The sequence below is a fragment of the Perissodus microlepis genome, chromosome 22, assembly GCF_051167445.1.
Source record: "Perissodus microlepis isolate ML-2025 ecotype Zambia chromosome 22, ASM5116744v1, whole genome shotgun sequence".
Taxonomy (NCBI): Eukaryota; Metazoa; Chordata; class Actinopteri; order Cichliformes; family Cichlidae; genus Perissodus; species Perissodus microlepis.
Genome location: NC_140481.1, coordinates 212,571 through 324,592, shown reverse-complemented (window position 1 = coordinate 324,592; position 112,022 = coordinate 212,571). Strand labels below are relative to the sequence as shown.

Sequence of the window (112,022 nt, the reverse complement as noted above, 5' to 3'; positions counted from 1 at the left end):
TTGTAAATATAATATTCAGTTCCACTGCTATGCCGATGACACCCAGCTTTACCTCTCTACCAAACCCGACTCTACTCTTCCTCCACCCTCCCTCACCCTCTGCTTAGCTGAACTCAATTCCTGGTTCTCCTCCAACTTAAACTCAACAGCAATAAATCAGAACTTCTCCTGGTCAGCACTAAACGATTGCTATCCAGAATTAACAATTTCTCTCTCACCATCAATAATTCGCTGGTCCCTATCTCTCCCTCTGTGAAAAGCTTGGGTGTCATTCTTGATAGCACATTATCCTTTAATTCACATATCAATAATGTCACACGTGCAGCATATTTCCAACTCCGTAATATCAATCGCCTCCGCCCTTTCCTCACTCCTCATGCCACTGCCATTCTCGTCCATAATCTTGTTATCTCTCGAATTGATTACTGTAACTCACTATTATTTGGCCTTACACAAAAATCTATTAACAAGCTCCAACGTGTCCAGAACTCTGCTGCCCGTATTATTACTAGGACTTCCTCTACCCACCACATCTCCCCAATCCTGAAGCAGCTTCACTGGCTCCCGGTTAAATTTCGCATCCATTTTAAAATAATCCTCTATACATTTAAGGCTATTCTCTCTCTCTCTCTCTCTCTCTCTCTCTCTCTCTCTCTGTTCCTTCCGCTCGTCTGATTACAATGGGGGGCGGGGCTTTTAGATGCTCTGCCCCTCGACTTTGGAATTCCTTACCCCCTGACCTCAGAAATATTAGTTAATTCCCTCTTTTTAAGTCCACCCTCAAAACTCATCTGTTTAAAATTGCTTATGTTTAAACCTCTGTATGCTCTTAACTTTTATCTGTTATTCTTATTGTGTATATTTCCAGTTTCTGTGTTTTTATCTGTTGTACAGTGTCCTTGGGTGCTTTGAAAGGCGCTATTTTTAAATAAAATGTAGTATTATTATTATTATTATTATTTATTAATTCAGTAAAATTATAATTCACGTCGGCAGTAATGACACTCAGTTACGCCAATCGGAGGTCACTAAAATCAATATTGAATCCGTGTGTAACTTTGCCAAAACACTGTCGGACTCTGTAGTTTTCTCTGGTCCCCTCCCCAATCAGACCGGGAGTGACATGTTTAGCCGCATGTTCTCCTTAAATTGCTGGCTGTCTGAGTGGTGTCCCAGAAACGATGTGGGCTTCATAGATAATTGGCAAACCTTCTGGAGGAAACCTGGTCTTGTTAGGCGAGACGGCATCCATCCCACTTTGGATGGAGCAGCTCTCATTTCTAGAAATATGGACACATTTATTAAACCCCCCCAAAATATGACTATCCAGAGTTGGGACCAGTGTAAATATCAACACTTCACCAAGTTCTTTTGATTCCTCAGAGGCATCCGATGGAAGACAAAACACTGCTCAGTAGACCATTTAACAGTTTATTTCTCTTTCACAATACTTCTAGAAGGGAGATGCGTCCTGCATGACACGTTGCCGCGGATCTCAAAATGCTGGTGTGCCCCTTTATTACAGAAGCCCTCTCATTCTAGTCTAAACAACAATGTCTCAGTAACTTTCCACTAGAGATGGTCCCCTGTTATCTACTTTTTCCCAGGCAAGCATGAGCAAGAGTCTACAGCTTTCTACTCCCCAAGGACACATGGTCTCATGCCTTTATTTTCAGGGCTGTGTCCACTTAATACTACACTATATAACTTATTAATAAAAAAGTATAGCATTATTGAGGCACTGCAAAATCCAGCAAAAAGCGACTTACACATAAAAAAAAAATCACAAAGAAAGAACAATATAGCATCCACTTCTGACCAAAGAGTAAAACAGTGAAATGTGGATTATTAAACATTAGGTCTCTCTCTTCCAAGTCTCTGTTAGCACACGACTTAATAGTTGATCAACAAATCAATTTACTCTGCCTGACAGAAACCTGGTTGCAGCAGGATGATTATGTTAGTTTAAATGAATCAACACCCCCGAGTCATTCTAACTACCAGAAACCTCGAAGCACAGGCCGAGGGGGCGGTGTGGCAGCAATTTCTCACACCAGCCTATTAGTTAAGGAAAGACCAAGACAGACTTTTAATTCATTTGAAAGCCTGATGCTTAGCCTCGTCCACCCCAGCTGTGAAACTGTTATGTTATGTTAAATGAATCAACACCCCCGAGTTATTCTAACCACAGAAGAACCAATCCAATATACAGTATCGGTATCAGTCCAATACTGACCTAAATTACTGGATTGGATATGGGGGGGAAAAAAAAAAAAAAATGTAATCCATCCATCCTAAAAGCACCTCACAAAACTTGCAACATGGTATAACCCAGGTGAAGACCTTAGCACGTCAGAGCAGTATGCGCCATGTAATAGAGTAGTTATCATGTGCGAGATCTGTGAGCAGTCATGTCAGCAGTGTGGACATACTTCACACTAAAAGACGAAAAAATCAAGACTGCCAAATACAACTTATGCAATGCAAGTGTTTTGCGAGGTGGTACAGTTTTGGCAACTTTAACACCACAAACATGATTAAACACTTACAGAAACACCACGTAAAGGAGTACACAGAATTTATCCAGGCCTCCAATGCTAAGAAGAAAAGTGTACCGTATCAACAAACACTTTTGGAAAATATTCAGAGACGTGAGAAATTCCAGCCCCTTTCTGTTGTGGAAAATGACAGTTTTCAAAGCTTAAATGAGTATTTGGAGTCTCGCTACATGCTGTCCTCTCAGAGGAAGCTATCCCAGAAAAGTACACACAGGTGTGCAAGTTCATCTCCGAATGTTTGGAAAAAAATTCCCGCGTTAAGCATGACAACTGATATCTAGAGCTCTGACGTTTGTCAGTTATCACTGCTAAGTCTGACTGTACAGTAGATAGACTCAAGTTTTACTATGTAAAAAGCAGTGTGGCAGGCTAACGAGTGTCATGGTTCACACGAAGGAGAGTCCATCACTACATCTATGGAGGACATGTTAAATGCGTGGAAAATTCTGAAGAACAAAATCCATGTTGTTTTGCGAGACAACGCCAGCAATATAACAAAGGCAATGGACCTGCTAGGTGTTGCAAGTTTGGAATGCTTTGCTCACACTTTGCAACTTGTGGTGAATGAGGGACTGCTAGCACTACGTGGTGTATGTGATGGGTCACTTCAAACACTCACCACAGGCGTATTTGCGTTTGGAGGACATTCAAATGGAGCTGAATATGTCACCCAAAAGTCTGATACAAGATGTGTGAAAAAGATGCAATAGCACATATTATATGATCAAGATCCACACCAAACAGAAGCGAGCCATGTGTGCATATTCTGCAGAGTATGATCTGCCAGCCACTCTCAGTGCACAGCAGTGGGGGTTACTGGAAAAGGCTCTAGCTTCCTTTGAGGAGTTAACAAAGGAGGTAAGTCTGTTTAATCAGTTTTCCGTTTGACGTTTATTCAGCTGTGTAAAAACTGTAACTTTAATCTCAGCCAAACCGATTTACTCAGGAACAAATAAAACACTGAAAAAAGCCAAACAAAAATTTTAAGTTATCTAAGTGACTTATATATCATGTTTAACCTGAGTAGCGAAAGACTGCAGGGGGTTTGAAAACGATGTGCCGCGACTTCGGCGTTCTCACCAGCTCTAGTGCCTTGAACCCTCAGCTAGCTATCGAACTGGTGGATAACAGACATCTCCGAAAACATCGGAGTACTTTTGCAAATATGTGATGTCTTGATAAACAGAGTAGGTATTTGAAGTTTACACAGCTACATTCTCACTTGAAAATATGTTAAGTTTATTTTGGGACCCAGAAGACTAATATTAAAACTAAGTAGCTGCTGCCATTGTTGGAAACTGGAATTGGCTTGGCCGCACTATGAATTCTGGGATAGGTTGGGCCACGAAGGACACACCAGACCCATCCTTCAAATCGGCGGAAATGAAGGACGCATTTGTCGGCAGCATTTGGAGCAGCCTTCGAATTTGGACAGCCTTCGTCGCGTCGCTGTAACGTAATCAGCCTAAAAATGCGGCCCCCGAAGGATGCAGCCTCTGAGTTTGGACACAGCTACGATACTGGAGACTGCTTCTTCGGGGTTTAACGGCAGCTGGCATCCTTGTACATGCGGTGCTGCCATCTTCTGTTTCAGTCCGTTAAATCCTACTACTTATTCCTGCGTCTTTCAGGATCTTACAAAGCTTCAAACGACGCGTCGACTATTAAATTAGTCGCTGACGATTTTGATTGCCGACATAATTGTGACTAGTCGACTAATCATGGCAGCCCTGTTCAGAATAGTACAGAAAAGTATGTTGAAGTCTATATAATGGACATGGAATAAATAACAAGAATGAGGGATGATAGTTTAATCACACTACTGGATGATACTAATGATAAATTTAATGATTCATTTAATATTATAGTTTGGACACTTCAAAAGTGTAGAAACCTCAAAACAAGCAAAAGATGCTTTGATGGCAGAGGTGGGGAAGAAGGAGGAGTTTTTGAGGAGAACCACATTAGATACCTCAGAGCCAGCAGAGGGGACATCATGTTCAGCAGTCTTGGAGGCAGCAAAGAAGACTCCACAGGTGGAATCTTCCAGCCAAAGCAGACTTGAAAGTGTTTTTGATGAAATCCTGAAGAAAAACACTCTAGATCCTGTTCCTCAGTTAGACACGACAAGTGCACGCATTGAAGTGCAAACTTACCTCAGTGATGTCAGACAAGCGAGAGACTCAATACTATGGAACGCCAGGACTGCCATAATGAATTAATTAAATACACCATTAAATAATTAATTAAATGTGTCAATAATGAATTAAAATCGGAAATAATTAATTACATAAATATTTACAACACACATGTGTTGTAAATATTTATGTAATTTATTGACACATTTAATTCATTATTTATTTATTTCACATTTTAATTAATTATTGTCACATTTAAATAATTATTTAATGGTGTATTTAATTAATTCATTTTGGCACAGTTGACTCCTTCAGGTCTCACCATGAAATAATTTTATCTGTCAACCTCACCCATCAAACTAAGGGGGCAGGGTTAACGCTGCCATACAGCTTCTCTAACATTTGATTGATTGCCGTGCAAAGTAAAGCAAGACAGGTCAATCCTAGATAATCGATTGCTTGTGTCGACTTGGTATCCCAGAATGCATTTCAAATCACAGGCAGCAATGGTGGTGGTGTAGTTTTAATAATAGTGTTTTAGCCGCGAATGTCTGGTCAGGTTGTCAACATAGAACATGTTTGCAAAACTGCTCAGATGTTTTCAGAGATGTCACTCGCTCTGCTAACAGTCAGCTGAGAGAGAGCACCGAGCTCACAGCCCCGGTGTTCCAGCTTCACTGTTTATTTTGTGTGTATTTGTTTGTTTTGGAGGGGGGGTGGGCTACGTTAACCGGTTTGTTTATTCCACTCTCTGTGTTCCACATGTTGCATTCGCAGATCTCATTTTCACCGAACGATCGTCTCTTTCCGCCTGCTCTTGTGTCTCTGTGCTTCTGTAACATAAAGAACGAGCTGACGTGTTTCTCACGACACCAGCGATCAGCTCAACAGGCCCTCAGTTTACCTGCATGCATCCTCCTCCTCCTCACCTGTCAGCTGTTTAACACCTGCTGCTAAGTCAAGAAACACGCCCACGTGACCTGGTGATAGACACAGTTTAACTGGGCAGCCGGTGCACAATATAATGCAATGTCAGCACATTTTTCTGCACAAGATAAGTAAATATAGTTTTTCCCCGAGTGCAGAGCTGCTGGAGCTTGTTTCCCAACAGAGCACTTTATAGGCGAACCCACTTTATCAGCGGCTGATGTCCAATCACAGCTTTGAAACCTCAGCTGAGTTTTAGCTTTCAGTGGTTAAACGCTGGACTTAATTCACTCAGGTTCTGTCTGTCGGGTCACGTTTACTTCGCTGTTTTATTTACAACTGAGCAAATCGGTTTGGCTGAGGTTAAAGTTACGTTTCATAACTGCACAGTTTTACAGACGTTTAATGGTTCACTGTGTTAGACTGAACCGTTCGCTTTTCTTTATCTGGTGTGTTTTGGATTTAACAGTGAATTTTGAGATTAAACTGACTTTTAAAATGTTTTTATTCAAAGAGGAAAGAGAAGGCGCATTTCCACCGAGAGGAGCAGAGTTTGCAACAGCGTGTTCATCATGCAGACTGCAACCTGGACAGAAATATTATATCATCTGTTTAATAGTTATTCAACTGTATTCTAAGCACCAGCGATCTGTTAGAATTTTTTGAGTTTACTTAACTAAAAATAAATGAGGTTAACATATGATTTTTTTTTTTTTTTTTTTTTTTTGGGGGGATGTTTCGGTCATGTTTAACTGTCAAAGGCTTGTTAGAAACTATGAAACACATGGTGCAGACTTCTGGATGTTAGAAGAAAACTAATACTGCTCATGAATGAGACTAAAGACAGGAAGGTGTCCTTTAAAACTCCCTATTTATATCATAGGTATATAGCACGTGTATTTCAGTAATAACCTACTTATTTCAGTGTAGTGGTGAACAGTCACACAGCTCCGTGGGCGTTATATGTGATACTCCTTAGCTATAATTTATCCAAGTTAACTTCAGTTAACCATTCAGACGGTTCTTTTGCAATGAAAAACATAAACACTCATGTCACCGGTAGGTTTCCAGCTGTTTACATTACAGCTGCTTATGCAGTCACCATGGTAACCACGGACTCTGAGCGGCTGGATCGACGCAGGTCAGACAACAATTTTACATATATGATCTTAAGACAGGACATAGCCGCTGTACGTGCTGGCCTCATATCAAATGTGAACGCAGACTGAGTCTATGTTTGACGTTTGCTTTATATCTAATCTTCCTCTCAAACATTTAAACAGCAGCGAGTCTGCAGCTGAAACACAAACTCAAACTGTCCGAACAGGTTTGCTCGTTTCTTGCGTGGATTCATTTGGTGATTTATTAAATGTATAACTGTTATTCTAATCTGCTGCTGAGTCTCTTACGCTGATGAAAACGCAGATAACACAGATCACGAACACCTGTTCAACCAATCACTTTCATTCCACTTTGATCTGCGACAAACTGGCGGTTCATCTGTGTTACAGTGTTGCGTTAGACTGCTATATTTTTGTGTTCTTTATGCTGTAGATGTTCACGTCTCTGGAATAGTTGGCAGTAATACGGATGATTTTCTGTAAAATCATATTGATATGAGCCGTGACATATTCGTAGATGACAGTTAGATTAGTCAGCTGGGAAACTCTGTGTTAACTCAGAGAGCTGAAGATATCGTGGAGATGCTGGCCTCGCTCTGTGGTGTATAGGGCCGTTTACCCTCATGATTAATATTCACAATGAAAATATTAGCCGAACATCATGAAGTCTGTATGTGTGTCATAGTGTCGAACAACCTTTGTACAGTTAAAGCCAGCAGTTACTACATGACGGAAACACCAACGTTATTTCTTTTATGCGTTTATACGCAGGTCACGCTGATTACTGAACAAAAACCCAAAGATCAGCTGTTAATCGAATTTATTTGCTCTCTCTCTCCTCCTTAAACATGTTTTTAATGTTAGTTATAATTCAGAATTATACTGAAACACGTAGGACACATAAGAACATCAGGAAATAAAACCCTGATAAATATAACCTCAGTAAAAGAAGTCAGCGGGGGTTATTACAGCTGTGTACCGGGGCCTGCGCTTTGTCGGCGGTAATAACAGCTCGATTGCTTGCGAGGCGAGCGGGTCTATCCCACGCTTTGCCGTGAGACTGGGCAGACATCTCCGAAATCATCGAAGCACTTTTGCAAAGAGGCTGTAACTTGACAAACCGACCAGACACATGAAGATTAAACCGCTACATTCTCGGCTAAAAAAATATTAAAACGGTATTTGGTGACACACAAACAGGGTTTTTCAAAGTTCAGTTCTGTTAGTTTCCACATGCCGGTGGTTGTGTGCTAAAAACAAGCAATGGTTTTGACTCGATCAGCGTTAACCCCGCCCCCTGAGTTTGATGGGTGAGGTTGACAGATAAAATTATTTCATGGTGAGACCTGAAGGAGTCAACTGTGCCAAAATGAATTAATTAAATACACCATTAAATAATTATTTAAATGTGTCAATAATTAATTAAAATGTGAAATAAATAAATAATTAACTAAATGTGTCATTAATTAATTAAATATGTCAATAATTAATTAATTACATGTGTCGTAAATATTTATGTAATTAATTATTGCCACATTTAATTAATTATTTAATGGTATATTTAATTAATTCATTATGGCAGTCCTGGCATTCCATACAATACAGCCTCCATTATTATTAATTAAAGGAGAAGCAGGCTGACACCTGAGAAGGTTGAAATGTTGATCATTCTGAAGAACCTACCTCTAATGTTAAAGTGAAAAAAATGTTACAAATGTGTTACTACAAGAATGTTGTGTGTTTAAGTATGAACATATACAAAAACAGTTAAAAAAATAGACTATATTGGATTCATATCGGAATCGGCAGATATCCCAACGTATGATATCGATATCGGACATTAAAAAGTGGTATTGTGCCATCTCTAATTTTAGCCATCAGAAACCTTGAAGCACAGGCCCAGGAGGTAGTGTGGCAGCAATTTTTCACACCAGCCTATCAACCAACCAAAGACTCAGACAGACTTTTAATTCATTTGAAAGCCTGATGCCTAGCCTTGTCCACCCAGGCTTTAAAACTCAGAAACCAGTCTTACTTGTTATAATCTATTGTCCACCTGGGCCTTGCACAGAGTTTCTGTCTGATTTCTCAGACTTTTTTTATCGGATTTAGTTCTCAGCTCAGATAAAATTATTATTGTGGGGGATTTTAACATTCATGTAGATGCTAAGAATGACAGCCTCAACATGGCATTTAATCTGTTATTAGACTCAATTGGCTAATAGACCCACCCACCACTTTAATCACACTTTAGATCTTGTTTTAACATATGACATAGAAACTGAACATTTAACAGTGTTTCCTGAAAACCCTCTCCTGTCTGATCATTTCCTGATAACATCTACATTTACAACAGTTGATTACACAGCAGTGGGTAGTAGACTTTATCACAGTAGATGTCTTTCTGAAAGCGTGTTTCTGGGACACCACTCAGACAGCCAGCAATTTAAGGAGAACATGCAGCTAAACATGTCACTCCTGGTCTGATTGGGGAGGGGACCAGAGAAAACTACAGAGTCCGACATTGTTTTGGCAAAGTTGCACATCGATTCAATATTGATTTTAGTGACCTCCGATTGGCGTAACCGGGTGTCATTACTGCCGACGTGAATTATGATTGTACTGAATTTACGTTTACCCTTAGCCAGCAGTTTTAAATTTCCTTCAATGTCGCCTGCTCTGGCCCCTGGTAGACAATTGACTATGGTTGCCGGTGTCTCTAGCTTCACGTGTCTGAGAACAGAATCACCAATTACCCAATTACCAGAGTTTGACCCCCGGTGGGTGTGTCGCCGAGTGGGGAAAAACGGTTAGACACATGAACAGGTTGGTGGTGTACCTGGGGCTTCTGTTTAGGACTATGCTTCCTCCTCACCGTCACCCAGCCGCCGTCTTTCCCCAGCTGCTTGGGGTCTGCCGGGGAACAGCTAGCGGGGCCTACGCTATCTTCGGCTGCACCAGCTACAGGGGCCTGGCTATCTACGGGTGAATGAAGGGTGCAAAGCCGAGTCTCCAATTCAGTAATCCTGGCCTCCAGAGCTGCAAATATGCTACATTTGTTACAGATATCATTACTGCTAAAGGAGGCCGAGGAGTAACTAAACATCTGACACAATGAGCAGGAAAGTGCAGGAGGGACAGGTGAAGTAGCCATGGTGCTAACGAGTCGGCTACGAGCTAAGCTAAGCTAGCGAAACAGTACAGACACAGTGAGTGAATACTTTGGCTATAAATTAGGTAGTGAGTACACAGAAAGTGTGCTTCGGATGAAGCACGTGAAGATTACACTATGAAAAAATAATGTATCTAAAAGTTTTTAATTAAATTGCTAAGCAGATAAGCTACTCAGAAACACCACTGTGTTTGAGCAGGAACAGGAAGTGATACTCTACCACAGAGCGAGCGAACACCAAGTGACAACTTTGCGAAATACTCCCTGTGCATATGGTACGACAACTTTTCTCCATGACCCTGGTACACTGCTCAGCAGCACTTTGCCACACACACTCCTCGTGCATATGGTATGACAGCTTTTCCACATGCCCCTGGTACACTGTGCAGAAACACTTTGCCACACACACTCCCCGTGCATATGGTACGACAACGTTTCCACATGCCCCTGGTACACGGACCAGAAACACTTTGCTGTACGCACCCTCCTCCCTAGCTAATTTGCGATCTCCCCCACCTCCAGGGGGCCCCGGGGACCACCATGACAACTCCCTGACTCCCTTATGACTGAACAAGATGCATGCTGCTCCACTGGCCCTGCTACTCTTGTGTCTCCATTTGGCCGAGGGGGTGAGTCGGCCTCCTGTCTCCTTTACGGCCGAAAAAGATATGCTGCTGGTGAACTGGCCATTGCTCCTACTCATATCGAGCATGGACCTTGCCCTCCAGCAGGCCCCAGGGACCTAGATCACACGTTGCTCTTGTCTCCCTTACAGCTGAAAAAGATCCATACTTGTGCACTGGCCCTGCTGAAATTCCCTCTCCATTTGGCCGAGGGGGTGAGTCAGCCTCCTGTCTCCTTTACGGTTGAAAAAGATGTGCTGCCGCTGCTGCACTGGCCTTACCTGTTGTAATGGGGTTAGGGTTAAAATAAAGCAACAGGATCGCTAGTCTTTGATTTTATTTATTTTCTGCTGTGTTTTACTTGCATCTGTTTGAAAAAGTGAGTGTAAACTATTGTATTTTATGTGTTGGAATGTGCAGAAAATAGGTTTAAATGTTAAACTAATTTCTTCCAGTCAGAGAATGTTTCATATAATTAAATTTGTGCTTGATGCATGAAGTTAAAAGATTAAAACTAATAAAACAAGTTTTAAAAAGAGACTTTTCCATTTGATTACATTTTGTATGATGGATTATGCAGAAAAAGTAGAATTGGGCTGAAAGATCTATCACTTTATCACCTATTCAGGTTGTAAATCGTGTTTTTAAAAAGTAACTAAGAAACTAAGTAATTAATTACTTTTGAAAATAAGTAATCAGTAAAATAACGAGATTACTTTTTGGGGGAAGTAATCAGTAATTAGTTACTGATTTACTTTTTTTAAATAACTTGACCAACACTGGTGGTGACACACCAGTCATGAGACCGGAGGCGCCGCCATGTGGTGATACACATGATTACCACAGCAACTGTTACAACATGAAAACTGTTTTCTCTAATTATGATGCTGCATCCTGCATTTCTGAAACTGCTATTTGGTATGTGAGTAAAATATACTCTACGAACCCAAAAGAGTTTATCTTACCGAAGCAGCCACTCTGGTGTAGTGTCCAGTTTGACCAGTAGATGGCAGCAGACTATAAACATGATTCGTGTTTCAGGCTTGACTGAGCGGTTCAGGAACACCAGAGGGGCTCTGAGCAGGTTCAAGAGATGTGATCCAGTCACATGTTCATGAGTTTGTAGTTTATCAGACACTAAAACAGTTCAGCTTTCTGTTTTTATCTTAAACCACTGAGGGAGACTCGATGAATGTTTCCCTGAGGAAGGAGCGATAAATAAAACTGCTTTCTAATAAATACACAGTCAAACATTTATCATCAAGTGATATAACCGGGTTCACTCTCCTCTGTACTTTTATCGTTTTAATACAGTACAGCTGGCAGGATCTAAGGTAATATACTGAAATCACTTTGTTTTGACTGAACAGCAGACAAAACCCCAAATTTAGAGTTTTAAATCATTAAAAATAAACATTAATGAGGTTAGAGTTCACATTTTAAAGCTGCTACTAGAGAATTTTCTTTATTTGCTTAAAATGAAACAATTAATTAATAAAAATGAAACAGTTTTCCATGTCAGCATCTGTTGATTGATTTCTGGTTCATTGTGAAATAAAGACAGAGCTCTTCATATAGTCAGTACAGAAGCTCTTCTGTCCAGTTCACAGACACTGAAAAGTTGCTTAATGTTTATTCTTTTAGATGTTTTTCTGTGCGGAACAGAGGCATGTATCGCGCAGCCACAACCAAACTGGAAGAGATAAATTTCCCATTAGACACCTTGGTGAAACCCACAGAACCACACAAGAAAAACCGGCGAGAGCAAAACCGGTTTAGTCCTGCAGAGAAACCACATCTCTGCTGTGTGAACAGGAACAAACAAACAAAATATATAAAACTATAAAGTAATTAAAAACATTTAAAAAACGGTATACCAGTTAGAGAGCATGAGCTGGACGTCAGTGGTTGGACTGGTAGACGACGCCTGGCTCCAGTGTGACACAGACACACACAGTTCAAACAACAGGAAACGTGATTACAAGCCATTCAAACTTTAATGCACAGGAACCACCTCAGCTTCAAATCACAGATTTTATAATCCACACACTCTCTCTGCTTCTTCATCCATTGTCCATGAAACCTCTACCTTTATGTCTGTGAGCTTATTAACTGCATTAGACTACATTAGAAACTAAACATTTGCTGCCTCCAGACAAACTGAGAAGTGACACTTAAAATCATTGCATCTTGATTTGTTTTGACTGAGTTATTACTGACAATTGCATGTATGCGCACAAATATTCTTTGTGTTGCATTAAAACCCTATCTGCATCAAACCATGGGGGATGACAGGGTGTGCGTTCAACCAATGCACACTTTGCATTTATCACCAAAGCCTCATTTCCGTTAGAACCCACTGAGGCCATCTGGCCTCAGTTTTCAGAGTTAGCTGTTAGTACCTGGTACCAGCTACTTTTTTAGTGCCTACTCTGCCGGGGTTTGAAGCAACCAAAGGTGATCCAAAAATCTGAGATCAACAGACTGCAAAAGGGCTCATGTGTATCAACGTGTTACCTTTCCGTGCCCCTTTCCATTATTACCTACTCAGATCAGCTTGCTGTGACTTGAGGTGGTGCAACTCAGCTTGCCTCGTTTTCCATTACAATTGAGTTCAAGTGAATGTCTGTGGGGTCGTTATATGAAGCGTGCTGTGATGTTATTAGTATATGACACAAACACCACAACAAAGTAGGTCGAGGTGACGACTGCTGCTCGGTCTGTGTGTTTCTGTCAGAGTCGGGGATCATGACTTTGTTTTTTGTAGTCATTTCCCTCATTGCTAGTTGGTGGTTTTGATTTTTGTGAAGGAGATGACTAATCAAGTGAAGCCACTGAGCAGCCAATCGGTGACATGCAGTCTGCTGACGTTACTTTTCCAATTGGCTTGGATCGCTACTTTTTTAATACCGAGTAGGTACTAAAAAAGTAGCTGGTATCAGGTACTATGACCTAATAGAAAAACCTGACATCCAAAGCGAGCTGAGACAATGAGTGCTAATGGAAAAAGATCTTTGGTGTAAAGCCTTCACCAAAGATCTTTTTTGTTTCTCATAGTGAGATCAGGAACTTGATGTCCTGTGGTGTTGTGTCGGTCGCTAACGAAACGGCTCCTAGAGCCAAATCTTTGAAGTGAACGGCGCGAGCCGTGCGTTTTTTTTTCTTTCTCTCTCTCTCTCGCACTTTTTTTTCGCTTCACTCCGCATGTGAGCCTTGTGCTTTGCGCTGGGCAGAGGGGGGAGGGGCGGTAGTTACAATAGCAGTAGCACAGGAACAGAGCGGGAGGGAGAGAGAGAGAAAGAGAGCCAGGGACAACAACAAGAGACAACATCAGCAAATCCGCAATTATTTTCTGCTGTGGATGATAAAGGATTCAGAAAGTTTCATGCAGTGAATCCTATGTATGCAACTCCAAGCAGTAAAACGCTCTCCCAAAAAATCATCCCAGGCCTATATGACAGAGAATGTACACCTTCTTTTTGTTTTGCATATTTTATTTTATATTTAATTGTGTTGTGGTTTGCAGAGTTTTGTGTTGTTTCACTTTAAATTTGTTTAAAAGGAAAAAGCTGAAAATTTAAATAGTTAAAAGTTGAAATGTGAATAGTTGGTTTTTTGTATTAAATAATTTATTCATTACATTTTATGTGGAGTGAATAAATAAAAGTATATTTACGGTGGCCCTTAGAGAAAAAGTCTAAGTGAGAAAGTAATTAGCTTTGCATACAAACTGAAAGTAGCCATCTTTGCAGCTGGATCATACTCTGCACAATAAAACACAGATAAATTACCACGGCCACCACAACTACAGTACTGTTATAGTATTACAGTAGCACTCTGGCAAAATATCTTTCTGTTTAAGGTGACATTAAATAATAGTTGTTAAGAGGTTTTCACAGTTTTTTCCTCCAACCTCTGAACACCTCTGCTGTGAAACAAAGAACTGGGTGAGAAGAAAACAAAGACAACCACAAAGCTGACCTCTTTTTTTCCACTGCAAACTCACACATTTCACCGCAAAGCACAAAGTGAACACTTTCTCACAACATGAAGATTGTTGTTGGCCAAACCAATGCACTCTGTGGTGAGTTGTCTCTGTAGTGTGAGAATACATGTCAAATGGAATCAACAGCAGGAAGTAGCTGGTCTGGTTTTAAATGCAGAACTCTAACAAAATGACAATGATTTACTGCATTAATATTGTGTTCAAATTTTGCAGAAGGAATTCGGGAGAAGGTTCTGTCATTTAATTCAGTTAAAATTACAAGTTTACACAGCGTTGTGGACCGTGATGTGAAACAGCGTTCAGTCACACCAAAGAAAACCCTGAGATGGGCTTTACAGGTTTTTATAGAGTGACAATAACAAGTGATTATTATGGGTCTTTTCTCCCAACATAAACATAGCAGTCTGCTATAATCCTCCTCCGTCCACGTCTCACCTCGTATCTGCTCCCTCCTCTGTAAGAGACAATATAAGAACACCTCCCTGCTTAGCCTTGATGATGTTATTATCCATTGTTCTTCTGCTGATACTAAGGCTCCATTCAGGATTCAATTCAATTCAATTTTATTTATACAGCGCCAAATCACAACAAAAGTCGCCTCAAGGTGCTTTATATTGTACAGTAGATCGCACAATAATAGATACAGAGAAAAAACCAACAATCATATGACCCCCTATGAGCAATCACTTTGGCGACAGTGGGAAGGAAAAACTCCCTTTTAACAGGAAGAAACCTCCGGCAGAACCAGGCTCAGGGAGGGGCGGGGCTATCTGCTACGACCGGTTGGGGTGAGAGAAGGAAAACAGGATAAAGACATGCTGTGGAAGAGAGACAGAGATTAATAACAGATATGATTTGATGCAGAGAGGTCTATTAACGCATAGTGAGTGAGAAAGGTGACTGGAAAGGAAAAATTCAATGCATCATGGGAATCCCCGGGAGCCTACGTCTATTGCAGCATAACTAAGGGAGGATTCAGGGTCACCTGGCGTATCTGTAACCGGAAGGTCGCTGTGTCCTTGGGCAAGACACTTTACCCTACCGCCTACTGGTGTTGGCCAGAGGGGCCGATGGCGCGATATGGCAGCCGCGCTTCTGTCAGTCTGCCCCAGGGCAGCTGTGGCTACAACCGTAGCTGCCTCCACCAGTGTGTGAATGCGAGAGTGAATGAATAGTGGCATTGTAAAGCGCTTTGGGTGCCTTGAAAAGCGCTATATAAATCCAATCCATTATCATTATTATTCCTATGCAGATGATCAGTTAGCTGTTTGACAACTACTCTTTCAAGGATTTTTGATATGAAAGGAAGGTTGGAGATTGGCCTATGATTAGCTAAGACTGCTGGGTCTAGAGATGCTTTTTAAGTAAAGGTTTAACTACAGCCAGCTTGAAGGCCTGTGGTACATAGCTGATTATTAGAGATAGGTTGATCATATTTAAGATTGAAGAATGAATTAATGGCAGGACTTCTTTGAGGAGTTTTGTAGGAATGGGGTCTAAAAGACACATAGGGCTTTAGAGCGTGATGTCACGGGGGTGGGCGTGGAAAGGATTTTGGCCCAATCCGCCATTTTGGGGGTCTAAACAAAGCGCAAGCGAAAAAGGAGCAAAGGCACACACAACGTTCTTGCTGACCGGCAAGACAATAAGCTTGAAAAGGGTTTATCTTTTCATTCTTTCCCAACCTAGAAGCAACATGAGCTCGTGTATCGATGTTACCAAACGAAGGCGTCTAGCCTGGATAGCAGCTGTGAGACGAGCTGATATCCAGTTCTCTTCCATCTCCAAATATCTGTTGGTGCTCCAGACATTTTCATTCTGGTAAGTTCTAAATATGTTCATATCACTCTTTATAGCCTATTAGTTTTGTTTTCGATGCACTCTGAGGTCATAGCAAATTAGAACAAACATCCTACTGAGTGGTTTTGCAGAACTACCTTCTATTTATAGAGTTGCTAATTATTTGGCATTATTGCAGCAAACCAGCCAATGAAATGGATGAAACATCATGACTGGGTTCCAGCGCTACACAAGGGACCTGCTTCAAACATACCACCATGCCAATCAGATTACTTCTTCCATGTGAGGGTGAAGAGGTGACCCTTCTGGATAAGATGGTGAAGGTTTGCTGTGTTTGGTGAACAGTGTGATAATAAAACCAGGGAAAATGAAACCTGCTCCTGTTAAATATTCTTAAGTCTTTTGCTGTATAAATAGCGGTATTTTCTTTTCTTTTCAAAAGATACAGTAAATAAAGTAATGTTAGTAGTGGGTGATATCATGTAAACACTGTCATGATTTTATGTAAATATTTTGTCATTTGTAAACTAAACATGGATTCTACACTGTAACGGATGTGATGTTCTATAAAGTGGTTTTAATTAAAAAAAAAAAAAGGCAAAAATTAGTTTGTTTCTTTATTCAACTTTTGAACAGTGGGACTCAGTCAGTACATATTCAGTAAATGCAAATTATTTACACGGCTGTGCACTACAGGCATAAATCTGGACCCCTAGATAAAACATTATGGCATTATAGCAGTGACAACTCCTCCACAGTAGCAGGTGGGATTTTTCTTTTTTGAGGACTGCTCCTTTTACCTTTCAATACGGATGGTCTGTTTATGTTTTGATCAAGAGCCTTTTTTTGGGCAGCTGAAGAGGAGAAGTCCATCTTATGGCCAACCTCTGGCTGTATCTTGGTCACATTACCCAGCAAAGCCCAGTATGCAGGTTCATCTGTAACAGTCCTTGTGCCACAGATCAACATTGTTTCTTCTACATTAAACAGAAGAGCAGTGACGTGGGTGCAGGTCTCCGCGACTCCGGCCTTATAGGTGCAGTGGGCGGCTTCAACCTTCCCTGTGATGCTCACAGTGACCCATGGCTGCAACGCTGGTTCATTCAGTCTTTGACAGTGCAGTACCTGAAACACACACAGACAAAGTTAAATTAAAGACAGAACTGTGAGCCAAGGCCGACATAAATGTGTTTTATCTACTTTATCATAAATGTAACAAAGTGTTTAGAAAGTTAGCACATACATGTAATTTTTCATTTCTTTATGCATCCATCTATCGAACGCTGCATGTTATAGTGTAAATCTGCCTGTTCTCTGTCAGAAACCTGCCTGCAGAAAATGAACCTAAAGTATGTACTGAGAAATCAGAGAGAAACTCTGTGTAAGGCCCAGGTGGACGATACACGATAACAAGTAAGCATCAGGCTTTCAAATGAATTAAAAGTCTGTCTTGGTCTTTCATTAATTAATAGGCTGGTGTGAAAAATTGCTGCCACACCGCCCCCTCGGCCTGTGCTTCGAGGTTTCTGGTAGTTAGAATGACTCGGGGGTGTTGATTCATTTAAACTAACATAATCATCCTGCTTCAACCAGGTTTCTGTGAGGCAGAGTAAATCAATTTGTTGATCAATTATTAAGTCATGTACTAACAGAGACTTGGAGGAGAGAGACCTAATATTTAATAATCCACATTTCACTGTTTTACTCTTTGGTTCAGATGTGCATACTGTGCAAAGAAAAGCGTCTGGACTTCTTTAAGTTGCTTGTAGACGTTTCACCTCTCATCCGAGAAGCTTCTTCAGTTCTAAGGTCAAATGGTGGGGAGTCCCAGATTTGAACCTAGTGGGAGTTTCCCCCCCAAAGAGGGACAAAAGGACCCCTCTGATGATCCTCTAATCGCCTGAGCCAAGGTGTGAAAATGGGTGTGGGTCCCAATCAGCCAGGGTTTCGGGTGAGCTCATTGTGAAACCTGGCCCCACCTTATGCGAATTCCTGAGGTCAGATGGCCTAGGATGTGAGTGGGCGTTAAGGCGTCTGGGGAGGGAACTCAAAACTGGATTATAGACGATTTTTTATGGGTTTTTTTTTTTTATGTTTAAATTGTTTTTTGCTGGTTTTTAGTTTGTAGCAGGAGGAGAGAAGCTGCAGAGAGGCGTGTACGACTGCAACTCTGCTTCCTGGTCCCAACTCTGGTCCCAAGTGCTTGCTCATAGGGGGTCATATGATTGTTGGGTTTTTCTCTGTATCTATGAAGCGCCTTGAGGCGACTTTTGTTGTGATTTGGCGCTATATAAATAAAATTGAATTGAATTGAATTGAACTCTGGATGTCTTGTTTGGATTCCCTGACCCGACAATCACCTGCTACTCATTAGCAGTTGTGATGTGTGTAAGCATGTTGCAAATCTCTCTGCGGTTCTACGTCATCCTACAATTGATCAAATCCAGACAATCACGCTGAACGAGAGGGTGGCGCTGAGGTTCCCGACAAGATGGCAGCCTTAAAAGAGTTGCAACTTGCACGCTGAAAATAGTTATAGTAATAGCATGCACCGTCTTTTTTGGAACACTGTGTACTGGCACATGTATGTGAAATGCCTTTAAATAACTAGCCCCCGTGAACTAATGTGGAAACGGCAAACTAGAAGGGCACAGCGTGCTAAAGACCCTCCACCTGAACAACAAGCTAAAACTACTAAGAAAATGGATGCCTACGTCAGCAGGCCTCAGGAAGACCCAGCCGTTGCGACGTGTGTAGCATCGGGAGGAGAATTAACATTAAATGAGTTGGTTGCTGAGTTAAGAATCATTCGGACATCGACAAATAATATTGAAAAAGACATGAAACAGATAAAAACGACTGTTCAGGAGATCGAAGGTAAAATTAATGCGTTTAGTGCCCGCATGGAAGAAGTGGAAAGTCGGGTTGCAACTCTTGAGGAGGCAACCTGTGCGTCAGAGCAACAATTACCCACTATTCAAGAAGAAATTGAGAACTTACGGAACCATATTGAAGATCTGGACAACAGAGGATGACGCTGTAATATCAGGATAATTGGTATACCCGAGTTAATAGAAGGAGAGGATATGATCAAGTTCTTACAGCGGGAGATCCCCATAATGTTGGATTTAACTTTGGAGCCCCGTACGCTAGAAATACAGCGAGCGCATCGTGTTCCTATGGGTCCGCCGAAACGGAGTAGGAGAGAGGGAGAACGACCGCGGCCTGTTATGGTTAACTTACTCCGTTACCGGGATAGGGAAGACATCCTTCGGGCGGCCAGAGAGAAAGGCCAGATTCTATGGCGTGGGGCGAAGATAATGTTTTTTCCGGATTACTCCCGACGAACCATGGACCGGTGCATATCTTTTAAACAAATCAAGTTGGAGTTGAGAGAAAAAGGAGTGGAATACTCGCTGCTCTTCCCCGCCACTCTAAAAATAAAACGCAATGGAGCAAGGCACAGATTTTCTTCACCGGAGGAGGCTGCAAAATTTATTAAGAATATGTTCCCTTAAGATAAGTGACACTTTCTGCCTTTTTTTGTTTGGTTTTGTGATCGGGGATGGTGAAGTACTTTACCATATGTAAGTGTGTTTAACGTGTTGTTAGATGGGTTTGGTGCAGGGATTTTCTTTTTTTCTTTTTACTCGACTAATTTAAATATCCCTATAAACTACTAGTTATGTGCTGGGTTGCTAGCCGGGCACCGGTGACCACCAACCCTGGGTTTTCCAGTGTTAGCAAGAATTAGTCTTGCTTTTTGTTTTTCCCTTTTTTCTGGCTGGAGTTTTGCTGGAGCTGTTTTCAGTTTGTTTCTATTTATTTTGAATGCTTGTATTTATAAATTGGTTTATCTTCACATAAAACCACCCTCTACAATGGATATATTTATGAATTGGAGTATTATATGGAATTCCACATTGTAACATGGATAGACAGACAGATTTCAAAATAGCCAGCTGGAATGTTAAGGGGTTGAATAACGGAATTAAGAGGAAGAAAATATTAACATATTTAAAGTTATCAAGAGTTGATATAGCCTATATTCAAGAAACGCACATGTGTAAGTCAGAAGCCTTAAAAATTAAATGTTCCTGGGTAGGTAAAATCTTTTCCAGTCCTGGAACTGGTAAAAGTAGGGGAGTGTCGGTTCTGATTCATAAAGCAGTTAGCTTTACTGAAACAAAAGTAATAACAGATAAGGAAGGTAGATTTATATTGGTTTATGGAAGACTACTGGACACAACAATAATTTTATGTAATATCTATGCACCTAATGAGGACATACCCGCCTTTTTTCATAACCTGTCACAGTATCTTTTGCAATTAGAAGGTGCACAAATAGTGGTAGGAGGAGATTTTAATCAAATACTGGATCAAGACCTAGATAGATCACTTCCTAGGAGAGGCACACAGAGTAAATCTGTAGTTGCCATAATGCAGATGACCTCAGATTTAGGTCTGAATGATATTTGGCGGACAATGCATCCAGAAGGCAGGGAATATTCCTTTTACTCTCCGCCTCATAATGTTTATACTAGAATCGACTACTTCCTTATTTCTGAAGCCTTAGTGAATAACTCTATAGATTCAAGTATTGGTAATATGGTATTCTCGGACCATGCGCCAATTTTTCTATGTCTTGGAAATATTTTACAGATTCCTCAAAGCCGCAGATGGCGTTTAAATGTGTCTTTAATTAAAGACTCTGGGTTTATTAAATTGATAAGAGATGAAATACAATTTTACAAATAGACAAATAATCGAGAGGACACTACATTGGCTACTTGGTGGGATGCTATGAAGGCATACTTAAGGGGGAGGATAATTTCTTACGCTTCCTTTAAAAAGAAGGCAGCTAACAAGAATATCATTACGTTAGAAGCCAAATTAAAGGCACTTGAGGCAGTACATTCCCATACAAAAGACAGAGTTACGTTGAATAAAATTGTTAAAGTTAAATATAAGTTGAATGTACTGTACAACAGAAAGGCAGAATATGCTTTATTTTGCATTAATCAAGCATATTGGGAAATGGGAGAAAAGCCGAGTCGTTTATTAGCATACCGTCTTAAACAGAAAGACGGTATGAACCATATCCCAGGCATACGACAATCAGATGGGGTTATTTCAACTTCTATTAGACATATAAATGATGGATTCAGGGCCTTTTACAATAATCTTTATTCTACACAAGGTAGTTTAGATGAACAGAAATTCGAAGCATTCTTTACTGATTTAAACCTGCCACAGCTTTCTACTACTGACCAGCAGATTATATGCTCCAGTTACTATGGAGGAGATTACCCGTGCAATTAACAGCATGCCACTTAATAAAGCTCCAGGATTAGATGGGTTACCATTGGATTTCTATAGAGCATTTGAGGATATGTTAAGTCCCCTGTTGCTCGATGTTTATAATGAGGCGTTCAAAGTAGGCTCATTACCTCAGTCAATGCACTCTGGACTTATAACATTTATTCCTAAAACTGGGAAAGACCCTTTAGACCCAAGTGGTTACCGCCCCATATCTTTGCTGAATTCTGACCAAAAAATCTTGGCAAAGGTCTTAGCGGGTCGATTAAAAGTAGTAATGGCGAAAATAATTCATGCAGACCAATCTGGTTTTGTTCCAAACCGCTATGGTTCAGATAATATTAGGCGGTTGGTTAATTTGCAAAATTATGTATATGATTCAGTATATCCAACAGTGGCCCTATCGCTGGATGCTGCAAAAGCTTTTGATTGTGTTGAGTGGGATTATCTGTTTAAGACATTAGAAAAGTTTGGTTTTGGTGACAATTTTATTAGGTGGATAAAGATATTATATGATTCGCCTTCAGCGCGAGTATTGACAAATGGGCTCATATCAGACCTATTCCTTTTACAGAGATCCACAAGACAGGGTTGTCCCCTTAGCCCCGGGCTTTTTGTAATTGCTATAGAGCCTCTGGCACAAAAACTGAGAAATAATGTAAATATATTTGGAATTTTCATGGGTAATAGTCAACATAAGCTTCTACCATATGCAGATGATATGTTGTTACTTATGACCCAGCCTGGGAAGTCAATTCCAGCCCTATTAGAATGTATAGAAAGCTTTACGCTGCTTTCAGGGTATCGCGTCAACTGGGATAAATCAGAGGCAATGCCTATGTCAGGACACTGCCCCCATACTTTATTTAAACAGTGGGAGTTTCGGTGGTCTGTGAATGGTTTGAGGTATTTGGGGATACAAATTACCTCGGATTACACTAAGATGGTTCGAGCAAATATGGAGCAGATGTTTGAAAGAATAAAAATGGAATTTTGTAGATGGTCCAGAGTGCGTCTCACAATATGGGGTAAAATTAGTTGTATTAAGATGATGACTGCACCCATGATCTTTTATATTTAATCTAATATTCCATTACACATTCCAGATAAGTATTTCAAAGATCTAGACTTTTTAATCCGGCAGTTTCTTTGGGGTAGCTCACCGCATCGTTTAAGTATTAAGAAACTTCAAGCAAGTGCAAAACAAGGAGGTTTTTCATTGCCTAATTTCCAATGGTATTATTGGGTGATGAACGTGAAACAACTTAGAGCTTGGTTACCTACTGCACCAGTTAAACCCATCTGGTCCCATATAGAGACGGAAGTTAATGGCGGTATTTCTCCTTGGAGGGAGCTGTTTGATACCAGTCATAAAACTACCCATCCTATAATTGCAAATGCGAAGACATTGTGGTGTAAATTACATAGGGCAGGTCGCTGGGACTTTATTAAATCACCTTCGGCAACCTTATAGGGGAATAAAAGAATTTTAATTGGAGGGACATCGGTTGACTGGTTACAGTGGCGTAAAGCAGGCATCCTTAATGTATCAGATTTATTTGACTGTGGGACTAAATGTTTTTTAAGCTTTGATAAAATTGTGGAGTTATATAAGTTGAAGCGTAATCAATTCTGGAGATATGTCCAAATACATAGTTAATTATCGAAGTGGCTGGGAACCCCCTTGAGTTGTCCTGTGGGCAGCCCTGTGGAAGTCCTGCTCTCAAGATCACCCTTGGGTAAAGGCATTACCTCTAAGATTTATCACTTATTGCAAGAACGGTCAGCTGACCCTCTCCTTAAAGTTAAGGGCTACTGGGCCCAGGACATGGCATTGGACATATCTTCAGTTGAATGGGATTCATGTTTTCAAAATGTTAATACTATGTATAAAGAAACAGGCAGATTTATTCAACTTAAGATAATCCATAGGTGGCATCAAACACCGCAACAATTGTATAAATGGAACCTGGCCTCTACGGACGAATGTTGGAGATGTGATGGTCAAAATGCTTCGATTTTACATATCTTATGGAGCTGTTCGGCACTTCGGGATTGGTGGGAAAATATAATGGAGGTAATTTTCAGTGTTTTAAAAAGGAGATTTGGTATCTCACCAAAACTGTCCATACTTGGTATAACCACAGAACTTTCTGATGGAGATTTTTCCAGTTATACAAAAAGATGGATTATTTTGGCTCTTACTACGGCCAAACGGGTCCTGCTAAGACATTGGCGGAAAAAGAACCCCCCTCCCTATGAAGAGTGGCTAAAGACAATGGCTAAGTTGGCGTCTTATGAAAAAGTGACTTATGGTTTATTAGACAAATTGCATCAATATGATTGTATTTGGTCCCCTTTACAAGCTGGCTTTCTGTAACTTGAAGAACAGAGGAGTAATGACAGAGTGGTGGTGTGGGGATTGGTGTGCGAAGAAAGAATAGGATAACTTCCCTTTGGTTTTTTTTGTTTTGTTTTTTTTGTGTTTTTTGCTGTTGTGTTTTTTTTGTTTGTTTGTTTGTTGTTTTTGTTTGTTTGGTTTTTTAAACTATTTATTTATGTAGTTATCCTTAAGTTCTGTTATTGAAGTTTAAAATGAAATAAATAAAATTGTTGATGACAAAAAAAATCACGCTGAACGAAGCTCTCGACCTTCAAAAGATGGAGTGCAAACTAATAAGATAAGAACTTTATTTATCCCGAGGGAAAGTCTTTTGTCATTAGCTTGCTCACAGCGGTAAGATGGAAGAAAAGTGCACAAGAATAGAATAAAATAGCATACAATAAATAAAATAATAATCTACCTATCAATAAAGTGGCATATGTTGTGCAAAATGAATTAAAAATTAATATGATATGAGCATAACTGCAATGTGCATAATTAAAACAGCTGTACTTAAATGATTAACAGTACAATTTGCAACCCTAACAATTTAGTCACCTGATTGACCTTAGACTGGATGGCAGTAATTTAAACAGCTGGTGGGTGGGATGCATGGGGTCACCTGTGATGGCCCCGGTTTTCCTGAGACAGCAGGAGCTGGCGATGGCCTCCAGGTGTGGCTGGTTCAGGTGATTCTTCTTCCTCGGGACATGGAGGAAGTGCAGCAGCTACTGTGCTTTTATTTTCCAGGACATTGGTGTTGTGGGTCCAGGTGAGGTTGGTGGAGATTTGGGTGCCCAGAAACCTGGAGGTGGAGACAGAGTCCACCCATTCTCCATTCGGATGGTGAGTTTTGAGCGGAAATGCTGTCTCATCTTCATCAGACATGAACTCCAACCAGTGGCTTGACTGAAAGACAGCACAGAGGTACTAATCGGGGCATTTTCAGTGCTGCCATCTTGGACAGATAGTGTATGGGGTGTTCTGACTTTCTGAGAGGTAAATCTGCATGCTGGAGGGCAGGCAGGTGAGGCTCAGAGAGAACTCCAGATTGAGATGATAATCCAAGAGGAGAAGCTTGTTGCAGTCCAAGAGAGTTAAAGCACAGGAAAACAAGATAAGTAGGGCACTAAACAAAAACATGGCGCATGGGAGCCGATTACCAACTTGGTGAAGTTGGCAAACTGGTTGTGAAGGAGAGTCAACGTTGAGCTTTAATCTCTCAGCCTGATTGCGCTGAATCAGCTCCAGGTGCATGGTGGTGGCAGCCCTGCCCAGGGGCAAAGACCAGAGAAACTCAGGAACCTGGGGAAAATTTCTAGCCACGCCCAGGTCACGGTGTGGTTCAGGGGGTTGGGAAGCTCATCTAGTAACTGGAAGGTTGCCGGTTCGATCCTCTCCTTTGTCTGTCTTGGTTGTTGTGTCAAGACACTTGGCCAGAGGGGCCGATGGCCCGATATGGCAGACTCGCTTCTGTCAGTCTGCCCCAGGGCAGCTGTGGCTACAACTGTAGCTGCCTCCACCAGTGTGTGAATGAATAGTGGAATTGTAAAGCGCTTTGAGTGTCTCGAATAGCGTTATATAAATGCAATCCATTATTATGACACAATCCCTTTCATGTATTTAGTGTCTGTGTCTCCCCATGTTGTACATCGTCTTCTCCTTCATACCTGGCACTGTGCTCCGTTTGTTAGTTTAGTTTTTATGTTCGGGACTCCAGCGATAAAGGTGAGTTTTTGAGTTCTGCCTGATGTGTCTGCTTCACACTTCACATTGCTGTATGATATTTATTATCAACCTCATGTTCTGTCGCTCATACACTTTAAAGGAATAGTTAGTAGGAATGGCTATCGAGGAAATAGCTGTTTTGTCTCCAAATGTTTTGGCCATGTGAGTGACAGATAAGCTTTCTTTCTTTCTTTGGCTCTTGGCGAAGGCGGTCGCACTTTTCTCCTCTCCTCCTTCCCCTTATCTTCCCTGCTTAGCCTCTTGTGTCCTTGTCTTGTCTCTATTACTTTCCCTCGAACAGTCTCTCACTGTCGTTCTCTAAAACCTAAAAGAGAATTATGGATTTGATCAACTGGTCTCTGAATGCTATTGACACCCTTTTCTCAACGAGAAGTCTGGGCTCGGGAGAGCCCGAGTGCCCTGGAGGGACTTTCCCTGCCGGATACACGATGGACGGGTGGCAGACCTGGAGGATCTTGTGCCTGGCGGGACTGTCGATCGAGGACGCTGAGGATATCTACCTATTCGGAACCATGATAACAGGGTTCTTGCTGATCGGAGCTGGCTTGGCCCTGACTTATCGGAGAAATAAGAGAGCGGAACCAGCTGTTCAAACCCCCCCAAGGCTGACCGCTGGAATTGAAGCGATGGGACGCGGCGCGACCTCTCTCAACGAACGCAGCATGGTTAACACCTTGGAGACACTTACGGCTGCCGTGAAAACTCAAAATAACAACATTGAGCGTATGATGGGATACATCAGAGAGGGGCCTGCTCAAAATGACACCCTTGAGCGAAAGTTGGATCACATCGCAGAACGGCTCACTGCAGTTGTGGGGTCTCAGAAGCAAAAGAATGACAACACCACGGACCAGAAGTTTGATACCATCATGGGGACGCTCGTGGCTCTTCAACGGGAGATCGAGAGGCCAGTGTCAGAGTGCTAAATTCGGAGCTGCTCGCATAAAGGAGAAATCAACAATATTCAACATATGGACACCACGGCGCCAGCTGCTCAGGCCCAAGGCTGGAGCCGACCAAAACAACTCCCTGATAACGACTGTGTGATGACTATTCTTCCCATCCCATGCAAGGCCACCTGGGTTGGCTGGCAGACTGTTTACTTAGCCTGATAGGGCGAAGGACACTGTCTCAGCTTGACTCTGGACACGCACACACATACACTTCCACTGATAAGCATGCACTCATCCCCCTCCCTTTCCAAACGCCTTCGATGCTTGTTTCCTGTGGGGGAAGACGGCGGGTCTGTGTGCCGCGCTGAAATGGTAGCGCTGTGTAGGACGACTGCTGTGTTCCTTCAGATCACTCCCCACCCCCCTATCCAACCCCTGTGGCTTGTCACGTGCTCTAATGTTGTGATGTGGACATTTATGTGCTCTCTGTGCAGAGGAGTTTTTTTTTGTTTCCTGTTCTCATGCTGTCCTCCCATAGGTGCCCAGCGTGAGAAGAGGTCTCTTTTTTTCCTCTTGTACTTTTCCCATTGTTGTGTACTTTTTCAGTGTTTTCTCTGTAACGCTGCCGATCTCCGACTGTATTCCCATGTGATGTCTTTGTTGTGTGTGTAAGTCGGGGGGGTCCTATTCCTCTGCGGGGCAACCTGCATATGGCCAATAAAGCATTCATTCATTCATTCATTCATTCATTCATTCATTCATTCATTCATATCCTGAGCTTGAGCTAGAATGTGGTTAACTTAGCAAAAAAACTAAAGGTAGATGTCCTGGCTCTCTCCAAAGTTAAAGAGCAGCTGTACCCATGGCCCTCTTTGATCTGACGGCTATTTGTCTATAAATGACATGAGTGACTTTGGTCTTTGCGATGCATGGCGCTCCCTTCACCCCACCAGTAAGGAATATATTTTTTTCTCACATGTCCATCACTCCTACTCTCGTCTGGATTATTTTTTGGTCAGCAGCTCACTGCTGAGCGACATTTCAGACACTGAGATTCACCCTATAGCTGTCAGCGATCATGCTCCTGTATCTTTAACACTAATGCACAAGAATAATACTACGCCAAGTAAAAACTGGAGATTTAATACATCACTGCTTAAAGATGAAGACTTTATTAAATATTTTAAAAAGAGTGGACTTCATATTTAGACTATAATGACACTCCCGGAACATCAGCATCTGTTCTATGGGAAGCAGGGAAAGCTGTGATGAGAGGTAAAATAATTTCTTTCTCATCACATAAAAAGAAAGAAGAAAACAAAAATATTCAGGAATTAGAAAAAACCATCAAATCCCTAGAAGAAGCCTACGCGTCCCACCAAGATCAGGAAACATTGAACAAAATACGCAAAACAAAACTAGAATTAAATGAGATAATTGATAAAAAAAACAAAATTCTTAGTACAAAGACTACGCTTACAAAATTATGAACATGGTAATAAATCCGGTCAATTTCTAGCAAACCAGCTAAAAATAAATAAAGAAAAAACAACTATATGTGCTGTTCAAGATTCATCTGGGAACACAATATATGACCCGAAACAAATAAACAACATTTTCAGGGATTTCTATAAAACGTTGTATTCACCACAAATAAACCCATCTAAAAAGGAAATTGATCAGTTTTTAGACAACATAACTCTTCCAAAATTATTAGACACTCAAGCAATGGCACTGGATTCGCCACTGACATCAGGTGAACTCCAGGAAGCCCTGATAAGTATGCCCAATAATAAGGCTCCAGGTCCAGACGGCTTTCCTGGTTGGTGTGTTGCCGGGGTTGTGGGCGGGTGGGTGTATGGGGGCCCAGTCCTGGCACAGGGTGCCGCCGGTGCATCGAGCCACCTGGGGGGCTCTTCAACTGGTGCGGGAGGTTGTTACATCTTGCAGGAGCTCTCCTCTCTTCAGGAACTCACTCTGAGGAGGAAGATCTCAGCCTGGGCGTCTATTGTCTTGTGTAGTCTGGAAGATGAGTGGATGACGGGGTGGGTGCAGTTTTCTCTGTGGTGGGATCGGGTGGGCTGTCCCGGGCTCTGTGGAGCCGGGCGGCACTACTGAACTGGGCCCTGGTCCGGATGGGCCTGGGCCCCCTTTCCCTGGCAGGTTGCAGAGTATGGGGGTGCCTACTGGGGTCAGCGGGGGAGCTGGCCCCAGGGAGGGGTCACTTGCCCCTCCCTTCCTTCCCTCCCCATCTTCAGCTGCCTCCCTCTTCCCACTCCACCACAGTCACCCACACATGCAGGACCTTGGGGTAAAGGTGTGTCACCAGGGTGCAGGGGAGGCATCCCCCCCTCTGTCCCCTTCTGGCTGCCTGTGCCTCAATTTTATCCCACAACTTAGACATTCACATTACTCACACTCTCATAACACATACATATAGGATCTTGGGGGTGGGCACACTACACGGAATCCAAAAGACCATCAGGGTGTACACCTCACCCCTGGCGTCGTTGCCCACCTCTCAATTTTAAATACATGTAGACATTGAGGGCTAGCAGGAGGGGCTATGCACTTACCTGCTGCTCTCTGGCAGGTAGCTCCATGCCCTCCAGGGTTTTAAATGCACCTTAGAACACACATGCATCAACACTACATATGAGCGGGCGGAGGGAGGTTTGGAGTCTCCTCACACCCCCGTTCTCTGCTGCCTGCTGGAGCGGGGGGTCTAGGAGGAGAAGTTGGCCGTCCGACTGCGGTCTGGAGTGTGGGGCCTCCCTGCTGCTGCGGAGTCGGGGCGGTCTGCTTCTCCCCACCCCAGGGAAAAGGGTAACACCACCTGGGTCTGGGTGCAGTTTCCCCCTCCAGGGGCAAGGGTACCTAGACCCGGGGCTTAGAGTACGCTTGGGGAGTGTGATTGTGTGTACAGTGTCTCTCTATGTCTGTCTCCACGTTGGGTGAATGTTGAGTTATTGCATATGAGAGCATGAGGGTGGGAATGGATGTTTGTATCTGTGTGTGCCTGTTTGTCTGTGTCTATATGTCAGGTTGGGTATCAGACGCCACCTCTCTGGGGACATCTCAGGCCCTCCAAGGTATGGAGGCCTATCTCCCCCCACCACCACTTCCCCTTCCAATGGCAGACGCCCTCAGACATCGGTGCGTTGGTCGTTCTTTGTGTCTGGGGATGGGCGTCCAGGTACCCACTGGCTCACTCCTGGGGCTCGGTCACTCTGGCACAGCTGGCTGCCGGCGGAGCTCATGGGCACACCCCCCCTGGCTTCTGCTCCGCGGCTGCTGAGTGACCCCTCATCTGGGACTCTCGTCAGCTCTTTCTGGGATAGTGGCGCGGCTGCCCCTCTGTTGGTCTTCCTTGGTCTCTTGTGTTCTGGGGGCCTCTGGATGTCTGGAGTTTTGATCTCCTCCATACCTGCTTCATGCCCTGGAGGACGGGGCTGTGGCCCCCCCACACCCTCTAGCAGATCATTACATGAAGGAACTTTTTAAACCTTTTAAAAACAAGCACATCCATGCTCACAGGTGTACACACGGGTGCTCACACACACAAACTACACCCTTTTTGGCTCCTACCTCAAAGCACACTGTGTGCTGTCGATCTTACGTGCTGCAGAATAATGTTTAATATTTAGTATTTACTGTTATATTCCCATATATCATTGTGATGTTGTTTATTCTATTTCTCTCGTTTTCTTCTGCTTGTTTTCTTTTTTCATTCTCAACAGGTGATCCAGGTGATTGATAGATGTATTTTTTGTCTGCTTATTTTGTTGTTTTTATTTTTTTGCCCTTTAACCCCGTCCCTCTTCTCCACTGTTTTTCTTTCCCTCTTTCTTTCTCCCTTCTCTTTTCCTCATTCAAGTCTGTCCCGTATCTAGCAAGTGAAAATAAAATAAAATAAACAATAAAAGGTGAATCAAATGGACCATTACGGCAAGGCTGGGATGGTCCATTTGATAAAGTAAATCCGTTGGGCATCTTTCTTCGCCTTTAGACAATAATTCTGATGGCAAAAGAGCCAAATGGGACAGGCAAAAAAAGAAAAAAAAAAAAAGAAAATTTTTTAATGACATCTTCATTCTCACTGCTGATTACAGCTGGCTCAGTCTCTGCAGAATAAATCATATCTAAATTACCACACATGCAACTACAGTAACAAAGTCTAATAATATTATGAAGTATTATGTCCCGACCTAGGGTTAACTGGGACTCAACATCAATGTGCTACTCCCCACTCCAACCACTCCCAAGAAAGGCTGGCAAAAAGGCAACTGAAGGTGCTAGCAACAATTTACCTACTGATTTACCTACAACAATTTACCTACAACCGTAAAGCTCTCCAGAGAGTGCGGTGTTCTGAACGGATAATTAGAGGTGAGCTTCCCTCCCTCCAGGACATCTACAGGAAGCGGTGCCTGAGGAAAGCGGGGAGGATCATCAAGGACTCCAGTCACCCCAGCCATAAACTGTTCAGAGTACTTCCATCAGGAAGGAGGTTCTGCAGCATCCGGTCCTGAACCAGCAGACTGAGAGACAGCTTTTTCCATCAGGCCATCAGACTGCTGAACACTTCATAGACACCTCACCTTTACTACTGGAACTTCAACATTATGCACTCCACACTGTATATAAATGCCACTTGTTTTGCACAATATCCAACTACCAACCTCTGTATATTTTATATATTTTATTTTATTGTTTACTCTATTTAATTTGTAAAATATGTATACACACACACACACGTAGATATACATATTTAGTACACACATTCAGTAATGCGCATACACTCTTATATTGTACATATATTTATTCATATAATTCTCAGATTTACCCATTCTTATATTTTGCTTGTTCTTATGTTATTGTATTTTTGCACACCTCTGTTGCTTTGAAGCTCGCACACAAGAATTTCACTCACATGTACTGTACCAGTGTACCTGCACATGTGATGTGACAATAAAAGTGATTTGATTTGATTTGAGACATGACGTGACGTGAGCAGTGCCCAATATAACAAACAGCAAGGTTTCTAATTTTCCCTAAGCTTTCCTTTAAAACAAAACCAAAGAAAAGACAGTTGAGAAAAAGGGCAAAACAAAAAAGGGGGCTTCTCACTTCTATTTAACCTGCTGCAGTGCTCAGTAAATACAATGAATGCAAAATTACAAGAAATGTTTAAAACAACCAATTACAGAGGTGCTCTCGGCTCACACAACATTTCTCAATTACTGACAGCTCACACATTACAAAAACACTACAGCTCAGGGTTTTTCCACACAAAAGCTCAAAACTACGAACAACCAGCTGGCACTCTGTTGGTTGCAGAGGAGACAAGGAGAGAGGAGAGGTGGCTGTCAGCTGGAGGTTAAGAGTCTGCTGTCCAGTCAATCATCCAATCCCAACCTCAGGAGCCTGTTTGAGTCTGCCAATCACTGAGACAAGCACACACCCAGCCTGGAGGGAGGAGATTCAAGCCCTTTTTCAAGTACACGAGTCTGTACTTGCGATTTGTACAATTGGAACAGCAGCATACTTGATGATATTACCTTCCCGGAGGTTTTACTGCCATCCCCTCTTAATTTATGTTTATTTATTATACATGTATGCCTGAATAAAAACAAGCAGGCGAAATGCTAGAATGCTTTTATTTTATATTAGTAGACACTTAAAACTGACAACAGATAGCTGCTGGGGTTTGGAGGAGAATAGAACAAATATTTTAAACATAATCTGATCATTTCTGCCTTCAGGATCTCCAGGTATTAACATGCTGTTTTTGTTTCCTCCTCAATTAAATATGCTGTTTCTTCTCTGTTCTTCTTCCTCCTGAATTTAAATATTTTAATGCTAGATTTAATTTGGAGTCACCTTTTTAAATAATAACAGAACATTTTACATCAGGGGCGATATGATGGGTGAAGATGCAAAATATACTGACAGCTCAGTATTAAATAAAACTATCCACCTTAACTTTAATCTCAGCCAAAACCAATTTACTCAGGAAAATATCAAACACTGAAATAATTTAGAAGTTATCCAACTGACTTATATATCATGTTTAACCTGAGTAGCAAAAGACTGCGGGCGGTCTGAAAACAATGTGCCGGGAGGGAGTCGGCTCTTCTCGCCGTCGTCGTCAGCTATCGAGCTGGTGGGTAACAGGCATTTCCGAAAATGTCTGAGCACTTTTGATGTCTTGATAAATCGAGCAGATATTTGAAGCTTACACAGCTACATGCATCGCCTGAAAATATCTTAAAAGTTTATTTTGTGACCCAGAAAGAGTAATATTTTAAACTTTTTAGCCATGTTTCTCCGCTATTGCCGCATTTGAGTTTTGGACGAAATGCATTCTGGGATATTTAGCTGTTCCAAGTCCACATAAGTCACCATCAATGCATGCTTGATAAAACGGGCGGAGTGAGAACACATCCGGGAATGTTTTGCGTTCTCAGCTTGCTGCTTTGAATTGGAACAGTACTTGGTCTCCAACTGATGACGTATCACGAGTCTGCACTACCACAAGTACACACAAGTATGCATATTGAGACAGGGCCAAACATCCCAATGGGAAGAGCCACACATCAAAACAGGCAGCATGTAATCACAAACCACAGCATTGAATCATACCAGAAGTATTATGGAGGGCTTTCTGATAAAGCAGTAAACAATTTCTCCAGGCTAAATGATGATCTTCTGAATTTCTTATACTCCATTATCTCTCTAGCTTACAAGTTATCTGCTTTACAATGCTGCATCCAGAATCAGTTGCATGAACAGAATCAACTTTTTGGGGATTTACTAACCTGGATGATTGCGCATGCAGAAAAACATTAGCAGGGTTAAGGTAATTGGTTATTCTAAATTGTCTATAGTTGTGAATTTGAGTATAAATGGATGGCCATCCGAGAGAGCAGTTTGGGTGAGGAGAGGAAGACGGGACAAAGACACGTTGTGGAAGAGAGATTAATAATAATAACTTAAACTTAAATGCAGAGATGTGTATAAAAATGTAGGGAGTGAAGAAGAAACAATCAGTGCATCGTGAGATGCATAGAGTGTGCATCCCATGCAGCACCCAAACCCCCCATTACCCAGTCTGGAAAAGGTGAGAAGTTGCACATAGCAGGAAACAGTGAGACGTGTTTTCTGTACAGGAACTATAAGTTGCTTTACTCTCACACAGACTGTGGACCACTCTGTTTGAATATCTCCACTAAACAACATGAACATTTGTATTGTCTCATTAAACTCATGTTCAAGGCTGCAGTTATGTGTAAACAGCCTGAGAGCATCAGTAAGTCAGTCAGTGAGGCCAGTCTGTGACTCTGGAGCTCCTTCAGCTCCAATGACAGAGTTAACCAGAGCTGGATGAGCTGATAGAGTGGATGAGCTCTGTGTGGATGGCTGTGACAGCAGCTTGTCCTCTGCTGTAACTCCATAATGAGCAGAGTCAGCCTCTCCTCTCTGAGCTTCATGGAGCTGTGATGGACTTTACGAAGAACCTCTGTGAGCCGGACACACAGCAGCATGCTGATGTAGAGACATGACAACAGGAAGTGATGAAATCATAGCCCGAGGTCTCTGTCTGCTGCTCAGACCACACATGCCCAGTCGACATCCAGACACCATGAAGTGGGCCCCTCTGCTCGTCCTCCTCGGTGAGTCCCTCATTTGTTTCCAGGATAGACGTTCACAGCAGCTCAGTCTGAAACACAGCAAAGCTGACCTAATTAGAATACTTTATTAATCCCTGAGGAAATTATGTGGTAATAGTTGCTCAAGTCGACAAGAAAAGTAACTGACTAAAATTAATTAAATAATACAATATATGGCAAAGTTACAGAATATATCAAAATAGCTCAATTATCAATATCACAGTATATTACACAGATTAAATATATATTGCTGATATTGTCCTCTAAACTGCAAACCTTTGTTATTTCCCGGTCCCTTTGGATGTCACAACTTCACGTGATTCACCCAAAGGACACTGTGTGTACTCGCTAATTAAATTCACAGGAGTGACGTGTTTAGCCGCATGTTCTCCTTAAATTGCTGGCTGTCTGAGTGGTGTCCAAGAAACGATGTGGGCTTCATAGATAATTGGCAAACCTTCTGGAGGAAACCTGGTCTTGTTAGGAGAGACGGCATCCATCCCACTTTGGATGGAGCAGCTCTCATTTCTAGAAATTGTCATGGTTCTGGGTCCTTTTGACCCAGCATTTTAAGTTTCTTGTGTTATAGTAATATTTTGTATTATTGCTTATGTTCAAATTCATTTATGGTATTAGTTATTCTTTCATTTCCTGTTTAGATTCTTGAATTTTAAGAATTCCTCTTGTGTCTTTTCCCTCTGTGTCCCCTGCTGTGTGTCTATGTTTATGTGTGTTAGTCCTTGTGCCTTATTTCCCTCCTCTTTGCCCATGTCTTCCCCTTGTGTGTGCCATTCCACGTTCCCCCATCTATTATGTCCATGTATCTCCCTAGACCGTCTCGCTTCTATGGAGTATCCACATCTGCACCAGTCAAAAATGACTTAAACAAAAAAAACACAAAGAAAGAACAATGCAGTATCCGCATCTGAACCAAAGAGTAAAACAGTGAAATGTGGATTGTTAAATATTAGGTCTCTCTCCTCCAAGTCTCTGTTAGTACATGACTTAATAATTGGTCAACAAATCGATTTACTCTGCCGTACAGAAACCTGGTTGCAGCAGGATGATTATTTTAGTTTAAATCTATCGTCCACCTGGGCCTTACACAGAGTTTCTCTCTGATTTCTCAGACTTTTTATCTAATTTAGTTCTGAGCTCAGATAAAATAATTATTGTGGGTGATTTTAACATCCATGTAGATGCTAAAAATGACAGCCTCAACATGGCATTTAGTCTGTTATTAGACTCAATTGGCTTCTCTCCAAATGTAAAAGAACCCACCCACCACTTTAATCACACTCTAGATCTTGTTTTAACATATGGCATAGAAACTGAACATTTAACAGTGTTTCCTGAAAACCCTCTCCTGTCTGATCATTTCCTGATAACATTTACATTTACAATAATTGATTACACAGCAGTGGAGAGTAGATTTTATCACAGTAGATGTCTTTCTGAAAGCGCTGTAACTAAGTTTAAGAATATAATCCACCCACTGTTATCATCTTCAATGCCCTGTACCAACATAGAGCAGAACAGCTATCTGAGCGCTACCCCAACAGAGGTAGATTATCTTGTTAATAATTTTACCTCCTCACTATGTACGACTCTGGATACTGTAGCTCCAGTGAAATCTAAGGCCTCAAGTACCTGACTCTGTGGTATAATTCTCAAACACGTAGCCTAAAGCAGATAACTCGTAAGCTGGAGAGGAAATGGCGTGTTTTAAGAAAGCTCTCCATAAAGACAACAAGGACTGCCTTTTATCACCAAAGGAACATAGCAAAAATCAGACAAGATTTTCACTTGACACGGCATAGTAGGGGTTTGTTTAAAAACTCTTTCCAATGCAAATTAATTTTAGGTTGAATAACGTGATATAGATCCATTAAATCCCGAATCGATTTTTAAATATAGATATATTTTGCCAGAATCTCAGGTTAAAGCTCACAAAACTATTTCAACAACCACCAAACAGGTAAAACAGCAAATAAGAGCAGGTAATTGATTTCACACAAAGACGTAAACACAAAGCACGGATCCCCCCCATTCACTTTTGCGCCACATATGCGGACATACTGGTGGGTGCTGAAAGACGACATCTCACAGATTCTGAAGCTGCAGGTTTCATCAGTCTGACCAAAATTCACTGAATCAGTAGCAAACGAAGCTCAAAACTACTCTTCAGATTTGAAAAACATCGTCATGGATTGCCTCCTACTTTAGTTTTTAACTCCTGCACAGCTCTATTGCCCTTCTCTCTCCCAGTGTACCTATATCTCTGTTTTCTGCTTCTTATGCACCAGTCTACCGTTGTGTACAGTGTTGTTGCCTGTTTTTCTTTCAAAAATAACTTCGCCAAATTTCTGCTGTTCAATACTGAAGAAATTTAAACTTTCACAAATTATGCCAAATTGCAAGATGCTTTCCTCTATTGCAGATCATACCTCTGATCTACTGCTGAATATTTTTAAGGTTATATGCCATAACAAGCAAATCTCAAAAAGTAGGCCTGCAGTGCAAGAGTGAAGTGCTCTAATAGGGTGATATGGTACTACAAGGTCATTAAGATAAGATGGAGCCTGATTATTTAAGACCTTGTATGTGAGGAGCAGGATTTTGAATTCTGGATTTAACAGGAAGCCAGTCAAGGGAAGCCAAAACAGGAGAAATCTGCTCTCTCTTTCTAGTCCCTGTCAGGACTCTTGCTGCAGCATTTTGGATTAGCTGAAGGCTTTTCGGGGAGTTTTTAGGACTTCCTGATAATAATGAATTACAGTAGTCCAGCCTGGAAGTAATAAATGCATGAACTAGTTTTTCAGCGTCACTCTGAGACAGGATATTTCTAACTTTAGAGATGTTGCACAAATGGAAGAAAGCAGTCTTACATATTTGTTCAATATGTGCATTGAAGGACATGTCCTGGTCAAAAATGACTCCAAGGTTCCTCACAGTGTTACTGGAGGCCAAGGTAATGCCATCCAGAGGAAGAATCTGCTTAGATACCATATTTCTAAGATTTTCAGGGCCGAGTACAATAACCTCAGTTTGATCTGAATTAAGAAGCAGAAAGTTAGCGGCCATCCAGGTCTTTATGTCTTTAAGACATTCCTGCAGTTCTGCAAGATCTAGAGTGTGATTAAAGTGGTGGGTGGGTTCTTTTACATTTTGAGAGAAGCCAGTTGAGTCTAATAACAGATTAAATGCCATGTTGAGGCTGTCATTTTTAGCATCTACATGGATGTTAAAATCACCCACAATAATTATTTTATCTGAGCTCAGAACTAAATCAGATATAAAGTCTGAGAAATCAGACAGAAACTCTGTGTAAGGCCCAGGTGGACGATAGATGATAACATGTAAGACTGGTTTCTGAGTTTTACAGCTGGGGTGGACGAGGCTAAGCATCAGGCTTTCAAATGAAAGTCTGTCTTGGTCTTTCGTTAATTAATAGGCTGGTGTGAAAAATTGCTGCCACACCGCCCCCTCGGCCTGTGCTTCGAGGTTTCTGGTAGTTAGAATGACTCGGGGGTGTTGATTCATTTAAACTAACATAATCATCCTGCTGCAACCAGGTTTCTGTAAGGCAGAGTAAATCGATTTGTTGATCGATTATTAAGTCATGTACTAATATAATGATTGTGTCACAGATCTTAAAGTCTCTCTCTGTGTGTAAACAATGGTTGCAGGTGCTTCTTCAGGTCCACGTTAGTCACATTAGTTGAATGCATGTTTAAAAATCTGGTTTAGTTTTGTCTTTGGACCCTTGTGTAACAGGTTCTGGGTCCCAACTGTGGTCTGCCTGTTAGTGACCTCTGACCCTCAGTGACCTCTGACCCTCAGTGACCTCTGACCCTCAGTGACCTCTGTCCTCCTGTTACAGGTGTGTGTGTGCTGCTGCAGTCTGCACTGACTGTTTCCGCAGGTGAGTTGGTGGAAGTGAAAACATTCAGTGAGACTCCAACAAGAACACGAATACATTTATTCTGTGTGTGTGTGTGTGTGTGTGTGTCTGTCCTCCAGTGTCTCTGTCTGTCAGCCCAAACCTTCAGCAGTTCTTCAGTGGACCTTCTTCAGTGTATCTGACTTGTGTTGATGATGGACAGACAGTTGATGGATGGACAGTGAAGAGGACCAGAGGAGGACTTACTGAGGACTGTGGAGCAGCTGCAGGCTTTGGGGAGTTTAAAAGTTACACCTGCATCCTCTCAGACATCTCCGAGCCAGACTCTGCAAGTTACTGGTGTGAAACCAGTTCTGGACAGAGGAGTGATCAGATCAACATCACTGTAACTGGTACACAAACTCACTGCTCCATCTGCTGGTACAGCATCTGGATATGACTCTACTCTCATTAACTCTGTTTGTCTCCATTGGTCAGAAAAACATCTTATCCTTGAGGTTCCTGCACTTCCTGTGAGGACAGGAAGTGATGTCACACTGCGCTGCAGACAAAGGAATGGTGGCACAGTTCAGGGTTATTTCTCCATCAAAGGAAGTTCTGTTGGTCCTAAACGAGAGCACAGCATCACTAAAATCCAGCAGTCTGATGAAGGTCTCTACTGGTGCTCTACTGATGACGGTGGAAAGTCTCCTCAGAGCTTTCTGAGGGTCAGAGGTCAGATCACTGACATCGCTTCCTGTTTAAAGCCATGAATTAATCTGCTGAGCTGATAATAAAGTGACTGAATCATCTTCATCATCTCTCCTGCAGATCCTCATCTTCCTCAAACACCATCTCCCTCCTCTCCTCCTGTAAACTCTCCTCTTTCTTTTACTCTTTCCATTCACCACCCAGCCTCCCCCCCCCTCCTCCCTCTCTCCTGGTCACAGTTGTAGCAAGTGTCGTCTCTGTGGTTCTCCTGGTTCTAGTTGTGGGTGGAGTTCTGTTCTTCTGCAGGGAAATAAAAGGTGAGAAACCTGGACAGAAGTAAAAGTCCTGTCACGTTAAAAAATTAATTTAGAATGAACTGTATATTTGAATTAAACAATTTGATTCAATTCAGTTTTATTTCCACAGCACCAAATCCCAACAACTGTCTCCTGAAGGTGCTTTATATTGTAAGGTAGACCCTACAATAATACATACAGTGAAATCCCAACAATCATTTGACTCCCAGTGGGAGGAAAAACTCCCAGGAAGAAACCTCCAACGGAACACAGCACCTTTATATAATTTAGTGTATGAAAATAAGGCCAGATAATGATAAGAAAAAAGAGGCTTTTTAGGGAATACTGCTCAGTTTTTATGATGTATGTAAGAACAAGAGTTGGTCTGTCATTAACATGGTTCTTTTACATTTTGAGGAATCGAGGTTTCTGGTAGTTAGAATGACTCAGCTGCTTCATTTAAACTAACATAATCATCCTGCTGTGACCAGGTTTCTGTAAGGCAGAGTAAATCGATTTGTTGATCATTTATAAAGTCATGTACTAACAGAGACTTGGAGGAGAGAGACCTAATGGTTAATAATCCTCAGTGAGTTGTTTCCTCCTTTGGGGCTTTTGCGGTGGTTTGATTAAAGTCAGTGGAGAGCTCCTCCTGTGCTGATGAAGATGATGATTATTTGTTTGTTTGTTAATTTATTTCAAACATGTAAAAAAATATTCAGGTACATTCAGTAAAGAAAATAAGAGGGTGAAAAAATTCTATACAAAAGTCAATACATTTCAATATTGCTACCGTTCTGATTCATTTACATGTTGAACGGGAGTGGGAAGAAGTAGACACCTATTTAATCCCACCCTTTTGCCATAAGTTATTAGTTAATTTATTAGGAACTCCTCCTGTGCTGATGAGACTCTGTGTAATGTAGGAGCTCGGGGAGAAGACCTGTGGAGGTGTGGTGGTGACGTCTGTCTGAGACGGAGCGTCTGCCTCTTCTGTGAGTCTCCTTCATGTTTCCTCACATGTATCATCTGTGTTTCCACCACTGGAGGGCGCTGTGGATTATTGATGTGTGGGAACAGTAACCAATCACTGCAGTATGAATGGTTCTCCTTGGTCATGTGAAAATTTGATCTCTGATCAGTATGTTCTTTGTTTTCAGGCCTGTTTCTGCTGACTGCTGCAGGTGAGCTGATATTCCTACACCAGTCTGTCCTCATCATGACCTCCGACCTTTGGTGACCTTTAGCGATCTCTCACCTTTAGTGACCCCTGTCCTCCTGTTGCAGGTGTGTGTGTGCTGCTGGTGAGGTTTTTTTTTATTTTTTCTACAGGTGAGTGACAGTAAAAACATTCAATTATTTTTCTGGTTATGTGTCTGTGACGGTTCTCAGTCATCCAGTTCATCGTAGTGTAAGGAGCTTGGAAAGAAAAGAAGTTCCGTCTTCACCAAGGCGTTCCCAGGCCAGCCGAGAGATATAGTCTCTCCAGCGTGCCCGAACCACCTCAGCTGGCTCCTTTCGATGTGGAGGAGAGCAGCTCTACTCTGAGCCCCTCCCAGATGGCTGAACTTCTCACCCTATCTCTAAGGGAGAGGCCAGCCACCCTTCGGAGGAAGCTCATTTCCGCCGCTTGTTTCAGCGATCTCGTTCTTTCGGTCACTACCCACAGCTCATGGCCATAGGTGAGGGTAGGGACGTAGATTGACCAGTAAATTGAGAGCTTTGCTTTTACGCTCAGCTCTCTCTTCACCATGACAGACCTGTGCAGTGTCTGCATCACTGCGGCCGCAGCACCAATCCGTCTGTCGATCTCCTGCTCCCTTCTCCCATCACTCGTGAACAAGACTCCGAGATGCTTAAACTCCTCCACTTGGGGCAGAGATGAGATTCTGAGGCCACCTAACTGAAAGCCCTCCGCCACTTGGCTGCACCTAGAAATCCTGTCCTTAGAAAATTATAAACAGATTCGGTGATGGATGGATAGATTCAGATAAACAATCTGTAACACATCCCAGATGTACACATTTCTTGAAAAAGTAATGAATTTTGTAAATTAATTTGACATTAGAAACACAAGTCAAGGCTTTGAGTCTCTTGACTCTTCCTCTATGTCTTTCTCCTTTAGGTCCTCCACTTCTTTTTTCTGAGTCTGTGCTCAGACTCTTCTGCCATCTAGTGGTCTTCTGTCTGTACTGCATCTCCACTGGTCTGCTGCTGTCCATCTGCTGTAGCAGGAAGACACGGAACAAACAACCTGTTTCCATGGAGATGACCCAGCGTGATGGAGGTCAGCGTTTGCAGCAATTGGATGAAGAGTGTGATGATGTTACTGCTAATATCACCACTGAGCATGCCTTCTGAGCTGCAGAGGCTGTTTTACGATGAAGTTGTGTTTGCTTTCATGGTGGATGTTTCTGAGTGTTCCTGGATTCATGTGTTCATAACTTTGATGTGTAGCTGCTGAAGGTGAATTCTTTAAATGACTCCAACCTCTGCTGGGCTGTGTATGAGCAATCAAACATCTTAAAGGGTTTTTCTGCCTTCAGCTTCTTGTAGAGTCATTAGCTGAGCTCACCTTTGCTAGCATGAGTGTATTTTCATCAGAAATCTCTTTGGTAAAGCTGCTGAACAAAAAGCTGGATTATGTCATTTTACAGCTTCTAACCTGAAAGCTGGCTGTCATACACAAGATATTCTGTTAATATCAACATAAAAGGCAGACACAGACACACAGAAACTGTGTGTCTGTGTCTGATTTATCACACAAAGTCTCTACGACTGATTTTGTACATATGTGCATGTGTGTTGGAGTGTTTGGAGCATCATCAGTGTCTCTGTTATGTTCAGTGGCAGGTTGTTCGTACAGTGCAGCGAGGTCTATTCACACATAGTCAATGTGTTAATAATGGCATAACAAGTAACGGTGTCAGATCTTTCTCTCCATTTTGTGGGTGCAGGACCTTGTTCGAGTGAGAGGCTAGGCAGGGACTAGGCGCAGTGGTGATCCAGGATTACCCCATGCACATTAAAACAGGCTAAACAAAGAATAAAAAAGAGACGGTATAGCAATTCAGATTCAGATTCAGAAGACTTTATTTATCCCCAAGGGGCAATTAAGAGACTGACCTTGCCGACCGTACATACAATACAGAAGCATCACATTGGGGATAAACGCTCTCGATCTGAAAACCTAAACCAGTGTCTCTGGTGAAGTAAATAGAAGGGTGGAAACTAACGGTGCTAACAAACTCTTATGTCTCTGGAAATCTAACGGTCTCACAAAAATAAAGAGATTAGTTATCCTATCAACTAGGTTGGCTGATTGTGGACAAACGCTGAGGTAAAATCATCAAGTATTGCTTTGAGAGCTCCAATAAAACAAACTCCTAAAGGTAAACCTGCAGGATAGAGGCATAAAATTATGGCTGGAGCCACCAGAGCCAATTAAAGAAAATAATGAAGGGCACTTCAAAATATCAATAAGAAGGCTGTGAGTCTAAACAACATACATCACTGTCACGGCTAAGACGTATGGACTCAGATGGAGACAGCACACAGGGGGGAAGAGTATGCATGGAAAACAACGCTTTTATTGACAGAATTGACAGCACTATTAGTTAGTGTTGTGCTCCACAGTTCACTCAGCGTATATGAGACAAGAATGTGCAACAATGTCAAACTAAGACTGAGAAGCTTGAGCTATGCACAAAGTGTGAGCCATGAACTTAGAGCCAGGGCACTACTATGAGCTTAACTAGACAGCGTCCCTTAGTGTCCCAGCTGCTGCCTGTCAGCAGCACTGTGGAAAAAACAGCACTCACCTGAACCATGACACATCACATACATTACACCAGGGCTGGACTGGGACAAAAAATCGGCCCGGGCATTTTGACTAAAGACCAGCCCACCAGGTATTATAGGAAAAACCATAAAGCCTTTGAATGAAAACAGACGCTGTTGTGACAGTGATGTACACAGTCTTGTTGGTATATGTATGATTTCTATACATTTTACATCAGTTAAAAACTTTAGTTGTAAGATTCAGATAATTATTTATTCAAAGCTAGACATTGTAAATGAGAATAAGAAAGAAAAGTATTTCTTTGTGCCCCCCTTTCCCTGTTAATGCCCTACCTGGCCCCCTGGCAAGACTTTGCTAGACCCGCCCCTGCACAGTTACCAGCTGTCAGCTACGTAGAAAAGGATCCTGGTGTTATTTGTCTCTCAGAAACAGTTCATAACTTCCCTTCAACTCATTCATGTCACCTAAAAGGTAAACCTGTTTCTCAATTCAATTCAATTCAATTCAATTCAATTCTGTGAAGAGAAAAGTTATTAGAAAGGCAAATGAAGTCACACTCAGATATCTAATTTTTTACATGCGCATGGGCGGTCAGTCTGATCTGCTCTGCTGTCAAAGTGCGCACAACAGATGTGACAGAAAAACCGCGCAGGGCTCTCAGCGCATTCTTTATTTATACTCCAAGTGAGCTTTAAAGGAAGTAGGAGTGGTATGTTCAGTATACAAAAACGTTTCCATAATAGGAGAAACCTTTAGCTTGTCTGTTGAAATAGGAGATAGCTTGGTATGTATAGAAACTTAAACATTTCCTTAAAAGGAGAGTGAGAGAGGGGGGTGACCGTTAACTCAGGATGTAGTATGTATGTCACCGCATTCCTCTACACATCTGGTTCCACTTTCCTTTCCTGTGGTGGTTCCAACTCACAAGCTCTCCTATCTTAAATGAAGCTACAACTAAACAATAATCACAAAACTAAAAAATCTCTTATCAGATACCATATTTCTAAGATTTTCAGGGCCGAGTACAATAACCTCAGTTTGATCTGAATTAAGAAGCAGAACGTTAGCGGCCATCCAGGTCTTTATGTCTTTAAGACATTCCTGCAGTTTAACTAATTGGTGTGTGTTATCTGGCTTCATGGACAGATAGAGCTGCGTGTCATCTGCATAGCAGTGTAAATGTATGCTATGTCTTCTAATGATGCTGCCTAAGGGAAGCATGTATAATGTAAACAGAATTGGTCCTAGCACTGAACCCTGTGGAACTCCATAATTAACCTCAGTGTGTGAAGAGGACTCTCCATTTACATGCACAAATTGGAGTCAGATATCAATCAATCAAGGCTTTATTCACCACGTGCAGGTTGCCCTGCAGTGAAATAGGTAAATAAGTAAACAGTCTTCCAGCCAACCCAGGTGGCCTTGTAGGGAATGGGAAGGAACAGTCTAAACACAGTCGTTATCAGGGTGTTTTTGTTCGGCTCCAGCCTTGGGCCGCAGCTGGCGCCGAAAGGGTATCCGCATGTAGTGATGGTGGTTTTTACTTTAGTGCGAACAGCTCATATGAATTTCAAAGCAGTTCTACAGTCCAACACCATCCATCCATCCATCCATCCATCTTCATCCGCTTTATCCGAAGCCGGGTCGCGGGGGCAACAGCCTAAGCAAAGAGGCCCAGACCTCCCTCTCCCCAGCCACCTCCTCCAGCTTATCCGGGGGAACACCAAGGCATTCCCAGGCCAGCCGAGAGATATAATCTCTCCAGCGTGTCCTGGGTCTGCCCCGGGGCCTCCTCCCGGTGGGACATGCCTGGAACACCTCACCCAGGAGGCGCCCAGGAGGCATCCTTGTCAGATGCCCGAACCACCTCAGCTGGCTCCTTTCGATGTGGAGCAGCAGCGGCTCTACTCTGAGCCCCTCCCGGATGGCCGAACTTCTCACCCTATCTCTAAGGGAGAGGCCAGCCACCCTTCGGAGGAAGCTCATTTCTGCCGCTTGTATCCGCGATCTCGTTCTTTCGGTCACTACCCACAGCTCGTGGCAATAGGTGAGGGTAGGGACGTAGATCGACCGGTAAATTGAGAGCTTTGCTTTTACACTCAGCTCCCTCTTCACCACGACGGACCGGTGCAGCGTCTGCATTGGTGCAGCGTCTGCATTGGTGCAGCGTCTGCATTGGTGCAGCGTCTGCATTGGTGCAGCGTCTGCATTGGTGCAGCAGCTGCAGCCCCAATCCGTCTGTCGATCTCCGGCTCCCTTCTCCCATCACTCGCGAACAAGACCCCGAGATACTTGAACTCCTCCACTTGGGGCAGGAGCTCATCCCCGACCCGGAGTGGGCACTCCACCCTTTTCCGGCTGAGAACCATGGCCTCAGAATAGAAAGTTGGTCTACAATGGGATACTAGTACTTTTTTTAAGATTACATAGCTTTGTAAGAGAACAGTGCAACATATCAAATATTACCATTCATCATTCTAACAGTGTATATATGACAGAAACATTCATTTCCTGTTTAAGTTAGGATGGAAACTACAAATTGTTGTGATTTATAAATGTAAATGGTTGTCTGTATATGTGTCATGGACAGGCTTCATGTCATTGGGACTCTCCATAAGCAAAGCAAATAAGAAACAAGTAAATACAAAAGCTTTCAGCTGCTCCCTTTTTCACAAGGGGTCACCACAGCAGGAGACAGTGGTCAAGTATAAAACATGAAGCAAAATGCACTTACCGACAGAAATCTGCACATCTGTCACAAAGCGCTCCTTGCGGGGAAATTTGTGTGGTTTGGCAGCCAGATCTGCAATGGCCCTCATCATTTCATCCCAGAGAGCGGCCACCTTGTCGGGGCGCTCCAGATCCCGAATAGCATCTGATGGTACGGTGAGGACGATGTTTTCAAACTCCAACTCTGCCCACGGTGAAGGAGCTGTGCGCAGCGTTAACCACTCAGCTGCAGTTGTTACACCTGAAAAGAGCAAAAGGGGAACAGACCCATGAAAATGCCTTGGATTATTAAACTTTGTGTACTGGTTTAGAAGAGGGGTAAAGCTGTTAAAAGGTTCTTTGTTTAGCTTTCTTTACTAGAAATATGTTGAGCTCAAGTCACCTGTATTGTCCAATGAAAACACTGTACCTTCGATCAGAATGAAAGTGATCCAGTTCAACAAGTATAAGACTTATCAGATATCTTCCATTAAATCAACTGACACAAAGTGCACAAAGTACACAGCACTGTTATAAACCACAGACTCACCAGACTTGTAATATGGAGCAGTTACAGCTTTCTGGACTGTGACCTCCAAACCCTTCACTTGTGTGTTGGGTGGAGCCACCAGATAGATGAGTCCCCCCCACAGGTTGGACACAAGCATCATGTCTGATGTAACAGTAAACTGCTCATGAACACATGGAGGTCTCTTCAGCTCATCCTTGTCATGTAGCTCATCAGTTTGACAGCCTATCTGAATCTGTAGATAAAATGGAAAATTGTGTCATTGCCTAATACTTTGTAGCTACACATTACAAGATAAATAAAAGGATAACAGGCTGCAAAATTAGATTTTCAATTCAATTTAAATCAATTGTATTTGTATAGTGCCAAATCACAACAACAGTTGACTCATTGTGCTTTATATTTTAAGGTAAAAAACCTACAATAATACATACAGAGAATACCCCATCAATCAAATTTCCCCTTATGAGCAGCGCTTGGCAACAATGGGAAGGAAGAACTCTCTTTTAACAGGAAGAAACCTCTGCTAGTACCAAGGTCAGGGAGGGGCAGTCAACTATCGCAAACAGTGGGGGCGAGGGAAAGGAAAGGGACGCCTCAGTAAGATGAACTTGGCCTTAAACCTCACTGGAGGTGAGTTATGGTTTCTTATGGTTTCTATCAAAGACCAGACAACATGCAGCATTATCAGAGGGACAAAGAACTCAAAATAATCTGATTTTGTTTGCAGTACCTTCCAGTTTTTGTTGATAATCTCAGCTGGTAAGACCACGATGGTCTTCATTCCAGGACACAGGTAGAGACCTGTACTGATCCACTCTTCCTTACCTGGCACACACAAAATGAAAAAGAAAATACTATACTAACTATTAACTTTTATTAATTTGTTGAATTATATTAATTCACTATTGTTGTTAATAAGAAAAAATGTGCAGAAAATAAATATAAGGTAGCTAAAGCAGTATGAACAACTGCCATTGAGATGTGGAGTACTAAGTTTGTACACTAACTATAACAAGGCTTAAAGAGAGCACCAAACTGTAGTGACTCAGTAACAAACTGAAGAAACATCTGTGAGTCAAGGTTTAAGGGGCACAATAACAAAAAACCAGGAGGAGCTGCCAGAACCACTTCAACTGGCTCCTTTTAATGTGAAAGAATAGAGTCCATCACACACCGAGAATGATTTCAGTTTATTGCTGATAATGCAGACCAAGCTTTTTCTGCAATTATAAATGTGACAGCAGACAAGACACCCCGTACTCCCATGTCATCTTGCACAGGATACCCCAAGGGACACAATTATATGCCTTGTCCAAATCCACAAAACACATGTGCGAACATGGGCAAACTCCCAAGCACAATCAAAAATCTTTGAGAAGATAAATAGCTTGTCCAGCTTGTCCAGTCGGCTCTGTAATTGACTGCAAACTAAACACATTCAAAGCTGTGGTGAAGAAGAGATCACTGAACAAACAGTTATACATAATGGATAATCTTGACCACAGTCTGCACTGATTCAGCTCCACTGGCAGAAGGGCAGATACACAAAGTCTTTAATACCACATGCCATCACCCTCTATTATGCAATATACCTGTCTACCAGAGAGCATTTCCTCTTTCATTTCAGCATTTTATAACCCTTTTAAAGCTACTTGTTTTATCATTATTATTATTATTAGTAGTAGTAGTAGTAGTAGTAATAGCTCATTGTGAATGATATCATTTTTTTATTTGAAAGAAGCCATACCCCGACATGCAACATTAAAGTTTGTAGTCACTGACAACTGCAAATGCAAAAACTGCAGTTCGCTTATTTTATGGTTTTCAATTAAATTGATATATTCATGTTATGTAAACATTACTGTAACATATAGAGGGTCATTGTCTAAATCAGATATATTACTTAAACAATAAGTGCACGTATATGGTGTGTAGGTTGGACTCATCAATAGTTCACATATTTGTCAACAAAAATAAGCCCTGACCTGCTGTGTTGACATCGATCTTGATCTTATGGTTACAGACAACAGGCATTGCTGGATTATCCTTGATGAGGTAGGGCCGGAGGGCATCGGGATTTGGGCAAACCTTATATACAGCTGATCCCACACTGAGGAGTAGGTGGTCTTTTGGAGTCGTTACAGGACAGCTGTCGCTCACCTTGAAAGAAAATTTCAGTGGCTGTTGATCTAACACATCTAGTTGATAGCTGTAGTGTACTATATGAGATACTGCATGATCTTCCACTCACCTGCGGCAGGCCTGACCTCTTTAACACGTCAGTGAGTGCAGCCAAGACTTGTCTGTAGTGGAAGCAGTCATGGGCTTTCATCTGCAAGTAGACATTGCAGTCGCTGCCCAGCTTTTTCAAACATCCCTCCTCATGCTTGTTTAGTTTTCCACCTGTAGTCACATGGGCAGCAAAGCGGTACAGAAGGTGGCGGAAATGGTAAGTATCTTTAATAGCCTCACTGGGAATAGCGGCTTTGTATGATCCCGCGCTGATTGTTGCTTTCAACAGGCTCAATCCCATTAGGTTGAGGATCTTGTTTCCTGAAAGACATTAAACGATTCTTTATTGATTGTCATTGGCTCCGTCTTAAGTCACCACCATCACTAAGTAGCATATCAAAGACATTGCATTCATAGCATGCTATGTGGTCAAATGTTGTGTGTGTTTGTATAAGTACGTCCTCTAATTTACTGTGATCAGTGTTGGTTTTGTTACTCAAAAAAGTAATGAGTTACGAATATTACATAGAACACTTGCAGTATATTACTTAATTACTTAATACAATAAAAAGTAAAACTAATGGGAAAAAAACTTTATATAAAATTGTAATTTTTATAAAAGCTATTTCTACTTAATAATTAGGTAACGCAAAGGAATAGATTCAATGCCAAATTTCACTTTAATAAAATTGTATCAAACAAGAGAGAAAAAATGTTTTCACATTAAAAGTTATTATCTGAAAAGTGGAACTTCTAGAAATCTGCAGTAAAACAGAACTCCAGCATATACTCACGCTAACGACATCCAGGAGGACGGGATCTGAGGGTAGACGGGCAGGTTCTCCACCTCACCATAACGCTCAGTGAAGTAGATTCCTGCCACTCCCGACACTTTATTCCCATCAAACTGATGCAATATGTTCTCTTTGGGGTGAGTTGCAGCCCAATGCCACGCCTGTCCAGCTATCAGCACCCCTCCTCCAGCTTTCAGAAACGCCACCAGCTCCTTTGGGTCTGAGCCCACGCTGTAGGCATCGGTCACATAAACACCAACTCCCAGTCTGTCACTGAAAGCTCCCACAACTTCTACTTGGAAGCTGGATTTTTTTAGGCTATTAGCAGCTGCACTGACATTTCTGTGCACCCCTACAGAGAGGTTATCAGATCCATCACCTCTCAGCCAGGTCACAGCATTTTCTACCAGAGCAGGAAAGGCTGTCAAGTAGCCCTCATGACCCAGGACCACAATCCTTCCACTGCCGTACAGAGAGGCAGCCATCAGCACCTGACCTCGACTGTTCATTGCTAAAGGAAAGGCATGGTCTCCGATCAGGACCAGGTCACTGGGAACACAGGGTCCCTGTAGGTCCAGCTCCTTCAGGCCTCTCATCAGGGAGGCGTAGGCCTCTTCATGTTGGCTTTTGAATGACTGGTTAGATGACACAGTGTAGAGGATTTATACTCTGTAGACTGATGAAGAAGGTGAAGGTTAGGATGCAGGGGAAAAAGGTTGTTAGCACATCAGCTTTAATAGTTTTTCTTACATATATGTATGCCAAGCTAAGTTGATGGATTTAAAAAAGACTCACTTAACATAAAAATAAAAGTATTATTCTTTTAAACATCAAGCCTCACAGCAAATTGTCAAACTGCAGCTGGTGAGAAAATAAAAAGCTGTTCTCCACTGATCTCATTATAACCACACACAACCTAAAAATACAAAGCATTTTTTTGTCTTTTTGGTTACCTGAACGTTGCCTTTCTGTAGCACAACAGCTTTAAAGAAAAACACCAGGAGCTCTACCAGACAGGACAGGAGAAGGAATGTAAAAAGAGCAGGGAAAGGTGATGTTTATATCAGAAGATATGACAAGAAGAGGAGGGACTTTAGTGAGGACAAACAAGGAAAGAACTACTGATGAGAGACAGCTCCTTTTATGTAAGTATGTATATAAATGTACTCAATTATATTCCGTCACAGACCTTTGTGTTAGTTTTCTTTGCTATTTGAGTTCAGACTTGTGTTTGTTTTGTTTCTGTAAGACACAGAAAGTTCTTCACTCAGCACAAATACTGTGCAATCTTTAACTCATCATATACACCTTTAACATCTGAAGTTCACATTTACAATCGCAGTCCGCATGCCTCAAAATCAAACACACATGCCAAAGCAAGTTAAGACAGATTACCACTGGCTTTTGAGCTACTTGACAAAAAAACAAGTACTCCCCCTTTTGGCTCAGGCTTACTGATCATCACTGTGACCTCAGTGCACAGGCTGGTGGGTTTTTAGTTACTGAAGACAACTTGTCTTGACAAAGCCCCTCTTTGGAAACAAATGAGTTCCTAAACTATTTCCCTGCAAGCACTACATTTATAACATCAACAACAGAGTAAGTTATTTTTGTATTTGAGTCTGTGTGAATGTGTTTTAGAGAGCCTGCCCCTTTCCTCTTGGATGCCCCAAGTGCCCTTTTCTTGAGGCGTTTTTATTCATTTATTTATTTAGTAAATGTGTGTGTGCATGCAGAGCAGGGGTCCCCAACTCCAGGCCTCGAGGGCCAGTGTCCTGCAGTTTTTAGATGTGTTCTTGATCCAACACAGCTGATTCAAATGGCTGAATTAGCTCCTCAACATGTCTTGCAGTTCTCCGGACACCCTTGCCCTTGTGAATTAATCCCTTGCCAACCAAGGAGGCATCTGATGACACAACCTGGTGACAAAGGATTGGGACCATATCCATATTGATTAGCCCTTCCCACCAATGGGGAGTTACCTGCAACCTACGCATCACAGTAATCTGGTTTCAGGTGCTTCTGAGCCAAAGGGCAAAGTCCCAGTCCAAAGAGATATTGCTGAACACGACACATGTTCAGAAGAGCCAGTGGGAATATGTATACTGTTGCTGCCATTAGCCCCATGTTGCAGAAGGTATGGGTATAACCTCCAGGTCACTCGTGACACCAACTAAATCTGGAACAAGCAAGTCCTGAGGGTGGCATATCTCACAGGGGTTAACAATAAGGTCCCTCTCCTGGCATCCAGCCACATGTATAAGAATTCTGTGGCTTGAATGGCTTTAAGTCTGCTTTTCCTCGTGTCTAGGTTCTCTAAGTGCTGTGGCACTGCTCCTCTGAAAGAGCATTCAAGCCAGCTGTCTGCATAACTCTGACCAGTGATGGGCTTTGGAAGGCTTAACATACTGCCTGAGCACCAAATCCTTCAGATCAAGAACCAGCGGTACTGAAGATAGTCAGAAAGACCCAACCCTGTCATTTTCAAAACAGAATTGCCACTGAGATGACACTCTATATTTGTGCAGGGAGAAATCCAAGAACAATTTCAAAAACTGGAGATTAGTATGTAGCATCATTTGACCATGACCAGCATTTTCACTTGTTTATCATAACTTCCTAAACCACACATTTCTGAAACAAATAACTACAAGAATAATGTTTAAAATGTTTCATCACCTTCATCTATTTTTTTGCATTTGCCAGATGATGTTGTGATTGCTGCCTTTTACAATAAGGGATGCTGCAACACCCCATACTTCCCATGGCCTTCCTATTTTGAAACTAGCAGCACAAGCAAATGTATGACCTTGTTTAAAATTATTACATTATTATATATAGTAATATTTAATATACAGTAATATATTTAGATCTGGTGACAATGCTATTAACAATAGTGAAATAATGTCTTTGCAATTTCACTGACATGATATACATTTTCCTTTTCGTTTACAGTTTCGATACAAAAAAGTCAGAGGTCTAAAATGGGAACAGTGCTTCTTTGCAATTACATTGTACAGGAAAGACACATTGGGGTTTGAGGCTTGCTATCTCTGGGTGGTCTACAGGCGCACTTTTGGGGCAAGGCACTGGTAATAGTGAGGACAGCTCAGTGGGATGAACTTGGACCTGAGTGTCACTGGAGGTGGTCTTAGTTCTACCAGAGAGCATTATCAAAATTAACTGATTTTGCATACAGTGCCTTCCAATCTTTGTTGATAATCTCAGCTGGTATGACAACATTTGTCCTTATTTCAAGTCACAAGTAGAGACCTGTACTGAGCCATCTGTTACACATAAAATCGAATCAAATAAAAAAACTATCAGACAAAGTTGTCCTTAACCTCGTTGAATTTGTTGAACTTTATTAATTCACTACTGTCAGTAATAAGAAAAGTATTACAGAAAAGAACATATAGGCTTGCTAAACCAATTTGAACAGCTGTCACTGGCGGGTACAGTAATCTCTTTGAACACAAACTATAAAGAGAGACCCAAACTGCACTGACTGAATCAGGGCAAAAACAAACTGAAGACCCACCTGTGAGACGAGGTTCAGGGCACAGTAGCAACAATCTACAGGCGTTAGTGTTAGCCTAAATCAGCATCAATTTACTCTAAGAATTAAGCAAGGGGCCTCACATTGTATGACTGAATCAAAACACGGTTAGAGGCTACAGTGAACACCTTACAACAAAAGAAAAGCCCACCTCAATTAGCCTACGTCTTTCCAATTATCTAATATGCACCACTGATTAACTGTTGCCTTAGAACTGAGTTAAATAGTAATACAGATTCAATGCAGTCATTTGTTTTGAATTTCCTCAGGATAATGCAGCCTTTTACTGAACTTTATACACACACACACACACACACACACAAGTACATAAATAAAGCAGCATTGAGGTCAGCTTTTGTTTTTCATTTTAAAATTGTATTGCCGTTTTAAATTCTGCTTTGGTTTGTTGGTTTATTATTATTGTTGTTGTCATATTTTTAACAAATCAAATGTTTAATTTGAAAGACATTATAGTGTATTGTGATACCCCTACATGCAACATCAAAAGTCAGTGAAATCTACAAATGTAAAATCTGCATTTCACTAACTTCATTGTTTTCAATAAGCTGTATATATTAATGTAACAATAACTTATGCACACACATAGGTTGTCAAAAATAATGAGCTCTGCCCTACTGTGTTAACATTGATCTTGGTCCTGTGGTTTCAGACAACAGGCATTACTGGATTATCCTTGATCAGGTAGGGCAGGAGGGCATCAGGATTTGGGGAAACTTTATATACAGCTGATCCCGCTCTGAGTAGGCAGTCTTTTGGAGTCGATAAAGTACAGCTGTCGCTAACCTTAAAAGTAAATGAAAACGGCATTAAAAGACATTACAGGCCTCCAGCTGCTCAGTGATATATGCTATACACACAAACCCGCTTAGGTCATTCCTGAAATTTGTCTCCTCACACTTCAGCTCTGACTCACTGAAAACTTTGAGTGCGGGTTTCACCATAACACCAACAACCCCTCTGTGCCCTTCATCCAACCAGTGAATGGCTTTTCTCCAAAATGGAAACGTGCTTTAAAATAAAACTTTAAAAAAGGCAAGCAACAAGAAAGGATGTCATGTGCATGTGTGATATATAAAACAAGTACACACAGGTTTACACATATTTCCTTTTAACCTGGGTCAGGTGTATGGTTAATTGCATACTGCAAAAAATGTGGCTGGTGGAAATCAACAGTCACATTTCTCATTAAATGTACAACACAAAAAACACTCATTAATTTTGACCTTTATGAAAGCTGATGAAAGCTTAAACTGAAAGACTGACATTTATTATAAACTGGTGGACTAGAACCTCAGAAAATACACAATTAGACACTCACTCAATAGAATACGCTCAAACCGTGAGGACAGGAGGCTATACAGGGAGGTTCTCCGCTTCACCTTAACACCGAACCACCAGTGGAAAGCTGCCCTGTGCAGGGTGTGTGAAACAGTGGTAGAGGAAGTTGCCAGTCACTCAGTTAAGGCATTTTTCTTAACACAGACCCCCAAGTGCAAAAAAGACTAAAACAATCAAAACCTTTTTTACATATGTCAAAAGGTTAGAACACAGTCACTTCAACTCTATGATGCATTAATAAAAAATCATCATTTTAAGACTTAGACATCGAATGGTTTTACTTTATTTTTAAAAAACCTGACTGAAAGGAGTACTACAAAAAAGAAGAGAAGATTGGCTTCATGTAGAGTGTCCAAAAAAAATAGTGAAATGTGAAAGATTGAGAATTCACATAACTGCTTAAACTGAGGAAACCATAACACTATGTGATAACACATTGCCACTTCTTGTCATTTTATAACTCACTGCCTTTGCTTTGTTTTTTGCATACTTTATTATAAAAGATATTTGTTGTTGTGTTGACGGACTTCCCATTTGAATGGTGAAACAAGTGGACCACGGATCACATTGCAAACCATGGTCTAAGTTTTGCTATGTTTTGGTAGGCGGGCGCATCCTCGAGTTACCGCTTCTACAGTGGCTTCTATAATCTGAACATTCAAGAATAAGATCAGGTATATGACTCCACGTGTATTATATTTCTGTATCAAAGCTAACATTACATCACAAAGGAAAAGTGACGGGAAAGTAGACAGAAAATATAGACACTGAACTGACAAAGAAAGCATGTAAAAAGGCACTCAAAGAGCTGAAACAACAAGAAAAAGAAGCAATGCAGCTGCTAAAAAAGAAAGTAGAAAACACCACAAATCATATTTATATAGTTTGCCTCCTTCTCTCAAGTCAGCATGGAAATTATTATAGAAATGTTTCTGATAGCACTATAAATAGTGGGACCCAGAAAGATCAGAAGTGTCTTAATATTTTAATCTTACAGCATATAATACTTGAATACCTATCATTATATGGCATGCCCATCCATCGCAGGCTGGACCCTATCACAGCTGCCACAGAGCGGCCTGCAAATGCAACATCTTTTATAACAATGAATAACTTTAACTTACTTAACTTGGTTGCCATGGCATGTTTTCTCAAGGCTACACTACTACCCCAACTCTCTGCCATTTTTCAACTGACTCACAGTAACACACCATCCATATGTCTCTTGTCACCTGACACACCTGACTCCCAATTATATTGTGTTTACTCTATTTCTATTGGTCGCTTCCTTTTGCCACATTCAGTTTCCCCTTCATGCAGCTCTCCATATCACCAGTAGATGTCCTCAGCCTTTCTTTCTTGACCTGTCACCCGACTCTGACATGCATCTGTTCTACTGATCTTCCCACCCACTCACACACACCTGTACTCTAGTTGTCTCTTATTGATACCTGCATTTGTCTTCAACAGATAATCTTCTTCAGCACAGAAAAAAACGTGAACTCTAAAGTTTCTCTCCAGAGCTGAATGAAAAAGGAAGTGTCTGAGAGGTATAACTCAGGTTTATTAGTGTTTCAGTTGTGAGCAAACAGATATCAGTGTGAAAGCAAAGACAAAGGTTTGCTTATATAAAGTCTGACCTCTGTATTATGAACCAGCATAATTCAAATATACAACAGCAGATCAAATGAAAGATGCAGTTTACTTACTCACACAAAGAAAATACACATCTTCCACATCCACACTCTTACAGTATAAACCTGTAGAAAATCCCTTGTATTCTTTTGAATATTAATTTCTTTATAAAAATTCATTTTACATAAGGAAAGGGTTGCAGTGCAAGTAAAAGAAACCCAAACAGGTTGGCAAACAGAAACCAAGAGCAAAACAGAAACATAATGCATTGTATTTCTTTATAGAGAACAAATGATTGAAATGTATGCTATAGTAGTGCAATGCCTTGGTATGATTTCAGCCCAGAACATGTATAACAAGTCATATTTCCTGCCTGTATCTTCACATCAACTATGAAATAAAGGCAAAGATGCCACTCCTTATACCATCAAAAGTCTAGTCTACCTGGCAGTAAGTGGAAGCCTACTGTGCTTCCCCTCGGGAACATGAGAATCACAAACCAGTTACAATACTGAATTCAAACCCTGCAACCTCAGTACATCATTTCTGTTTTTCTATTCAGATACTCTAATAAATGTTGTTAAAACAGAACACCAAACACCAAATCAATTCACTGTGTTGCCCATCATTCACTTCAAGTTAAGATACTGGTTAAAACCACCCTTCAGTGGTCTGAGGTTTATTGATACTGGGTCATGGGGTGATCGTTCCAGGGAGGCAGCTGGGACAGCTTCTCCTCAGTGGCTGTTTCTATTCTATTATATGTTTCCAGAGCCACCCACATGCTCCAGCTCTCAAGTGTCCTGTCTCCCGCGACATAGTCATTTATTCGACTTTGTCGGTTTGCTGAAGTCATGGCTCCTTCAGTCTGCATTAAACAACATGGGATGAGATGATCGTAAAATATTTTACTCTAAAACATAGTTAAGTGGTTTGTCATCATATAACATCAAAGAAGTTCTCCTAAAAAGCGTAACAATATAAGATCTTTCTGGCCATTTGTCTCAAAGACATATGTCATTTACTCCACCTTCTCCCTGTTGACGCCCAGCACCTCTTCATTCACATACACTGACCACAGGTTGCATGTACACTCTGTGGTGTTTGGTGGGAACTCCCAGCAAGCTCTCTGTTGATTGTGTCCCAGTTCATGGATGGGGCCCCACATCGGATTACCTTTTTTGACGCCAACCAGTTCATGAGCTGTCATTTTGTGTGCCATGATAGGATAACCTGCATGCATCCAGCCTGAACAGAAAAGGAGCAATAAACAGTAGTATAGTGATGATTCTTTCAGATTTTACAGCTTTGATAGACAAAAAAGAGAGAATGCCATTGTATCTATCTGAGCAAAGAACCAAACAAAAGCATCATTACACTATAGTTGATCACTGGAAGTGTGAATAGTGGCAGAATGCCCGAACTCCCCAGCAACCTTCACCACAGCTCATCTGAGCTTTCAAGTGGGTTGTTGGAGCAGAGCATCTACAGGCTGGACAGCAGCTGCCTCCTATTCACACCTACATGGGTGACATGAAATTGAAGCCCAGCAAATCTTGGAGCTTATCTTTTGCAGGCTATCCATGAAATATCCACTCCAGTGCTGGCAGAGCGATCAGTCAAGCATTCAGGGCAGTGATAGAATGCGAGGTTTAAAGACTCAGACCATATTGACTAACTGAGGAAGAAAGGCCTTGTTGTCATAGATAGAACCTGCTACTCTCGTAAATTAAAAATACGGTGTCGGCAGTTCGTATTACTCTCCCATTTGTTGTGGCCTTCAACACTCTGTGAGGTTCCGATCACAAACATATAGACATAGCAGCCGATGCAGAACAAGGTGTACCTAGGTATTTCATGTAGAGGTGGGTTGCAGAGGACAACAACCAGGTCCCCGAGGAGAAAATGTGGATTCAAGCCATCACTATCAGAAGCTGATGAGTGAAGCAGTAATTGGCTTTGGAAGGAAAGGAAGTACACCAAATGGGCTGCAAGATGTCTGACATGAGGGGTTGAAGCAGAGAGAGCAGACTTGGGATGGCAGGTATTCAACTTGAGCTTTCAGGAGAGTCCACACTGATTTCTTGGTTGGTTACTCTGTTTTCTTCTTCTGAGTCTGTCTTCCTGTTCCCAGTGACTCCATCCCAAGCAAAAAAGAATGAATTACTCACCTAAACCACTTAATTCCTTCCAAGTGTTAGGAGTGCCAGCTGGTCCAAAGACTGGTCCACATGTAACCAGTTAGTCACCCAGCGTTTTTTTGGTCAGGCCTTATGTTCTTGGGAGTCTCTAAGAACAAGCAAATAAGTGCAAGGTGTGTACTGTACAACATGAGGCAAAATGCACTTACCGTGAGAAATCTGCACATCTGCCACAAAGCGCTCCTTGCGGGGAAATTTGTGTGGTTTGGCAGCCAGATCTGCAATGGCCCTCATGATTTCATCCCACAGAGCAGCCAGCTCATCTGGGCGCTCCAGACCCCGAACAACATCTGATGGTATGGTGAGAATGATGTTTTCAAACTCCAACTCTGCCCAGGGTGAAGGAGCCGTGCGCAGCGTTAACCACTGAGCTGCAGTTGTCACACCTGAAAAGAGCAAAGAGAGGAGTGGATCTACTAAAACGCTTCGGGCTATAACATATATAAAAAAAGGACTAGGGGTTAGCTAACGTTAACTTAAAGTTAGCTAATGTCTCATACTAGATAGATTACAAACTTGTGTCACATCAAGATCTACAGAGACAAATAACGACTTTATAATGATGAGGTTTCATAGATAACAATGGTCCACGGGAAATTGATGCTCATGATATAAATCACAAAGTCTTTTCATTTATACAGTACATTATACATTATGACGTACACAATGATTATTGTTCAGTTAGTAGCTTTGATTAACAGTTAAGAAACCCTGTTTCACAGTTAAACTGTTACTTGGAGACACACTTGGATAAACACATATTAAAGTTCTATCCACCACAGACTCACCAGACTTGTAATATGGAGCAGGTACAGCCATCTGCACTATGACCTCCAACCCCTTCACTTGTGTTTTGGGTGGGGCCACCAGGTAAATGAGTCCTCCCCACAGGTTCCAAACCTGTATCATCTGTGCAGTGACAGGAAATCGCTCATGGACAGATGGTGGTCTCTTCAGCTCCTCATTGTGATGCAGTGAGTCAGTTTGACATCCTATCTGAATCTGCAGAAGAAAAGGAAAATGCATTATTAGCATGTGTTAGTTAACTGAATAGGTGCCAGAAACTGCCGTCTCTCTCTTTTTTAAGCCTTAGATTTTGGACCATTGCCGCATTGGCTGATAGGAATCTCCCTGCCAAATCTTTCTACCAACTTTTTTTTTTTTACATTTTTAAAGTAATTATCCCTGCAGTTATGTTTTTGTATCTGCGTGACCTTGTTAAATTGGGTAACTTAACTCTGTCTCATCCCAATATGGTCACTTGCAGTTTAAAAAAACCCCAACATGATTGTAGCCAAAGCACTGAAGTTGAGGCTTTAAGCTTTAAAACCAGTGGGTGATGTCACCCACCCATTAGATATAGGTGGATTGATATTGAAGGCTGAGGCATGCCATATCATTATACTGCTGGGGGCAGTCTAGTGGGCTTGACTGGAACCTCAGCTTATACTTATGATGGTCTATAATCTTCAAAGTATCACATCAGGCTAGAAAATGCATATTTAAAATAAATAATGAGAATAAAATATTGTGGACCCCAACCTTTAGGAGGCATCCCGATTAGATGCCTCCTGAGGACAGAGACTTGCATGGGGTCAGCATTATCACTGAAATTAAAATCAATTGACTTCATATGCAGTACCTTCCAATCCTTGTTGACAATCTGAGGTGGTATGGCCATGTAGGTTTTCATACCAGGAGAGAGGTAGAGACCTGTGCTGATCCACTCTTCCCCATCTGAAACACAATTATATTTAAAAAATAAAACAACACAGTCAGGGACATTTGCAGGTATAAAATCAGTATTTTAAAAACTGTATTTCACAGTTTTCAGTGTCTACAGTGAGGTTCACAGATTAAAACTGTGTAACATCAAGTAACAAACATTGCTGCATCATGGTGAACATTGCTATGTGATTCAAATGTGTTAGCAAAACAATAACCACTGTACACATATTGTAAATTGTAAAATTATAACCAGTTCACATAACACAGCGGAGAGATCTGACCTGCTGTATTAACATCAACCTTGATCCGGTGGTTATAGACAACAGGCATCATTGGGTTGTCCTTAATGAGGTAGGGCAGGAGAGCGTCAGGGTCTGGGGAAACCTTATATACCTGGGTACCCACAGCGAGGAGGAGGTGGTCTTTGGGACTCTTTACAGGGCAGGTGTCACTCACCTTGAAAATGAGTGGTGAATGTTATAAAAAATTATCTTTCGCACATTATCACAGCATCTGCAGCCAAAAGAAACCTACCAAAACCAAACACTCATAGATTGGGCAGCTGTCAGTCATTGGTCACTTATAGCTGTGAGAAGTCAACCAGCACTGTTTCATTCTTTTGGAATTTTTTAAGATGATCATATTATGTTGTCTACTCACTTCTGGCAGGCCTGATGGTATTAATATATCCGTGAGTATGACCAAAACTTGTCTGTAGTGGGAGGAGTCATGGGCTTTCATCTGCAAGTAGACGTTGCAGTCGTTGCCCAGCTTTTTCAGATATCCCTCCTCATGCTGGCTAAGTTCTTCACCTGCAGTCACATGGGCAGCGAAGCAGTTTAGAAGGTGGCGGAAGTGGTAGCTGTCTTTAATAGCCTGGCTGGATACAGGGGCTTTGTATGATCCTCCTCCGATTGTTGCTGGCAACAGGCTCAATCCCATTTGGTTCAGGATCTTGTTCCCTGGAAGATATTAAAGCAAATCTGACTTAATATACTCTCGTTTACTGTTGGAAGTGTAATGACTTTGGTTTTTTCATTAAACTGCAGAAGGTTGGGGTTTTTTTGCCCAAGAGGTGCCACCCTATCATCACTGTAGGTTATTAGAGCTCTGTATGTATATAATAAAAGAGCTTTACGATGTTTTTATGGGCAATCATGGGTTGTAGTGTAAAAGGATTTAAATGATACAGGCAAACTATAAAAACACTACCAGTAATTTTGAGTTTGAAAACAAGCCCAAAAATATTTTTTCACATTTAGTGACTCATGTATACCACATACAGTTAGGTCCATTATTTGTTGGACAAGAGAAGACTCCAACTGTCAGTTTCAAGTGGAAAAATGCATAGTCCATTCTGGCCATGAATAAGCTTTTTAGCCTTGCAGGACTTCTGGAAACAATGCTGGGTCAATAATAATAATAATTAGTAGTAGTAGTAGTAGTAGTATCAGTAGTAGTAGTAGTATCATTTCCTCAGGGCAGTCACCCGTAAACTGTGCGAGTGACTCCAGCAGATTCCAAGACCAACATCCGAGATCTCTATCAAGAAGTGCACAGTCCAAGAAGCACCAAAGATACTGTGCAGAATACTTAATCTCTTAGGCTACGTTCACACTGCAGGCGAAAGCGCATCAAATCTGATTTTTTTGACCCTATGCGACCCATATCCGATCATGGTCAGGCCGCCGGAGGAGCAGCGCCGCGGCCACCGGACCCGGGGCAGGCCATCGGACCCGTGGCAGGCCATCGGAGCTGCAGCGCCGCCGCCACCGGACCCGGGGCAAGCCGCCGGAGGAGCAGCGCCGCCGCCACTGGATCAGTGGCAGGCCACCGGAACTGTTTCGCCGCTGCTGCCGGACCCATGGCCGCCCGCCGGAGCTGCAACGCCGCCGCCACTGGACTCGAGATCGGCCGCCTGAACTCTTTTGTTGTAGTGAGGGGCCACCTGAGACTGTTTTGTGGCGTTTTTCTTTTTTTTGCACCGCTGCGGGATGCGCGGTCTGACTTTGGGACTGTGACCTGGGAGGGGTTTGTTATTTTGTTGTTTTTGCTTGTTTTGGTTCTCTCTGGCTCTCTTCCACAGTGTGTCTTTGTCCTGTCTTCGTACCCTCATCCCAACCCCTCGCAGCAGATGGACGCCCCTCCCTGAGCTTGGTTCTGCTGGAGATTTCTTCCTGCTAAAAGGAAGTTTTTCTTCCCACAGTCACCAAAGCGCTTGCTCATAGGAGGTCATATGATTGTTGGATTTCTCTCTTTTTTGTATTACTGTATACAAAAGATATTTTATGAATTTCACCAGGTTCTGTATTAGGACCAATACTACTTATGTTACACCTGCTTAGGCAGTATTATTAGAAAACACTGCATACATTTGCATTGCTTTGCAGATGACTCTCAACTGCATATACCCATAAAACCAGATGACACAAAACTAATTAACTAATTGTCGGAGTTCTCTCACTTTTTTGTATTATTGTATACAAAAGGTATTTAAGTCCATTGAAGTGGTTTGCATCATATGTATCTAATAGTCTCTAATTTGTCCTTATAACTAATTATTATTTTTCACACACACACACACACACACACACACACACACACACACACACACACACACACACACACCTGTGTTTGTAGAAGTACTCACACTGTGTTTGCAAAGGTAACAAACCTTGTACTCACCGGGCGAAAAAGAGGAACAGCAAGGGGTAGCAACACATCTCATTAGACCAGCCACTAATAAGATAAGATAAGATAAGAATGCCCCAAGAACAATATGAAGTAGATAGGATTGCTAATTATTCTTGTTACTTGGAATATCTCGGTGCAGAAGAGGTCCGTGAATCTCCTTGTTGTTGTCTTTATTGACAGCAATGAAAGCAGTGAAAGAACTGCTCACTCCTGATTGGACACTCAGCTGCACCACCTTCTTTTTTACTTCTTCTTTTTCCTCATTGTTTTCTGCTTCCATCTCTAGCAAGCAAATAAGAGTCCGAGCAGCTAACCTGTGGACTATTAAGCTACAGACAAGAGAAAATATTGGTATGGTGACATGGTCACAATTACCATGTTACATGCAAAGTAAACTATTGTAGAGTTATTATCTAATAATTCCAGTAGATTAACAGCTCATTTACCCAGAGTTCTCTGCAGGTCTGAGACTGAAGTGCGGCTGGTTCTCAGAGGGATGACCTGCCAGGCTGTACTTCAGCGTCACACAGCCCTCTGCTGCCTCTGAGCTCTGACACAGAATTACAGTGTTAAACCAATTTCATCTCTTCAATGGAAAATAAATAATAAAACAAACATTACTGTAATTGTTATGAGTCATTGTCTTACTTTTGGTTCCTGTCAGTCCCTGTGATGAACTGAGCGTGACCTCCTCCTTCCTTGGCCATCCCATTGATGAGAGCAGAGCTGGCCCCTTCCCCAATCCCAAAAGAGAAACACCTGCAATACAACAGCTGTTTTTAAGACACACAGGTTTGGTACGCAGCACATGTCATCATCTTTTTCTTGTTTTTCATGTGAGAGATCTTCTTCACCAGATCGATCACTTCTTTGGTGTTCCCCACCTCTTCATCAGTAAAGACAAACAGCCAGAGAGGAGAGTTTACACACATCTACACAAGCTGAAACACAACTCTCTGACAGGTATACAAGTATGCTGTCAGTAAACTGTTTTAGTAAAACGACATAAGAGAAGCAAGACTGAGAGGAACAGTAGGAGCCACTCAACAGATCAACTTGTATATAATTAACAGATTATATAAGATATGTTACAAGTGATACAGGGCTTGGTTCATAGTTAACTTACATGTTGGAATAATGAATGATTAAAAAGATATAATAAAGAATGGCATCATTAAAGTGTGTGTGTGTGTGTGTGTGTGTGTGTGTGTGTGTGTGTGTGTGAGTTACCTGTTTAGGCTGAGTGGGAATGCAGGGCTGACCGTAAGTATTTTTGAGGGGCTCCAGGATCTCTGTTCCTCCAAGATCAGCCTTCAGAGCCTCCATGGTCTTCTCACTATACTCTACACTCTTACTGCCATGACAAACACACAAGTGAGATCAAACATAACATGTTGTCTAACAGCAGGAAAGATATCTTATCACACATTTACAGAAAAAAGTGACAGAAAACTGATATCACGGAGATCATATGAATACAACTGACGGGAAGATGTGTTCATAACTAGACCCAAAACTAAATGTTGGAATAGCAGCCCATTGGTAAGCTCTTCAACAGGAGCAGAGGAGAGTCCTGAAGGGAAGAGAGAAAAGATGGTGAGGCCACTGTGTGAGAGCAACAATTTTACAAAAGATTTGAGGAAATATTTTGTAACTCTAACACCACTTTATGAATACCCTGGCACTGCTGATGTGAGTATTACTCATATTTTCAGATCGATTCACTAAGAACACTAACCCTCCACATGAAGCCATTTCATGTGTTTCAGAGAGCCTGAAACATTCTCTCCTGGAGCCACAGCTGGACTGGCCATCGGCTACTGATGGTGATTTTTCATTTGGGCAGATGCTTATATTATTATTATTATTATTGTAACCGTATAAACAATGAAAGGTGGTGGATTGGCCAATTGGTCATGATCGACTCTGTGCTGGCCAATTACAGCCGAGGAGGTCAAACTTTAAAGTTCCATATTGAAGTGAAAAGGAACGCGATTTGTCCCATACTTCAAGTTGAATGAAAATCGACACAAAGCTGGAGTTATGCTGTGTCTTTATGCTGCACAGCTGCCTCTTCTTCTATCATTCTCTCCCCATCTCTCTCCTGTTGCTACTTCAATCATGATCAGCCGATCGGCTTTTCTGTCGCAAGTCCGTCTCTGTTGTTTGTTCATTGCCCACTTTGCACCAGAAAGAGGAGACCAGCGGATAAACAACAGCAGCACATTTAAGCTTGATAAGCTGTTGTTAGAATAATTTAACATTACTTTCTAGTATCAGCTGACGTTTGCTGGAGCCACAGCCGTGCTGGTCATGATATTGGTTTGGATATGTGGTGAGAGGGAAACATGAAGATGTAAAGTGCCTGCTGCCCTGCCTCTTTTGATGCCATACTATTTGTTCAGCGTTCACAGCCCACACCGCCTGTGGCCTTTACATACATCAGTCGGGGCCCTGCAAAGTATGCAGTCGCTGTGAGATCACTCTGTGCGCTCTCAACAAGATATAAAGCACGCAGTTAGGGGTGGGTTTAAAAAATCGATTCATCCATTAAAATAGATTCTAACTGGAATAAAACGATATCGATTCATTAAATCCTGAAATCAATTCTTTTATATACATATGTAGTTTGCCGCGTATGAAACTTGCAAGCGGTTAACATGAGGAAGTCACGCCAGAGTTAAGTGACCTGGACGCATGAACCATCATGGCTACTCCCGGGAATGTGCCACCAAGCCTAAAGGCAGATGTCTGGCAACACTTTGGATTTAAGAACTGTGAAGACAGTGAAGAGCCGGACAAAAGCAAAGCCGTATGTAAGATGTGCAAAATGGAGGTAAAGCACTGTGGAAATACCACAAATCTCAGAAATCATTTAACGAGGCATCATCCAGATATCCCGCTAGCAAAAACGGCCGACACCAAGCAACGCTCACTCGAAAAGGCATTTGCAGTGAAGTTGGCATCCACTTCTCCACGTGCCCAAAAAATAACCCAGTCTGTCGCAACTTTCATATGTAAAGATATACGTCCGTACAGCGTTGTTGAAAATGATGGCTTCCAAAACCTCACTAATACGCTAGAACCACGCTATGTTTTACCAACACGCAAACATTTGAGTGAAGTGGTAATCCCAAACATGTATGAAAAAGTGAAATACGATGTTACAGCCTCACTCAAGTCAGCAGAGAGAGTCGCTATAACCTGTGACAGCTGGACATCCAGAGCAACAGATAACTACCTGACTATCACCTCACACCATATCGACCAGGAGTGGAGACTCGTGTCTCATGTCTTACAGACAAGAACCACTGAAGCAAGCCACACAGCAGTTAATTTATCTGAAATTATGTTCAAAGCAATCGAAGAATGGGAGCTTACAAACAAAAATCCAGTCATCGTAACTGACAATGCTGCAAATATGGTGCGAGCTGTGGAAATAACGGGCTGGTTGCACATTGGTTGTTTTGCCCACACACTCAATTTAGCTTCACAAGCAGGACTGAAAGTTCCAGCTGTTGCTCAGCTGCTTGGCTGAGTGAGACCCATAGCATCCTTTTTTCATCGCAGCACTGTTGCAAGTGGCAAGCTTAAAGAGAAGCAAAAGATACTGAATCTACCTGCCCATAAGCTGGTGACTGATGGGGTGACCAGATGGAACAGCACGTTGGACATGCTGGAACACTTCCTAGAGCAACAACCAGCAATCTCTGCAGCTCTACTCTCACCTGAAGTGAGGAGAAGTGACAGTAATCTCTGTAGTCTTACAGAGGCTGACATAACTGATGGAGAAGATATAGTGAAAGCTTTGAAGCCGCTGAAAGCAGCCACACTGGTTATGTCTGAAGAAAAGTCCCCGACCCTTTCCATCATTGCACCTCTGCATGCACAGCTGCTGGAGAAGATGATCAGTGTCTCTCACGACTCCTCACTGATTAAAGACCTCAAGACTGCTGTATACGACAACTTGAAGTCAAGGTATGTTTATGAATTGTGTGTATATGCCATGAATGAGTGTAACTGTATGGATGCATGTATTACATGAAAATTCTTACTATAGTGAAAAAATATATATATTATAAAAATGTTAGTTAAGCCCTCTTGTCTAGTAATAGGCCTTTTGATTTTATATCTATCTATCTATAGATGTTTATATATAAATTATGGAAACAAAGTCGTATATTAATGTTTCTGATCTTGCATGAGTGTATGTAACCATGCACATGTATATCTAACATAATAAACTGAGTTAAATGTGCAAAATCTCTTTTCAAGATATGTGGCCCTAAAGGACAAGCTGTACATTGCATCAGCATTAGATCCTCGCTTTAAGGCCCTGCCATTCTTGTCCAAAGAGACCTGTAACAACACATTCTCTCAGTTGGTGTTGGAAGCAGCAGGTTTGGAGAACGTGGACACAGCTATTGTGAGTTACAGAAACAAAAACAAAAAATTATTGGTTTTTTTGCACTACTCGAGTTAGAATATAAATAGTAATTTCTTTATTAATTAAGTTTTAATTTTTCTACAGCGACAGTCTGATGGTGACACATCTGAGGAAACTGTCCCTGACATCTCTCTTGGTGGTGTTGATGAAGTGGATTATGCCCCTCCAATTAAGAGGTCAAAGGACTCTGCATTAATTTTTCTCCTTGGGCCAGCCTACTCAACAAAAACATCAGCACCACAGAAAACACCAACTCAGAAGGCAAAGGAAGAAGTGAATCGATACAGGGACGTTGAGCCTGTTGCACTTTCTGAGGATCCTTTGATCTGGTGGAGGGACCGTGAAAGGGAGTATCCTCTTTTGGCTCTACAAGCAAAGCAGTATCTTTCCATACCTGGGACCAGTGTTCCTTCTGAACGAGTGTTTTCAACTGCTGGTGACACTGTTACCGCACAAAGGAGCTACCTGACTCCACAACATGTAGACCAGCTTCTCTTCTTGCAGAAAAACCTTACAGTCTCAAAGAAGTGAGAGGGTAGTTATAAATAAGGCTAAATTGCATGAGTTTCACAGAGGTTTTACAATACCGTTCAGTATGTTTTCATTTTTTGAAGTATTTTAAAAGGCAGTTTTTCATTTTCTGATCGGTTAGTTTCTGTCAGTTCACTTGTACACGCTGTGTTATCCTGTGTGTCTCCAAAACACAATAGTGGATTTCAGAAAAGCTGTGTGAGACACTAACAGCAAAACTATTTCTCTGAGGTTTTACTGATGTTTACAAAAGATATGTTCTATTTGCACTGGATCCCTGATCCACTTGAAATGTATGTATGAAAATAAATATATACTAATGTTAATTAAAAATTACATTATTGTAACTGCTTTAGTATCTGTTCTTAATTTTGAAATTTATATAATTCATTCACAAGGCTTAGAGGGTTCTTTTGACAGTACATATACAAGGTGAATTATCATAATTTTATATATATTATGGTTCATATAATAATATTTCGAAATGATTCAAAATTGAATCGAAACGAATCGAATCGTGGATCGAATCGATTCTAGAAATCAGTGACGATACCCAGCCCTACAGGCAGTACCACATATAAACAGAACCACAGCTATAGAGTGAGATTCTTGACAAAAACTAAATGTAGTATTTAGCTGCTTTTGAAATAGGAATAAAGTCTAATATAGTCTAATATAAATATTAATATTTCTTAAACCCCTGGCATTTAACAAAATAACAGAAAAAGAGATGCTTTAACAACTTAGTGTAAAATGCAGTTTTTGTATCACTACCCCACTCTTCCACAAGTGGGGTCAAAAATGACCCCAAGCAGTTCCTGTGGAATCTGCTATGAAACTTTCATTCTTAGTAACTCTGGCTGACCAACTTACACTTCTGATGGATCAAGAATTCGTTTTTACACAGTAACATACACGATTTATTGTCAGGGCTGCACATAAGTGGTCCGCAGGTGTGCATTCGCTGTCAAAATAAAAGTATTCCCGGAAATTCAGTGAATACACGCTTCTTTTGCGGTGGAGGAACACCTAAGTAATTGCTTACGGAGCTTGCTTATTCCACATATTTAAGAGTTCTGAACAAATGTCTGTCCTCCTCCAGAACATCAACAATGGATGCTTAGATGCTCTCGCTGAGCTCAAATACACATTAACACTTTGAACATTTCTAGGAAATAACAAAAATATATTTTAAATAGCAAATCTCAAAAGTATAAGTGAGGGATGCTTGTTAACTCAAGTTTTACTACCTGGATCCTGGGTTGGCCGCTAACAGTTTCGGGTGAGTTCTTGTCCACAGCAGCAGCAGCCTGACCATCCGCTGGAATTTTCCGACACAGCTCCACCACTTTCCCCTTTATATTTCCATTGGCTTCCTCAGTGACTCCATATAAAAAAACAGTCTTGCTGTGAGGAGCTACTCTCCATTTCACAGAGAGACTTTTTCGCAGCTGGGGACTTGGAAACGCGTCGCCGGATTCAAGGTGCTAGCTTACTCATAACAGGCCATGTTGCAGCAGATGGCCGCCCCTCCCTGAGCCTGGTTCTGCCGAGGTTTCTTCCTGTTAAAAGGGAGTTTTTCCTTCCCATTGTCGCAAAAGCGCTTGCTCATAGGGGGTCATATGATTGTTGGGTTTTCTCTGTATCTAATGTACAATATAAAGCGCCTTGAGGCGACTTTTGATGCGATTTAAATGAAATTGAATTGAATATAAAAATATTACCTGATGAAACTTCAGTAAACTTGCTCTGGCCTGCTACATTCTCATTCTCTTACGATTCGACATTTATATATCTCAGTTTCTTCTAACACAAGATCGGTTTAAAAATGGAGAACAGGTTTCTTTTTTTAAAACCAGTTTAAGATTTATTTTGTTCAGCGGAGAGGCTTCTACTCGGCAGCCATCTTGGAATCTCCCCCGCCCTGGCTGTTTTGTTACCATGGATGCAGCTTTACAACGGCAAGACATTGCACGTGACATTCTGTGTAAGGTCACAAACACCCTACCACTGGTACACGCGTTCGTTTTTGAGACGTTACTTTGGGAGAATACAGCTTTCGCTGCATTAACTGCACTTTTGTTTGCTTAAACAGGAAAAAATTATTACTTTACAGGATAGCGCAACGAAAATCATCGCTTTATAGAAATTAATGTAAGTACAAGCTTCTTTTTACTTCTCTAAACATACTTTTCACATCTCAAAATCCTGAAGAGAAAACGTAGATGCTAAAAAGTAAAAACAGATAAAGACTGTTGTAACAATAACTGAGATATGAAGACAGCTCATCACTTTTTCTGTTTTCATGCTTTCTGTTGTTATGGCATAAAGTTAAAATACTTTGGTCATTTAAAAAACAAACCTTCTAGGATTAGATGTGATGGTGTAATGTCGTTTAGTTTATTACAGTAAAATTGTGAATCTATTTTTGTAAAATAATTTTTAAACATTTCAAGTCAACTCAGCTTTTTTTCCTTTAATCTGATTGTCTAGAGATATACGGAGGATATAGAAAACATGGAGAGAAGGACAGACATTCTTTCCCGAATTGATGACATTCTTCGACCTGTAGAGGACTTACAAAATCGGATCCGTGACCGGATTTTCAATGGTCACTTGGAATCCAGGGTGGCTGTTGGAAACGTGACAGCCTTTAGAGAAACACCCAGGGACAGCCTGCATCCACTTGGTGAAATTTTTGAGGAGGTGCAGCCGCAGCGGGAATTGAGCTTGGCATCTTCATTGAGCTCTGATGGAAGTTCAATAACACCTCGAGACAGTCGCACTCCCGAGGAGCTCAGGGCTATCCCATTAGTTAAGACACCCTCTCCTCCTCCACCATTTGCTCCGTGTCCTCCATCATCCTCTCCACCTCACAGAAGTCAGATTCCAGTGAGGTTAAAAAACTACAGAGAAACAGGTCAGTTCTTATATCACGCAGTAAAGAGTCAGAATGTCAGACATTTAAACCCTTCAGACTTTTAATCAGCTGTTGTGTGAGAGATAAACCCTCCAACCAGAGTTTACACATTGCTAAAACACATTGAATGTTAAGGAGTTGCCATGGTAAAATATCTATAGAGGTCAAAAGTTTGACATTTCAGCTTCACTTTTTATCCAGCCTGTGATTTGGTTTTATTTGAATACAAATTTTGGTAAATGGTTAATTAAGATTGATTATGTTGAATTGAAAACTTGTACTTTAATTTAATAAACACACTTATAGACATACATGGTTTGCTCTCCCCTTTAAAGTGCACTTTAGTCTTGTTCATTTTCAGCTGCAAACAAACTGAAATGTGAGTAATAAATATTTCATGATCTAATCTGTGCAGACAAAGAAGTCGCCGGTGGTGTCAGGCTGGTGACAGGCCAACATATGTTTGAGGCATTGTATCAAACAATTAAAAAAATTGTGGATGCCTCTCTGCCCCAAACTATTGCAGCTCGTCAGAGGCTAATTCCTTCCCGAGCTCCAGCTCCTCCTGGAGCTCCAGTTCCTGCCCCCCCTCGAGTTCCAGCTCCACGAGCTGGAAGAGGAGCTGGGGCTCGAGCAAGGGTTGTAGCTCTGACCCCTGCTCCAGCTCCAGCTCCTCCTGGAGCTCCAGTTCATGCCCCCCCTCGAGTTCCAGCTCTCCGAGCTGGAAGAGGAGCTCGGGCTCGAGCAAGGGTTGTAGCTCCGACCCCTGCTCGAGCTCCTCCTGGAGCTCCAGTTCCTGCCCCCCCTCGAGTTCCAGCTCCACGAGCTGGAAGAGGAGCTCCTGTAGCTCCAGCCCCTGCTCGAACTCCAGCTCCTCCAGCTCCAGCTCCTCCAGCTCCAGAACAAAGGAAACCTCGAGCGGTTGTTAGACACCCTCCAGAGGTGGACTTTAAAGGGCTTATCATGGGGTACCTCCAGTCAATTGACAAAAAGTTAGCGGAGGAGCTACAGCCAGTCTCGAATCCTTCAGAGACTCTCCGGCTGAGCCTCAGCCTGCTGAGTCAGGACGACTGGTAAAATGATTTTCTACTGTTATCATTAATTATTTTCAATTTAATGTGAGGATATGAGTTTTAAAACTATTTGATCTTCCTACAGGCAGAAAAAGATAGAGGGGCTACGATACATCCGCACCCTGGCGCAGCATCACCAAGAGGAGTTGGAGTTAAACCTCCGTACAGTTTGCTTGGGGGTGACACAAGAGGTATACCAGCTGTTTTTCTCTCTACATCTGTGTTTTTGCCACTCTCTTCTGTCCATGTTTGCAAGCGTGCCCTGTCTCATGCAGCTTTGTAACAGGTTTGATTTCTAACTGCTGAAATTTCCTCTGATTCTTTAGATTAAAAACAATCGCTCTTGTGTGTCCTGTGCGGCACTGGACACCGTAGTATATTTATGTGTTCACCTCAAAGAGAGGATGGACAAAGAAGCTGAATTGACCTGTGGGAGTTTACTCCAGGTGTTTGCAAGGGCAAATGCCAATGTGTTCATTCAGCAGCATGCCAAGGAAGCTCTGACAGCTCTGGTTCAAGGTTGCAGCCCGAGTCGCTTTCTAAACAGCCTGGTGACTGTGGGTTTGAAGTAAGTTCACACCTGTGAAGAGTATCTGTGACCCCAGCATCACAATCAGATCAGGTGAAAATCAAACACACTGAGTGGATTTGTCTGTGTTTCCTTCCTCAGACATAAGAGCGTTCTCGTGAGAGCTGGTGCCGCACTGGGGCTTCGTATCATCAATGAATTCATGGAAGCGGAGAAAGTTCTGTCTACAGGACAGATTTTCACCAAATGCTTCCTGTTGGCAGTCAGTGAACTGTGTCAGGATGCTTCCTCTGAAGTCAGGTCAGTGTGAACTTTTAACAATTATAGGCTGATATTTCTATTTTGACTTTCTTTTGATAAATTCTCTGCATTTACTTAGAAAATAAAGTGCTGATTAAAAATGCTTCTCTCTGCAGAGCTCATGGAAAGGCCATCCTAAAAGACCTGGTCGAACAGAGGAACTTCAGAAAGATGTGGAAAGAAAGCGTCTCGGATAAATCCCGCTGGGAGGTGGAAAGAAGACTCAGAGGCAAATTTCAGAAATAACAGACACGGGTAAGCCGCACAGCATACATGAGCAGCCTTCAAATTAAGAAACCACTTTGAAGGCTGCTCATTTCTGTGTGGTATTTTCAGAAATTTCCCACATCACGTCTGCTTCAGTTAAGTATATATGTCATTTAAATATTTAATATAACATTCACAGTAATTAAATATTTAATATGCACAAAAAACACTCACTTATCCACCAACCGGTCGAGGCAGATGGCCGCCCTCCCTGAGCCTGGTTCTGCCAGAGGTTTCTTCCTGTTAAAAGGGAGTTTTTCCTCTCCACGGTCGCTCATAGGGATCAATTGGGTACAATAACTTTGTTGCTTTTTGGTCCGTCACATTGACCAAAAAGCAACATGTTGTTAATAGAGTGGCAAGTGAGTGTTTTACATTTTCCATCTGTGAACGGTAGCTTCTACCGCTCATTTATTGATTTGGCACCAATTTGGCACAAAATAAAGAAAACTTTAAACGACAACAAATGTTCTCGTCTTTCTTCAAGTCATTTTCAATAAACAAATTCAATAAATCAAATTGCATTCAGAGTTATTCTTGTATTTCCTCGCGTAATTAGTGGCTATCTAGTCAGTAGCCCACAGTGCAATATGTTAGCTACTAATAATATCTTTGTATTGTTTTTGTTTGGACCGATGCTCACATCGATGCTTCTGTTTGTTGTTGTGGAAAAATAATTTAAACATCGAAACCAAACCGATTTTCTGAGATTTATTTTAAGAAATTTCAAACCTCTGCAAAGGGATCAATAAAGCCGTCGTGTGGATACAATCTTGTCTATTCAGTGGTTGGGAGTGAAATTCTCACCTTCATGTAGGCACCAGCTTGATAATTAAGTGTGTCAGCAAGACCAGGTATTTAAGGAGCGGCTGTGGCAGCAGCCAAAGTAACTGCTGTTTCCCTTTCAAGCTTCCTAGTTTTTCCTGGAGATCAGCCTTCAAGTTGATTCTTCCCTCCCCTAATTCAATTTACTTATTTGTAAGCTACATGTATGCTCACTAACAAAGCTAAATGAGCTAAACCTAACGGTGCTCTTTAAATTTGAAGAAAATCCAGTTCATTTTCTTTTCTCATCAGTCCTCTCGATTGTGTCTTGTAGCAGGTTTTTGGCTTTAACACATCAAAGATCTGATGGGTTGAGTTGGCCATAAGGCTTGTCAAAGTTTAATATTGGTGGCTTATTGGGAAAAGCAGTCCTGACAAAGTCAATCAGCCCCTCATCCCAAACATTAATGGATGATGCATGCATGAATACTCACCAAACATCATCTATAAAAAAGGATCTTTGGCTTTTAAAGGATTCCTTCAAAAGCAAATATTGCATTTCCTCACTTGGACCATGACTATATTTGGGACAGTGTAATATCATGCCTGGAGTGATGAAGGTAAACTGGTTTTATGCTGCTAGTCTTCCTGCACAGTATATTTCTTTCCTAATGTTCTGCACAGTTTTCATGACGAATACCGACATTTTGTTCTGATGTGCACTAAGTGGTGTATGTTCTGAATCACCATAAAGTTGCTAATAGCAAGAACACAACACAGCCGGGGGGTCTGCCACTCTTTGTTTATTAAGATCTCTTTTCACACAATACTCTTGTTGCTTCTGAGCCTCTCGTTTTACTAAAGGTTATGATGGAGCAGCAAGACTGAACCAGTGGCTGGATAACATGAGAAGGAAGGAGTGGAGACCTGCACAAACATCATGTCTTTGAAGTGCTCGCTTTAAAACAGAATGCTTTCTAAGAGTGAAAGTTTAAGAAAATCTAACTGTAATATTTAACATGCCCACTCTCCTTTTCCCCCCCATTTGTACTAATTTAGGGAGCACAGCAGTTGCAGCCATTTTAATTTTTATTTTTATTTTTTTTTTCTCAGGCGAGGTCATCTGTCAGAGGGGCAAGAGGCAATATTTTGGTAAGTACTGACACAGAGGTAAGTGACTCTCCAGGTTTATTAAAGAAGGAATCAGAGTTTGGCAGTGCTGCTAAAAATTCAAAATGATTGAATTTAAAAAATAGAATTTCTTTCATTTCAATATTAGAAAACCAGACTGTTTATATTCAGTGTTATTTATGTCATTTAAATTTAAATGCTCATTTTTGTTTGGTGTGTGTTGTTGACGAGTGTTAAGACTGAGACACAGATTATTTTCTGTCCCAAGGAAGGTCGATACGTTGGCCTTTACCCAAAAGCAGACTCAATAAAAAAAGATCTTTTCACGGGAATACAAAGTTTTGTTTGTTACAGGAATCTTAATCACATGAACGTGGGTGAGAAACACTGGCAAGGACTCCAGTGTAACAGAGGGAGAGCTTGGTTAATAATGGGCAGGACACACTGGGAGCAAAGGTGAAGCACAACAACTGATTTTGTTACTTGTCTATGAGCTCCTGGAGTAAACCAATGTGCCAGGTTGGGGAAGTTTCACTCTTGGTGTTTCTAATTTATATGCAATTGACTGAAGCATATACATATTGAATTATTCATAGGACTTTGTACAAAATATAAATGTCTTCCATGTGTTATATTGTGGTTTGATGTTTGCATATGTGGATGTTTTGTTTCTCATTTGGTTTGCTTCCCCCAGACTTGGGCTATTCCAGATGCTCACCTGAATGATAGAGAATAAAAAGAAGCCAGTTGCTGTAACAGGGGTTGGGTTCTTTGGTGTGTTTTGGTGGGTACACTCATGCTTTCATTAATAAAGATTACTAGATGATAAATATTTTTGCAGCCTCGTGCCATTTTGTTTGAACCTATACGTGACTGCTGACCAAACTGATATAAATAGTAAGTGAAGTAAATAAACTGCCTGTGGCTTCTCAGGAAGTCCTGCATTTGGGTCCTGTTATTCACTCAAACCTGACAATAACACATTATCCTGTTTTATCCACATCTGTAAATTTTCAGGCAGGGACGGAGACATCCTGTTACATTTACTGAGATCAGCAACAGACTTTCTGAATTCAAACCTCAATAAAAATGTGAAAATGACTCAGCTTTTTCTTTTTTTGTTTTTACAGCATTATGGACTATAAGTTAAAGCAATTAATGATGCAGTGAATGATGGTCAAAGGGTTGATCTTTACACAGAGCACGTCTGTCCCTTTTTATTAGCCCATTACAATTATTCCCCCATCACTTTAAAAAGGCAACAAAACATGCATGTAACATTTCTTCAGAGATGTAATTCAGTTTTAATTATATAGCGCCAAATCAACACAACAGTCACCTCAAGGTGCTTTATATTGTAAGGTAAATTCAGTAAGTAATACAGAAAAAAACCCAACAATTGAATGATCCTCTTTGAGCAAGTACCTGGCAACAGTGGGAAATAAAAACTCCCTTTTAACAGGAAGAAACCTCTGGGAGATCAAGGCTCAGGAAGGGGCAGCCATTTGCCACAACTGGTTAAGGGAGAGGGGAGCAGGACAAAAGAAACACACTGTGGAAGAGAGACAAGTTAGTGTCACAAGCTAAATGTTGAAGTTGGTCGACATTTTCAGATCAGACTTATGGTCTTTAAGCCAAGTTTAAAATTTGTTTTGAATGTCCTTGGTGTAGTTATTGATGTCATTTCTTTTTATGACAATCTGTTCTTAAATTGTGTTTTATTTCTCACAAAAGTGAAAAGATTATGGAAGAAAGTCGAGCCAAAGAACAGAGTTGGCTCTTAGACTTCGAGTATAGGAGGCCCTCAGCAGAACTTTTAAAGAGAATAAGAAACACATAAAACCTTAGATAAGGAGGTGTGCTCTGACAGTGCAGCGCAGCACCCAGAAAGCTATTTGGCATTGGCAGAGAAGACTTGGGAAGTTATTCAGGAGCATAACCCTGGTACTCAACTTTGCTGCTCAAACCTCAAATATATTGATACTTTTACGCCAATATACAATTTATTTCCAAAATTGTTACAACAAAGAAATAAAAAACCAAACATAGATTTCATAACTTTTTATGCTAATTATTATTTGAAAAGTCATTACAAAACAGGCAGTTTTTGAAAATTCAGATGTAAATATAACTACAGTCATGAATAAGCAAACATGAATGAAGACTATGTGCTGTCTTAAGATGTTCAAGGATCAATCAGTGTCAATTAGCAGAATGAAAGTGTTTTATGGATAAAATTGTAACTCCTGCGAGAGAAACAGAATGATGTTCTGTATAGTTTCATTTCAATTTGACCATAAAAATATTACTTTTTTAAAAATAAAAGCTAGGATAGACTTTTTTGTTTTGAAGATGGTGTAAACACTGTAAATAGCTATTTTAAATGTTTAGCTCTATTCACTCCAATTCACTGAGGACCATCTTGAAAATGTCCTGAACTGAAGCCATTTTCAGAACTATAACAGGAAGGGAAAAGACTCTTCTTAGATTGGTTTTGGTGTTTCTGTGTGAAATCAGTAAAAGTATGAACATAATCGCCATCTAGTGGCAGAGAAAAGGAATTAAAACACTTTCTGAATGAGCTGCCACAGCAGTGGTCCAATCTTCTACTGTGTTAGGAGTATTCAGACAATTTTGACATACTTTTTTTCCACAATGGTAAAACCAAAATTAGGTACATAATTCATGACAAATAAACATGTAAAAGGGGTTGATGATATAAAACAGCTCTGTATCAAAGGCAGTGTGGAGTAAGCAGACCTGCTTCTGTTCACTCTGAAGATGAAGCTACTTTAAGAAAACCCTCAGAGTCCCAGAGCTTCTTTCTTCACGCTGCAACCCAGCAGGACATTTCCAGCATCCACACACTCTGACACACACGGTGCTAAAAACACAACACAAATATTAAAATAATGATTGTGGGAGGAAAGCTGTAGAATGAAACAGTTTTTTAAAGCTGTTATTTTATCTGTTACGATCATTGCTAGTACCATTGTGAGCACAGAGCCACGAGGCAGCCTTCATAGCCAGAAGCTCCCACTCGTCCTTTGCATCCATCTTGAAACCATGAAGCCAGATCAGAGCCAGAATGGTGGCCCACACTTCACTGCTGGTTTAATTCACCAAATCAATCAATCAAATAAAACAGACAGAACACACATTTTACTTTCTACAACCAGTAATATTACATATGTTTGTGTACTTCTTTGTCACACAGGGTCACCAAGGTGGGCAGCTCTGCATATTTGATTTGGCAGATTATTACACTGGATGCTCTTCCTGATGAAATCCCAAACTGTGATATCATAAATGCTCTAAAATAATGTGCTGACATGTTTTTACAACAACTGATGAGGAAAATAATTTCTGCTGCCGTGTGGTTTCTGGATAATATCAGACGCTGGTGCAGCTCAGTGGGAGGTTAGGAGTGTGATTACCACCAGTGTTTTAGCTTCTGATATGCAGATGTTTATTCTCAGGCTGTGAGGCAGGCCTACATTTAGTTTGACTTCATTTTATTTGTTTTATGGTGTGTTTTTAATTACATTGTGTGTTTTTGTTCAAATTATAGAATCAAATCTGTTTTATCTCACATCATCATTTTGTGTTAATATTTAAATTGACAGCAGTGCACCTTTTCAGGCTTTGACTTTTCCACCTCCTCGTTGGTCTGTCCCAGTGCAGCAGCCAGAGCTGGATCAAGCAGCCAGCAGCTAGACGCCTCCTGCAGGGAGACTAACTGCAGCAAAGGGTCTCTGGGTGGCTGCTCAGGCACAGCAGCTGGAAAATCTAAGATGGAAAACAAAACCTGATTATGGTGCTAGATGACAAACAGAACTCTACATGATAACCCAGTGCATAAAACAGCGCACTATAAACTATGCAACAGATAAATATTATGTTTTTCACTTGAAAATTACATCTTAAAAATGTAATCACTACATAAGAGCTCCACATCAAACATCAAATGCACAGGACACTCCGAGGGACACGGTCGAATGCCGAGGCCAAAAAACACATGTAGACTGGTTGGGCAAACTCCCATGCACCCTCCAGTATCTTCGTGAGGGTAAAGAGCTGGTCCAGTGGTCCACAACCAGGATGAAAACTGCATTGTTCGTCCAGTATCTGAGGTTCAACTAACGGATGGATTCTCCTTTCCAGCACCCTGGCATAGACTTTCCCAGGGAGGCTGAGGAGTGTGATACCCTTATAGTTGGAACACACCCTCCGGTCCCCCTTCTTAAAAATGGGAACCCCAGTCTCCCAATCCAGAGGTACCGCCCCTGATCGCCGCGCAACATTGTAGAAGCGTGTCAACCAAGATAACCTTACAACATCCAGAGCCTTCAGGAACTCAGGGCAAACCTCATCTTCCCTAGGGGCCCTGCCACCAAGGAGTTGTTTAACTGCCTCAGTGACCTCACCCGCGAGATAGACGAGTTGTGCCTCTCGTCTCCAGACCCTGCTTCCTCCATGGAAGACATGCCAGTGGGATTAAGGAGGTCCTTAAAGCATTCCTTCCACCACCTGACAGTGTTCTCATTCGAAGTCAGCAGCACTCCACCCTCACTATGCACAGTGCAGGTAGATCACCTCTTTCCCCTCCTGAGTCACCAGACGGGTGGCCATAATCTTTAGGCGGTATGGTTCAGTGGTTACCACCACAACAGGCACCAACCACCCTGCAACCGCACCTCTGATGATTTGAAATGGAGTCCCTCAAGTCTCGCAAATGAAAAATATGCACATATTCTTGTTGGACAGGAAAATCTACTGATATTTTTGTTTTAGTAGTACAACTTTGCTTAGTCCAGGTTGAAAATAAAATGAAAGAGCATCATTTTTCCAAAATTATAGAGCCTCATTCATTTTGATGTCTGAAAACTTCAGGGAGTTTTCTTGGTCTTTGAGATGGCATCAGATTTCAGTGCGTGAAAAAATAACATGCCTGAAAGTGGGCTGACAGAGCATTTTTCAAAGGAACTTATTTTGAGGAGTATTTATTATTTGAACCTAAAATTTCACAGCACTCATCATATGTGCCCACACTTTGTATCATAACATTTTTTATGAAAATGATGGATGGTTGAGCAGAAGACCCGTGTTGATTACAAATGGAATGATCCATGAGTTAACTGAGCTGGACTTGGTTTTACTGACAGTTTGAAGTTACTGTTTAACAAGCAGCTAGTAACTTGGGTAGTAAAAACAAAAACTACCCATCAGCTTAAGAAATTACTGAGCTGTGCTTAAGTTAACACTGAAGCTGGCTCCCTAGACTTCAATGTTGTGGTATTTGTTTTGGTAACAGAACATGATCCTAAAATAGTTTTAACAGGAGTTATAGTGAAGAGAGGCTGCAGCTTAGCAGAAATCCCCCATAATCACTTTGATAGACTGTATAAATGATCATTTATCATTTGCAATTAGCCAATTTGAATTTTATTTATTTCCCACTACTTCACAACTGTAATTGCTTTAAGTCACTTTGCATATTAAGCTAAAGACCCTATAATATTGGAGAAGAAAAACACAACAACCAGATGTTCCCTATGAGCACGCACTTGGCAACATTGGGAGGGAACGACTGTTTAAAAGAGAAGAAACCTCCAGCAGAACCAGGTTCAGGGAGGGCAACTATCTGCTGCAACTGGTTGGGGATGAGGGGAAAGACAAGGATGCAGAGGGAGTCAAGTATCTGGACTCTGTGTTTCTAACATTTTTAGGGTCGAGCACAAAAACTCGCTTTCACCTGAAATTAGAAGCAGGAAATTCGAGGTCATCCAGGCCTTGATGTCTTTAAGACATGACTGTACTTTAACTAATTGATTTGTGTCACAGGGCTTCATGGAGACATTGTTAAGAAACCAAATAGAAACCTAAAATTTTTTAATGAGAACCCAGCCTGTGAACTGTTAATCTACAGACAAGAGAAAGAAAGAAGCACAGGTGGAGCTCATTCTACATTTCATATTTTCAAAAAGGTCTAGAGGAGATAATAACAATTCTTTCATAGGATGTGAAGGTTTTAAATGGGAAAAGTATGCAGCTCATTTAAATCAAAGGTTCAAAGACCTGTGCAAAGTTGTACACACCATGTGTGGTTCGACATGGTGCTCTTTCGAGTCTCATGTAAAAGAGATAACAAAGACCGCCTTTTATCATTTGAGGAACATAGCCAGAATCAGACAAGTTTTGTCAAGCGACACTGCAGAGGTTCTTGTCCATGCATTTGTGTCCTCACGTATTGATTATTGTAATGCTCTTCTTTCTCGGTTACCAAAGAAAAGTTTTAGAGGTCTACAGATGGTGCAAAATGCAGCTGCTCGCATTTTAACAAGAACTGGGAAATTTGAGCACATTAGCCCTGTACTGAACTCTCTTCATTGGCTACCTTGTCAGGTTCAAGCAGATTTTAAAGGTCCTGCTGCTCACCTACAAGGCTTTAAACGGACTGGCACCTTCATACCTCTCCGACCTTTTACATCTTTACGTTCCATCCCGTGCTCTCCGATCTCAGGACTCTGGCCTTCTAAAGGTTCCTAGAGCCAGAAAAAAGACAATTGGAGAGCGTGCTTTTTCTTTTCGTGCCCCGTTTCTGTGGAACACCCTCCCTCAAGATATTAGGCAGGCATGCTCTGTGGAGGTTTTTAAAACTAAGCTGAAGACACATTTGTTCACCCTATCTTACATGTCTTAATTCTATGGCTTTTAGTTTTTAAATTTTTACTGTTTTTAACTTGTATTGTGTCTTTTACCTGTATTGCTATGTATCGCTTTTATTTTTTTATTTTAGTTGTACAGCACTTTTTTTTGAAAGCGCTTTATAAATAAAGTTATTATTATTATTATTATTCATAAAGTGTGTCAGTATTTTATAAGAATGTCATGTTTCTGCATCATCTCTCTCCTGTTAGAGCCTCTTACCCAAACATCAGCCTTTTTAATGCTCTGATATCTTCACATCATAAGTAAATTATATTGCCCAGTTTTCTGTCCAATTAAAGAATATTTCCTGCATCAGTTTGACTTCCATTTTATGTGAAACGTACAAGGATCAAATCTTTTTAGTTTATTTTTGGGATATTGCCCTTAAATATAACTAAAGCTTTCAGCCAGTGTTCATTGTATACTAATAATTGTCTGTTAGATAGTCACAAGTTATAAATGATATGAAACAGAAATATATATACCTTGAATTTTAACTGAAATGTAATATTTGAGACAACTGAGTTACATTTCACAACTGAGGATTTTTTTGTTTTCAAATAATGGTGTGTATATGTAGTAAAATGTCAATAATGTGAATCCTATTATATCCGTACCATCAAAATTCATTTCAACAGCTACACTAGCAAACTAGTTTACTAGCTAAACTTAGCATAATTGGCTATGGGGACTCAGGGCATGGCATTTAATAATAATTACATTTCATTATCTATATCTTTACCACACATTTGCCACACAGGTGTAGATACTGTAGGTGGAGTGAATGCCTAAATTGTACTGATTAGAATATTGTGGACATTCAATGCTAAGATTCAGCATACTGAATTACATAGTGAAGCTGAAGGATGAACGCTAACTTTTTTCCACTCAATCAAAGTTAACGTGAGGGTTCCCGATATCCCGGTTAAGGACAAGTCATGTGTAATCACATGGCAGGATGCTGTAAAAGGACCAAACTTCTGTCAGGAGAACAACTGAGATAATCCATCCACAATATAAGGGTTAGTCATTAATGCATCGCCTGGGCTGTAGTTACATCGTAAGGTTTGGGGACATTCCCCAAAAAAACGGACTGAGTTTTAAAATGCAGTAATAAAAACCGAGGAGGCAGACAGTGATCACTGACTGTTTTTAGGGGCTTGTTGAGATTAAATAGAACAAGATATTAAGCATTAAAACATGTTAAAAACACAAGACTGACTCATTTAAAGTGGAAAACAATATTAATATATTAAAATTTTTAGCACTTTTTGGGGAGGGACCGTTTTGGGGCCTTAGGGACACATATGTGAGGGATTTTTTTTTTTATTTGCCCATGCAAAAAACTAATGATGGATCAAAATGAATGTTGGTGGAAATCTTTGACCCATCTAAAGACCTAATTCTAATAACAATCAAATATTTTTTGAAATGTATTTTATGGAAAATATTTAAGTTTTTCATTTTTTTCTGTTAAAAAACCTGTGCGGTTATGTAAAGATACTGGGATCTAAAGGGTTAAACCACACGAAATAATTAAAATTTAATATGAATATTTAAGGCATTAGTAGTTTTAAAAGACTGACTCATTTAAAGTGGAAAAAAAAGTGAATAATTTACCTTGCAATTTGTCCCCATAAAGTAGACGAGACCTCACAATGTCAGTGTGTAAACAGATTTGTGTACCCACAACAATAAGTAATACACACACACACAATTACTTTACCAACTGACCCCTGAGCTCCTATGTGTCCCTCAAACCTGATTCAGGGATCCACTCCTCAACTTCACTGTCACTCCCTGAAAGCTCACTGTCCTCACTTTCTTTCCCTTGGGTTCCTTCCATAAAGGCTTTTTACATCCATGTCATGTAATTATCAGCAGACTGTAAAATAAAAAACTATGATCATATTAATGCACACAAACATCTCTAGACACATATGCCAATGCATTATATTGCCGGAAAAAAATTAAGCTAACTGCGCAGTGTTGCCTTGAGGCATGATTGAAAATTAACAGTTTTACTGTATAAATAAATTTTAAAAAGTAGAACAAATAATCAAATATACTTCTTAACATATTCATGCACATGCAAGTATTTTTATATACATTTATTTCACTATAAACATGTAAAATAGTGACAGTCCTAATGGAGATGTCTCTCATGTAGTGCAGCTTACAGAAAGAAGTCTCCCCTCCCCCAAATGAAAGTCACACCACCTTCCCCCCATCATTTTATTGGAAAGAGATGTGCCTGGTACCATTATTTGAAAAAAAAAAAAAAAAGTTGTTTTGTTTTTTTTGAAGGGCCAAATATATAATATATAATAATGCTTCACTGAGTTAGAGACTTTAACAGTCTCTTCTATGTAAGAATGTCTCGTGCTGATATACCTGCAAACTTGACAACAAAGGTTTTTCAGACTACATGTAGCTGTCCTCTATGTCAGCTCACACATTTACATTCATGTCACACTTATTTCTGCTTTCCCATTTTATAATTATTACTTACATTTTGATTAGATACCTTGAGTTTGTAAATGATCAGATTACATAATTGGAATACAATGTATCCAATTCAGGGTTGCGGGAGGATGAAGCCTATCCCAGCTGATACAGGACAAAGACAGGCTGCCAGTTTATTGCAGGGCTAACACAATATGTGTAACAGAAAATCAACTTAAATGTTTGATATTTCTTATAATAATCATAATTATGACTATTATTTAAAGGTTTCTTTATAAATACATTTTGATTTTTTATAACACCTAAAATATAAACCTGAGCTGTTTCAGATTCTGACCTCAGTGACCTGGCTGTGTCCTCACTGCAGCTCCCTCTTGGAAGTACGTCTGCTTCTTGTCTACCCCCAGTGTTGACCGCCTGCCCTTGATATCACGTACTGTACCTGAGGAACAAAAAAGGACAAACACTTGCCTTCATTTAAGAAGTACATTCATGCAGAGGTAATCTATGGAAACACACTAGTTCACCCTTTGGGAGAAATCAGTTCCTGTGAAACATTTCTGTAAATGAACATCATGTGGAGAATGAATGAAATGAGTTCTTCAGGTGACTCAGCAGTCCCACACTGACAAATGAAATCTAGGTAAACTATTAAGCATATTTGCCCTTCTGAAATCTGTGTTAAACAACAACGAACGTAAATTAGTAACAAAAATACAGCTGAGTAGAGGCTTTACAAACCACCAGCAGCCATAATGCTAAATTTTAATCTTCAAATGTTTCTGAGCCGTCTTCAACCTGCTTTTAACACATTAAAGTCCCACAGTCAATGCAGCCTGACTCAATCCTAGATGTTCAGCACACAGAGACACAGAGGTACCGTTTAAAGTTTAGTGTTAACATGAGTCACTGATCATTTGCAGTATTACAGAGTCTGGCAGTCTTTGCATGATGTCCACGTCACTGTAAGTTTCTAGCTGACTCTCAGGTGTGCCAGCAGGAAAGAGTAATAATAACCTGCATTCTGAGGTTTGTCATGCAGGATCAAAGGAGCTAGGCTTTGTTCACACAGCTAGGATTGTATTTTAAACTGACCCTGGGTCAGTATAAGTATCATACAGTTTAAACGAAGCACTGAAACTTGCACATATTTATTATAGATGCACTGAAGCTAATCGACATATTTGCTGTCAGTCTGTGGCTGCGATTAAACACTTTACTGAAAACTTTATTAACTAGTAACTTCATCAGTCATGACAGAAGCTAATATTTCTGTGCTAACATCGTTTAAACAGTAACAGCCTTACTACAATATAAGCTAACGTTTACACCGTAACTTTAAGCTAGCACCATAAAGACGGTAAAACACGTAATAATATCTACAAATGCATCTTAAAGCTGTTATATTAGCACTCGGTGTATTACTAACCTAACCACATTAACATTACTGACTTTTAATAGTCATTCTATAAATGCTGTCCGTTTAAATGGTCTTACCTGTACACACTGCATATCCACCGGATTCCAGCCAGAGTGGATTCTGGAGTCTTCCCACGCTCCTGTTAGTGATCCTCCATCTGGATGGATGAGAACAACCTTCTGAACAATCTAGCAGGAGATGGCCCATATCTATGGGACTGATTTGTGCTAATAACGCCCATTGTATGGACTGATAACAGCCGAAGCGGGTGAATAAAGTCATCCAGTCGCTAGCTGTGCCATTACCCAGCATACATTACTCCCTCCATAAATGCAATAAACGATACAAAAGTATCGTTCTACCTGTTTTTCAGGTAGTCGTTTACATTATATAATTTATTGTGTTCAGTATACGTCACTACAATGTGATTTCGGAAATATATAAATATACGGACAACAGGCAAAATTCTTTCCACGCCCACCCCGTGACATCACGCTCCAAAGCCCTATGACATCATGCAGATCAAAGGCATCTGATCCATTCGGAAAGGCATAAATAGGGGTGAGAATTGCAAACTTTTAGTCAGTTTATTCGCAGCACTCGTGTTCGCAGCATTGAAACATAAACCTGAGAAACATTTTGAAACAGTTGGATCATTTACACAGTTGTTTTATTAAGATTCCAACATGTCTCAGAGAAAAGACAGCAAAAAACAACAAGCTTACGCTGGCCCTCAGCTCCAAAGGACATTAACTGAAAGTATACTTTGTGCCTATAGGCAGGAAAACCAAAATCTACACAACACGATTAAACAACTCCAGGCAGAGAAAATTCAGCTTGTAGAGAAGTGCAGACACATGAAGGCCCTAAATAATCAGTTGGAAGAAAGGCATAATGAATTTGTCAAGAACCAACGAGAAAAAGAAAATAATCGAAGGCAGCCCAATGTGGATAATATAAATGAGGGCTGGAAAATAAAGTTTAATAGCGCACGGGAGAAGATTTTAAACCTGATGACAAAAAACAAACACAAGTGTGCTGAATTAAGACAAATGTCCCACCTGCTTAAAGAAAAAGAAGACATTATTTGGGAGCTCTGTGGGAAACTCAAGTTTAAGGACCTGGAGATGGAAGAAAGACTTGATGAAGCCTGGGAAAAAAGGGAAAAGTTGCTTCAAGAGAAGACACAACAGGAAAGAAAGGAGAAAAAAATGAAATGGATACTTCAGAACATGAAGAAACAAAATAAAGTCTTGGAAGTAAAGCTTAATGAAGCATTGCACAGAAATGCAGAAATGTTTCACGATGAAAGTCTCATAAACCAGCAAGACGAAGAAAATAAAAATACACAAAACCTGCCCAGTGTAGATATTGTAAATAAGGGCTGGGAAATAATCTTGAGTGAAGATCAGCCGATTATTTTAAGCCTGATGACAACAAACAAGCAGAACTGCGACCAGTCAAGAAAAATGTCCTACCAGCTTCAACAAACAGGAGCTATTAATCAGGAGCTCTATGGGAATCTCAAAGACACTGAGAACAAGAATCTGCAGCTTCAAGTAAAACTTGATGAAGCCCTGGAGAAAAACAAAGAGTTTCTTCAAGAGAAACAGCAAGAGAAATCGGAGCACTGTGCATGTTGCCCCAATTCATGCACCCAGCAACTGAATCATGAGGGGCCAAAAGATGCACCAGTGCCTGAGCCCACCAAGGACTCCACAAAGGAGTGTGACGTGTGCGAGGCTGAGCCCTCTGCACCTTGTAATGATGTGACAGTGGAAGCTCCACTGTCAGAGCAACAGTTGCTTGTTAAAGAGCTCATAAAGGCAGTAATCACACATGCCTCAAGAGAGGCAAATGTGTCGCCATCCGATGAGATTCAGCAGGGTCTCTTCATAGCTCTGTGGGAGCAACTTAAAGAAGAAACTCTAAATATAAAAAAAAAGAGGATCAAAAGTCTTGAAAAGGCAATTTTCAAAGACATTACAAAGGTACTGGGTATTACACCTAACCTTGTTATCATTGCGTTGGCTGCAGCTTCGCCGTACCAACAAGTGGTGATTTCGATATTCAAAGACCACCTGTTCCGAAAAAAGCGAAACCTACTTACAAGGTTTTTCGCATGGTGTGGAAAAACATAGGACGATGAAGACCAGCTACCAGAAACTGACAATATCTCCCAGACACTTTTGAACGAATTTAAAGATATTATATTTCCAAGAAAACAAAATGAATATTTAGAGCAATCCATCAGGATTGACTCTAAATATTTCTTTAAAATTATTTGGACAGTTTAAGTGTATTAGTTGACATCAAAGTGACTCTTTAAATTGGCTAACAACAAACGATTCAAACAAGCTAATTTATTTCACATCCAATGAGTCACTTTAAAACTCCCACGACCGGTCGAGGCAGATGGCCGTCCCTCACTGAGCCTGGTTCTGCCGGAGGTTTCTTGCTTTTAAAAGAAAGTTTTTCCTCCCCACTGTCGCCGAGTGCTTGCTCAGAGGGAATTGTCAGATTATTGGGGTTTTATTTATTTTTTGTCAACTAATACACAACTCGGGGCTCGCAAAATCTCTAGCCTGACGTCCCGGAGCTAGCGATATCTCCGGTTGGGCGACCAAAATCTATCTCAGCCCCGCCCATCGGGTTATCATAAAGCCCGACGGGCGATTTTGCGAGCCCTGCGATCTTATTGGGCATTCCAAATTGATTTTTTTTATTCATTAATAAAGTCCTAAAAAGATTATATTGTGAATATTGCATGTTTTCATTGTCACACAAATGTGTACATTTTCAGCCTAGACTGAACATGTGTGTTTGTCTTCTATTCAAAATCAAACATTTTAGTAGCAACTACTGTATTAAAATATGGCAGATGTTTTACTCTGATTACACAAACTTTATGTAGGAGTAGGTCACAGATAAGAGGTATTTATTTGTAAATTTGATCTCTGACCTTACAGAGATACAGGATGACAGGATATGTGATATTAGAATCCACATATGTTGGTATATAATCTCCTAAATGTTGCCAATGGCAGTAAGGAACATAGCTCTAAATAACATTATCATCTTTTTGACCCTCACTATAGTCTGTATGACAAGTCAGAACAAAAGGTCGGAGGTCAAATGTGGCATTAAATCCTAATGCGGTACATTCTTATGTTGACAATACACACCACACTTGTAAGAAAGTTATAAGTTAAATTATAAGGCTTTTTATAAGGTGTTTCTCTATGAAAGCAGTTAAGATCATTATGCAAATACATAGCCTCAGTATATTGGGGTCTGGAATAAAACTAGAATTAATTAAAAATGTGTAATTAATTATTTAAAAATAGAAATACAGAGCATTTTAAACTAAGTCAATGTATATTTTAATTACTTATTTATATATCTAGTGAAGTATTTCCTGACATATTCAGTTATTTTGCTACTCATCAGCAGCAGTGCTGTGCATCCTGCAAATTTCGTTATCGAGTAAATTAAGAGCAGTATTGCAGATACCGATACTTTTAACCTATAAAGGGAGCTTATGTAGGGGAGAGCAGTGTGTTATTATTTATGAGCTGAATCATCGTACATTTGCCAAGTTCGGAACACATTTTCATGAACATCAACACAACAATGTTGTAAGTTTAACAACCCACAGTAATATACTAGTTAACACAGTTTTCTTGTGTATTGATACTGTGGATTTTTAGAGACCTGAAATGTAAATGTGCTGTCTTTAAAGGAGTTTGGGTCAGCTTCTGTTGTGTAAGTTTGTTATAGGCTATAAAGACTTGGAATGAAAATATTTTTTAATAAAAAACAAGATTCAATTAAATTATCAACAAAAATTTAATGGACTCTTTGCTGGCTGAAACTCACCGCACGTGATCACTTGTAATGTAAAGACAGACATGTGACCATTCTGTATCTGCAGGTGAATCAGTGAAGCTACATAAACATTTACATTAGCATAGCTTTCCGGCCATCATGGAAAACCCGGTAAGAACACAGTGGGGGGGTCGCTTGACATTCTAACTTTAAACCGAGGATTTTAAAAGTGTTTGGTGTAGGTTAAAGCAGTGCACCAGTAGGCTACATGTTTGACATCCACCACACAACTTTCACTGAATTACAACAACTGTGGATCGTCGTTGATCGTCAGCGTATAGTGCTTTGGAGTTGACGTCACGCCGCAATGCATTGTGCAAGGTAAGTCAGCTCGAGTACTGCGTGTGAAATGCGTTTGATTTCCCTGCAAACATTCACATTAGTGCAGCATAAATTCATTCATGAGGGGAAATTACAGTGAGAACATGTGGAGGCTGTTAGGTGGATAACATAGTGAGTTCAGTGACATTGTCCTGAAGGATTTAGTTATTCTTTATGGTTAAAGAAATTGCAATGATTTATTCATATTATTATAAATAATTCTAATTATACATCTTACTTCCATATTTGTATCTTGTGTCACTAAAAATACATTTTATTTTAATTTTATACATTGATTAATGACCTGCAGAATCTCCTTATCATATTAAGTGATTCATAATTGTCACTTTATGCTTTCTCCATCTCTAAAGTGATGACATTACACATTACATACTTTAGGTTCATTTTCTGCAGGCAGGTTTCTGACAGAGAACAGGCAGATTTAGAATATAACATGCAGCGTTCTATAGATGGATACATAAAGAAATGAAAAATTACATGTATGTGCTAACTTTCTAAACACTTTGTTACATTTAAGTAGATAAAACACATTTATGTCGGCCTTGGCTCATAGTTCTTGTCTTTAAATGAACTTTGTCTGTGTGTGTTTCAGGTACTGCACTCTCAAAGACTGAATGAACCAGCATTACGACTGTTAAGAAATATACTCTAAAACACTTCTTCGGTAGAGACTCAGAGAAGAGAAACACACAGAACTTCTTGCTAGCAAGGGCAGCCTCCAGCACTGAGACTCGCGCTGAGAAACTGCCCCGGTCTTTATTTATACTTCAGTGGGTGCTTGTGTGTGTGTGTGTGTGTGTGTGGGGTCAGAGTGTGACCCCATAAAGACTTCCCTAAACCTGCTGGTCTCGAAGTCCAGCAGTTCATCAAACCAAAAAGCACTTAGACTAAAACAGATATAGCTACGTTAATCCTACCGTAAAACAATAAGACAAGGTACGACCTCTTCTCATGATCCTAGGATGTGGGGGTGAAGCCAGAACACCTTAGAATGTTACAGGCCCCCTAGGATGAGACATTCTTTCAATATGTCACCAACTATATACTTCTAAACACAAATGATTACATGCAGTACTCTACCATATGCAAACTTATATCATTAAAAGATTATACTGACTACTAAGTACAATTTTCCTATTAACATTCCCTCCTGTTGTCAGTAAAAATTTAAATGAGATATTAGTATGTAACACCTTGTTGTACATTTTCTGTCACATCATCATTAATCACACAAAGTCTTCATGTTTCAACAGGTCGGGGTCATTATCATCATCACTTGTCATGGCTATGTATGCAGCAACAGCGGAAAATATTATGCGGTTAATCATGAGTTTTAGACATGGCAGTATACATATTACAAAGACACAAAATAAAAGTAAAAATATTTCAACTCCGATGAGTAGTCCTTTTAGCACCTGTAACCAGGAGCCAGTGTGAAGCCAAGAAAACCAGTCACTTGTATCACTTACATAGTCCTGATTTTGGGCCTGCTGGATCTGTCTCAAAGCATTCAGGGCGTCAGTCATGTTTAATGAGTGTACATCGTCCAGTATGTAAGTGCAGCATGTGTTGTTGAAAAGGACGCAAAATCCCTCTCTCTCTGCTAATATCATAAAGTAGTTCTTCCCTGGGAGTTGGTCCAGGAACACATATAGTGTGGGGTATGTTGACGTGCTGGGTAGATGGGAACAGACATAATAGTCTGTATTTGCCGATTCTGCTTTTGTTCTGTCGTGAATATAACGGTACCAGGCATTGTTCATCCACGGATGGATGTGGTCTTGTGTCATGTCTCTTAGGTGAGAGTTGTCATGTGTCCATCTTTTCTGCCTGCCTCCTGGTTCAGCTGTTGTTGGCATCAGCTGGGGTCCTGCAAGGGTGAGCGTCGTAGTCAAGGTAACCAAGAGGGTCCTGGTTGCACACAGGTCCGTCACGCCTCGCACTTGGTTGCCCTAGAGTTGATCAGAGGCTGGAGGTTGAAGTGCGAGCTTACCCTACGGGGGCTCAATCAGCACTCCCCCCCTCACCACTGAAACAACCAAGTGTGAGATTTCCCTAATGTGCTGTCTTGGGGGTGCCGGGGTTTCCTGGGACCTCAACCTTTTTGCAGTGGCTCTGATGTATCCAGGAGGGTCTCTCCGCTATTTTGCAGGCAGTTGAAGTGGTCAGAAGCACTTGAATTGGCCTCTATCAACCCCCATCACCTCACTTCAGGCCTTCATCCTGCGGTAGGAATACTTATGACTCTTCTACTGTCCATCCTCTGCAGAAAAACCCCTCTGTGGAAAGGGTGCTGGGTCCAGTTATCTTACTGCTGTTATGATCCCAGCAGTCTTCAGTGTGCCAGCGTATGCACAGTATAGTGACACAGCATTAGGTGATGTTCATAGGAAACTGCTGTCATCACCACCATAGCTTCTAGTTCCTGTGCTTTCACAGAATCATGATGACATCCTTAGACTCCCTCTGCGCTGTCGATGGAGCTTGGCACGCTCCCCTCATCCTTCAGGTGCCCGTCCGTCGTCCACAATCTCCTCTGTTGGCCTCTGGAAAGCCCCCTTGGCACAGCTCTCATTCCAACACAGTTTCATGGTCCTTGCTGTGGCTCCAAAGTCTGATCTCACGATGGGCCCCAACCAGCTCGACCTCTGACCTCAACCACTGCCTGGGCTGTCAGCTATGCCTGGAATGGTTCTCGCTTCTCACTGGGCTTCTGAAGATTTCTCAGGAGATTACTGCTGCACCTGTATTTCCTTGCTAGGAGGAAAAACTTCTATTTGGAGAGCATGTCAACAATCATCAAACCACATTCTTTTGTTCAGTGAACTTCACTTATAGGCCATCAAAGCCTCATCTAAACATGGATGCACCACTTGCATAGGTTTAATACCCGTTGAATGAACTGTTAATCACACAAATCGCTGCAAAAATCATATAAAACAAAATTTAATGTTAATTCATTGTTTCATGTTAATCCTGGATCCCTCCTCTTGACACATGGACACTCCCATGAGTCAACTCATCAAAACCAGATTCCTGTCTTAAAGAAAAAGGTTAGCTAGATCACATCCCAGGCAACATCAGGGCGTCTCCTCCTCTGGAGCAGCACCACCCTGGACCTATAATCCTGCAATAAAAGATGTTAGTGTGTTTTGCATATTAAATTTGCTTAAAAACTGGCTCCGCCAGGAGCCTGCATACACACCATCATGGCCTGGAAAGCAAGATCTGGAAGTGAAATCAAACTTCACACCTATAAACAATTGTATCATAAGAGTAATAAGTATTCAGCACTAGCAAGACAAGTGTCATGTGCAGGTTTTCTCAAATCAGTAAACTACAATTATTTCCATAATTTGCCTCAGACATGGATCATCCCTTGTACTCAGTCAACATTAATGTAATCGGTGACTTCTCTTAAGCAAAGTCACTCCACTCATCAATCACTATGAGCTCAAAAGTGGCCAGCTAATGGGCACCATATTAAACTATTCCATAAACACTGCATCTCTTATTTGTTTTTCTCATGTCACTTGTCCGCTTCTGCTGAATCCTCCATATGCACTCTTAAAGAAAACAAACATTAGCAATACACATTGACCATCGGTGGTCAGGCGCAGGTCGACAGGTTCCAGAGGTGCCATAAAAAGACCATAAAATTAGCCATCCATAGCTGTGGAAAGAATGTTATTCACATCATCAAAGTAACCTTCACATTTTCCCAACAACACAGTGTAACAGCATCACCAACTCATAACCTGTAAACACAGTTTTCTTCACACATAAACCCAGAAATCCTGTAGTAGAAAAACATTAACTAGTCCTCTTATAAATCACATGATCAAACACATGAAGAAATGTAGTGCTGTAGAAAAGAAAATACAAATGTTAGAGCTGCGCAGGCGTATGCATACTTTATCACAGTTACCTCTGTAAGCAACACAAGATAGTGAATAACACCCCCTGGTAGATGCACAGACACAGAAAATGGCATTTAAAAGGTAAAACCATCACGCAACCTCGAATGTTGCTGTGATCTTTCTGCTCCTGTAACAGGAAACACATAAATTCATCCACCCTTTTGTCCTGTCTAGGTGGAGGTTAACCTTGAGTCGTGGTCAAGTCTTGTCAGCTTTTACCAGTCAGTCAGTTTGTTTTTATTTCCATTCATTCATTCATCCATTCTTTCTTTCTTTGCTGATAGTGGAACCCATCGTCGCATTTAGTTTCCACTTTCAGCAAAATGACGTCATTTCAAAAAGAAAAAGAGGAACTTTAGATCGGATTACCTCGCTGAATCCTTTTTAGGGAGGGACTCTCATTTTCTAATTGTCCCAAATAAGTGGCTTTCTCCTGAGCCCATTTTAATGTGGAGAAACTCACTTGTAACAGTTTTCTCGACATGTCGTATAGCACTTTTAATTCCCGACGTGCAGATCTGCTTAAAGAAAAGAAATTGACAAACAGAAATCAGTGCCTGTTCAAAAAATGAAAAATAAAATGAAAAATAACAGAGATTATCAAACAAAACTTTCAGTGCACTGTGAAAGTATCAAAATAAAAAGGCCTTGTTAAGTCATGACACAAGCTCCTCATCTCAGGAGGGTAAATCATACCATTAGCATGGTTTATCATACCATCATACTAATTGGCAGGCTCAACTTCACAACAAAAGAAAAATCATCAGCTAGATTCACTCCAAACCAACCATCAGCTGCACAACACACAACATAATCCTAATATGTCTTATTAGCTATGAGTTTAATCCCCAGGTCTGTGCTTTTCACTCATTTAGGCCATAGATCTATTTTATCCAGTTTTTCTTTTTTCCCGTCATCATAAAACGTGTGACATGTTGTCATGCACTTCACAAAACACCTTTGTTCTGACGTATTCAGAGTTGTGTATCTAGGTACAGGATTCACTCGCACATCAAAACAGGAAACTCAGTGTTTTAGAGTCTCCACTCAACACACAACAAACTCCAACACATCCCATTCACTCGTGCTAGAATTCAGTCACCTTTCCTTAATCTAAGAACAATCAACTAATTTGCATATCAGCTATTAACCCACTAAGATGACAGGACAACAGAAATGCATGTTCAAAATCTTATCACAAAAATAGAATTTCCCTCATACAGTAAATTACTTGCGCTGCATCAATCAAGCAGGAAGCATCTCCCAATTTACTATATCAACGACTAAATTTATTGTCTGATCACTGGTTGGTCAAACCAGAATCTTTTTTCCCACGAAAGTTAAAACTGTTGTCCTGCAACCTAGAGAGTCAATTTTTTGCATTGGATAAATTCGGTATTTGATAACAAGTGTCGGCAGTGTTAAAATCGACACTATTTTAACACTGATGAGAGATAACAAGCTAATTTTCATTGCATGTGTGTTTGTATTATTAGGCAGGTTTAATGCATGTCTGTGGAGCTGCATATCCAGCAGAGCATGTTCTTAAAGCTGCCTTTCCTACACACTTCTCTGCTATTATTTAATCATTTTGTAACTGATGTGCTATGAGTCCACTGATCTTTGCATCACTTCTCATCACACTAAGTGACTTGGACAAGATGGTAAACAGACTCACATGCTTAAGATGTTGTCTAATCTTCATGAGCTCTCTTGTGTTTGGAAGTGTTAGTAGGGTTAATGCATGTTCTGCTTGTGTGTGTGATTTTGTATGTTTCTTTTCGCAGTGTTTCAGACTCCTTCTCAATTTTCCACTTAAGCAGTCAGTTTTGTTTTCCCCTGGTTTGCTAACCCAAATTTTGATTTCCCACATTAAATAACAAAATTCCTATGTGTTCTCACCACTCCTCTCACTCTGTTGTCCTCTCCCACTTCAACAGTCCAACAGCCGGCAGTTCTCCTTCAGCTTTGTCCTGTCTTTCACTGTCTCTTCTTGCCATTTTACTCCAAAGGTGGCAAATGTCAAACTCCAACAGTCTCCTCAGTTCTCCTCAAATGTTCTTGTCACATGCACAGTGAAGTTGCAGCTTGTTGGAAACACAGTGCCATTCATCCAATCAGGCAGGATGATGGGTTTGCTCTTCTTCTCTGATGCAGTTTGTCCACACTGCTGCTGCTTGCTGGGTCTCTTTGCTCAGGACTTTGCTGCTGTCTCTTTATCTGCCATGTTATTGCTCTTTGGAGCTGCATTCCTTGTCTTCAGGGAGGAGTGAGAGCTCGTTTGTGAGGTTGAGGGACACATGGTGCTGTAAATAAGTTAGCCAGAAACTTGGCCTGCATGTTTCCAATGATGTTAAACTATAACTTTCTTCCGACCGCTGCATGTGGAAAATTGATTCAGGTCTGCTTTTCACCTGAAAGTGACAAACTAAGACATTTTCATTATTATCATCACTGATTAATCAACACACATCTCTCTCTCTCTCTGTTTTTGTGAACAGTCCTTCCTTAAAAGCAGAAAATTAGATTGTAGTTGTTCTTGGCTGATCAACACAAAACCTTTTTCCTATTATTATTTTTCATCTACAATGTAAATTTTGTCTCTTTTTCACTCTTTTTTTTTTTTTTTTAAATAGCTGGTGACCTGTAGAATCACCGCTCTCACAATCAGAGGCAATTACTTTTACACAGTGCACAAAAACACTGTGACGTCAGACACATTCACACTCACTTGTTCATCTGCGTAAATAAATCATTTGGCCAGTGGCATGTGCCATGGTGATCCATAAATATGATCACAAGTTTATTTAACTATTTTTCAAACCAACAAAACAAATAAACAAAAACATGATGCTGATGCTATGAACACTCTACACACATGAGTCAAGATGCAGGAAAACTGCTCACGGAAACTCTGCACACTCCAGTTATCATAGTTATCATAGTTCTGTTTCCCTCTCTTTGAAGAGTTCTCAGGCAGCTCTCGATCTGATAATGTGTAGCTTGCTCATCAGCTCAGAAGAGACCACAACGCAACCTCACAGTGGTTTCATATTCAATTCAGCTTCTCCATCATGTAGTTTTCAGCTGTTTCATACCGGGTTCAGCATATTAGTTGTTTTCACAGGTGTGCTCTATATCTCAACAATGGCTCATATTAGGATGACAGTTTTTCAAACAGGTCAAGTGCCTCTATACACGTAATTAGTTAAAATATTTACCTATTTCACTCCATCTCAATATGTACTTAATTTGAGCAACCCTAAGCTTAATGCAGGTTACTTTCAACAATTATCCACCTCACATCATAACTGACTGAGGTGCCTCTTCATATTAATATTATTTCATCATTAATGCTATTATTTTTTATATAACAGCAATGGTATATTACAATATGTTATTTATATTTTACTTTGTATCCACCAAGGGCTGTGGGTGATCTGCAGTTTCACTCTTTCTCAAGCTGGAGACACTTTCCTTTTCACACACTTTCCTTGGCTGAACAATGACACAACCTTAATATACTTTATGCATCCCTCTATTTCATTTAATATGTGTTTGTGTGAATTATCTGCTTTCATTCATTCTATTCTGGGCATGATCTTCATCCCAACTATGTTTCATTATTAATACCAGTTTATAGGTTGTTATCCTTGCTATTATTAGTTTGAATACATTAAAGTTAAGTTGTAATTTAGCCTTTTGTTTATTTTACTTTATTCCTCTTGTATTTATATCTATTCAGTCGGGTCTGTTTCCAACCCTTTTTGAACTACTTTAAACTACTGTGATCTCTAATTTTCACTGGGGGAGGGATTATTACGTTCTTCCTAGTCTGAACTGCTCTCTTCACCTGAGCTGCTATCCTATTCTGAGTTACTGTCTTCTTTGTTTCTTACAGTCACGTACAAAATGTCCCTCTTTTCCACACCTCCAGCATGTAGTACTAAAGCCACTGTTTGGTGTGTGTGTAGCTCTGCCTCTACCTCTTGCTCTTCCACTATGCATTCCTCTCCCTTTCTTTTGGATTAGTCCTGCTCCGGCTTGCTGTTTTTCTAAACATTTCTCATCAGGTGTTAATTTTGCTTGTTTATCCCCCATTTTCAAAGATTTTGCTGGGCCGTCGCTGGCACGCTTGACTTTAGAGTGGTTTACTGATACGGCCTTCAACTTCACCCTAACGGTGAAGCGGTATCAGTTTTATGAGATGAAACTCAACCGTTCTCCTTTGTCCATATGTACATAGCGCTGCAGAACTGTACCCCCCCCCAGCATGTTTACACTGAGTAGGAGATGCTCTGTATCTCATTGTACAACTGTATAGTGACAATAAAGGCATTCTATTCTATTCTATTCTATTGTCACCAGCACGTGAGCCTCAGCAAAGAAAACAAAAATGGAAGTAGTTCAGCAGCGTATTGTGCTGTAAAATCAACTTACTTCCAGACACATACACACACATAGACATTCGCGCGCTAATTTGTCACGAAGTAATTTCGGCTACCTCTAAAACCCAAGTCTAATTCAGCTCCTTTCGGCGAACCCAACCTATTTTAATTTCTCTGTCTCAACGTGTTTTCATTTGCCTAAACGTATTTTAATTTGTCACGAAGTAATTTCAGCTACCTCTAAAACTTAAGTCTAATTCAGCTCCTTTCGGCGAACCCAACCTAATTTATCACGTTTCTTTAAACCTTTGCGGCCGTTTTATATACCAAAATAGTGTTTCTCACTCTCCGACGTCTCACTGGTGATTCAGATCATCGGACTGAATCCCACCGCCGTGGACCAGATTAAAAACACCGGCCCAGACCCGAATTTAACGTCCTGGGGCTCTCTCCTCGTCCAAGAGGGCTGTGTACAGGTTTCGGTGCTGGCTCCCCACGGCGTCAGGAATCAGTGCTGGATCCTGGAACAGAGTCACAGATAACAGTTCTGATATTTTCTGCTCCGGCTACGAAGGACCAAATAATGTTAAGAAATATACTCTAAAACACTTCTTCAGTAAAGACTCAGAGAAGAGAAACACACAGAACTTCTTGCTAGCAAGGGCAGCCTCCAGCACTGAGGCTCGCACTGAGAAACTGCCCCGGTCTTTATTTATACTTCAGTGAGCGTTTGTTCCTTACATTGGAATGTGGAGGTGTGTGTGCGTGTGTGGGGTCAGAGTGTGGCCCCATAAACGACTTCCCTTAACCTGCTGGTCTGGAAAATCCAACAGTTCATCTATATGTAAAAAAGCACTTAAACTAAAACTGACATAGCTACGTTAATCCTACCGTAAAACAATGAGACAAGGTACGACCTCTCTCATGCTCCTAGGATGTGGGGGTGAAGCCAGAACACCCTGGAATGTTACAGACCTCCTAGGATGAGACATTCTTTCAATATGCCACCAACTATATACTTCTACACACAAATGATTACATGCAGCATTCTACCATATGCAAACTTATATCATTAAAAGATTATACTGACTACTAAGTACAATTTTCCTATTAACAAGGTGTATATTTCGGCTCCATAGCCGGCTGAAGGTTTTTCCACAGATGTCACAGCTGTATGCCTTAATTCCAGAGTGGGAAACTAGATGTCTCTGTAAGCTGCTACTTTGAGTAAAAGCTTTACCACACTGATCACAGCTGTACGCTTTAACTCCACTGTGGACGACTTGGTGTGTTTTTAGGGCTTTCTTCCAGGAAAACGACTTTCCACACAAGTCACAGCTGAACGGTCTCTCTCCAGTGTGGATGAGCTGATGTTGTTTTAGTTTAGACTTCGAAGTAAAACCATTCCCACACTCATCACGGGTGTATTTTTTCTCTCTCTTTCTTCTGTGAGGTTTGTCGGCCTCCTGAGAGCGCTGACTTCTCGGTCCATGTTGGTCCTGCAGTGACAGAGATACAAGCAGAGGCAGTGAGTGAAATGCAGTCATTAAACAAAATGAAGCTTCAAACTCCCTCCATTAACACTAGTTTTAAACCTGAAGGTGGAGTGTGGCACCAAACACCTTAAAGGTCTCTTATCCCCACCTACTGGTAGTAGTAACACATTACATCCAACCTGGTGTTAAAGATAATTAATGACTGTAAACACTCTAAAACCATGCCCATCCCTCCTGCTTGTACACAAATATTAATGCTAACACACTCAGAATAGTAATAAATGTTTACCAGGTCTGTACTTTTTTTATATTTCCTGTTGCTGATTCTTATTATATATTTCTACAATTTTCTAATTTATTCAATGATAATGAATGAAATGTAACAGTTACTAGCTTGGTTCAGTGAAGGATGATGTCAGAGTCTGATTGTAACCTGACGTTTTTTTTACTTTTACTCTCTACATTAAAAAAAAAAGAAAAAAATCTGTATTTTCTACTCCTTACATTTTCAAAACAGGCTTGTTACTTCTGGTTTAAGGCATTTGAGGGGAGTTATTTCATCACTGCAGGTATCAAAGATCAAATCGATTTGAGCCTAAACAGTAACACGTGAAATCCAATCATGATCATGTACTAATCATAAGAGATGAAAGAGGCAAAACTGTGTGCTTTAGTCAGGGGTTAAATTGGGCCAGTGTTTATGTTTTCTGGCACAGAACCTGAACGACTGCAGGTGCTGATAAGGTGCAGTCGCTGTATTTCAACATCTAGCAATACAAAGACAACAAAGAAAGAATGGAGTAATATTTTTTATGTGGCAGGTAATTTCAAATGCAGCGTTTCTATCAGCTCAACAAACATCAGCAAACACACAACTCTTTGTGTGCATTTTGTCTGACAGTGTGATTTAAAGACTGCCGTAAAAATCCTCTGCAGGTTAGTGCAGGATAAGCAGGCAAGTTTACTGTTTACTGCATTGTATTATTACATTATTATTACATTGCATTAATATAGCACAAGGTTCAGTTAGTTTAGCATAAAACATATATCGGTACTTCAGCTTTTAATGGAGTATTTCTTAACACTAGTATCTGCCACCTTCTGTGTTGAGCTCATTGTTTTCTCTGCAGTGGCTGAGCTGAGTCCAAGTAGCTGTTGTTCCTCTGCTGCTCCGTCAGACTCTTCTCCTCCTGCTGATCAGCTGGGACACAAAACAGATCTTTGTTAGACTCCACACTGCACTGAAGTGTCTCATATGTTCATTTGAGAACACAAAGAACAAATATTTAGCTTCCCTGGGTGGGCAACTTGGTTTGAGCACCGATACCAAATTTAGCAGTATGGCACACCAGTACCAGGAGAGCAATTCCTGTTTAAAGAATGCCCTGGCCAAAAACAAACACAAAACAATCAATGGAGCTACAAAAACTACTACAGTGTTTACTGTGCCGTGGCACATACGTGTGCCGTGGGGCACATACGTGTGTCATGAGAAATGATCAGGTGTGCCGTACAAGATTATCCTGTCTGAGTGGGTGTAGAAATCTGAGCCATGATCTGAATAACCCTCATCACTCAGTCCACCCACACTTGGATTCTATACATGGATCAAGTCCACTGCACTACTTTCAAGCATTCTGAAACCTGTCCTCTAATGTGTGCCTTCCTCCTCTTTGTATTTACTCCTCTTCTCTGTCATTTATTCTAGCTGTCTTACTATTTATGTTTTCCAAGCACAGTTGGTATGGAGCACCCACAATTTAGCTGAATATGTACAATGACAATAAAAGACTATTCTATTGTATTCTATTCTATCTATCTTTGTTCCTCCATTTCAGATTTGTTTGCAAACATGAAAATTATCTCACCCTCCAAAAAATGATGGAGCTTAAAAAAATCAGCAGTACTTTTAAATGTGATAAAATTAGAGCACAGATCCCCTCTTAGGGTTCGAGGCTGTATTTGTTTTAAAAATGCATCTCTGGTATCTCTGGCCTATCATTATTATTTTGCTAACAGTTAAGCAGACTCACTCGCTGAATACTGATCAGTATATATCAAATAATCTTTGAAATGATTCTAACAACAGGCCTCTCAGAGTGAGGCCAGTTTTTACAATCACATGCCCTGTGGGCCGACACAACTTTGCGCTGATAAGACAAAGGCAGCTGTGTTTTAGCCTGGAATACATTTCTTTTTATATTTCTCATAAATGTATTTTATTATAGCACTTTTAAGCCAACATGTTGGAATTTTTGGAATTTAAGTTACCTTAAATGGATGAAGGGTGGCGCTAGCTAGCTTGGTTAGCTAGCTGCATTCAAAAACTGTGCAGGTGCCCCAGAGATGCTAACTAGCACTTAGTAAGAAACCAAAAAAATATTAGAATCTCTGATTACACTAAGCTCATTTTAAAGCTTTCGTCTAATAATAACACTGTTTTCTTCTCTGTGTTTCATTAGCATTTGTTGATATTTTCTTGTAATTTAGTTTATAGCAGCTTGACTTGATGTAGAGGCTTTTTCTTTCACAGAGACCGAGGAGAGCAACAGAAAACTTCACTCAGGAGCTAAACTCAAGATTGACTGAACTCAGATCAAAGTTACCTTAGTGCTTCTCTTTAGATGAGCCAGAACAATAAACTAAAACACAAACGCAATCAAGCGGGAACTCTGCGGCTTCTTCTTCTTCTTTTGGGTTTTTCTTTGGCGGTTAAAGCTTTAAGGTGCATTACCGCCACCTGCTGGACTAGATGGTTAATATCCTAAATGTCATCATTCCTTTTTTATGTCTTAAACTATTTCTCATGAAAGAAAAAAGCTAATTGAGTCTCACTCTTTGTGAGCTAAAACTAGAGATTTGAAAGTATTTTAATAAACAATAAAAAATAAGACAAAATGTGTCAGTGTGTTTTATTCATGAACATAAACATCAGATGTCTTCAGCTTACCATTAGCTCCATTTATTTAAGAGGTTTTGCTTTCTGCAGGCCGCCACAGCATACATGTTGTTTTGCCTGATTTAATAAAGGTTACACTGACACACTTCTCTATCATCAGATCAAAGTGTGACATTAGCCATAATTTCCCAGGAGGGTACTTGGGTTTGGAGTCACAGCACAGTTTTCAGGTTTAATTAATGGGTTTGAGTACAGCCTGATAATTACAGGCATTCAAACTGTTTGCTGATGAACTTTGGAGGTAAAATTATAGAGAGCTTTAGAAGGTTTTTCATAGGAGAAGTATAGATAGATACTTGGTCCCACTGAATAAGGTTAGATCTTTTACTGGTTGATTGATGAACCTCACAATAACTTGTGTTGCTTTGCAGATAAACTCGGCCTGGTTGGTGCAAAAAGTCATTCATCTGCACCATGAAGCCATGAAATCTCTGAATAAGAAACACACGAGATAGGAACATTTCTTTTGTCTTCCATGTAACAATCCCTAACTCTGTAATTAACCAATGTGACATTTTATCTTGGATGTCTAAACTGGCTCATCCCAGTGTGGTTGTTGTTGCTCAAGATTTAGCACAAGTCACCTTCTGATCAGAAGCTTTGTGGTTTGATCCCTGGCTGCTCCAGTTTGTATGCCACATATCCTTGGCCAAGATACTAATTCCAAGTTGCTTTCTGATGCATCCACCGGAGCGTGAATCTTTTATGGAATTTGTCAAACAGTTTTACGTGTGGTCACATTGTTTTGTTTTTGTGTTCGGATTGAAGCGCACGCTTGTGAGTCCTCAGAAGTTACACAACATTCACTGAAGATGAAGACTTTTTAAAATCTTAGTTTGCACTTGTGGATCATACTGTGTGCATTTGTAACACTTCTGAAACAGATCTCTAAATGAGCAGTGTTCCCTGAATGCCTCACATACAGCTGCAGGACATTCAGTCAGCTTTCAACACAATCTTTCATACATTCTTCTCCCGTGTTGCATTTTGGTCTATGGGAATGATTCTCGCTTCAGGTGTGAGAGGTCCCGGGTTCAACTCCCGGACGAGCCCATGTGGTGTTATATAAACTCTATGAACATTAGATCTTACATATTTCTAGATCAGATGCCATTTGAACCACATTCAACTCTTTAACAATAAGTCTGCACCTGCTTTGTGGAGGCAACTAATTGATTTGATAAGAACTTTCCAAAAATCTCATCCAATTAATTCTCCTTTACAGATTGTATAACTGTCACTTTTTACAATAAGAATTCTCCAACAAACTTTTGGAAGAAAATTATTTTTCTTTCATTTGTTTTGACCCCAAACTAAACGAATGTAATGCTTCTTTTCATCAGCACAATAGTTTCTCAATTTCACGTTGGTCTATATTCCCCACATCCTGTTATGTCCTTATTCTCTTTGGGAATCACAGATATGAATATAATCAATTGATTAATTAACCATTGAATTCCACTGATGTGTTCATCCACAGCCTCAGGTCTTTGTTACTCTTGGAGGTGCTGGATGACCCGGTTCTTCTGGATCCATCTGTGTCTGCCTCTGGCTCCTGGGGGCCGTTATTGCAGCTTCCCACCCTCATCATCAAGTACAATGGTGACAAAGAAACACACATACTCTCTCTCTCTAACAGACACACCACAAGATGATTGCTGGTTTATGCATCTGTGGATTTATCTTCATGTGCAGTGGTTATTTGTAAAAAATAAAAAAATCAGCAGACGTAGTGAGACGTAGACTGTGACAACACGAGCTTGACACGGGGTCTCATACTGTGATAGTGAATATAGAGGATTGTAGCTCAAGTTAACATGGAAAGATAGACGTCTAAGGTCTCTAAAACATTTGGATGTTCAGTCTCTGAAGAAGGTTTGGAGACATGTAGAAAGTTCAGTTTTGAATTGGTGAAACAAATATTTTATTTACAGTTTCTCATACACAAGGCAGATAATATTTTTCATGTACATTATTTTTACAAATACTGAAAGTACAACAAACTAAAACAAAACACATTTTCATAAATTCATCTGTTATTATATACAAAACTTCTGATGGTGTTCTGTCTCCCAGTAAGTATTTTGGATCGAACAAACTGTATTTAAAATAGCCATAACTGAATTAAAATAAAGGGCCAAAAATTCACCCAGTTCCTTTTATTTACTGGAAGAGATCAAATCTGAGACTCTGATATGTTGAGCTACATGAAGACAAGAAGATTCAAACTTAATACAAAAAAGCTGATATACATTAAAATATTTGTAATTAAAGGAGCATTAGCTGCTGGCAAGGCTCTAATTTGCTCCTTCAAAACTTGTGTTGTCAACTCTGGAGTTGTTTACATTCATACCAGTGTTTAAAACAACAGGGTTGAATTCATGATGTCTGTTGCCTGGTGGCATCAACCAGCCAAACATCTGGGGTGAGGTGGGGAAGGAACACTGAAATAAACCAAACTAAACACGAGGGCACAAGACACAAAGCCTGAGAACAAAACCATAAACTGAAACACAAGATTATAAAATTCAAAACGGGATAACTAAAGAATCAGAACATAAACCATAATACAGATAAATACCAAAATACAAGAAACTGAAGATGCTGGGTGAAATGACCCAGAACTGTGACAGACAGATATGGAGGAAGAGAAGATGTTCTGCCTATTCCCAAATAAAATAGAATAACTTTAAATGCTTTGTTCACATGTCAACAGTTCATACGAATGTTCACTACAAGCAATTCAGTCTCTAAAATACACATAAGGAATATATCACAACATATAAAGTGTATTTTGTATAAACAAACTGGTCCATTGGTGAATTACATAAGCACGTGGGGAAGCGGCCTCACAGCAGAAGCATACTCCCAACCTATAATACGATTGTGTCATTCACTATTATATATAATGTATTTTTTGGTCTATTATGTTTACAAATGTCAAGAAGTCACAAGTGAAGGGAGACCACACCATGAATCATGTTTAGGTTAATATGCAGGTGATACCAGTCTACCATCTTACACAGCTGATTACAAATTTATAAACGACCTCTTGCAGCCTCACTTTGATATCACTGGTATAAAGAAATGGAAAACCTGCCGCCCAATACTACAAACAGGTCATTATCTGTGAGATTACACTTTCTTTTCTTCAGACATCAGTGGTTAAAATAATAAATTGCAGACAACGATGAATATTCAGTAAAATAAGGTGGAAAGTTGTAGTAGAGCTCATTTACTTGAAGACTTTCTAAGTGTTTTTTTTCCAGTTTTCTAAATGATGAATCAATGAATTTGGATTAATGAGGGGAAAAACATGAGTGTTTCTCAAGGTTACTAGAACATGAACTGAATTAATTTTGTGGGCAATGTTGTGCCTGGACCTCAATGGACCTTTCACAACTCGCCCCAGATGTTTGGCTGGTCGATGCCACCAGGCAACAGACATTATGAATTCAACCCTGTTGTTTTAAAGATAAGATAACTCTTTATTGTCATTGCACAGTCATACATAGTACAATAGTACAATGAAATTGGAAAACTGTCCTATGTCGGCACTACATATAACACAACACGACCTGATACGACACATCACAACACAACACAAACAACACAACACAGTATAATAACTTAGTAATAAAAAAGAAGAATAAGTGTATTTGTGTTGCACACTGTTATTATTGCACATTAATTTTTATTGCATTTTGTTATAAATATAAATATTATTATTGTTACTGTTTTTACCGTTGTTACCCCCCCCCCCAAAAAAAAAGTCCAGGTAGGTAGCCAGTCAGGTCAGCTGTTTGCATTGATCAGGGCTATCACCCTGTTGTAAAAGCTGTCCTTGAGTCTATTTGTTCTGTACCTCAGCAGCCTGAACCTCCTGCCAGACGGCAGCAGCTTAAACACCCCGTGTCCTGGGTGTGTGCAGTCCCGTAGGATGCTGCGTGCCCTCTTGAGACAGCGAGTGCTGTACAGGTCCTTCAGGGAGGGAAGAGGATGTCCAATGATTTTTTGGGCCATATTGATGACCCTCTGGAGTGCCTTTCTGTGTGCTTTGGTGCAGCTGGAGAACCACACACCAATGCAATATGTCAGCACACTTTCAATGGAGCAGCGGTAGAAGACGGTCAGCAGCTCCTTCTTCAGGTCCATTTTTCTGAGGATTCTCAGAAAGTGGAGACGCTGTTGGGCCTTCTTTAAAACCGCAGAGATGTTAGAGCTCCATTGGAGGTCTGTGTCTATGTGCACACCCAGAAACTTGAAACTGGAGACCCTTTCCACGCACTCACCATTGATGCTGACAGGCTGCAGCTCACACTTCCTCCTTCTGAAGTCAACTACCAGTTCTTTTGTCTTGGTGGTATTGAGGTCCAGGTTGTTATCTACACACCAATCTAACAGCCTCTGAACTTCAGCTCTGTACGCCGTCTCATCTCCCCCAGAGATGAGCCCCACCACGGTGGTATCATCTGCAAACTTGATGACTGCGTTGTCTGGGTGTCACGGTTCTGGGTCAGTTTGACCCAGTATTTTGAGTTGTCTAAGACACGAAAAAGAGAGCACATTACACCAGTGTTACGTTCATTACACTGGCTTCCAGTGTATGAATAGCAGCATAATATAATGGCAGTGACGGTATGGTATAGCTAAGCAGGTTCAATTGTTTTTGTGCTTATTTACTACGGTGATAGCTCTGGGAAAGAAGCTATCCCTGAATCTGTTTGTCCTGGTTTTATGTGACCTGTACCGTCGGCCTGACGGTAGTAGTTCAAACAGTTGATTGCTGGGGTGAGAGTAGTCCTTGATGATATTGCCAGCTCTGCTGAGGTACCGAGAGTTTGCAGTGACCTCCAGGCTGGGCAGAGAGCAGCCAGTGATCTTCTGGGCTGTGTTGATGACCCTCTGCAGTACTTTCCTGTCCGCAGCTGAGCACCCTGCATACCATGTTGTTATGCCGTACGTTAGGATGCTCTCTATGGTGGCTCTGTAAAATGTCACCAGCAGCCTCTCCTCCAGGTTGTTCCTCCTGAGCACTCTCAGAAAGTGGAGACGCTGCTGGGCCTTTTTTACCACCGCCGTGGTATTTGCAGTCCAGGAGGGGTCATCAGAGATCTGCACGCCCAGAAACCTCATGGAGTGTACCCTCTCCACACAGTTCCCGTGAATGTAAAGTGGGGCCGGGTCTGCTCTTCCTGAAGTCCAAGATAAGTTCTTTAGTTTTCGTGGTGTTCAGTTGGAGGTTGTTAACTGAACACCACTCAGTCAGTCTGTTGACCTCATCTCTGTAGTCCGACTCATCCCCCCTTGAGATGAGTCCAACCACTGTGGTGTCATCCGCGAACTTTATGATGGTGTTTGAGAGATGGGTAGGGGAGCAGTCGGATGTGTAGAGCGTAAACAGGAGGGGACTCAAAACACATCATTGTGGAGACCCGGTGCTGAGTGTGATGGTGCTGGACAGGTGGGGGCCGAGTCTGACAGACTGTGGTCTATTTGTCAGGAAGTCCTTGATCCAGAGGCAGATGGAGGTGGAGAGTCCCAGGTGAGACAGTTTCTGGACCAGGATCTCCGGGATGATATGATTGAATGCTGAGCTAAAGTCCAGAAAGAGCATTCTCACATAGCTTCCTCGGTGCTCCAGGTGACTCAGCGCAGTGTGGAGCGCTATGGTGATAGCGTCCTCGGTGGATCGATTTGACCTGTAGGCAAATTGGTGGGGGTCCAGAGTGGGAGGCAGACCGGCCCTGATGTGCTGACAGACCAGTCTCTCAAAGCACTTCATCACTACAGGCGTAAGTGCAACAGGCCTGTAGTCATTTGGGCTGACCACAGCTGTCTTCTTGGCGATGGGGATGATGGTGGAGGTTTTGAGGCAGGGCGGGACGGTGTTTGATGACAAGGAAAGGTTGAAGATTTTAGTGAAGACTCCGGTCAGTTCGTCAGCACATGCTCTGAGAACCTTTCCATGTATTCCATCAGGACCTGCCGCCTTCCTGGGATTCACGGACCTTAGAACACACCTCACTTGATGCTCCCTAAGTGTTAGTGTGCCAGTGCTGGAGGCGGGTGGAAGTGGTGTGACAGCTGAGGGCCTGGTCGTCTCAAAGCGGGCGAAGAAACGGTTTAGATCCTCAGCCAGCGAGGCATCAGTCCTAGATGTCGCCTGGTTATTGCTTCTGTAGTTGGTAATGTGATTGATCCCCTGCCACATTTTTCTGGGGTCGTTGTCAGCAAAGTGATCTTCAATCCTCCTCCTATAGGCAGCCTTAGCTTTCCTGATGCCTCTACTCAGGTCTGCCCTGGCCGCCCTATACGCAGCCCTGTCCCCTGACTTGAAGGCAGTGTTGCGGCTTTTTAGGAGGGATTGCACTTCGCTATTCATCCAGGGTTTTTGATTTGGAAACACCCTGACCCTTTTGTTGACGGTGACATTGCCAACACAGTTCCTGATGTACGAGAGTACAGTGTCCGTGTACTCCTGGAGAATAAATCCCATACAGTTGTTGAGAAGCAGTCCTGCAGTTGAGAGAGGGCTCCTTCAGGCCAGGTTTTTATTGTCTTTGTCTGGGGCTTTGTTTTTCTCAGCAGGGGGGTGTAGGTGGGGGTGAGGGACATGCAGAGGTGGTCAGATCCAGCCAGGTGGGGGAGGGGTGTTGCTCTGAAAGCATGCCTGATGTTTGAATAGACATGGTCCAAAGTGTGTTCTCCTCTCGTAGCAAAGTCCACAAACTGGACAAATTTAGGAAGCACAGTCTTTAGGCACGCTTTGTTAAAGTCGCCGGTGACAATAAAACCCCCATCGGGGTGGGCAAGCTGTTGTTTGTTTATGGTGTTGAGCAAGAGGCTGAGAGCCGTGCCAACGTTAGCATCCGGCGGTATATAAACAGCTATCACAATAACTACTGTAAACTCCCTCGGGATGTAAAAAGGTCTGCACGAGACTGCCAGAACCTCCAAATCAGGAGAACAGTGTGTGTGAATGATCCTGCTGTTACAACACCACTCGTTATGCACGTAAACACATAGCCCCCCTCCTCTGCTTTTACCTGAGTTGCTGTTTCTGTCATGCCAGTGTAGCGTGCGGCCTGCTAACTCGACTGCAGCGTCGGGAATCAGCGGGTGAAGCCACGTCTCCGTAATAAGAATAATGCTGCAGTTACGTGCAAAGCTCGTGGTGGCTATCTGTAGCTACAATTCGTCCAATTTGTGGGTGATGGATCTGGCGTTCGATAGGAAAAGGCTCGGAAGTGCTGGCCGGTGTGGATGTTTGCGTAGCCTAGCGTCTGAGCCCGACCGGCATCCCCTCTTCTGCTTTCTTTCCCTCCGTCGCCTTCTACGCTTGCTGGGCGGGCAGACCATCCACGGCGACCCTGGCGGTCTCGCTATCTCCTCCAGGATGTTGTGTGTTCGCTGATAGTCACCAGAAACAGACAAACTATATTTAAAACCTAGGTCAATTAGGTTCTGGCGACTGTAAGAGATGGCGGCGTTGCAAACATTCAAAAATATCCACATTAATAGTAAAAACAAGCACCAAACTGGAGAGCTAAGAGCCGCTGCACCCGTGCGCGCCGCCATCTTGGAATCGGGTATGTGCGTACCTGTATGTATGTGTGAGTGCACGTGAGTGAGTGTGCGTGTGGATGTGTGAATGTAACAGCTTAAGCACTGTGTGTGTGTGTCTCTGCGTACGTGACTTCCTGGGGGTCATAAAAGTAACCTCACCCAAGCTACACCAAATTCCTTTAGACCACATACAAAACAGAGTTAACATATTACAAATATTGAGACCACCACTCTGCATCCACTGGGTCGTTGGCCTCTTGTTGTCTTACATTTACAGATCAGGTGGAGAGTCTCCTGCAAACCTACTTCTAAGTTATAACAATTAGGACTTTTTATTAAAGGTACAAGCATCAGCATCAGCAACCCCCAACTGTAGCTTCCTGACTCCTTTTATTTATGACACCAGACCCCCAGTGTCCACAAATTCCTTTCTCTCTAAACAATTACACACACTCTCAGGCCACAGCTAAACCACACTGAAACACAGACCAATCCTTCCTTATTACTGTGATCTAAACAAATTTAACACATTACATTCTAATAATTATTTTCTTGTACTCACAGTAACTAATTACTATTTTCAAGTAACTTGACCAACACTAGTACTATCACCTAATGGAAAACCCTAAAAAACCATGTCAAGCCGTGCCAGGCTGACGTGAGTAGGGAGAGTAGGTACTAAAGGAAAAAAGCTGACCACTGCCCAGTAGATGTACATGCTTGAGAAGGTAGCTCTTTGGCGTTGTCTTTCATTGGCTTTTTGTTTTGCCCCAGTGATCACTGGAGTGCTTTCAGCACTTGATACAATATTGCTCTGTTTGTCCCTAAGGGACCTGATCCTTGGGCGGACCAACGTTTGGTTTAGCATGTTTTGGAGTAACATGCTGTTCCTATACTCGTTACACATTAAGGATCACCAGTGTTTTTCATTTAGGCAGCGACTGTCCTTCTTCTCTCACCTGGAGAATTCTTTAGGCATCTTCCCGCCTTTGATAAATGCCTATCTGGGATAACCACATTTATTCAGGGTTTCTTTAATATGATGTTCTTCAGCTTCTCTGCCTGCTGTCTATGTGTTCACTCTTTGTTGCAGTGACCCGATGCCACCTAATTTGCGCTCCAATGGATGATTAGAGTTAAATGTTTAAGAGTTAACCTTAAATACATTGGTTTATAGTACACTTCAACTGTGATTGCAACCATTTCCCATTTCTGTGAAAAGCATGCATGGCAATTGATCAGTAGCCATGAACTTGCATGTTAATGATGATGAAAGTGAGCTGGTAACTCAGTGATAGCCAAAGGTTTACAAGGCTTTCACTGTCTTACAATGCTGTGATTGCAGCCATTCCCCAACTCTCTGTGCAGAGTACTCATGACCAGTGGTCATGATGACAATTTGCATATCACAAGATAAATGTGTTTGTCGGTGGTGCTAGTTTCTGTGATTATGCAAATGCACTGTTTATAAGGTTAGTGAAACCTGCAGCCAGCTGAGACTGAAGAAGTCACTTGGAGGAGTGTTAAAATGTTTATCCCACTGAAAATGCAGGAACAGAGGAACAGAATCAACTTTCTGTGATTTCCTTACCCGGATGATTGAGCATGCATCAACACTTTCAATACTAATATAATTTCCCTTATTATACATTATATTCCACTCATCTTTGCACAATTGTTGTAATTCAGTTAAAACAATTGCAGGGATTTCGGGCATGAACCGCCTTTTTAAAGTCATGCAACATAATCTCAATCAGGTTCAGGTCAGGACTTTGACTAGGCCACTCCAAAGTCTTCATTTGATTTCCTTAAGCTATTCAGAGGTGGACTTGCTGGTGTTTTCAGCATCATTCTCCTGCTGCAGAACCCTAGTGCGCTTCAGCTTGAGGTCACAAACATTTTCTTTCTGATATGTTTTGGTGATTGGCAGAATTCATGGTTCTGTTTACCACAGCAAGCCTTCCAGGTCGTGAGGCATCAAAACAGCCCAAGACCTTCACACTACCACCACCATGTTCCACACACACCTTCCAAAAATTTCAGCTTTTGTCTCGTCAGTCCACAGAGTATTTTCCCAAAAGTCTTTGGGATCATCAAGATGTTTTTTTTGCAAAACTGAGACCTTTATGCCCCTATGTTCCTTTTGCTCAGCAGTGGTTTTCATCTTGGAACTCTGCCATACAGGCCATTTTTGCCCAGTCTCTTTCTTATGGTGGAATCATTGACACTGACCTTAACTGAGGCAAGCCAGCAGTTTTAAATTTCCCTCAGTGTCGCCTGCTCTGGCCCCTGGAAGACGATTGACTATGGTTGCCGGTGTCTCTAGCCTCACATGTCTGAGAACAGAATCACCAATTACCAGAGTTTGACCCGGGTGTGTCGCAGAGTGGGGAAAAACGGTTA

The 112,022-nt window shown here is 41.2% G+C and overlaps 5 protein-coding genes and 2 long non-coding RNA genes across 10 annotated transcripts; 3 read left to right on the top strand and 4 right to left on the bottom strand.

The window, feature by feature from the left end:
* Window positions 1-34,334: 34,334 nt before the first annotated feature.
* LOC146362331 (uncharacterized) lies at window positions 34,335-41,613 on the top strand. Its single transcript, XM_084920115.1, has 7 exons — window positions 34,335-34,365; window positions 38,246-38,287; window positions 38,386-38,658; window positions 38,744-38,995; window positions 39,112-39,273; window positions 40,413-40,436; window positions 41,378-41,613. The coding sequence occupies exons 1-7, from the start codon at window positions 34,335-34,337 to the stop codon at window positions 41,611-41,613; spliced, it is 1,020 nt and encodes a 339-aa protein (XP_084776241.1).
* A 2,048-nt stretch (window positions 41,614-43,661) lies between these two features.
* LOC146362330 (TRPM8 channel-associated factor homolog) lies at window positions 43,662-50,443 on the bottom strand. The gene is made up of 8 exons (XM_084920114.1): window positions 50,275-50,443; window positions 49,322-49,997; window positions 49,000-49,022; window positions 48,547-48,848; window positions 48,281-48,455; window positions 47,026-47,120; window positions 46,314-46,527; window positions 43,662-46,025 (listed from the first exon to the last, which is right to left on the bottom strand). Exons 2-8 carry the CDS (start codon window positions 49,915-49,917, stop codon window positions 45,724-45,726), a joined length of 1,707 nt encoding a protein of 568 aa, XP_084776240.1. The 5' UTR covers window positions 49,918-49,997; window positions 50,275-50,443; the 3' UTR covers window positions 43,662-45,723.
* Window positions 50,444-56,623: 6,180 nt separating this feature from the next.
* Window positions 56,624-69,402, bottom strand: LOC146362328 (TRPM8 channel-associated factor homolog). The gene is made up of 12 exons (XM_084918641.1): window positions 68,726-69,402; window positions 63,984-64,070; window positions 63,728-63,851; window positions 63,146-63,256; window positions 62,944-63,047; window positions 62,489-62,826; window positions 60,464-60,765; window positions 60,085-60,259; window positions 59,718-59,812; window positions 58,864-59,077; window positions 58,225-58,461; window positions 56,624-57,122 (listed from the first exon to the last, which is right to left on the bottom strand). Exons 6-12 carry the CDS (start codon window positions 62,529-62,531, stop codon window positions 56,896-56,898), a joined length of 1,293 nt encoding a protein of 430 aa, XP_084774767.1. The 5' UTR covers window positions 62,532-62,826; window positions 62,944-63,047; window positions 63,146-63,256; window positions 63,728-63,851; window positions 63,984-64,070; window positions 68,726-69,402; the 3' UTR covers window positions 56,624-56,895.
* Window positions 66,103-67,950, top strand: LOC146362329 (E3 SUMO-protein ligase ZBED1-like). The gene is made up of 3 exons (XM_084918644.1): window positions 66,103-66,475; window positions 66,773-66,923; window positions 67,029-67,950. Exons 1-3 carry the CDS (start codon window positions 66,171-66,173, stop codon window positions 67,473-67,475), a joined length of 903 nt encoding a protein of 300 aa, XP_084774770.1. The 5' UTR covers window positions 66,103-66,170; the 3' UTR covers window positions 67,476-67,950.
* An 87-nt stretch (window positions 69,403-69,489) lies between the features above and the next one.
* LOC146362327 (uncharacterized) lies at window positions 69,490-75,568 on the top strand. 3 transcript variants are annotated; one of them, XM_084918638.1, is made up of 8 exons: window positions 69,490-69,629; window positions 69,969-70,395; window positions 70,811-71,468; window positions 71,554-71,659; window positions 71,795-72,036; window positions 72,139-72,297; window positions 72,414-72,552; window positions 72,634-75,568. In XM_084918638.1, the coding sequence occupies exons 2-7, from the start codon at window positions 69,993-69,995 to the stop codon at window positions 72,541-72,543; spliced, it is 1,698 nt and encodes a 565-aa protein (XP_084774764.1). In that variant the 5' UTR covers window positions 69,490-69,629; window positions 69,969-69,992; the 3' UTR covers window positions 72,544-72,552; window positions 72,634-75,568. The 3 variants fall into 3 exon arrangements, with proteins under 3 accessions (XP_084774764.1, XP_084774762.1, XP_084774763.1); XM_084918636.1 differs by having other exon boundaries at window positions 72,414-75,568; XM_084918637.1 differs by lacking the exon at window positions 69,490-69,629 and having other exon boundaries at window positions 69,648-70,395; window positions 72,414-75,568.
* Window positions 75,569-75,735: 167 nt separating this feature from the next.
* On the bottom strand, window positions 75,736-85,836 carry LOC146362326 (uncharacterized). 2 transcript variants are annotated; one of them, XR_014799165.1, is made up of 5 exons: window positions 85,135-85,836; window positions 83,975-84,079; window positions 78,095-78,249; window positions 77,451-77,569; window positions 75,736-77,344 (listed from the first exon to the last, which is right to left on the bottom strand). It is a non-coding gene; the product is annotated as an uncharacterized LOC146362326 (long non-coding RNA). The 2 variants fall into 2 exon arrangements; XR_014799164.1 differs by having other exon boundaries at window positions 77,451-77,566; window positions 85,135-85,833.
* An 11,725-nt stretch (window positions 85,837-97,561) lies between these two features.
* Window positions 97,562-101,813, bottom strand: LOC146362325 (uncharacterized). Its single transcript, XR_014799168.1, has 3 exons — window positions 101,698-101,813; window positions 100,190-100,292; window positions 97,562-99,094 (listed from the first exon to the last, which is right to left on the bottom strand). It is a non-coding gene; the product is annotated as an uncharacterized LOC146362325 (long non-coding RNA).
* Between the last annotated feature and the right edge of the window lie 10,209 nt (window positions 101,814-112,022).

Excerpts from the sequence above, each read along its gene's own strand:
- LOC146362331 (XM_084920115.1), top strand. The coding sequence starts at position 34,335 with ATGAAGTGGGCCCCTCTGCTCGTCCTCCTCG. Across the intron at positions 34,366-38,245 it reads CCCTCTGCTCGTCCTCCTCG|GTGTGTGTGTGCTGCTGCAG; the intron begins GTGAGTCCCTCA and ends CTCCTGTTACAG. Across the intron at positions 40,437-41,377 it reads GTTTCTGCTGACTGCTGCAG|GTCCTCCACTTCTTTTTTCT; the intron begins GTGAGCTGATAT and ends TTTCTCCTTTAG.
- LOC146362330 (XM_084920114.1), bottom strand. The coding sequence starts at position 49,917 with ATGAGAGGCCTGAAGGAGCTGGACCTACAGGGACCCTGTGTTCCCAGT. Across the intron at positions 49,023-49,321 it reads TCCTCCTGGATGTCGTTAGC|TAACAAAACCAACACTGATC; the intron begins GTGAGTATATGC and ends TACTTTTTTGAG. Across the intron at positions 46,528-47,025 it reads TTATCAACAAAAACTGGAAG|ATTCAGATAGGCTGTCAAAC; the intron begins GTACTGCAAACA and ends TTTTATCTACAG.
- LOC146362328 (XM_084918641.1), bottom strand. The coding sequence starts at position 62,531 with ATGAGATGTGTTGCTACCCCTTGCTGTTCCTCTTTTTCGCCCG. Across the intron at positions 60,260-60,463 it reads TACCATCAGGCCTGCCAGAA|GTGAGTGACACCTGCCCTGT; the intron begins GTGAGTAGACAA and ends CTCATTTTCAAG. Across the intron at positions 59,813-60,084 it reads GGTTGATGTTAATACAGCAG|ATGGGGAAGAGTGGATCAGC; the intron begins GTCAGATCTCTC and ends ATTGTGTTTCAG.
- LOC146362329 (XM_084918644.1), top strand. The coding sequence starts at position 66,171 with ATGCTGGAACACTTCCTAGAGCAACAACCAGCAATCTCTGCAGCTCTA. Across the intron at positions 66,476-66,772 it reads TACGACAACTTGAAGTCAAG|ATATGTGGCCCTAAAGGACA; the intron begins GTATGTTTATGA and ends TCTCTTTTCAAG. Across the intron at positions 66,924-67,028 it reads AGAACGTGGACACAGCTATT|CGACAGTCTGATGGTGACAC; the intron begins GTGAGTTACAGA and ends ATTTTTCTACAG.
- LOC146362327 (XM_084918638.1), top strand. The coding sequence starts at position 69,993 with ATGGAGAGAAGGACAGACATTCTTTCCCGAATTGATGACATTCTTCGA. Across the intron at positions 72,037-72,138 it reads CTGGTGACTGTGGGTTTGAA|ACATAAGAGCGTTCTCGTGA; the intron begins GTAAGTTCACAC and ends TTCCTTCCTCAG. Across the intron at positions 72,298-72,413 it reads GATGCTTCCTCTGAAGTCAG|AGCTCATGGAAAGGCCATCC; the intron begins GTCAGTGTGAAC and ends TTCTCTCTGCAG.